The sequence below is a fragment of the Pezoporus flaviventris genome, unplaced genomic scaffold (assembly GCF_033815535.1).
Source record: "Pezoporus flaviventris isolate CSIRO_AGI_PZ_B2104156 unplaced genomic scaffold, CSIRO_AGI_Pfla_v1 ptg000013l, whole genome shotgun sequence".
NCBI classification, from domain to species: Eukaryota; Metazoa; Chordata; class Aves; order Psittaciformes; family Psittacidae; genus Pezoporus; species Pezoporus flaviventris.
In genome coordinates, this window is record NW_026892561.1 from 15,716,749 (window position 1) to 15,848,805 (window position 132,057).

Here is a 132,057-nt window from a genome sequence, read left to right on the forward strand (position 1 = left end):
CCCGCTCTCCTTGACCCAGTTGTCATTTCATTACTACTATCATGCCTGGATGTGCCTGCCAGCCAAAAGCGATTACCTGGAGGATTCAGGTCTTTTGCATAGGCATCTGTTAGCCAAGAGGAGGGCACAAGGATCATCCCTCCCTACAGACTGGCAGCTCCAGGCTGTTGGCCAACTCTGCTCACAGTCACCTGGGTGGTGGGAGGCCATACCAGGTAGCACAGCATCCCTTGGGTCAGGCAAGGTTCACAGAGGGCAACAAGCAACTGAGCGACCTCCTGCCCTTTGGACAGTCTCCATTTCAAGCACCAGGTTCTACCTGTGCTTTCAGGGTGAAAGACAAAACCTGAGAGGTGGTTACAGTTCCCATCCCACAGAACAGCCCTACCCCGTGGATGTAAAGGTGCCCAGTTTCTCACAACATGGAGGAGAGGAGCAGAAGATGAAGTCAAGGCACAGCCAGGTTTTCTTCTACAGAAGGGCATGGACAGTGGTGGCTGTGGTCATAAAAGCAGGCAGAAACCCCTATATAGCAATGGGGTCCTGTGACAAATGCTGTAGGACACTAGAGCACCTCCTCCAACAGGACAGTCTTCTGGAGACACTTGGGTTGATCATGCATCTCTAGCTCCATGCAGCACCATACCCACAGGAAACCACAAACATTATCCCATCTTTCCAGGTTGCCCAATCTCTTATGGGCTTAACTTGTGCTTTGTCACCTCTTCTTACTTCTTCATGTAACTCTGTTCGAGTGGGAAGATGAGCTAGAGAACCCCAAAGGCTACTTTTCATCTGCACATACCATAACCACATGCTTGCAGCAGATCCCCAACTCCCAATCCCACACTTGCATCTCCCAGTATGTGACATACATCACAGTGCAAGAGGTGCCTTCACAACATCTAAGGTGAAACTAAAACATGCAGCAGGCTGAGCTCACGCACAGCAGGACAGAAACACATGGTCTCTAACCCTGAGCTCCAAATACTCAAGGGAGAGGTACAGGGTGCTTTTAAGATGAGCCCAGAAGCCCATTCATAGCTCTACTCGACACCAGCATCACAACTAACTCAAAGATTGGTTCTGGTGCCTCACACGATCTCTCCCCTCACCAGTTTCTGCATGCTCCATACGAAAAAAGCACTCACTCCATCCCATCAGGCACAACTTCCCCTGATAAATACCCAGCTTCAGCCCACAGACACACACCCGAGTGAAGAAAAAACACAACCACCAATGAAAACCTCAAAGGTTCTTCCCGTGGTCATCAAACTCTGCCCACCCTAGAATTTTGCCACTTCATTCCAGGCTTAATAAAGGTCCACGTAAGCACATCCCAATCTTCTTCACAACTCTGAACAGCTACAGCCATAGCAAGAAGTTCCACTCCACAATGGCCAACTCCTCATTCTGTCCCATTGTCAGGGCAAACCAGTACATTCCCACACACACTAATGCTGGTAACTCAGATACACAAGGGCTGAGCTAGAAGTGCTGCACAGCCTAAAGTCAAGACTGAGCTATTTCTGCTACAAACCACACCATACCAGCAGTACTCCTCTGCTTTGCAGAGCTGCTCAAAAACCGTGGAGGGTGAGAATAAAAGCAAGCACAGCCTCCCTCCTAACCTCACCTGGCCTCTGCCAGGTCCCAGGAAAGTGCCCAGGAACACTGCAATACCAGTCATTATGTGACACATGAGGGTGAGCAAGCACCAGAGACATCCATGTCTCCCAAGTGCCTAAGGCTGGGAAACAGTCTCAGACACCCCACAGGTGCTCAACACACAAAACCACACTGAAGTCTTCAGAAGTCATTCCTGCCTTTCATTAACTAGAAGAAACAAGAGAAGCAAGACCAAAGAGGTGGCTGACAGCCTTCCTACAGAGGAAGAGACCTCACACTTCCCAGGTATACACAGGCTTCTTGTGCAAGGCAACAAACCAACCTCCCTTTCAGCCCTCCAAGTCAAAAGCAGCCAGCTACTGGATTAAAAACACCACTGCAGCCAGGAAAAGTCAGTTCCAATAATTTATTCATTGCAGAATTTGAAGTACACCAGGTACTTGAAGTTCCCCAGGATAGGCAACAGGAAGAATACTTGGTACAGTAAATTCCTATAAAAAGAGTTAGATATGTAAAATAACATGGTAACCTCTCACTCTTGCTACAAACAGAGCAGACCAGCCCTGAGCGCAGGTTAACATCAACAGCTTCAGTTTCTGCAGTCAGTTGTGGTTAGAACCTTTACAGCCCCACACCCAGGGGAGAGCAAGGCATCTATCCTCACAGCTGAGGCAAGTGGTGCTCTTCTGAGGCCAGTTCTTCAGGAGCTTGGCTTCACATGATGGTCAGAGCCCGACTTCCAGCAAGGTTCAATCTTGGTGAGCACATCTGTAAAGCTAGCCCCAGATTCGGTGTACAAGTGTAAAAGGAGTTCTTCTGAAGATGAGCCTTCAAGTACTTCAGGATCAGCCATCGGTAATGCGTGTAGAGCCAAAACACAGGACAGAACCCCACAGTGCTGCCTTTCGTGTGCTAAGCCAGATTTAAACCACGTGTTTTGAGGCTGTTTCCAAACTGTGCGCAGTGCAGGCATGCTTTTGCAAGACACTTCTTTGCAACTGTGTTAAGACAGTCTCCACCTACTCTAGGTCTCCAGTTTTATGCTAGAAAAAAATCCCATACCAAAAAGATTAAGTTTTCCTCTTCAGTTTTCACATTTCCATTTTCAGGAATTGTTCACCTTCTGTTGAAAAGGAAGACTGGGTCTGAAGCCACATGCCTGCAGAACAGCAGGCAACACAAGCGGCACCAGAATGAAGAAAGCCCATATTACCCATCTGAGACTGTTATTCCACTTAAATTGGTTTTACTTAATCCAGGAGATCACTGTATTTCTCTAGAGTCTGCTTCTCCAGTTCCAAGAGCTTTCCATACAGTTTCTCAGCAGTTTCTTCATCCACATCAAACTGGAAGACAGTAAGAATAGCACTGTGAGACATCACTTCAGTGGCAGCTAGCAGAGACACTGAAGTCAGCTCTGGGGATAGGCAAGGTGCATCTCCAGAGCTTCCACAATCACAGTGAGGCAATTAAAGGCATCGGTCACAAGCCAGAACATGTTCTGGGGAAGCATCATTATACACTCATCCTTCATTGTCTTCCAAACTCCAGCCTGAGCCAGGAGTTACTGTAGGAAGCCTTGCAGATAACCCCACATCCCTCCTTACTGTTCAGCATTCAACATTTTGTTTCCATTCCAGCCACAGGACACCCTTGGCACCAGCCCTTCCATGCAAGGCAGATGGCAGACCCTTAGCCAAGCCCCCCCCCCCCCCCCCCGGAAGCAGAAAGCTGCTGCTCCGTGTACCTTTCTGGGCTCCACATAGCTCTTCCCCAGTCCAGAAGTACAGCTGTGGTACTTGACAAGTGCATCCAGGTGCTCTGGCTTCTGTTTGAAGAGCCACACCTAGGAAAAAACAGCCCAAACATGTACAAGTCCAGTGCACAGTGTCCCAGCCAAGCCTGTAACCAAGGACCCAACTGCCACTGGACACAGGAGAACACACCTCAGATGCTTTCACCACACAGAGGAAGATTTGCTATCTAGAGAAATAGTTCTGAGCTGTCTCCTCTCAGCTGTGACCTGCCCAAGCCAACAGTAAAACATGTTTATGTCTCAGTGCTAAACCACTAAAGCAGTTCAACATGGCTAAACTTGCTCACTGCTGTACTTGAGGCACACTGTTACGTGCCTCCATTCCCTGTGCCTGCATGTCTGCCAGCAGGGAGAGCAGTGTCCTCCCGGCTGAGATGGAAAGAAAAGCCTTTTTCCAAAAGAAACTGTTTTTATGAAGGTATAATGCATCACCTGCCAGATCAGCCCCATTCACAGCTGGTCCCCCAGCACTCACTGCTGCATGCTGTTCAGGGCTGAACTACGTCACCCACCCACCAGCCTTATTGAGGGGCTCACTGCTCAGCAGACCCAAAAATCAAGTTGTGAACTACTTACATGAGCTTCTGCTCCATTATACGGGGTCAAAGTATAAGTTTTGGCAAAAAAGCGGATCTGAGGGGAAAAGAAGCATGACAATCTGTATTGTGGCCCAAGGTTTCTCTGGCCAGCCCTCCATAGCCCAGCCACACCAGATAATCTACCAGAAGCAGCAATGCTTCTAAAAGCTGACTACAGTTAATACCACACGCTTATGACTAAAGCATCCCTCTATAACCACAAACTATTTTCTGAAGCCACCCACCGGATCAGCTAGCCTCACTCTATGCTCCCACATTGAGCTCACCCCCAAAGCAAGAGGCAACAGGCCACACATATACACTGCAGGCACCTCCTCTTGAACGGTTTCAAGAACACAAATGGCAGGAGGCAGAGAGGATCTATAATACTGCCAGCCCCGAGGACAACTGAGAAGGCATTGCCTCTCCGCTGCCAGGAGAAACGTGATCCATGAGGATCAGCTTAAGCGGAAAGACCAATCTTGCAGCAAGAGCATCAAGGCTCAGAGCAGGCAACCTTCAGGAACAGAACTGTAGTGAACCTGAAAAGGTGAAGTCCAGAGGAAGAAAGAGAAGGAAAGCTTTAAGAAAGCAAGGGAAACAGCAACGAAGAGCAGGAGGTTTTGCTTTCCAGAGAGACAGAAAGAGAGTAAGAGATGCTGTCTTCTAGAGGGATGAAAGGAACATGGTAAAATACACTGTTCTAGAAACAAATGGCATTTCAAAGCACAGGGGCCAAGTTTTGTCCTGAGCTCTGCTACCACCAAAATGACAAACAGTTTCACAAGCCCGAGCAGGCTGGGAAACCTAAGGGGAGCCTTGACAAATGCTGCTATGGCTGAAGAGCCAAGCCCTGGCTCTATGTACAGTGCTGTCCAGCACCAAATCTCCAAACTCAGCTTGGGAATTCAGGCCCCAAGGTGCCAAAAGGAAAGGTTTGCAGAGGGGTCAGCCTGCCTAATCCAACAGAAGGAAGAGCTGTATAGCAGAAAGGGTTGCAAGGAGCCAGAAGCACACTGCACATTACTTGCAGAAGTATATGACAGCAGGGCTACCTCAACACTAAAACCAGCCAGGAGATCCACTCACCAACCACATGATGGGCATTAGCAGCTTCCACAGAAAAACTGGTAATATTCTGTAGGTCATGTTAGACATAACAAGACCAGGACAAACAACACTGGAATACAGACCCTGCAAAGAAGAAACCCAATCAGTGTGTAAATACATAACAGTTAAAGAACAGAACATACTCCTTGCCTCCTAATACTTCTCAGCAAGAAGCTGAAGGTGACTATAGAGACCAGTTAATAGTAGATACTCCCCAAAGTCATTAGTGAGTGATTAGATGTAGCAATTTCTGAAAGGCTCAAATTGGAGATGTTTATGTTAAAACTGTGCCCATTGCAAGACCACCAGACTGATGTGTTAGGAGGCTATGCCTTCACAACCTCACACTGTAGTCCCCATGCAGCTCAACAGCAACAATAGCAGTCATCCCAGAAATTACAGCCCACAGATCAAAGGTTACCTCACCTTTAAGAGAAGGGTTCTGCCTTCTAGGACCAAAACATTTTCTCCTGAAGTATTTCAAGAGTGCAATCACTATCACTGGACTAGGGCTGCAGCTTGGCAACAAAAGCCAGCAATCCCCTATGACAGGGAAGGCAGGTTGCTCACACATGGTAGTGCGACAAACTTGAATAGCAGCATGGAGCCATCAGGACAGACAGCAGAGCCTGCATGTCAAGTGCTTGCAGGCAAAGCTGCCAGAGCAGCTTTGTTCCGATAGGCAGGTACACCTGAAAAGAGCAGCAGCTCTTTGCTCTTTAAGACCAATTATTTGGTCTGAAAAGTCAGCTAGAACTTGCAAGGCAGGGACCACTCCTAAAATTCTTCTGCTTTCAGAAGTTTCTGACAAAAGCCCCAGAAGCAACATAAGGAAGAAGTTCTTTGCTGTGAGGGTGCTGAGGCACTGGAACAGGTTGCCCAGAGAAGTGGCAAATGCTCCATCTCTGGCAGTGTTCAACACCAGTTTGGACAGAGCCTTGGGTGACATGGTTTAGTGTGAGACATCCCTGCCCATGGCAGGCGGGTTGGAAATACATGATCTTAGGGTCTTTTCCAACCCTAACTATTCTATGATTCTATGATTCTTCACTACACACAACAGCAGTTCAACTTTGGCCTCCATTTAGTTCTTAAATGCACATTAAGGAATATATCAGTTTTCTGTGAATGAATGTAACCAGGTAACAACAATGTAATGATAATTATAAATAGTAGGAGCTCATTAGGTTTCTTCAGACATGCAAGCCCCATCATCACCTGCTTATTAAATTTCCTGTTCAGAACCACACTTGTCAGGTCAGTAGCATATTTGGAGGAACTGTATGATTCCTGCCCCTTGGCATGCTGATAGTCAGAGAGGCTGAAGGCAGACTCCCTAGCATTGCTGGAAGAGGTCCAGATGAGTCGTGAAGGCTTTTCGTTACCGCAGAGTAGAGACTCAAGTTGACGAACCTGCAAAAGAATTGCTAACTTAATTAACACCATGATTTTCAAGTGTTACAGTATAGCTTTATAGTTCTTAAAAGCTGTGAGCTATCTGAGGTTTCTTGGACAGTCTTCCCTACAGGAGCCAGAAACAGCCACTGCTCAGGTACAGCTTCAGCCTAAGGAACACTTACAAGCAGCCACCATTCTCCTGCACAGCTCAGTTAAGCACTTCAGAATTTAACACAGCCAAGCCTTGGTATTCTCCCTGGACAGAGAGAACTACATATGGTTTACCTCTATCCACTGGCTAACTACAGCAGTCTCAAACTTACATTAACCCTTGAAATGACTATCACCATTTATTGCTACTTAAATGAAGCCTGAGACCATTGCCCTGTCATTCATTATCTGCCAAGCTGTAGCTTGCATCAGCAGCTGAACCTGTGAGATAGAACTGATTCACTACCACTGCCTGGACCCATCTCTACTGATATCAACCAGCAGGCCAAGGGCTCAATCTTCATATGCAGTCTCACCAGAATAAAGTGTCCAAAGAGGTTGGTGGCAAACACCTCCTGAAGTCCATCTCCATTCAGCCTGTCCGTCTGGGTCATTACACCTTCTGCAGTGGTCAGCATGTGAAGTAACTTCCTGGAAGCCAAAAGACAGGAGATGAGCGTTGCTAGGAAGCACCTACTGCTCTCCCACTTCAGCCCTTCAGAAGTATCCCTCACCTCACAAGCTACATGTAGACTCTGGTTTCACCTTCAAGGGTTCTATTAAGCCATGAAAAAAAAATGGCTTGGAAAAGCTTATATCAGCCCCTTTATTTGCAAGTGTCTCAATACTGACTAGACCAGAGAAGACTTGCCCCTTCTTTCAATTCATCACAATAAAGTACCATTAAAAAAAAACATAAATTCTTGCTCTTCCATTCCACAGTTAGGTAATACAGTCAAGCTCCACCATGGAACTATTGCCCTAGGGCCATGCTTAATTCAGGTAAGGAAAGCAATCTAACATCCATGTTCAACACCCCCAACAACTGCTTTGGAGACAATGCAAGTCACTTTCCTCCTTAACTCAACCTCCTCACTTTGCTTACAGAATAGCAATGCCTATACCAGCATCAAGTATTAGCTTCACAAAATACCATGATGTACAGCTGAGAACAACAAAAACCTACAGTGGAACCAAAACACAAGAAAAGAGAACCTATAAGAACAACCTACACCTCCCCAGCAACACACCAGCATTTTTCACTCAGTACTTAATGCCAGGAGCTGCAGGCTTTGGGTGAACTCTTGTCCCCCCATCCACCAGGCCTCACACTAGGGATCAGAAACAGCACTAGGTGCCTTAGAGTACCCTGGCGCTTCACCCAGCAGCCAAACCTACACATCCCACAGCAATGTGCCCTGTGTCACACTGGGAAAGAGACAGGATCATCTTCAGCCCTGGACCCACAGGCGTGCCTTGGCTATGATGCCGCCAGCAGCACATACCACCCACAAAGCCAGGACTAGACCCCCCCCAAAACCTCTTACCCGGTAAGGAGACCATGCCAGAGTGCCTTGAAGTTAACGTGTGGATTGGGCATTATCCCAGCATTGAGGTAGACGAAGTCCAGCCGCTGAAACCTGAGTGGGAAAGAACAGAGGGGTGAGGGGCAGAGGGTGGACAGGAGGGTCCGGTGGGGCAGAGAACAGCCACCCAATACCTGCAGCGGAGCTCACGGGCAACACGCAGCACGGAAGCCAGGCTACCCAGGTCCACTTCCACGGTGGAAACCTGTGCTGCAGGGTGGGTTTCCAGGATGAGGTCTCGCGTGGCTTCGCTCTTCTGGGAGTTGCGGCAGGCGATACAGAGATGGATACGGCCATCCTCCTCCAGCAGCCGCCGGCACAACGCCAACCCCACGCCGCTGCAACAGGGTACGGTGTCAGATACAACGCTGGCGGGCAGGGACGAGCCGAGGGCGGGCCGGGCCGGGCCGGGTCAAGCCAAGCCTGTTCCGGCCCGCCCCACCCCGCACTGTTACGGCTGCTCCATCACCCAGTGCCGCCGCTTACCTGCTAGCACCGGTCACCAGCACCACCCGCTCCATCGCGTCCTCCCTTAGCCTGTCCCCCCGCCGCCCCCCCGCGCTTTAAACGCTGCCCGCCCGTGACGCCCCGCCTCGCCCCGCCGTTACCGCCAATCGGTAAGCGGCAAGGGGGCGGGGCCAGAGCACACGGTGGCGTGATGATGGGAAGAGCGGAGGGGGGCGGGCCGCGATTGGACACGCCCCCATACAACCCCTGACGTACAGGCACGGCGGGCCATTGAGGCCACGCCTCCCAGTGCGGGTCACGCCCACCGCGCTGAGGTGCTGCTCTTACTCATCGCGTCATAGGATTGCAGGATCACGGGATCGTTTAGGTTGGAAAAGACCCTTAAGATCATCAAGTCCAACCATTACCCCAGCACTGCCGAGACCATCACTAAAACATGTCACTGAGGGCCTCATCTACGCGGTTTTGAACACTTCCAGGGACAGTGACTCCACCACTTCTCTGGGCAGCCTGTTCCAATGCCTGATCACCCTCTCTGTGAAGAAATCTTTCCTAATATCCAGTCTAAACCTCCCCTGGTGCAGCTTGAGGCCGTTACCTCTTGTCCTGTCACTTGTTACTTGGGAGGAGAGACTGACCCCCACCTCACTCTATCCTCCTTTCAGGCAGCTGTAGATAGCAATAACATCCCCCCTGAGCCTTCTCATCTCCAGGCTAAACAGCCCCCATTCCCTCAGCCGTTCCTCACAGGACTTGTGCTCCAAGCCCTTCACCAGCTCTGTTGTGTTGCCCTTCTCTGGACCCGCTCCAGCACCTCAATGTCTCTCTCGTGAGGGCTCCAGAACTGAGCTCAGGTTTCAAGGTGCAGCTTCACCAGCACCAAGTACTGTCCTGGCCCTGCTGACCATGCTATTGCTGATACAGGACAGGATGCTGTTGGCCTTGTCTGCCTGGGCCAAGCTGGCCCTCTACCCCCCCCATCCTTTGCCACAGAGGGACATTCCACAGAGGAACAGAAATGCCACCAGGTCACTATTTCCTGGTGCTGCAGAGTCGAGTGCACTGACCCTGCCAGAGATCTCAGCTGCAGCCCTGCTCCTGGTGGGGCTGGTGTTCCAGCTGGAGCAGGGGCAGACACAGCAGCCCCCAGCTGCTCTCCAGGCACCCTGACATGCTATTTAGCCCTAGGGCCATGCACACCAGATACAGAACACACAGGCACAGAGCCCCAGGGCTCAGGTCAGTGGGAGCTGCAGTGCCCACAGGGCACATGTGCCCCTATCCCGCCTGGTGATCCCAGCTGACAGCTTGCTGAGACAGGCTGGGAGAGGCCATGATGCACCCTGAGCAGGGAGAGGGCACTGAAGGCAGCGGCAGATGGGTACAAATTCCGTGCCATGAACAAAACCTGTCCTCACTCTTGCTTCAGCCACAGAGCACCGTTCTGCCACATGCTATGTTCTCAGCAAGGAGGAGAGGAAGAGGGAGAAGACCTCCTCAGCCGCAGCTAGCAGGATCATGTGTGAGGAGCCAATTAGCCTCTTCACAGAGCACAGCCCTCTACTGCTGTCCCTCCCCTCCCAGACCCACTGTCCCACCTCGGTCCATGCTGATGGACATCTGATATGGATGCTGAGCCTCAGACTCCCTCCCTGTCACCCAAAGAGATGGGCAACTTGTATGGCTCAATTTGAGGGTTTCTTGAGCATTCTTCCTCCATCTCTTACTCTGTTACCTGCATGCACTCCTCCAAGCTCCCACACACACAGTGCAGCCCACAAGCCCCCTGCCAGGCAGGTACTGGGCAGGTTCCCAGGGATCCCCAGAGAGGAGGAGAGCTGCCTTCTGAAGTGCCACAAGGAAACCATGCAAACAGATTCACGTAGCAAGTGTTTCTTCAGCGGGTTTGCCCCTATATGTAGGTGCATCTACTGAATATATACATGCCTTAGCAATAGTATAGTAGAAACTGTGCCACGCGTGAATTGATGGTGCTGAACTAATGCATACAAAAGTATGGAGGGGTCCATGTACCCTCTAAGTACAACGTTTCTCCTGTCTGGTCACAGGAAGGTCCAGTTCTGGGTCATGGCAGGTAACCTGCTGGGGCTCCTGCAGGGCACATGGCTCTGGCAGCTGCCCAGTTTGTTCATGGAGCTGCTGGATTCAGGGGCATGGACTGGTGCCAGACTGCTGCGGGATGCTCAGGGCAGCAAAGTCCAGCCCCAGCGCTTCAGCTGAGCTGTGACCTCTGGCCCCAGAGCCATGGAGGGACGGGGTGCCCACTGCTCCATGCACACGGGCTGTTGCAGGCTTGGGCATCAGCAAAAGCTCTGCTATGTGCATTCCTCTCCTGGTAGGTGAAGACTCAGGAGAGGAGGACTGGTAGATTTCCCCTTGGAGGTGAAAGGTGCTAACATCCTGCTGCCAGCTGTTGCACAAGCACCTGAGGGGCATCCAAAATGCATTTCACGGGCAGTTGAGCAGCTCTGGAGTGCTGTGTTTTTGATGACCTGCTCATCAAACAGTTGGGAGTAAGTGAGAGGTCAGTAAGAGGATGTCCTCTTGGCTCGCCTTTTGCTGGGCAGGCAGCAAGGAGCTGGGAGTGCTGTCAGGTTTCTCTCTGTGCAACCAGGGTCTGGCTGGCAGGGACGGAGCTTCCTCCCCCTCCATGTGACATGTCCAAAGCCCAAAATGTCCAGAGAGTTTTTGGTTTTGCCCTATAATTGCACAGCCTGCTGTGAGCCAGTGGCAATCCCCGCTCCTCCTCAAGCAGGTAGTGGCTGCTAGACAGTCCCTGTTTCCAGCATGCACATACCCACATGCATTCCTTTTCCAGGCCTCACAAATTGGCTGGGAGCTTCCACACAGAGAAAGTCCAGCTGATGTTCCTCCCCTCCAACCAGGGGAGAGAAGCCATTCTGTTCTGGTCACTGTCACCAAGAACACGCTGTGTCAATAAATAACCCTCATCATAGCCCACGTTGCTCCCAGGCTCAGCTCAGCAAGTGAACGGGAAGTCTGAGTCGTCCCACGCCGTGTCCTTCCTTGCTGCCCTTGGGGTTTTCCTCTGAGGCTTCACTGTACAATGAGAACAAGACCAGCTGCCCGGGTTTTATTGCTAAGTCCAAGTGAAGTGGCTTCAGTTTGCATATGGGGCTCCTCTGGGGATGGGGAGGGATGGGGACCGGGCTGGTGGGGAGCAAAGGGTCATTCTTCACTGGCTGACTCTTGAAGGAGGCGATGGATGTCCTGGAAGGAGGGACGATCTTTAGTGTCCCGTCTCCAGCAGCTCAGCATTAGCTTATAGACTGAGTCAGGGCAAAGTGCAGGCTGGGGAAGGTAGGTCTTCAAAACAAGAGGCAAAGATGACAAAGGGAGAGAGTTACTACATGGAAACAGAATAGCAAACTGCTCCTGGGGAGCCCCATTTCCTCATGCACCAGGGTGAGAGGGCTGTGCTGCTGTGTGTTCAGGGGGAAGGGAAACCCCAGATGGCATAGTGGGGCCTGGGGACACCTGCTCATGTCTCCCAGCCCATAGGGGTCAGCAGGCAAGCAATGCCTTGGGCTGTGTGAAATGCAGGGTTTGCCATACAGGGCCCTTCCCAGAGGAGCTCTTGTCCCATAATTCCCTCATAGCCAAGGTCAGTATCTGGTCACCTTGAAGTCTTTCCCCAGGTCCCTGGTGTTCCAGATGCACTGCTACCTGTCTTGTCCCATCCTGTCTCATTCCATCCCAACCCATCCTGTCACATCCTGTCCTGTCTTGTCCTGTCCCATCCCATCCTGTCCCATCCCATCCCATCCTGTCCCTACCTGCCTGCCCTGGTCCCGGAAGAACTCGCCGGTGTTCTCAATGACCTGCTCATCAGAGAACTGGGAGTAGGGCTGCTCCCGGCAGAGCGTGAAGGTCTCCCACAGCGTCACACCGAATGCCCACACATCACTGGCCGTTGTGAACTTGCCCTGCCAGAGGGAGCAGAGCGGGATTGGGCATGGGCATTATCCCATCCTGCTCCATAGGCCCGACAGGCACAGGTTTTGAAACCTCTTTCTGCACACTTCAGCTTCCAGATCTGTGCCCAGAGTGGTCCAGCTTGGTCTTGCAGACCTGCTCTCTGCCTGGGGCCAGACCCTGCAGAGATCTGGGTCTGGCTTGCAGCAACTGCTCTAAGAGCTGAGGCTTGGTAAGGTCCCAGTTCCCTTCAAAGATAAAAAGCAACCCTGCTCCCTCTTTCTACTGACCGTGGCCAGTAGAAAATGTCAAGCATCCTGCTCAAAAGCTGGGCACCAGGACACTCAAGATCAGTGTAGTCCCCCCATCCCACCTTGGAAAAGCTGCTACCACTCCTGCTTTCTGCATGCTTCACCCCAAAGCTGGGCTGCAGGAAGGAGAGACTTCCCCATCCATTCTGCACCCACCAGCCTGAGGAAGAAGCTGAGATTAGCTCCAGTGTCCACCAGAGGAGCTGAGTCCCCACTTACCAGCAGGATGCTCTCCCAGGACATCCACCGGATAGGGAGCACTGCCCGCCCCTGGATGCGGTAGTAGTCCCCACTGTAGAGATTCCTGCTCATGCCGAAGTCAGCTATCTTGATGGTGTACCGCTTCCCCACCAGGCAGTTGCGAGTGGCCAAGTCTCGGTGCACGAAGTTCAGGGAGGAGAGGTACTTCATGCCTGAGGCTATCTGGGTGGCCATGAACCGCAGGTCACTGTAGGTGGCAGGAGGGGACAAGGGAGGACTGAGGTGGTAGGCAGGATGGCAAGCGAGGTGCCCCACAGGGTGCCTGGAGCAGGCAGCCCTGTCCCCCCAACCTGTCCCAGGCAGCACTACCTGACAGTTGGCACTTGGCTGGCAGGGGAGCTGCCTGCTTGCTGTCGGGACAGGAACTGGTTGAGGTCTCCATTCTCCATGTACTCGGTGATCATGCAGAGCGGGTCATCCGTGATGCACACTGCCAGCAGCCGGATGATGTTGGGGTCCTTCAGCCGTGACATGATCTTGATTTCCTTCAGAAAATCATTCCTTTCCGGAACAGAAACCACACGGATCGGACAGACAGACCCAGAGAGGCCCGGAGGTGTGCATGGACCAGCTGAGCATGCTACCCACCCACCCAAGCCTTATGGGGAACCCTGCGGGTCCCCTCCCCTGGGACTGGGGACATAAGGGGAGCCCTGGACTGATCCACACTTGGCTGCGGGATGGGTAGATGGGGCACTGGGGAGCTGGCTAGGACCAGCAAGGACCAAGAGTCCTGAACTGCAGCAGCAAAGCGCCCCCAGAGAGCTCAGACATGTAGCCCTCACAGTTGCACTGAGCTCCTGACCACTGAAGGCAGAGGATGCTTTCCAGGTGTCCTGGCTTTCCTGGAGGGTTCTAAGAGGGGGCAGAATACTGGGGTGTGTGCACCCCCCAGCCTCATACCTGGCATTTTTGTTGGCATCTGCTCGCAGCATCTTCACAGCCACTAGCACAGGGCAGTTGGAGCTCGCATCCAAGCCCTCCAAGGCAAAGTCCTTGCCCGTGAACTTGTCCATCCCCTCCACTTCACAGAGGTGCACCTGGAGGGGGACAAGAGGCAGCCATTACCTCTGCTGACTGACAGCCTCTGCCAGCCCCCACAAACTGGGAAGAGCCTTGCCCGAGCCCTGCTCAGGGCAGGTCCAGCACACACTCACCTCCCCAAACTGGCCTTCCCCCAGCTTCTCTTTGAAGGTCAGCAGCTTCCTGGGGAACTCCTCAACAGCCACGTCCTTACCAGAGAGCAGGTCCATGGTGAGGGCTGGCACCGAGTAGGTGTTGCTGCCTGTCACACCCTGCAGGTTCACGATGTCGGCCTCGGCATAGTGGGGGACACCCTCTGGGACACTGGCTTGAGACGGCTTCACAGGGCCACTGCAGCCTGGGAAGGTACAGCAGGGCCAGCCCTGCCATCGGTGTCCTGCCCTGCACCCTCTGCTCATGCTCCAGCCACTGGCTTCTCCATCCCAGTCCTCCCCAGAGCCCCTGCACTGCCCCAGCATGGCTGGGCTCCTGCAGACACCACAGGATGCTCTGATCCTTCCCCATGACTGACAAATGCACCAAGTACCAGCTGAACAGGGATCACTGCCTGACTGACCTCCAGGTCACTGAGAAAGAGAGGCCAGAGCATCCCAAGGATTGTGGTGGGGACACAGCACAGCCTGGCACTGATGTTCCTCTCAGCCAAAAGCTTTGTATGACATCTGAGAGGGGTATGTGCAGGAGCTTGTGTGACCTCCCACCTCACTTCTATGTGCCAAAATGTTTGGAGATTGGCCAAAAGCTGGGGCTGGGGAGCTGCTGGGGAGCAGGCTTGATGCAGGCTCTAAGCACGAGTGTCCCCCAGCTCTCACCCATGTCCTCCTCCCCCGTTGTGAACTCAGGCAGCTTGCGGATCAGGCGGGAGGGCTCCTGGTAGTCGGGTCCCAGGGGAAATATGCGGTCATAGGTGGAATTGGACTCCTGCTCGCTGGAGGAGGAGGAACGGTTGTGGTTGAACATGCTGGATTCGCTGGGCAGGGAGAGGCTGACGGTCATTTCGTCATCCAGCATCCTTCGTGATGCCTGTGAGAGGGGGTAAGGGAGGAGAGAGCTGGGACAGGGGTTCCCTGCAGCACTGGTGGGATGGGGTCTTCTGTGCTATGTGGCACCACGGCCGTGCCCAGCCCCAAGCTCCCCTCTCTAGTGCCCTGTTCCAGGGCTGCAGCACCAGTCTGGGAAAGACATTTGTCCTGATGTACCCCCCTTCTATTTTCTGCCTCTATGGCAAAGAGCTTGGTTTCATCACTTCTATGACTGCCCTCAGTTGGCCAGGGCTGCAGTGAGACCCCCGTGGGCTCCTCTTTCTCAGCCCAGCTTCAGGACAGAGGGATGGACAATCATGCAAGTCCCAAAGTTCCCGCTTTGCTAAGCTAAATCCCCTTGCTTGGGAGATGGGTGCAAACCACAGCCTTCCCTAGGCCAAGAAGGAAGCATCAGATCCTGCATGGAGTCTGCTTTCCCCGTGCTGAGATCCCAGCAGAACCTGCCCAGGATGAGCCCACCGCCCCAGGCACCTCAACGGCCCCCCCGGTGCTTGCCCACCTTCTCCAGCATCTTCTGCCAGAACTGCCTCCACAATATGATGACAATGATGGCCACTAGGATGAAGATGATGGCCACCAGGCACCCGATCAGGATACGCGTGTTGCTGTCGTCCACCTTGAGCGTGGGGTCTGGCAGGAGAAGGGGACAACAAGAGTCAGTCATGCTGGGGTTTGGGGAGAGCCCCTGCCCCTTTCCTCCATCAGATGAGGCAGAGCCCCCCTGCCCGAGGATCACCCTACCCAGCTCAAGGTGATGCACTTTTCAATGCCCTACCATAAGTGGTGGGAACCATGGGCACCTCAGGGGGGACCAATGAGTTGTTGTACATGGCTGCATCTGGCAAGGGAAAAGAGGGGAGTATCAGGGCGGGAGGCATGCATGGGTGCCCCACAGCCCCACTCCCTCCATCAACATTCCCCCTGGAGGGGACAGTCCCTGTGGGGCTCATGGTGGTGGGTACCCGACTGGAAGGTGATCTCGCTGAACATCATCCAAGCATCAGCAAAGTAGTACTGGCACTTGATGGCGCTGGCCATGCGGTGGAGCAGAGGCACGGTGACAAAGCGGGCGCTGGGGTTCACATCATCCAGCACCAGCACTGAGGAGACGGCACTGGGCTCCCACTCACTGGCATCAGCACGGAAGTAACACTGCACCTCCTTGAAGATCTTCACCCCTTTGGCAAACATGTTGTTGCAGTGGACCTGTGGGGCAGCCCGTCAGTGTGGCCATGGTGGGGGACAGGGACAGGGTGCAGGTGGGGGGCATGCGGACCTTCATGGCGGTGAAGTTCCTGATGCGGTCAAACTCAAAGGTGATCTCCACGTAGCCTCCAGCCGTGCTCTCATTGCGCCAACCAACGTAGTCATAGCCCGGCCAGACGTGGTACTCATGTGTCTGAGTGAAGTCGTCCAGCCCCGACACCCCATCTGTCAGCTGGCCCAGGCCCTCTGTCATGCTGGTGTGTGTGAGGGGGGAAAGGCAGCATGACTCTTGCCAGCCCCACAAACCTGCCCCCACTCAGCATATCTCCCCCCCCCCCCCCAGCAGCTCCTCACAGCCCCTGGGAAACCCTTGTTCTTTTTGATGTTCTCTCTGAAAAAAGGCTATGGGATGCTGGACATACAGTGCAGTTAGTGTAAATCCAAGAGAAGGGATGGGGGTGCTTTCCCCATCATGCTGAACCCATCATGATGTGCAGCCTCCCAGAGCTGGCCATGTCCCCTGATTCAGGGAGACCCCAAATATTTGCTCTGCTGAGGATCAGCACATCAGCCTGCCAACACAGGGAAGAAACACTGCCATCCACTCCTGCCCACTGCAGCACCCACAACATGCAGTCTCACTCAGGCCTCACCTGTACCCGAATGCCCCATCATACACCGAGTCGTTCAGGTAGATGACAGTGCCCCCAGGAAGGATGAGCTGCTGCCCAGCCGGCGCATTGTAGGACACCAACCCGTCTGCAGGAAGGGGGGGGATAAGTGGCTGCCCATGCCAGACATACAGTTGCTGGTGAGCCCAGGCCAGCCCCTAGTGGGGTGGACAGCCCCCAGTGGGACAGACAGCCCCAAAGCTGGACTCTGGGGATATAGGCACAGGACCCCACCACGCACCCAGCCAGACGCAGCCGTACACCTCCACACGCAGGCAGACATTCATGGAGTGGTCAGTGACGGGGATGAAGCGGATGAAGCGGGCGATAAGGGGTGGCTCCAAGTCCTTGAGGACGATGTCATAGGGGTTGGAGTTTCCATCCAGCACCTGGGGCAGAGGAGCATGGTGGAGATGGGCAGGTGCAGACCCCACCATCCACCCTGTGCAGCCCCATCCTACTTCCTCACCTGCTTCCCATGCCGGTTCCTCCAGGAGATCCAGCGAGTGCCATCCCGGCTGTAGTTGATCTTATACATGGGAGCAAACTCATTGCCATGGCCCCCAGCATGGCGTCCCTGGGTGCCCACCAGGGTGATGAAGTGCAGGGCATGCAGGTCGATCTGCAGGAACTCCTTCAGGTCATCGGGCTCCACCGGGACCTCGGGACACCAGGCTCCATCGCCATCCTCTGAGTCCAGCCTGCAAACCAAGAGCAGAAAAGCCATTCGCAGGTGGCCAAAGCCAGCCCCATGTCCCCCTTCTGCCCCTCCGTGAAAGCTCAGAAGACCCTGCTGTGGCTGTCACAGCAGAGTCCCATACTCACCGTCCATACTTGGCAGCTGTGGACTCAGACCACTGGCTGGATGCTGAGATGTCCTCATCGGGGATGTGCCCACCTGACATTCCCAAGGGGTACCGGCACACAGCTGCAATGAGACCATCAGGGTACTGAGCAGGCATCCCTCCTTGCCTCTCCGGCAGAGACAAGTGCTGAAATATGGCCTGACACTGCCAGGGCTGGGCACTTCCACAATGCCACAGCACCACAGACCAGGCAGCTCAGGCACAGTGCTCTCCATGCCTCAGGCTTACAGAGTGGGGACAAAGCACTATGGGATGGTCCTGGACAGTCAGGTACTGCCTAAGTAGGTGGAGCCAAGGGTTGCAAGTGAATGCCAGAGCAGCCTGAAAGCAAAGCTGAGAGCAAGGGTAAGCAGTGCTCCAAGGTCTGCTTGGACACACCTGGTCCCTGTCCCCAGAGATCCCTTCAGCCTTGCTGGCAAGCATTCAGATGCGGTGGAGGGAGGGCCTGTGGGTTGGCACTGCTGTCCCCACACTAGTTCTGGGGGGTAACCGGTGGGCTCATTCCAGAGGCCACTTACCCCCAAAAAACAGCTACAGCCGTGCTGCCCCACTGCTCCCTTCACCTTCCAGGGGGATGACAAAGGCGGGCACTCACCCTCCCTGCTGGCCCCATGGCTCCCATCATCAGCCCTGCTCCCTGCCCAGCTGTGAGTGGAAAAGTACCCAGGGTGTTGAGTGGGCTGCATCCCCGAGCGACAGCCAGTTCCCCCCGCACCGCATCCACACTGCTTCCCAGGAGTTATTTTCTCACTCCCAGCTGCCAGGAGCGCTGCTGAAAGGCCGTCTTGTTTGGCCTGTTTACCATCTGGCCACTGGCTCCAGCCCGCAGCGCTACCCCTGCACACCACCCCGAGCAAACGCCCACACCAAGGTGGCAGGGCCAGGCCAGGGTGCAGGCTTGGGGCTGCCCCTGCCACACCAGCAATGAGCCCCAATGTGCGGTGCCACCTGGCAGCCAGCTCCCGTCCCCAGGTGCCTGTGCCACCACAACAGAGAGGGACCATCTCCTACATCCAACAGAGGGGTAGGCACATCTTCAGAATGAGCACAGTGGGGAGCATCTTCTCTTGTCCCCATCACTCCCACCACTCTCAACACTCTTCTGAGCCTCTGCAGAGTGCAGCTCCATTTTCCCATTTAATTCTTGACAAACACAGAGCCAAGCCCAGCTCCTATGCCCTGGGTATAAAACAACCCTGGCTAGGCAAAGCCAACACTGCCAGCCCTGGATGGCTGCAGAAGAAACAGGATTGCTTCCCTAAGCACCGTGCAACCTCTGGGGAAGACCCATCAAACTTCCCACGGATGGAAGAAGCCTTTGAAGGGACTTGTTACAGGGATACCCCAGGGAAACCCTGACGCACTGAAGGAGCCTGGGCTGCGTGTCCACCCCTGCAATGCAGGACAGGGCTGAGCCCTTCCGAAACAACCATTTAAATACACTTCTCTTGCTGACGTCCAGAGCAGTGTTGTGGTTTCTGAGCAGAAGCCAGGCACCTAGTCAAGCTGCTTCACTGAAGCTAACCTTGGTTTGTTGGGAAACTGCCAAAGAAAGCACATCCCAGGCAGCAAACAATACCCTGGTGCCTTCCTTCTGCATGCTGCAGCCTCAAAACTGAGCAGGCCTGATGAGCCCCTAATGGAGAAGGGCCACATGCAGAGCCCAGGGCTCCAGCTGCAGGACTTTGCCCATACCTCAATGTCCCTCCATCCTGCCAGTGCCAGGACAGACGCCTGTGGCACACAGAGGATGCTTTCTTAGTCACGGGTGGTGGCTGAGCTGCGTGCCGTGCAGCAGAGAGCCCAGGCAGGCATGGGCTTGGGGGCCATCACACACTGCTCCCAGAGATGGTGCAGATGACATGAGCCCAAGCTCAGACACCCTAGTAAGAGCACAGCACAGGAAAACAGACCTCACGGCTCCTGCAGCCTGGTTCCCATCTCACTTACCTGGGTTGACCTGGGCTCTTGCGGTCTGCAGGACGCACAGCAGCAGCAGGGCTGGTCTGGGGCAGGCCGGCATGTCGGCAGTTCTGCGGAGACAGGGGAGTCCTCGTCACGCTGAGGCAGCTGAGCCGTGAGTAATGCTGGTCCTGCTTGGGGTGGCCAGCTGAGGATGGGAGGGCTTCCCCAGCATGAGTGTCCCACCTCAGCCTCGGAGGAGAGCAGAGCCCCAACCCTCACATCTGTGGTGGTGGTCAAAGGGGTCCCAGTGTCCATCCCCTCCGCCACCAGCTCTCCAAGAGCCATGGCACGCCGTACCCCTGGAGCTGGCCACATAAATTGGGTGCAGGATGCGCATGAACCTCCCAGGGCTCCGCTTGGGGTTGGTGCCATCTGGCTCCATGGACGGGCAGAAAGGCTCCAGCTGGGCCGCCCGCTTTTGGGTGGCTTTGAAAGCAAGACGTTGCACAATCCCATCATGAAACAAAATGATAGCATGTTGCAACACTCAGTTTTCCTGCCTTCCGGCTCAGGAGAGGTAATAGCAGATAATCACCGAGATTTACACCGTTTTTATTGTGGCTGATCTCTACAGCTGAGCGGATCTCAAGGACATGCATGATGCAAAGTATGGGTGTGGGAGCCAGCTTGCACCTGGTGCCTCTAGGGCAATGTAGGATGGGGCTTGTAGGGACCTGGGGGCCATAGAATCATAGAATACTTAGGGTTGGAAAGGACCTTAAGATCATCAAGTTCCAATCCCCCTGCCATGGGCAGGGACATCTCACACTAGAACATGTCACTCAAGGCCCTGTTCATTCTGGCATCCCTTATTTGCCAAGGAGACATTTGTTCTCCTGGGATAGCCCTTAACACAAGCACTGGATGCAGATTAGACCTCTTTTTATTAAAAAAAAGGATATTTTAATCTTGTTTGCATGCAGATTAACCTTTGCAGGAACAATTTACTAACCTGGGGGTTAAAAAGACCATAGGATTTGGCCAAATGGGACCTGGCTGCATTTGAATGCTGGGATAAATCCCATCTGAGTCCTATCACACCAGGGATGGCTGGGCTGGCAGGTCCCCAGGTTGGCCCAACACCAGCAGCTCTGCAAGTTCATGCCTGCTTGTGGGGACCTACAGCCTTGTCTCTACTGCCAAGAGAAAACCCAAATCCGCCCTGAACCAGTTGCCATGTCAAATGTCCCCATCCCGTGCAGCCCAGGTGGGAGGTGCTGGATATGGTCCTGCTTGCTGGCAAAGCTAGGGCTTGCCACTGCAGGAGTGAGGCAGGCTTGCTCTGACCATGTCAGCACCCAGGTGAGCGCAAAGCACTGAGAGCTGCCTCCCGCATCCTGCTGCTGGGTTCACCGGAGGCTTCTGCTAAACATCAGGAGGTACAAATGAACACCCCGACTTAAGGTGACTTTCGGTGATTTTTTCCCTATTTTTTTTTTAAAGCACACATGTAGTTTGCTTCTTTTCTATTCCCAGCTGGGAAAGTTTAGTTAGTTGCAACTAACTCAGCTGCAACCGGGAATTTCAACTGCATCGCTGAGAGGCACACTCAAGGCTCCTGCGTTTGATGATGACCAGTTCCCCCAACATTAAAAATCTCAATTTCCTTCTGCATTCCAAAAAAAATATCCAGGGATATTTTTTCCCACTATTCTTTCAGGCTGAGTAAACTCTTTCAGCATCAGGATACCAGATGCCATACTCTCCTGCAGGGAATGCATTTAAATTTAGTCTAATATAGGGAAAACTTCCCTGCGCAGCCATTGTGGCTCCTTGGGGGAGCAGAGCTGGGGGACACCAGGGAGACGGTGACTCGGGCGCTGAGGTTGGGGCACAAGGTTGCATGGTCAAACTGGCCAAGCAGCACTGGCAACCCGGCTGGAAATCCTTTTTGTTCCATCGGCCCCGCACAAGGGATGGCTTTGCAACACTTTGTCTGAAAACGTTTGCTGAAAACACTCAAATCACTGGAAATTTTTAGCACAGAGAGTTTCTGGAGCTCCTCCCTGGCGTCGCACGGCCTTGGGAGCTTCCCTCAGCCACTACTTTTATTTCCGCCCCCCCCTTCTTATTTTCCCCTTTCTTATTCTACTGAAATCACCAGGGAAAAATTAGCAGGAAAAACAAATGAAATCCACATTTGTTTACAGACAAATCACACCCGAGCCATGGTCCCTCTCACTGCCATCCCATGCCGGATGGTGAAGTTCCCAGCTCGCTTCCCAAGTGGGCACTGCCATCCTCACCAGCACCGGAGGAGTACCATCCATCTGAAAGGGGCTGGATGGCAGCGGTCCATATCCTGAACATCCCAGGTCCTGCACGTGGGTCTCCCAAGGCTCCTATTGCAGAGCCCATATCCTTCCACAGGGCTGGGGTATCCCCTCCTGCTGGCATGGCGGCCAAGTGGGACACACTGAGGCCACACTGGAGGGAATGTCCCTGAGAGGCAAGAGGCTCTCCCTGACCCTGGCTCATGACCCAAGGCATGCAGTGTTTTGGTAAGGGGGTTTGGGACCCCTATACCAGCTGGCACTACAGCCCCCAGCATGCTGTGGTGGCGGCGCAGCCTCGGCAGGAGCGCAGAGCAGCATGCCGGGATCCGTAGTCCTCTTCCACTCCAAAAATGCCATTTTAAACCTTCTCTGGGCTGAATGCAGCCCCATTTTCTCCAGTAGCAAGCACCTCCCCAGCCGCAGGCTGGCAGGCTCAGCTGGGGGCATCACAGCCGTACAGGGCGCAAGAAGTGGCCAGCACATCCTTGTGTCTGCCAGCTGCCCTGTGGAAACCTGCCAGCAGCACAGACCATGGCCATGGGGACAAAGTCCTGTGGGTCCTGCACCCAGCAAATGCTCCCCACCAGAGGAAACCTTGCACCCCTCCTCCCAGCTCTGTGCCACAGTGTCATCCCGCCAGTGTGGGGCTGAGAGCATCGCTCCTCTGCGGTGCAGGGATGGGAAGCTACAAGTGGGTCCCCAGCACCAGGATTTGAGGCAGGATGCTCAGGAGCACCAGACAGGTGGCCCTGTGTCTGCTCCCCAGTGTGACCTGGTGCCTGGCTGGGGGACCCTGGGGATAGCAGGGCCTCTCTGGCTGGAAGCACTGCCACCGGCTCTGCCAATAGACAGGCAGGAGCCGAGGACAGACACCAGGAAACACTGGCTTGGCACGGGGCAAGGGGGAAAACGCTGGCAGTAGGGAGAAAACTGGAGAGAAGGGGCTAACGTCACCTCCCCAGGTGGGGATGCTCCCTTGCTGCTGCCCCAGCCCCTTCCCAGGCAGACCCATACCCCAGCCCCTCTGCCCAGGCTCTGCCGCGGCTCATGGCCAACCCTGTGTCCCCCCAAAATCCCAAGTGTGGGGCAGCAAATTGCCCCCCAAGCACCTCAGAGGGACTCACCGGAGCGGTGGCGGGCGGGCTCCTCGCCCCTCACCCTGGCAGGGGGAGCCAGGCGAGGAGCAAACTTCCCCAGGCTGATGCAAGATGCCTCTGGGAGCGCGCTTGCATTCTGCGGATTCCTGGGAGGCAGCCAGAAATCCCACAATCCTACATCTTGCACATTTGGTTTCAATTAGGGAGCAGAGAGGGGGAGCCAGTCACCAATCCAGGCTGGCTTTTCGGCAGAGGTTATTTTCCTCAGCCCGAGGGAATGTGTGCAAGCTATAATTTACAGCAAAACCCATTCATAGCGCGAGAGAAAAAATAAAAAACTCCCCATGGCCGGTGAGGGAACTTAAAGCAAAAGGCAGTGTTTTGCTTTCTGGCACTCACGGGATGGCACACATGTCTGGGACCATCCTCTTGCATCACAGGGTGCAGGGGCCAGGCAAGACACCCCCAAAATGCCAGTGATGGGGTACTCCATAAGGCCCCATTGCTAGCCTGGAGGGTCTTGCATGGGCTGTCCCGCTCAGGGCCCTGGGTGGGAAGGAAGCCAGGTTCCTGCATGGGCACATGTGGCAAGGCCACTGTCCAGAGTGCCGGCTGGCCCCGGCACGTGGCGCAGAAGCAGCACTGGCAACCCGGGCTGCACGCTGAGCTCGTGGTTTTACATCACTTCCAGGCACTAGCTTGGCAGCGTGGCCACGGACTATGCAACGCGGCAGGGAGAAAACAATCACCAACATAATCAGCTCACACTGATTTTTGTGCAATAGCTAAATGCAATTAAAAACAAGTTAAAAATGTAATTATTTTTCTTTCAGATTAGTGTTTTGGCTGTATTTTATCCAGCACCCACACTGCTGTGGGAGGAAAGCTGCACCCCAGCAGCAGGCCAGTGGCTCCCAATACGTGCTCTTGTGAGCAAGGCACCCCACAGCCCCAGGGCTGTAGCCATGTTGCTAAAACAACCTCCTTGCCAGACTCCTGGCCTGCCTGCTCTCCAGGTGATAAAACAAGGCACTGGTGCCCTTGCTGCTGCCAGCAGAGAGAAGCTGCAATGCCAGCCCAGTCATGGGCACGATGAGAGGTATGGCAACAGGGCACAGCAGGCCAAGGCAGAGCACCTCTGGCCTGGCAGGGAGGGCAGGCAGGAGCAGGTTAGTGCAGTGCCTGCTGCAGGGCTCTGCACCAAGCCCTTGCTGCCCTACGTGCACACTGGCATGAACACCTCTCCTCCACCCCTGCTACCTGGAATTAGCACTCCAATAACTTGGCAGCACCCAGCATCACATTGCTCTATCCCAGGACATCCTACTGCGAAGGTGCTGGTGTGCAAACAGAGCCATAAAGCCAAAGGAGCGGTGTTCCCCCCGGTTCACCATGCAGCCCTTTGCTCCTGCCCAGCATTCCCCCAGCGTGGGCCACACTATGCTCCAGTTGCTGCCTGCTCCATGCCAAGAAGGAGCAGCTCCCCAAGGAGCAGAGATGTCCCTTCCTCACAGCAGCTGCTCCCAGGGCTTGTCAGAGCTGGTGGGCAGGGGGAGGTGGTGCAGACCACAAGACCACCCGCAGCAGCACTCTGCTCCAGCTCCTCACTCTGGCCCCCATCCCGGGCTGTCTCCCCTGGGATGCACAGCCGCCAGCCTGCCTTGGCCACACACAGCCCATCTGGCCCACGGTGAGCAACCAGCAGCCACCTGCACTGGCCAGGACCCCCCACATGGCCCCCACTTCCCAGGCACACACTGTGTGCAGAGCAGAGTGCTCAGCTGAGCTTGGGGTGCCCAAGAGCCACCATGGCACTCAGCGATTTGACAACTTCTCCAGCGGGGAGCAGTTTGAGCCCCAGTTCCAGCCCTGCAAGGGTAAATTCCTCCCCAGGCAGCGACAGGGCAGTGGGTGGCTGCGCACCCCACACCAGCGGCTATGGTAGGACTTGAGCAGGAGAGGATCTGGCCAAGCACCATCTCCTCTCCCAGACAGGAGGTGAGGCAGTAAGAGCTGCTCTGCCTGAGGCCACCAGGACACCATGCTCTGGGGCAGGAGCTGAGGAGCCCTCCCCAGGCAAGCAGAGGGCAGGTGGTGCTGCTGAAGGACACCAGGCTGGGCTGGTTGCACCCTGAGCACTCCAGCAGCGCAGCACACATGCCTGTTCATACCTGCTTAAGGTGTGCCACTGTTTGCAGAAATTCAAGAGGAAAGTGAAGCTCTGCTTCCTCCAGAGACACCCCAAAGAAGCACTGCAGGCCAGAGGACCTGCCTGCAGCAACCCCTGCTGTGCTGGGCAGAGCAGCGCACCTGGCATGACACAGTCAGACCTCTACTCTACATGAAGATCCTCTGTGAAAAGTCACCATCATTAAAACACCACGAGATGAGAGACAGGAGGGACTCAAGAGTTTAATCAGGTGCTTCCAGTTATGCAGCGTACAAAGGATGACCAAAAGGGAGGACTTGGGCAATGACAAGGACCCTATTAAAAAAAATAATCATGTAGATTTGAGAAAAATAAAAATTCAAGATTAACCCCAGCCCCGTACCATAAAAATCCTCTGCATGTACAATGAATATTACTATATACATGTTTAAAAATAAATGCCCACAGCCTGGAGTGCAAAGAGCAGAGCTGTAGCTGTGCTTTGTGGCAGGGGAATCCATAAAGTGTTTGGTTTTTAAATTAAAATATAAATAGAAGCATACAACATGCCAAGAACGAAGTGGGCTACATCCTCCTCTGCATAGGGCAGAGCAAGCAGGACCAGCCCCTACCAGTTACAGCTATAAACCTTCATGTGTCCGAATTCCCAGCCCACCAGGAGGGATGGGCAGCCTGGCTTGGGCACTGTGTTGCTGCTACACCCCGTTCTTCACTAGCTCATGGATCCCATCCTCGTCAATAATTAAAGGTGCGCAGAACTCTCGGTCCTTCACGTACTTTTCCAGACCCTAAGGGAGGACAAAGCAGCTTGTCAGGAACACACCACATGTCATTTGCTCCGTGGACCTGCTGAGCTGCTCCGCAGGTGGCTCTGGCCCCCTCCCATGCTAGCAGCTTGGGGGACTCTGCCTTGAAATCTCCACTGTGAATTCAAGTCATGCTTTTGTGGCTTACCCCATTCCCCAGAGTGCCCTGCCAGCCTCCCTGCCCCTGGTTAATCTGCAAGGGTGCCCAAGCTCTGGGGAGCCGGTACTCACCTCTCCTCCATAGGAGATGAGGGGAGAAATTTCACACTGGATTGGCAGGTCATTTGCATCCTTCAAGCTGCAGAGAAAGGTCAGGAGGGTTAACTATGTCCTGCCAGGGGAGCAGACGGGGCCCAGAGGTCTCGCAGGCGCTGGCACAGGGGTCAGCGCTGTCTGGGGCACCGGTAGCTGCTGGCCCACGCAGGCCTCACCAGTGCAGAGCTACCCAGGGTTAGTCAAGCCTCGAGTGCTCTCCCATGGAGCTGCAAGCTAAAGTTTAGATATCAGAAGCAACTGAAAGGAAAGAGAGCTTTAGATGCAGCCTTATTGAGGGTTTACATGCCTTCCCATGTGTGCAACTACAGCAGCACCTACAGCCCTGGCCTGGATCCCAGCCCCGCTGTATTTGATACCGCATGCAAGCTAGTCACTCCTTCCTCCTTCTTCCTCTTGCACCCTTGGGTGATGAGATGCACTCGCAGCACCTTTCTGTTCGGTTGGTCACAACAGGTCTTTTTTAAAAAACACTTCTTGTTTAAAGCACAACCTGAAGACACAGGGTAAGGCTTGCTCAGAAACACTCCCTGTGGCACCAGCTTCTCCTTCTGCTTTTGCCTCTTAGATCAACTGTCCAGCTCCTCTGTTCTGCACACGAGCCTGGGCTAGCGAGGATGACGACAGACCCACACCAGCATTGCCTGCCACAGCCTAACCCCAAAACAACCACAGCAGCACTGCTGGGCCGGGGTCTACATGGTGTCCCTGACCCTGCTCCTGCTGCCACAAGCATCTGTAGATCTGCAGATGCACAAGCAGATGCCACAATTATCCCCAGATGCTCCCTGGATCCAAGTGTTTAAGCCTGGCCAGGGGGAGCAAACAAAGAATGCCAGGGTACCATTTTGCACCTGCTCGCCACCACAGCCAGAGAGGACACAGGACATCATCTGTGACAACTCTTCCTTGCCCAGGACGAAGCTTGTCCCTGCTCCCACATGCTCACTCAGTTGCTTCCTGTCCCAGCTGTGAGTAAATAAAACTCACCCACCCTAACCCAGCCCTTGCACTTGTGCTTGTGCTTGCCTTGGAGTCAGATTCCTCTCAAGATAAAACAATAAAAATAAAAAATAATGCCGTTAACTGGAAATGAAGGACAAATGTAGGATAAAGTGCATCCTTTATCCTACATTGTAACTACCATGATAGCCTAGTTATAAGTGCGAAAGCACTTGGAGTCTTGAATTAAAAAGAGAGACCTCAGGTGTGTCCCACCAGAAAGTACCAGAAGATACAACTTCTCCTGAAGGGGAAGAAAAAGCAGCAAGCTTGTTTAGTCTGGAAGTCATTTACTTACCAGCTTGAAGTCCCAGCCCCACAGATGTGCCCTGTGGCACAGAAGAACACACTGCTATTAGAGATGTTGCTTTAACACTTCTGTCAACTTCCCTGTTTACTTCTATAAACTTCCAAGAGTCAGGGAACTTTCAGGAGTCAGGGTCTGGATCTTCAAAACTCAGGAGCTGCAGCCACACAAAGCGCAGCTGGCTGCCCATGCTGAGGTCTGCACATGCTACGTCAAAGCCTGCTTGACATTTACTTGGTGTTCTTAATTTCGTGTCAATCTGCCGGGCACCAGGAGACGGCAGCCGTCTCCAGCTACAGGACTGGCCGGGATGAGTCCGGGCTGTGCTGCACCACGGCATGACGAACAGGGAGCGTCATCGAAGGGACAGGCCAGCGCGTTTCCCAGCAGCATCCCTCCTGCAGAGTGATCTCTGGGGGCTGCACACAGACAGCAGCAGGCTACCTGCCGCCCTGCATCTGTACCAATGGCACAAGCTCCTTCCAGTTATCCCCACCTGCTGCCTCTCTGGAAAGGAGCCCAGAAGGGAGCGGACACTGCCTGCTTACCGCCCCGCCACCATGAGATGCGGCATCCACAGAGTCCTAGAGTGAGACATGCCCCACTCCCAGCATGCAGCCCAAGCACCCTGCCCCATTAGTCACTATGGGCACCTGCTCACCAGCACACACCCATCACAGCAACTGCAGCCTGGCACACTGCTTCACCTACAGCCTGTTAGTACCTAAGCACAGCCCCGCCACCATGCAAGCTGCACGGTATAGTTACTTGTCATTGACATCTGCTGGGGTGGCATCTGACCTTCCGTTTGGGACACTATGTGGGAATAAACAAGGGTTAGCAAAGGTGGGCAACCAAAGAGCAGATAGGGCTTTCTGCTCTCCAAACAGGGCTTGTGGGGGGTCTCTTGATCAAGGGATGCTGTGACCCCACACTGTCTGCTGCACAGATCTGCTGGTGTGGTTGGGCTTTAGGAAGCCACCTTGTCCCTGCATGGACAACCTTGGCTGTACAACAGAGACCAGCACGATTTGGTTCACAGACACTGAATCAAGAAGGAAAGCTCCTGCTGAACAAGTGAGAGCCCCTGTGGTGGCCACCACCTGGCCCACCCACGAGAAGGGACCCACAGCTGGTTGCTCCAGCAATGCTGGTTTCAGAAGCACTGAAATGGAGAAGGGCTGCAGACTGTCCAGTGCTTGATACCCAACCCAAAAAAGGATGCAGCAGTACTGGGACCAGCAACTCACCGAGGGATGGCAGGGATGCGAGTGCCATTTTCATCCACAAAGTGTCCCCCTGCATTGAGAACCCAGCAGTGGTGCAGGGACATCAAGGCATGTCGGGCTGTTGTGGGGTTGTCCTTGCCATTCTGGCTGTCTGCATTCTTCAGGGGAGAAAACTCATCCTCACGCAGCACCTCATACACTACAAACTTCCTGGTGGAGGAACAGGGGTAGGAGGGTCAGGTTTGGGAAATGTTCTTCCCTGTCACTTTGGCTTCTTCCCTGCCAGGGTGGCTGAGCTGGGGCCACAGTAGCTGAACCAAGGCCATGGCCCCCAACACCCACTGGCTGTCCTCACAGCCACCAAAGAGAGAGGGGAAGTAGATGCTCCTCTGGCCCAGGTGCAGGGTGCTGCCAACCTATGGGCACACAGCACCTGTCCCTCCTCCTGCTCATGTCAGGGCACAATGGTCCACTGCCACTGAACAGCATTGGAGCTGACATCCTATCCTGAGATCCTAGGGGACTGCCAATGAGCACAGCCATGGGTGCAATCCCTCCCTCCAGAGACCCTCAGAGCTGCCCAAGGGAGAGCCAGCAACCTGCTCTCAGAAGAGAAAAAATGGCATACTTGGAAAACTGGAAGATGTCGAAAACAAACTTTTCCATCTTTATCCCATTGGGCTTCTCGGGTTGGATCAGTTGCCCTGTAGTGATGTCCACATGTGGAATCTTCTTCTCAGCTACATGGTGCTGCAGCTGTGGTTCATAAGTACTGTAATGGGCCAAGAAAGAGATGTCACTCACCTAAGCAAGGCAAGTCTCCAGCTCCCCAGCTCAGACACTGCTGCAGCAGGACAGCTGCTCTGCCCTGACCCCCAGCCCCAAGGCACGGGCTGCTCATCCCCACAGCAGCCAGGAGAGGACAGCCCCACATGCCCTGGCACCAGCAGCCAGTGATGGCTGCGGGAAACCTCATCTCAAGAAAAGAACTGTGAAGAGAGGCAGAGGTCAGGCCGTGCAGGACCAGACTGTGAGGGCATCATCCCAGCGCACATGCAAACAGCTGGAGTTCAACCAGCAGAAAGCAAGGCGTAGGTAGCTAGGTTGTCAGCTGTGCTCAGCACCAGCGCTCCTCCTCCAGCACCCCAGCAGGCCCTTACTTGACTACATCTTTCAGGAAGGCAGTGGTGAAGTAGTGATTGGCGATGTTGCCCGCATTGAAGAGCAGCCGCCCATCCGAGCCCCGTTTCTGGGCAGTGGCCAAGGAGATCTCGCTGTACTCTACCACCTGGTAGACACCATCCACTCGGCACACCACGCCGACTGGTTCCGTGGGGTTGGTCTTCTCCACCACCTGCCCAAGGGAAGCACTGTCAGGGGAAGACCTCCCAGAGACCTGCACTTCAAATATACTGCCTTATATCTAGCATCCCCCATGGAGGTTTTTTTCTGTGCAGGACAGCATGGGTAATGCAGGGATAGGCATAGTGGAGCTCCCCCTCCCTGGAGAAGGGTGAGATGGCAGGGATGGGTGATAGGGTGTCAGGGACAGCCAGAGGGTGCAGGCAGAATCTGGCACCAAGCCCTTATGCGGTTGGCAGAGGGCATGGATAATTTTAGCACCCAGCCCACATGTGAAGAGCCAGCTTGCTGTGCACAAGCAGGCGGCTGCTGGCTCAGCAGAGCCATCCCCCTACACCTGACCTCCTCTTCTTGCACACTTCCCTATGGGCAACAGGAGCCTCCCAGCAAATCCCTACCTGTCACTGCTGCCACAGCAGGGCAGCATTCAAGGACACTGACTTCCTCCTTTCTGCATGCTACGGTTATTTCCTCCTTCTCTTACATAGGCCAGAAGGAGGAACTGCTTTCCCTTTCTTAGTTTGCTCTCTGAAAGATTAAAGGCCAGCAAGCCCTCTCACCTGTTTGGCAGAGCTAAGCCTAATGCAAACACAATCACATAGCCCCTTTGTCTGCTAATCCAGCCTTTAAATAAAGCTTTGGGTGGGCAACCTCTCACCCAGGAGACACAGGGCTGGGCTCAGCAGTCAACTGCACCTACTGTGTTTGATCTGGGGCACAGGACATCACATCCCAGGACAGCTGGCAGCCTGTGGCAGGGATCCCGAATGCCCATGCTCCCTGTAGCCTCCCAAACAGCTGCCCAGTATCTGTGTAGGGACCGATCAGCCCCACAGCGCTCTGCAGCAGCTCTTGGACCCAGGGACTAAGGGACGAGTGAGCCCTGGGGCTGTCAGTGTTACATCCCCATGCAAGATAGGAGGGAAGCAGCACCAAGCACAGGTGAGTGACACCCCACATTCCCTGGGGTGCCAGACCCAATGGGCAGGTGGGACTTTGTCAGCACATGCTACACCAGCAATCTCCTGGTGCTTAGCTATCCCTCCTGGCTGCAGCAAGCCAGGTGAGGAAGGGTGAGGAGTCAGGAAAGTCAGGCAAAGATCAGGACAGAGTGCACCCTGCTCCAGGGAAGCACTTCCTGCCTGCCCCCAAAACCATACCTTGGCCCCACAGTCTGCTCCCTTCTCCAAGCAGAACCCGATGAACCTGGGGTCAGCCACCTTCACCAGGATGTTATCCACACAGTAGACATGGACACTCTGCACGCCTCTCCGCTCCATGTCCTCCACAATGCCGTGTGCTCCCAGGGCCCGGTACAGGCCCCCGTTGCCATCTGCAGAGGGAACAAACTGTTGGGGCTGCAGCAACACCCGGCTATCTCATCTGGCAGCCACACTCATCCTCTTTTCCCCATGGAGCCAGCATGGAGGGTCACCAGCCTGGCCATACCCCACCCTGGTCCTTCCCGCCAAGACAGACACCTCCCAGACTGTGTCACCCCCAGGCCACATCATGCTGTGACACTGCCCCGTGTAGGCTCCAGCTCCAAAAACTCCTCAGCACTGTGTCTCACTCCCCTGCACCTCTCCTGATAGCTCCTGGTCACCGACCTGGCGCCATAGCAACCTTGCCCTTCTCCTCCAGCAGGATTTTCCCATCAAAACCCAGAGCAGGCAGCATGCCCTGCTGGAAGAAAATGATGTTTTCCTTCTTCAAGCCAAAATAGTGATGCTTCACAAAGAATTCCTTGGTTGACTCCATAGTCCGGCCACTTGTCATGATGTACCTGTTGCAGTGCAGAAAAGACCTGATGAGCAGGGTGGAGAGACATGGTCTCATACTCCTTAACCCAAATGTGGGGAACTGCTTCAGTCTGTAACACTCATGACAGCCTTCTTCCCTCACTAGACATTTAGAGGGATTTGACCTGTGGTGATCTTGCCTTTTTGGCAAGCAAATGAAGGGCTTCACCCCTCCTTGCAACATACATCTCCAAAATGCTACCACACCCTGTGCAGAAGGGGACACCCAGCTGCAGCTGCCAGATGCAGCTACGACATCAACCTACTGCTCACACGCTACCGCAGCCCCTCAGCTCCCAGAGCCCTGACTCATGTGTCTGCTGTCCCATGTGGCGACACAACAGATGTTCCCAAGGGGCTGTAGGGTTGAGCCTATCATGTGGCACCTACCAGTGGTCCCACAGTGTGGGGCTTACCAATACCATCTGCTGGTCCTGGACCCGCTGACTCCACAGGCCATACCCATGGCAACAGCACAGCACCAGATGGGCCTGTGCCAATCCATGGGCACTTGGGCTGTTATGGGGGTCTGCATCAACCCACGGGCTCATGAGACTTTGGCATGCTGAGGCCAATAGGGCCCATGCCAACCCATAAGAGCTCATCCCACCAATGCTAGCAGGACACGGCTAACACCACCCTGCATTTCATCCCACCAAGGCCACCCCAGGGGTGCCGACCACCGAGAGCAGGGGGCTCACCAAGGGATGTTGCAGGGGGTGCCATGCTGCTCCTCTGCCAGCTGCTGCAGCCGCCGCAGGCGCTGGGCCTGGAGATGGAAGAGGGTCTTGCGGGAGGGCAGCCCTACGTCGTACATGCCCTTGGGGTAGGGGACGCCGAGCCGGGTGCCCTGCCCGCCGGCCAGCAGCAGCGCGGCTACGCGGCTCCCCGCGATCTCCGCCAGCCCTGCGACCGGGAAGGAGAGCACACACGCGTGGGGCCCGCCGCGCCAGCAGCGGCACCGCACTGCGCCGGGCCCCGCCGCCTCCCGCACCTACCGCGGCTCTCCCAGCGCGGTAGCAGCTCACGGTCGCGGGAGGCACTGCCCAGCACGTCCCGCGGCACCGGCTGCATCCGCGCGTCCAGCCCGGCCGCCGTCACCTCCGCTGCACCGCCACCGTCCCCGCGGGCGCGGCGGAAGAAGCGGTTGATCTCGGCCACGTCCATGTCGCGCAGCTCCGCCGCCAGCGCCCGGCGGGCCTCGGCGCCCAGCTCGGGCCAGAAGCGCAGCACGTGGCCCTGCCCGCCCTCCGCCAGCCGCTGCCCCAGCGCCGCCGCACCGGCTGCGGCCCCGTCCGCCTCCATCCCGCCAGCCCCGCCGCGCCCCTCCAACCACCCCTTTATAGCCCCCCGCCACCGCGGGGCCGCCAATGGCAGGCGGCGGCGGCACGCCCCGCGCCCTCAGTGGCTGCGGGTCACGGCGTCACCGCGGCGGCTGCGCCCAGCGGAGCCAATCGGAACTGCCGTTGAGGCGGCGCGCGCGCCGGCGGCTGCCATGGCAACGCCCGCCACGTCAGCGCGCGGCCCCGGTAGCGAGCGGGGGCGGCCGGTCTCGGTACCCCAGCGCCGGCCGGGAAGCTCTGGAAGAGCCGCCCCTTCCCGCTGTGCCGGCCCGCACCGCAACCACGGGCAGGGCTGGGTGTTCCGGGGGGCCCCCGGGCCACGGTGTGCACGCTGGGGGGGCTGCAGCAGCCCCTCTCCGTCCTGCAGCTGGAGAAGGGGGGCGCGCAGGGGAAAAATCAAACACCCGGATCCACCCAAAACCTACCCCAGGCGGGGCAGGAGAGGTCTCCGCAGGGCGCAGCCCTCGCCGTCACCCGTACCCCAGGAACCTGCCGGGGTCAGCCCCGGCGCTCACCGCTGCAGCAGCGTTCCCTTGGCCCATGTGAAGTCATCGCGGGCTGCAGCCAAACACCCCCCCGCGCTCATCCCCTCCTGGATCTGGATCCGCGCACCGCTGGCGGCTGCAGAGCGTTGTGCAACTCCCAGTATGTCCCTGTGGATCATCCCGCGTCAGCCGGCGCGGTTTTCCCCTGGCTGCTATCATTTGGGGATGATACCACTGCGGAAACCGTTACGCCAGAGTGAACGAGAAAGCGGCTCTGTGCGGCGTGAGTAAGCGGTGCTGCCGCAGGAGCCTGAGCCTCGAGTGACAGGGAGGGAACACAGCCGGGTCTGACGGGGCAAAAGTCACCCTAGCAGGCAACCGAGTCCCCACAGCCGCTGGTGCCACCACGGCTGGGTGACAGAGAACTATATGGCACTTCACCGGGGGTCCCACAAGAAAAGCATGTTGGACAACAGCTCCATACTGAAGCATCATTTATTAATCACCTGTATCAAGCACACATCTGCTCAGCAATGGTGCATGATGGGACACAACAGCTGACATCTAACCCGAAGGGAGGCACATAGTTACAGTATCCATCAGCAGGAAGAAGTGTATCGAACCCTCTGGAAAGACAACCCGGGTGCAAGAGGGTGCTCAGGCTAAGGTGTTAGGAGGCTGGAGACCAGCAAGAATAGAATTAGAAATACAACTAAGATCAGAGCTGACTTGTGCTTTGGCCAGTGATTTAAAAACCAGTTACCCTCCTTGCATATAGCAAATAGGTGGAAGTGCAAAGAACTTCTCCCTCACCGCTCCCACAGACACTGGGGGTAGAGGAAGGACTACTTTTCTTTGATTGGCAGAGACAATTCATGTCAGATCAGCCACGAAACCCAGCCTTTACCAAGAAATAACTGAGCGCCACCATGTTTACCATTTACACACATGCTCCAAGAAAGGACAGCCCCTTGGGGTGCCTCCTTCCAGGTAGGAGGGCTAGGTCCAGGACATCCCACCAGAGCAGCACCAGCCTCCCCTGGCTTGTCTTGAGGCTTCACCTTTCATCCCTTTCTCCCTCAAATCAGATCTCTCCCGCAAAGGCAGCTTGCAGGTTTCACATCTAGCTGTCACCTAGCCAAGACTATGCAGGTTGGTGCTACACCAAGGGCTATTGGGAGGGAGCTGCATCAGCAGCATGGAGCAAGAGACCCAGCAAACATCCAAGCAGAAAGCCTCAACACTTCTGCAACTAAAGCAGGCAGTAATTTGGAGATGGGAAAGCCAGGCCCATCCAGGCACACACCATGACAGATGCCTTGGATTGAATCACAACGCACACTTCAGATACTGACAGATTTTAGCAGGGCTGAAACTTATGCCAAGCCACCAATAGATCACTGAGACACCAGAGTGGGCCTCAGTTTCATAGAAAAGGTTTTAAAGACAGAGAGTGCCCAATAATGATAAAATGCCTCTGCTTCGAGGAGCTTCTAAAACTCCCTGTACCACAGAGCCTACAGAGGGAAGCCAGGGGCTGGATCCAGTGACAATACAGAGATCAGCATCTTCAGTTCTTAATAGGAATAAAATTTAAAGCAGTAGCTGTGAGGTTTTTGCCCAGCTCCATCCTCAAGCCTGGTCAATGAGCATCTGGAGAGAAAATGTGGCAGCAGGAGTTTGCACCTTGAAGATTTATTTAGCTCCTACTAAAGCAGCTGAACAAAACCCCAGCCAAACTCTGGTGGAACAGCTTTACCATGCTGCAGGAACAGGTTGTAACTCCTCTCTACAGATTCATCCTGGCATGGCTCTCTATCTTTAGTTACAAATCCAAAGCATAATTCTGACAAAAAAAAGAGATATGTCTGAAAGAAGACAGAGCAGCTCACAGTTCTAGACAAATGCATGTGAAAACTTAAATGCACTGAAGTTCTGCACCTGCACCCTGGTATCTCCCTATCTGGCACACACACAGCCAGCTTAATGCTGCTGGCACAATGGCATTCAATGTGAATTTTGGGGCCAAAGTGTTTTCACCCCTGGCTCAACCCACCAGAGACAGCAATAACTCAGAGCTGAGGAGGTCAGTCAATACCTACCAATACTCAAGAGTACTTGTAAACACTGTTCTTTGTGTAGGAAAAATCCTCACCCAGTTAATCATCCAATTTCTCCCATACACTAAAGGTGATTCACTGCAAGGACAATTAAATTAAAAGCAACGAATCACACACCCCATCTATGCAAAGCTGCTACATACACCAAAGTAGCATCATTCCCAGAAAAAGTCTGATCAGCAAATCTCACCTTAAAACTCATTGTGGGCTTTTTAATATTGTTTGTTCTTCTCACGGAAAACCTATCACCTCAAAGGCAACAAAAACATTCAGAGAGATTGGTCCTTTCTGAGGGAGTTTGGGAAGGCCCACAGCAGATAGGACAATACACCAGCAGAGAGAGGAACTCTGACTTGTGAAATGCTAGGGACATTGGATCTCCTGACATACAGCACACACACAGGGCAAAAAAAGGAAAAAATCAAGAGGAGCTGAAGTGCAGGATTCCAGCAATTCCAGCATCAGCAGGATGGAAAAAGTAAACTGCAAGGTAATTCAGGTATTACTCCAGGGAAGGTCAGGGATGGCTCAGGCAGCTGCCCACAAGCATTTCAGCTGGAGAAAAGAATTCACAAGGGCTCAGTTCCTCACTAAAACTGGTACCAGAGGGCCACAAGGCAGAATATGCTGGTCCTCCTCTAATTTGGGTTGTTTCACACTATGCATGCCAGGAGTCATGATACCCTGTGTATGGGCTTGCATACCCCTGGGAAAATACCACCTCCTACCCAATGCCAGCAGCTACGCAAGTGAGTTTCTGCCTGTGTACTGAAGCAACATGAGCAGAGAGCATGCTCCAGGGGAAAACCTGCTTGCCCAGGTTTCTTTCCCCAAAAGCATGTGGCTGTTGTCCCCAGTACTGGGAAAGACCTTCTCCTGGCTAGTGAGGTCTGGGACTGAACGAACCCTTTCTATACAGGATCTCAGATTGCCTCAGGCCCTTTGTGTAACCTATGAAGGACCAAAAGTGTCAGTGCTTCTATCTACAAGTCTAATGGGTTAATGCAAAACCAAAATGCTCAACACAGAGCAGCCAAGTGTGGGACCTACGACAGACAAATATTTGTTCTTATAAGACGTGCAAGGCAGCAGTCCTGCTGAGACACAAGGGATACTGTGTGCTGTAGCACTCCTTTCAAAAACTATCACCTAAAGACGCTTATGTATCACAGATGATTTGGCATCAGAGCTAGGGAGCATCAGGGCCAGCACAGGGCATATGCTAGAAAAAATGACTCCACACTGACAGGGTTTTCACATCACCTCAGGCTACAAAGTGCTTACAGGCTGTGCCGGGAATGAGGCTGGCATTGCTCTGATGACATGTATCCACCATCAGTCCCTGCCCAACCGAGGCATACAAGCAAGTTCAGCTTACCACAGGCAGCATCACCCACACCTTGCTAAGCCCAGTATGCCATCTGTGCTACGTAAGACAGATGGCTTTCCTCAGGTCACAAGGTGGTGACAAGGTTCAGCAGATCTGATTTCACTGCCTCCTCTGCTCTACATGATGTGAAGACTTGAAAGCCCTCCTGGTCTGGTTAAAAGAGGATGGTCTTTCTGCTTCATTATTATACAGATAGAGGTAATCCTCTCCCTAGAGCAAAGTCAAGTGCTATGGCCAAGACTTTACATGGTCTTGCTACAAATCACGTATAAGCGGTCGCCAAAGTCTGCTCTGTCCCCTGGGCTCTCCCCCAGGCACCACTCCTGCCACCCAAGCGCCCGCTGGGGCAAAGCCACACACCCAGTGTAAACGAGCAAGCACAACACACACAAGCATACGCTGAAAGCCATCCCAGCCTCCTCTGCACATCACAAAGCAGCAGTAAAGGTTTCAAAGCCCAGTTAAGTCCTTTGCATGTCTCCTTCACAGATGACTCAAAAGCAGGGCTAGGAAGCTCTTTTACACATTCAACTGTAAAACATGTGAGGAAGAGGAGTAAAACACCTCTCCTGATTGTTGCTACTACCTACAGCAAGTTTTGGTACAGATACCCTCTCTTATAGGCACTCAGTGGGTAAAACGTAGCCACAACAAACTTGCCATCAAAAATCTTTCCAGTCAACATTTTTTGGGCAGCTTTGGAATCACCAGCATTTGCATATTCAACAAAGACCTGAAAGAGAGAAGGGAGAAACAGGACTTCCAGTGCAGCATACCACATGCCCGTCGCCCCCCACCCCTGCAAGCAGAGAAACAGTTCCTGAACATGTTTTTCCCCTTTAGCCTTGGTAGAACCCAGAGCAGTGGAGCTAAAAAGGAAGAACCTCCATGTCTGAACTGGAGTTTCTTCATCTCTTGTGCATTTCTAAGGGGAGTGTGTTTGGTAAGGTGACAGAAAGTATGGCAATGCTCTACACCCTCAAAGCTTCCTCTCCTGCCCATTGGCTTCTACACTTCCCTGCCATATCCTGGCTTCCCTGCTGTTTGGGCACCTCCCAGGTTAGGCAACTGTACATAACCAGAAGGAACCTGTTCTGTCCTTCAAGATAACCTGCTATTTTTACCACTGTCATCCAGGAGCTGAGCAGCAGTCCTGCAGCACATGGAGTGTACATGGGAATACACAGCCTCTTCCCACCATCCACTTACTTGGCCTTTACCAGGATTCTCCTTTGGAATAAGCAAGGAAACCACCGGTCCATATTTCTGACACTCCTCCCTTATGTCTTCCAGGATATCTGAGAAAGGAAAGAGTTGGTTGCCTTTCACTTTGTAAACTAGATGAGCAAAGAAGCAAATTAAGGCCACATGAACACAATAAGGAACAGCCAACAAATGGGCTTTTCCTCTCAATTTAAAATAAATAATCAAGATGTGCCACAGCAGAAGCTGACGCTGCATAATGCACATATAATGAGACAAAATGTCTGAACTGAGGCTCAGAACACAGACCTGCAGGCAGTGAATCCCTGATAGCAGGGTTTGGAGTACACGGACAGTGCTTTTCCTTGCACACAAAGCCTGGCCTTCCAGTAGCTAAAACATTTGGGAATTATAAGTGCCTTTTCTTTGTTATGGCACTTGGAGGAGAGTAACTAAAGTAGCTGCCACAAACCCTCCTTTGTGTGAGCAGAACCCAACCTTTTGAACTCATATCCCCAAAGCTCTCTAGGTTTTGCCACTCATGTGGATTTGAGGACAGAAACACAAATTCTACCAACACGCCCTGCCACCTACCACATAGAGTTTTTGCTACAGTTTAAGAACTCCAAAGAGGTATTTCAGTTCTCTGCTGAGATCTTCGATAAGTTCATCAGCAAACTTTTACAAAACTCTGCTACTGGGTTCCAGAGTCCTGCACATGTTCAGCAGAAGCTTGAAGCCACAAATGTATTATGAGGTCTGTGGGCATTTAACCGAAGAAGAAAATCTAAATACATTATTATTTTTTTAATCTGGGATTTATCAAGAACTCACTACAAGCTCTGCTTTCTGGCTCAACCTCTTGGTCTATTCTCTGTTGGTGCGGTTGACCCACTTGGTTCCAAATCTCGGCTGAGCAGCAATTTGTTTGCTGTTCTAGTGCCTATTAATTGTACTTCTGCTTGTTCTCACATCCCTAAAGCCAAACAAGAGTCCATGAGATCACATTGCTATATAGGAATTGCATGGCTTGCACCAACCTTCATATTCTTCTTCGCACTGCAGAGAAGCATCACTTAGGACATTTAGCAGCCTCAGCACAGGTGTGGGGAGCATCACCAAATCTTCAATATGGGGAGCTGTTTGACACCCAAAGAATAAAATAAACCAAAATCCAAAGGAGCAACAAAACAGGAAGTTAACTCAAAATATGCTATCATACACAGCACTTCCTGCTGTTTGCAGGACAGTTTTGCAGTTACAGCCTGTATTTCCCTGTTTCCTGCTTATCTTCACCTGTGCACTTAGATACTCTTCCAAAGGGCTCAGTGCACTCTGCAATTATACTGGGACCAGTACTTGAAATTGCTTTTAAAATTACAAAGCTAGCAGAAATTAAGACTGGAGTTATGTCTACTTAGCTCAGACGCAGAAACTGATGTGACCTCAAGAGCTATGCTAAGTTCAGCAAACTGCCCTGCATATTTGGAGATATGGGAAGATGAAATAACTGCTCTGCAACCTGCCTCTCCTATTACGGCTACAATCTGGAAACAGGACGGCCAGCTTCTGTAATTCCAGTTCTTAAGCTATACTACAGCACAAGCCCCACTATTCTCCAGAATATCTTTCAGTTCTTCCCTAAACACCATTTAAACCTTCCCCCTTTCAAAATCCAACTGCAGTGCACTGTGTTTAAGACCACCACACAATCTTGCAAAGAAATGAGAAAAGCTACTTAGCAACGCAGTGCTATAGAATATGACATGACTGCAAGAGGGTGGCCACAAGGTGTGTGAGCAATGATCCTGTGAACCTTACAGGAGTAGAAATAAAGCCCGCTGCTATGGGGCACTTGGCTCTAACAAAACAAGCAACTCCAGGATGGCCTGGAACAAGCAGTGTGGCATACAGACTACTGTGGAAGAAGAAAACCACCAAGGTGGATAGACTAATGCCAGACTGAGTCACATCCAAGAAGACAGCCAGTCTTCTGGAAACTCAAAGCAGCAGGGACACTGTCAGTTCTCCAGGGACAAAAGCTTGATTTCATGTACCTGAAAGGGACTGGAAGGCCAGTCATGAATTTAAGATCTGGAAGCCCAACTTGCAGTACATGGAGAGCATTAATGTTTTTAGCTGTACTGGCAGCTACAGTTGCCGAATACAACAGCAGTACCTCACAGTCCTCCCACTTGACAGTGACAGAAAGGAGAGAAAAGGGAAGAAACGGCCTCAGTTCTCCAGTCTTACCCTTCTGTCTACTTTTGCAAAGATAGTGGGTTATTATTTCCTTTGAAATACTTTTCCAAGCTAAGCACACAATATGCATGAGGGAGCCGACATCTCAGCCAGGCACAGACAGATGTTGACTTCATATTGCAAGAGGAGATGACAGAACAAGCACACAGCTATAAATCAACTCCTTCCTGACATGGAAGCATCCTTATGAAAAGCTTAGTGTACGAAAGGTCTTATCAGTCTAGACGGTGCCCAGACAGCACTCAGGGACAGCCCTTTGAAGAAAGGTGCCGCATCCAGATAACCAGGCATGTTCCAGCTCCAAGCAAACATCTAGGACCATTCCTCCACAGGACTCTTGGCAACCAAGAGGCAACATCAGATGAACCAGAAACTGAAAGAATATTTAAGTGTCATCTCATTCTTATATGTTGCCCCTTTTATTGAAGAAAGTCTGTAATTCATTTCACATGCCTTTTTTCAGAGACAGAAACAAATCAAACCCTAGGACTCAGAGCCATCTGGTCTTCTCATAACCAAGTGACAAATGCATTTCTTGCAATAGGTTTCTGCTGTAGGAGGTACTTTCTGCCCAGTCCCTCTGCTCCTCTTCAGAGTGCACAATACTGACAACACAGAGCCTGCAAGCAGCTCAGGAAAGAAGCTGATGAACTGGAAAGTCAAGACTTGGGTGTAAATGACAAGGCAAGCTATTCTCAGCTGTCTTTTCTCTAAACAGGAAAAACTGTGTCCAAGTGAAAGGCAACGACAGATCATTTTCTGACTTCCTAGGAAAGCAACAGTAAATGCTTCTTTGTGGAGACAAGCATATGTATAAGTTTGGCAAAGAGAACTAGGAAAAAAAGAAGCTGTTATATAAACTTGTAGCACTACGCACAGAAGCACCTTCCCAGGTACAGTTAGAGGTCTGTGTTTAAAACTAGACCTGAAAGCTGCCAAAATAATACCCCCTCTGCACTAAAGCAATACCAGCTGCAAAGTTCAGCCATGGAAGGTGGAACCGTAGTGGATTACCACAGTTCCAGTTTCTGAGATGCAAGGGAAGTTTGAAAACAGGAACGAGTCTGTTGCCTTTGCCTAATAAACAGGAATGCCAGTATCTTGACATGACCACAAGAGGCAATACATAACAACCTTCACTGCAAAGTACATCAAGAAGCTTAAGAAAAGCAGGGCAAAGATTCAAGGAAAATGCTAGTCCAGCCAGAAGCTGGATGTCTGAAGAATCAATTTATGCTGCAGAAAAGCTGGATGCAGAGCTCTTCACTGGTGCTCCTGAAAGCAGACAAGCTTTGGAGGATGCTGCAGTTCTTTTGGAACAGAAATCAGGGAGGGATATGAGCCTAAACAGGGTAGGGTTTAGGGTAGTTAGTTAGCAGCCCATCTTTTGCTAACAGCCTGCAACCCACATGGGGAGGAGGGAAGGTGGGGGTGGTCCTGGGGAAACTTTTAATAGATTGAAGAGAAACTGACAGATGAAAGTGCCACTGACACCTGCTGTGACCTGCCACACCAGCATCAGGAAAGGCAGGCCAGGTACTGCAAAAATAGGCTTGCACCACAAGAATACACTGGGACTATTTGACCTGTTCAGAGGACGCAGCAGCAGCAGGTGCTACCACCAGCCACTGCCCTAGTCACACACATCCCTGGTTTCTGAACTGGGTAATACTTGGCATATGAAGAACAATCCACTACCATAAACAGCACAGTATTCTTCAAAAGCACCTTACCAGTCACAGTATTAGGTAAATACCTTTGTTATTTCTGTCCCCTCAGATGAATACTGCTGCTAATGCACTCTCGGTCAGTTTGATCTGGGCAGAAATTAATGGGAATCCAACCAGGGAAAAGCAACAGCCCAGGGGGCTAGAGGAGCATGGCAGCAATGAGAGCACAGGCATCGCTTGGACCTGCCTACTTGCGATACTGTGGAGGGCTGGCAAGTGCTACTATGAGCAAAGAAGCAGCAATGAGGCCAGAACCAGAAACAGTACAATTTAACTGCGCTCTGTGGTGCTTCCACCACAGAACTGAGAAAGCCGTGAGCAGGGGTGACATGCACAGCTTACCAAAGGGAATGCTGAAGAACGGGCTGCATAAAGCCTTCTCAGCAGAGGCTCGCTTTCCTTGGTCACAATGAAGCATGCTGGAAGAGAAGACACCCTTATGCTCTTTCATGTAACATTCCTGCATTGACAAATTAAACATAGGCTGGAAGGCTGGAAGCCAGTACTGAGGAATACCCTATCTTTTGGGTTGTCTATGGGTCAAAGAGAAGAATGAGAAGCATGTCTTTCAATTCACAGCTGAAGCACACCAGAGAGATCCCCTGAAAGCATTCTGGGTATAGAGCACAGTAAGTTTTACTTCTTGATGACTCTCAGCACCAAATGATGGAAGTTGCCCACTTAACAAGTTCACAGGGAAGTTCAACACGGCATGTTCCAGTTCCACTTTCCCAGGCCATTCATCCCATGCCTCAGGCACACATGAAGTCTTACAAAAGATTTATTTTACTTCCATATTTATCTTATCACACCCCAAGCAGCTCCCACATCTTTCCACAAATGGGACTCAAAGCAGCTAACAGCCCAGTGCTTGCCTGAGAACATCCCTTTACCAGTGGCTCACAATGCTATTTCTGTCAAGTTGCATCCTCATTCACTCTGTAGCCTCAGAACAGAGTCACAGGACAGCAAAAAATTATCCCCTTGGCAGACCTCTCAGGAGAGAGCTACACAAGTGCATTTGAATCTTGACAGCAAGGGATAAGCAGCACTGTCCGCCCCCCTCCATCGTTTCTGACAACACTCCCCTAAAGCAGTAAAGTCTCCAGTTTTCTCCAAATATAACCTCATTGGCAGGAAGTACAAAGCACTGAAACAGCAATTGATTAACATCATGACTGATATTCTTTATGTGCTTACTCCATACTGTGCCAAAATCAGGAGCTGAAGGATGACTGCTAATGCTTGCACTTGGTACTAGCATAGCGGCCAGGAGATTTAAAAAATAAAATTTAAGAAAAAAGAAAAAAAAAAAGAAAAAAAAAAAGAAAAAGAAAGTAAAAGGTGTGGGCTCTAAGTTACCAAGAGCAGGGCAGGAGACTTACAGAGCACATCTTTAAGCAAGTTAGTCAATATGACAAGATACCTTTTGATAAGGTCTCTGAGGTGATAAGCTGGAATGGCTGAATTAACCACCCCTTCACTGGCAAATATGCGATCAATGATGGCAGAACTGTTTGTCTGGAAAAAACAAGCAACAGTGCTTAAGGAGGAAAAAGAAAAAGACCAGTGCAAAGCTTATAATATCCCATCATCTTCTAGACTGAATGCTGGGGGCTCTGGTGGCACTCTGTAAGAGATCCCCAATGCTCAAGCCTCACATGTTAAACCCACAGGCCCACATCAGATAAGTCTTTCCCATTTGACTGTGCAAAACCTAGAAAATTCCATACATAGGCAAATGTGCAGTTACTATGGATGTTAGGATGCTGAAAGGATACTCTTACTGGGAAGGGAAACACAAACCAAAACTATTTCATACATAACTGAGGACAGCATCAGGCTTCTGGCTCACAACATACAGCTTTCCTCTTGTTCTCTCAGGATATAGACTTACAAGAAGATCCCCACATTAGAGCTCATGTTAAACTAAAACCAGCAAGTAATCCCTGTCATAGTGCTGCTGAACTAGCTGGCAGCCATCAGTCAGTCATTTTGTTCTTCCTTCTGTGCCACACTACAGCCAGTAGTAGTAGTACACCCAAATCTTGGCAAGACACAGGCTCCTAACAGAGACTCCTGAAACCCCCAGCTTCCAGTAACCTGAACATATGCAGCATTCAGACATTCCAGTCCCACAGGGCAGGCAGGTCTTTAAGTCTCTGAAACCTTCATTTTCAAGGCAATAGAATGAGAGAAACATCCTGGAAACATACTCTAGTTGCCAGGTGCTACCTCACAAATCCAGATTACAAATAAGAAGCAGGAGGACGCATCTCGTGCAAGCAAGCACACCTGCAGCAGCTCTCTTACCTTCCATTCCTGAGATTGGACTGTATGTTTCAGTTTCATTCCTGAGAACATTTCCAGTAAAACAATTCCCAGACTCCACAGATCCACAGCAGAGGTACACTCCGTCTCACTCTGGAGCCCTGCCTGCGCCAGGCAGTTCTGCAGTTCTGCCTCTGGAGCCCGATACCCGTCTGTTTGAATATATTTCACATCCTATAGGAGATCAAACACACAGAAAAAGTTATTTTCCAGATTCAGGTTCTCCACCCTATCCAGATTCAGGTTCTCCACCCTATCCTTAAATCAGGTATCTTTCCAAATAGGTCACCAAAATATTGCTAAATTGACAGTGTTGTAGGCTGGCAATTCAACTTGCTATACTGCTGTGTTGATAAGGAAAAAACCCAAGACTGTCTGGAAGAGAAAACATCTCCCAGCAAAACAGCAGGCATCCTAGTAACATCTGATCTCTCTGAAAGACAGCTCTGATGGGAGGAAGAGGCTGGATGTCACTGCGGACTGACCCATTAGCCTCTCGTAAGCACAGAAGATGCTAGAAGTTTCAGGATAAGGTTCAAACACCCACAATATGCTCCCACATCAGCTGCATGAGAGGACAAACAGCCCAGTCAGAACAGCCAGGATCAGTTACAGCTTCCATTATTCAAGTACTGATGTTCTCTGGAACAAAACATTAGAAGAACAAGGCAAGCACCTAACACTCGGGCAAGAGAATCACCAAAGGCGCTTCCCACGCTCCTCTTCCTTCTCCCCCTTGCAGCCAGAGGTGCCGTAGCAATCAATACCTGCCCAGCTGCTGCGGCTGGCACAATAAAACAAAATGCCCACACACCACCTGCTTAAAAGAAACAGGGAAATTCCAGAATCACACAAGTGCTGGCTGGAGGGGCTGCTCTGAAGGTCTCCAATCCAGTCTCCTGCTCACAGACAAACATCTGATCAGTCAGCTGTGGCTTTGTGTAGCCAAGCTTTGCAAGTGTCCAAAGACAAACTGCATGCTGTGTCTTTTTAATGCAGGAGGGCTCATTTTAGACATGCTGTCTCAACTTGAAGAATGAAACAAGAACAGACAAGCCTACTTCCTGAGTAAGGTGCAGGATTGGGAATTCTTACCAGGGGAATATATTCAAACCAAAAATTATCTGATTCTCTGACTGAAAACAAAGTTTACAGAAGACATTTTCAGGCAACAGAGGTTGCCAAAGCAGTTTGTAGCTTAAAAAAATTGATACACAAATCAGTGCCCTCCTCCTGTGAGCAAAGATCAGAATCTCTAGCATGGCAAAAGCAGCAATTTAGCAACCCCATCAAGTAACATTTAGAGACAGAGAAAACACTGTGGTCATTGGCCATAGGGTGAGATGGAATTTCACTCCTACCGTCTAAGGCATTTTGAGAGATGTAAGTCGTTGAGACCTTGCTCTGTGTACAGCCATTCTCAGTTAAACAGTAACAGCAGGAAAAGTTATGCAAGGATAAGCTTGGCAGAGCTGTCACAAATAAAAGTAGCATAGTCTTGACTCATATAAGGAAATCACATACATATATGCTACCGCCCAAGGTAAGGGTGGTGAGGGGAAGCCCACCCATTGCACCCAGTGCACATTCAAAGCAGGGTGAGAAGGTTCACCCATAGAGCCAGCGTATTTCTGAGAACTAGAAAAGGAAACTGAGCCAAACAAAGCAGATCGGAAGGAACCACAGAAGCAAGTAAAACACCTGATCAACTATTACGAGGCAAGTCACAGACCAAGCAGCAAAACACAGATCTGCATTTAAAAAAAAAAGGTATATCTGCATTAGACATGGGACACCAGGAGAATGTTTTTTGCTGATAGACTTGAACAGATTACCAGCACAAACCAGTATTCAGCCAAGAATGTGGGAGAACTGAAGACAACATGGAGGAGTTAAGAAGTGCAAACATTAAAAACAACTCCTGTACCAAAGAATGCAGACAGATCACCCACACAGTCCTGATATTCACAGCAGGCTGTACTGTCCGTACCAGGTAAACCAGTAAAAAAAGTACATGAATTTTGAAACCTCTGAATGAGCAGAGTGCATGGAATAGGGACAAGCCAGGGAAATGTCTGCATGGAAAAAAGAAAAAAATAAAACTACTGCCCATCACCCAGTCATTAAAGGCAAATTTACTAAGAAGCTACCTGATGAAAAAGCTTTACTGACACCCCTCGCAGGCTGTTACTGGGAGAGGGAGGGATAAAAAGCAGCTCTATCAAGCCAACAGCAGAACCTCCTGAGGCTCTCTACTTTCACAAAAGGAAACAGAAGAGAATAAAAAGAGCAAAGACAAACTTACAAAATCCAGCACTGCCAAAACAAAAAAAAGTGGCAGCATGAAGAGGGAGTGAAAACCCAGCAAAAGGGAAAAGCAGAGCAGAACAGGCAGAGATCTGTCTGTGTCAGTAAAGAACGGACACTGCCTACCCACAACCAGGGTATGGGCTTTCGTCAACACAATGACATGGGAAACATCCAGACTTTCCGAGAAAGGGAAGCTGCTGAAGACAGGATGAAAGTAAAGACAAGCACAAGGACACTGCCAGAGATAATGCAGTTGACTGGGAGGTTGATGGTGAAACCTGGATTACTACTACATGTGATAAGGGATGATAAAAGGAAATTCTACAGATCTGGATGCTCCCACTCGTCTGACCGCATTAAAACTAGCAAACCTTCCAAGAAGCTGACACACCACTTCTTTCAGTGCATCATTAACTTTGGAATTCATGGTCATATGCAGCATAAACGCTTAAGCCATCCACAAAGACAGGCAAGGAGAATGGGAACATAACATTTTAGCCTTTTCCAGGAAACCCTCAGCACCAGCTCAGCTACTACATCAATCAGGTCACGTCAACTCCTACACGCAATGAGCTAAAGGCATCACAGATGCATACAACTCAACACAGAGCCAACCGCTTAGACAGAAGCATGTTCCAAACCTGATTCCCCTCTTTGAAGCTAAGTCCAAAGTCAATGAGCTTAAAGCACTCCTCCTCTGCACTCCACAGGATGTTGCGTGGCTTGAGGTCTGCGTGCACGTAGCCTTTGTGGTGCAGGAAAGCCAGGGCTTCAAGAACGTCTCGGGCGCAGTGCTGGATCATCCACATGGAGCAGCCCTGGTTGCTGGAGTGCAGCAGCAGCTCGGACACACTGATGTCCAGCAGCTCCAGCAGGAGACAGCGAGATGGGCCATTTGCAGAGTAGTGGTTGGTGAACACGCCGTACAGTGTCACTACAGTCAGACACAGTGACTGGCATTGGTAACAAGCAATTAAACAGTCACATTCCACCACTGCCCAGATCACCACAAAAGCTGCAGGAACCAGCGTGATGTTCAGAAAGATGTAGAACCAGACTTCACAGAGGGAGGCAGCAAGGAAACACCAGTCATGTCACCCCTAAGAGCTTTGGAGGGCAGGCCATGAGGCTCTGCTAAAGCGTCAGGGCCAAGCGCTCAGATCAAACTCTGTGACATGGATAAGCATGTCCCGGTGGGTAAAATGGAGGCAGTACCACTCTTTTTGGGACATGTCAATCTCTTCCTGCAACAAACCTAGCACAATAGGAACCTAAACTTTGCCTGGGTGTCTAGGTATGTTACAGCATTAAAAAGCATACCACACTGAGAAAAAGGATCAGTGGTGGGTGAACCTAGGGACTTCCAGCAGATGCCTCTGATGTGGAGACTTTCTCCTTTGCCAGGCCCTTTCCTACCCATACCACAGCCAGAGCCAGCAGGCAGACAGCACCCCACCGCTGCCGGGCAGGCAGTGCGGCTCAGGCAGCCCTACCTGAAGTGGGACACTGGGGTGCTCTGCCTGTGGGACGTACTCTGCCTACCCACAGGGTGACACCATCTCCTGCCTGCTCCTGCCCGCACTGGGGAGGTCACCCACAGACCCCAGCTCAGGGAAAGCGGGGGACCCAGGAGCATGCACCAACACCCACCATAGGGATGCTGCTTTGGGGTGTCCAGGCAAACCTGCCCTCCCAGGGGCGCCAACCCAAGGGGGACATTGGTTTGGGGGTCCCTAGCCCTACCTGTGAGGGCCAGCTTGGGGGTGAGGGCACTCATACTCCCCAAGGGGCTGGGGGTGGTTTCGGGACATCAGTTTGCCCTGGGGGAGGCTGTTTGGGGGGCGCTCCGGGAATAGGGGGTGCCCACGGGGCTGCCCTGGGAAAAGGGTTTGGGGAGGAGGTACCGGGGGTGACGTTACCGATGTTGCGGTGCCCGCGGAGGTGCTCGAGCGCGGCGCGCTCCTTGCGGAAGCCGTACTCGGCGCAGTCGGCGGCGGGCGGGCGGGCGCCGGGGCGGCGCGCGGGGCCGGGCCGCGGCGGGGGGGGTACGAACTCCTTGACGGCTCCCGGTGGGGCCCGCGGGTCTCCGCAGCAGCGCACCCGGTAGACGGAGGCCGAGGAGCCGCTGCCCAGCGGCGCCTGCACCTCCCAGAGCCGGCCCAGCGCCTCCAGCAGCGGCGCCGCGCCCCACACGCACCCCGACATGGCGCGGTCCCGCCTCACATCGCCCCCCCGCCGCTCCCGCTGCCCCGCCGCTGCCGCGCTACCGCCACCAAACCCGGCACCAGCCGCCGCCGCGTTCCGGCCGCCATGACACCGGAAACGGGGCGGGGACACCGGGCAGGGTGGCCGCCGGCCCGCCTTTGCCGGGGCGGAGTTGGCGCTGAGGTCCCGGAGTTCGGTCCCCTCAGAGCCGGCTCGGCGGGGCAGCCGTGTCGCCGCTCAGCCCCGGCACCGCTAAACCGACCCAGCGTCCCCCGGCTCCCCCATGGCCGTGCCGCTGCGCCTGGCTCCCGGGGTGGGGGTGCCCCTTGCAGGTGTCAGGCCTCTGGCAGCACTTTATGGGGGTATTGACAGAACTGAACATAAGCCAGCTTGTGCCCAGGCAGCCAAGAAAGCCGGCGGCATCCTGGCCTGTATCAGCAACAGTGTGGCCAGCAGGACTGGGGAAGTGACCATCCCCCTCTACTTGGTGTTGGCGAGGCCGTATCTCGAGCACAGTTCTGGGCCCCTCATTACAAGACAGACGTTGAGGTGCTTGAGCAGGTCCAGAGAAGGGTAATGAAACTGGTGAAGGGTCTGGAGAACAAGTGTGATGAGGAGCGGCTGAGGGACCTGGGGTTGTTTAGTCTGGAGAAGAGAAGGCTCGGGGGGAGGGGGGCCTTACCGCTTTCTACAACTACGGAAACGAGGTTGTAGCAAGGTGGGGGTCTTTTTCTCCCCCCAAGTAACAAGTGACAAGACAAGAGGTAACGGCCTCAAGCTGCTCCAGGGGACATTGTTTAGATTGGATATTAGGAAAGATTTCTTCACAGAGAGGGTGATCAGGCATTGGAACAGGCTGCCCAGAGAAGTGGTGGAGTCACTGTCCCTGGGAGTGTAAAAACCGTGTAGATGAGGCCCTCAGTGACATGTTTTAGTGATGGTCTTGGCAGTCCTGGGGTAGAAGTTGGACTTGGTGATCTTAAAGGTCTTTTCTAACCTAATTGATTCTATGATTTCCCTTAAACCCCATGGCTTTAAGTAGGGCGGATCTCACTGTCCTGTGCAATCACTCCAGCTTTCCCTGGTGGCTTTCCCCAGCACCCCTCAGCACCACAGGGCTGCTGCCTCACTCTTCGGCTTTGCAGCCCCCATGCAGGAGCATCCAGCATGGCCCCAGGCTCATCAGGAGTCTTCAGGGCTATACCACATGTGGTCCACTCCCATCAAAGGGTTGCTATGTGTTAGTGGGTAAAAAAGAAAGAAGATTTATTGTGCAATCTGCATCTTTTGTCCCAAACTACACAGACACTCTACACAAATTAAATAGAGGGACTGGACCAGCAGTGAGGTTCCCTTGTGATCGGTAGGGTTGGAAGATGCTGGTTCTTCAAAGAAGAGCTACAAGCCCTTTTTTCCATCTACATAAACAATGCAGTATAGACCTAGGCAGCATACACATATACATACTCACACAGATTTCTGTTTGTGGGGTGGAATCAGCCACACACAGTGTAATCGCATTATACACAGGGTGTGTTATACCATAGCACTGGCCACAGGCTGGCCGCAGCCTCTGTGCATCTCTGATGTCTCCTTCATCTCCGGCAGGGCCTTCCCAGGGGATGAGAGCTGCAGAGCCCCAGTGCTGCCACAGCGTCCGCCATGCCAGCAGGCATGTTGACTGCTCCCAAAGCAAAGGGATTCATACTCACGGCCTCCATCCTTCAGAAGGACCACAAGCATGGCTTTGGGTGGTGGAAGACATTTCTTTGGCACAAGTGTCCTGCATGGCACCAGAGGAGCTGTGAGCAGAGGTGCCCCATCCATGACTCCCTAGCCTCCTCCAGCTCAAATGTGGTCTTGGGAACTTTTCCTCTCAAACCACCTTTGTAGTGAGGATGCACATAAAAAGTCTAAGCAAAAACTGCCATCTCACAGCTGCTTCCTTGCACCAGCCCATGGATCCACGGGCTGTAATTCATGGGGAAACAATCATATAGCAGTATTGGAGGACCATATGGCTTCCTGTGTCCCAATTTCACAAAGACATCACCATGCCAACAAATAAAGAAGAACGGTGGCACTGGCCCACACAGCGTGCTGCCTGCCTGGGCAGGCCAGCCCTTTCCGTGCTGGCTGGGGTGAAACCAGGAAACAAGCAGGAGCTAGAGGTGAGTCTCACAGGGAGGCTCAGCTCTCAGCCAGAGCCTAGTGGTCAGCAGCCGTGCAGGCCCAGGTGACCAGCCCTGCTCCCCAGCAAAACTCACTCTGCGAGTGGGTTCCCCAAAACTGGGGCTCAGGTGCAGAGAGATGGCACTGGGCAGAACAATGCTACAGGGTTGGCACCTGGAGAAGGTGCCATCCTGGCTCACTGGCACTAGACTACAGGTGTGAGTAAGCCCACTAGCACCCTGGGACAGGGTATCTCAGCAAGCACATAGCATAAGCTGGGAAATCCTCCTGACCAGGGAAGCCAGCACAGTGTGGGACACTTGGCCGGGCAGAGCGGACAGGGTTGGGGGCAAGCTGGTGCTTGTGCACCCATGCATGAGCACCCAGGCTGCTGAATGACCCCAACCCTTGGTCCCCAGCCCAGCATGGTTCCTGGCTGCAGACAGGATGGAAGCACTGTGGCGGGATGGAAGCTTTGCACAGACCACGGCAAATAAACCCAGGATGGGGCTGCAGAAGTCATAGCAGGACAGGCTGCTCCCCTCCTGGGAATTTGGGAAGAAGTGGGATGTTCTAGCACCCCAGACTGGGGCAGCAGGGGCTTCTGCCACCCTGGGGATTCCCCCTCTCCAAAATGACCCCAAAGAGACATGGGGTCAGCATATGGCTGCAGGAGACACGCTTGGGAGAGCCAGCCCCCACAGTGCCCCTGCTGTGGCTCCCCCACTGCTACTCAAATGACAGTAAGTCAGGATGGGGCCCCTCCACCTCCCAGCCAGGGGAACATGCCTCTGGCCGCCCTGTGCTCCCCAGTGGCTCATGCTCCAGCCCTGGTCTCTGGGAGGACTTCTCTGTGCCAAGCGACTCTCCTGTTCGCCGCTGGCTCTCCAGGTTGCCCTTATGGATGAGGTCAGGCACAGGAAGAGCACCAGTGGGCTGGTCCCCACTGGAACCTGGGGTGCCCATCATGCTGGGGACCCCAAGGCATTCTAGAGGGGATGGGTCCCTCATCCCCGGCTGCTCCTCTGAGGGGTCAGAGTGGGCTGTGGGTGGTTCAGGGGACTCCTCCGTGCTGCTCGTTGGGGTGGTTGCCACTGGCTGTGGAGCAATGAGCATGTCCTGTGGGGTCTTCAGGGCACGTGGTGTCCGCTTCTTGGTGACGGGGGGCGGGGGGTCTAGCCGGGGAAAAACATCCAGCCCCACAGCCCTGCAAGCACAGAGAAGTCACATACAGCCCCATGCTGACGCCCCTCCAGCCTGTCCCAAATGGCCCCATCAAGGGAACACTCACCCATCCTCGCTAGCCGGCTGTCCCATGCCCAGAATGGCACCAGCACTGGCATTCACCTCCATCACTCCCACAACAGGGAAGCCACCTGGCTCCTTGCGGCGCAGGAGATCATTCACCTTGGCCCCCATGGCCTTGCCCAGGTTGCGGAGGTGCTGGCTGCCGGCAGGGCGGGAGGGCTGCAGCAGGGCTGCAGCAGGGCCGTGATGTGGCCGTGGGGTGGGTGCTGTGCTGGCACTGGAGTTCTCAAACATGCTCTGGTCCACTGGAGGGGGAAAGGGGACAGTGAGGGCTTGTGAGCCAGGCTGGAGAGGGGACTCCCACAGGGGCAGCATGTCCCAGAGCTGCTCACCAGCTCCCAACTCAGCAGCATGGGAGCAAATTCTGGGGGACAGGGAGGCTGTTTCTGAAGCCCCGCAGAGGCTGTGAGCAGCCAGGCCATGCACTGAGGATAGTATGGGGTGGGATGGGGTAGCAATGAGCCCAGGGCTCCACACCAGCACTGCCAACACACCAAGAGCATCTCTTACCTGACACTGAGCGACTTGGGAAGCAGGTTGTGGAAAGAAAGAAAGAGAATTTACCAAGGGGACAACAAGCTTGTCCCTTCTGCACTGCCAGGTGAGGTTTGCTGCTGACCCCTGCCCAGACCTGGCACACTGCCTGCGGAGATGGGACCCACGGGAAGCCCTTGTCAGCCAGGCACCTGCAGAGCAGCAAGGCGTTCCCTGGGGGGCACCCACAGCCTGGGCTCTGCACTGCCCACCCTTCTAGTCTTCTCTCCAGCCCAGGCTGTCTGTCCCCTTGTACTGGCCAAGCTCCTGAGATCCCAGGGCCTGAGCAGACTGCCCAGGAGCATCCTGCAGTGCACCATCCCTTTGTGACATCAGCTGGATTACAGCATGGGTACCATGCTGCAGGAACTACACCATCACCAGCTACATGAGGGTGATGGAGAGCTTTGGCCTGCCCACCGTTTCCGTCAGGACTGTGCACTGTGGCACCAGGACAAGAAGCCCAGAGGCCCCATGCCCCTGTGGCCCTACTAGCCTATCAGGTTAGAAGGGGGTGCATGCAGCCAGCACTGCATGTGGGGAGGGGCCCCCCTTGCACCTCCTGCGCATGGCCATGGCACTGCTCAGCCTTCTGTGGCAAGCAAGGGCCTGTAGGAGGGGTTAGGCTGGGCATGGGTGGAGAAAGTGGACCGGGTGGCGCTGCAGCAGCGGGTGCTTTCTGGGGACCTGGTGGGGCTCTGTAGTTACACCCCTCCTCTGAACTACACTGGCGTCTCCGCCATGTCTTCCCAGAAGGAATCTTCAAAGTTGTGGGTGCTGCCCTTGGAGTCATAGCTCAACCTCACCCATCACTGCCTTTGTGCCAGTGCAGCTCTCCATGGGAGGGCTCCAGTGAACTGCTAGATGAACTTTGTGCAGTGCTGGTGCCTTGATGCCCACCCACCATCCCTTGCCTGTATCTACCCCTGCATTCCATAGTGGGAGGGATGGTACCCTCCATGATGGGAATGACAGACACAGACATCTCTGACATCCCATGGAAACAGAGAGGAACAGTGCAGTGCCCAACATTGCTCCCAACCCCGTGGGAGACCAGGCTCTTACAGGGACCCCTGACTCACTGCAGACCCTTTCCTCTACAGCCTGTGACCCTGCAGCCCCACCAAGCAGCAAGCTCCCTGCCAACACCCACACCATCTACCGGCCCTGGTTCTCACCTTACAGCTACTTCATGTGCACCAAAGGAGATACTCAGCAGCACCAGGACAGCCCCTTCTCCAGCCTTGCCACCGGCACCCAGGAGAATGAGGAAGCTGATGACCTCTTGGAGATAGTCTGCTCCTCTTCTGACTCCTCAAATGAGGCTCAGCTACCCAATAGGGACAGGCTGCCCAGTAGCAGAGCCAGCATCACAGTCCAGGACATCCTTGCTGCTTCCCAGCAGCACCCAGTGTCCCAGCATGGCTACCAGTGTGTATCATGCTGCTGCATGTTCCCCACGCTGTGGTCGATCAAGACCCACATCCAGAACAGCTCTCACGAGGGCTACAGCTGTAAGGTGTACTACCGCAGGCTCAAGGCCCTGTGGGAGAAGCAGCGCATGCTGCAGGAGACTGCGGCCCCCGGGGCGTCCATGTAGCCCCGCCAGCAGGGCTGCCGCCGCGGGAGGGCACTGCTCCTTCGCTCTTGTCAGCGGCAGAATAAATCGTTTCAGGAGCAGCCAGCCCTGTCTGCCTGCTCCTCTTGTCTATATAATCCTTTAGAAGAGACTTCCCGACTTTTCCTTTACCAGAAGCCAAAAATCTCCCATGTCCCTGAAAGCACTGCTTAGCATCTCAGCATCTCTGCATGGTGCTCTGCAGATGGCAGGAACCCCCTGGCATCCTCAAACTGCTGGGTCAGCACTGGGATGAGCCTGTGCTGTGCAGTGGCTGAAGGGGAAGACTGAAACCCCTCTACTCCCAGCAGTGTTCAGGGCACCTCGCTCTCACCAGCAGCCAGTGGTTGGCACCACAAGCAAGAGTCCCACAGGGGAGGATGCTTAGTTTGGAGGTGTGCAAGGCCAAGGGATGCCACTGCTGGTGGTGGCTGTCAGCATGGAGGGGGAGAGAAGTACAGAAAGAGAGAGAGTCAGTGAGAAGGAAGAGACAACAGGAAGCCTTGAGAAATAGAAAGATTTATTTAGCAAAAGCCAGTTGACTAATGGTAACACCCAAGGGTTAAGTGCACTTACATTGCAGATTGGTCTCCCAGATAGATTGAGTCAACAGTTAGTAACACGACAGTTGTAGGAAAAGAAAGGACAAAAAATATAGCTTTAAATTCCCAGTTAAGGTCCATAGCAAAAGTGAGAGGCTAGAGAGCCATCTTGGAGACAGCGCTGACTTAGGAGGAGGATTGTTTACACATGTACACCAGTGGTGCAGCAGGACACTGGCAGGATCCCAGCCAGCTCTGGCAGCACCCTATCAACCCATGGGGCACCCCCCACCTTCTCCTGCAGGCAGAGTGCTGGGCAGGAGCCTGAGCCCTCAGCTGGTCCCAGTGCTCCTCTCAGGGCACTGCCTGGGCTACACCTGTGCAGCAGGGATGTGCAGGAGCGGTGGCTCCGGGAGAAAGCTCAGCCCTGCCTGCTTTCTAAGGCAGCCCAGCCTGGAAAAGACTTGCTGCTGCTCCTCCTGGGCTCTCCTTTCATCTGCCCTGTGCATATGGCCAAGCTCCTGCTGTCCCCCTCCTGCATGATCTGTCTGCCAACATGGAAATCCCTCTCTGAGCTCACCCATGCAACCCACACTATCTGTACCATCTCCTGTGCCTGCTACCTTCCCCACTTCTTCCTCCTGGTGGGGCCAGCCTCCTGCCCCATGCTTTCACCTCCAGCTGCTGTGAGCTGGCAGTAGGATGTGAGGGTCCCAAGCAGAGGGGCTTGCACACAGCTGTACCCACAGCAATGCAGGACAGGGCATACAGAGGTATTGGTGGCCAGAGGACAGGGGCAGCCCTGTCCCAAACAGCACCTGCTCCTACTCTGCCACTGTGGCTGGTGCAGGGGCTCCCCTGGACACCAGGCCACTGCTGGGGACACCAAAACATCTTCTTTCCCACTAGGACTCTCTAGCTCCTCAGAGTGTCCAGCCTTCTCCTGTGATGGAGGCTGCATAGCAGTTTGTACCAACCCGGGGAGTCTCACCCATACCTCATTCCTTATTAGCCCTCAGTCCCAAGGGTACTGGGGCAGAAAGAAGTGATGGCCCTTCCTCAGCAGCCAGGCGAAGAACAAGAGCTCATGTCGGAGAGCTCCTCTACTAAGGGTTAGTTGCAGGCAGATCTAGCAGAGACAGAGCTGGTGAAGACAAAAGTAGCAAGAAAGCAACAAAGTGAAGCAGAAGCAGGATAGGAGGGTGAGTGGGGAGGAAGACAACTGTGCCAGTCCCCACCTCATCGAGTGTTTCCACAAGAAGCAGGATGGACATTAGAACTCTGGTTCATACCCCTTCAGCTGCATCCTCTTAGAGACTGCTTCAACAGACAACTGATAAATGTGCTTGCAGAAAAGAAACACACTCTAGATCCCTTGGAGGCTGCCAGGATGGCTCTCAGCCATGGGTGTCTTGGTGTCTGCTGGGGAGTCCTAAGATCTCAGATTCACTTTTCCAGAGGGTGCAAACCAGAGCTAAAGAAGCCCCCTTGCAGACATCAGCAGTTCCCTCCCCATTGAGGGATGGCAAGCGTGCCCATCCCTGCACACAGACAATGCCAGCACTGCATCCCCCATCCCTGGTCCAGGGGCACATGACTGCTTAGAAATGGGACGGTTTGTCTATAAAGCAAAGCTGGGAGTTTGTGGTGAAGGGGTGCAGGGAAATGCTTGAAAATGTGACTTGAGAGCACCAGAAAGGCTTTGAAACCTGGCAGCCACGCGGAGGAGCAAAAGGACTGTATGACGAGACAAAGGGCACTGAACAGCCCTGTGCTGCATGCCCTGGCTCCCTGCTCCACACCGAGCTGAGCCTTCGTACCCACTCCACAGACTGAGAGAGGAGTGGACATAGCCTGCAGGCCTTCCACCTACCTCAGGCAGGACAAACCCTTTCCTGGAAGCACAGCAAACACCATCAACCTGCCAGGAGCTGCCTGTGCATGGCCACCCTGCATGACCTCATCTCACTCCTTCAGCTCCTTCCAGGCTCTTCCCCACTGCTTCACCTCTCACTTGTTCACCCCTGCCAACAGTGCACCATCACCACCCCTAACCACCCTATCAGCATGGACCTGGCTTCATCTCTCACCCTCTCCACCATGCAGATAGCCAGACCTCCTGACAGTGGCTCTATCTCTGCTCACTGCCTTCATGTTGCCTCCTTGGTCCCTCTTGCCCCACGCCTGCTCTCTCATTCCCCCAGCAAACCTTCATCTACTTTCCTGCTTCCCCACCAGCAGCAGTGGATAACCTGGCAGGGAGTCCCTTGCTTCTGCCTGACCTTGAAATGCAGCCTGCAGGGGGACAGGGACCATGGGACAGCCCAACCAGCTCAGCTCGCTGTCTGATGTGAAGTGGGGATGCTCCAGCTCAGCACACAAGGCCTTGCAGGGTGGAGCACAGCATGCCCAGCACACCGCCTCGGCACGGCTCCATCCTCACCTCTGCACAGCTCCCAGCTGTGTGCTGAAGCCTCATGTTCCCTCCTCCACCCCTCTACCTCCGAGATGTCCTGCTCCTGCCAGGGCCAGGGGGTTATGACCAGGGTGCAGCCCAGCTCCGGCAGGTCTGCACCACCTCCCGCCAACCCCTACACCGCGATCTCATCCTCCAGGCTGTCACCCAGGTCCTGCCTGGTCTGGACATGGAGCAGGCGCGGTGGCTCCTCCTGGGACCAGGAGTCACGCTCCTCACTCTCATCCGTGTTGGACTCATACTCGGAGGCAATGCCCGACTCACGGAACTTGATGAGCTCCAGGCTGCCCAGCGCTGGCTCCGGGGCAGGTGGCCCTGAGTCAGGCAGGAAGCGGTAGCACTCCAGCTTCACCAGACAGTCGTTCCTACCTATGGGGCTGCCCATGGTGCTGGGGAAGCCTGAGCCAGAGACCAGTGGCGGCGGGTGGGTGTCCTCGGGCTGCGGGGTGGTCGGGTCGCAGAGGACAGGGAGGACATTTGAGCGGAAGGTGATCTCCAGCAGGCTGTCCTGGGAGCCCGCTGCAAGAGAAGAGCATGACTGAGGGGCAGGCAGTGCTACCCCAGCTTGCCTGGGCATACCCCAGCCACCACAGCTGCTTGCAGACTGGCCAGAGGAGGATGGCCTGGGCTGCTTAGGTGTCAGCCTCCCCACCGCAATCATTTAGAGGGGCTCATGTGGTGTCACTGGTGCCAGGAGCTGCTGCCTGCCAATAAAGAGCCAGTTTTGCAGGATAAAAAGTTACGTCTCCCATCCAAGCTTCTGCAGGGAGCTGATGGCCACATCTGCTGGAGCGCAAGGTCAAGAAGGGGCTCTTGAGCAGGTAAGGAGCTGGCCTAGAGCATGCAGCCCCTGGGGAAAGCGGTCATACAGCTGAGGGACATATATGACCTGTCCATACAGTCCTCCCCAAGCCATTCCCACATTGCTTGCAAGCACTCTGCCACATGCAAACCAACCAGGCCGGAAAGGCACTAATATTCCCCTACACACCCACTGGTCAAGCACAAAACCCCAAGAGAAACACCCACATGCATGTCCTCCACAGACCTGGCTAGCTGTGAGGGGAGAGTAAGGGGCAGGAGCGCTTACTGGTGGTGTTCCCCGCAAGCTTCAGCTCCAGCTCCTGCACCTGTTTGACCAGGAGTGAGATGTGCTGCAGCAAGTCCTTGTTCTGGAGCAGGAGCTGATGCACGCGAGCCTGGGCTTCCAGCCGCGCTGCTGCCTCTGCAGCCAGCTGGTCCTTCAGCAAGTGGACCTGTGTGACAGGAGAGAGCAGGTAAGTGTGTGGATGATGCTGCTCAAGGGCTGAGTGTCAATTCCAGCCAGCCCTGCTCATCTACCAGCACTCACCAGCATCCCATGGAATGATCTAATGAAGAAGCCATTCCCTGTGGGTACCCACAGATGAGATGCAGAGCAGGGCAGGCAGCAGTGTCACACCAGTGTACATGCAGCAAATCCAGCACATGGTCCCCATGCCTCTTGGATGGAAAAGCCCGAGGCAAAGGAAAGTAGCACTGACCAAACCATTGGTTACATACATGTGCCACGAATGCACAAAAAAGGACAGCCCGGGAGGGAGCCAAATAGATGCAGAAGAAAAGACACACTCGAACAATTGGATAGTGCTGCCGATGCATGAGCGTGCAGCCATGCACCATGGGCAGCCCCATCTGAGCTGTCTTTCCAGGCAAGTTTCCCAGGGACAGGGTCCTGCCAGTGGCGTCTGTCACTAGCAGGGGCTGGAGCATCAGAGCTGCCCTGGAGCTGCAGGTGGCTCTGGCTGCGACAGCATGACAAGCCTCGAGCAACACAGATGGCAAAGTGCTGCTGAGACACAGTGGCTCCAGGGATGCGAGCTGGCTGCTCATTTTAGCCCTGGAAGTAATGCCTGGATGTTAGCCTGCAGGGAGTCCATGGGCAAGAAGCCCACTGATCTCAGCATAACTACCCACAGGCAAGTGATCTATATCACCAGCACCACATCCCAGAGAGGGTGGGATGCTCCTGGGTGAGACCAGCCAGGAGCACTTGCCCAGGGGCAGCTCTTTGATCTGCCCTCCTGGATGGGTACCAGAAGGCAGCGCCGGGTCTGCTTGCAAGCAGATTCTGCCTGCTTTGTCCAAACACAGCCAGCAAGGCAGCATGGCAGTGCCCCTGGCAGGGCAGAGTTGAAGCACAGCGAGCTCAGGCGGTGGCAAGGGGCCAAGCAAAGTGCTGTGACCTGCAACTGTTCATGAAGCCAGACCAAGAGCAACAGGGTGCGATACTTTACACACTGAGCAGGCAGCATAGAGCCCTTTTGGTTTGCTTGTGGGCCTCCAGCCAGGTGAAATGCCACACCACCACTACAGTCACCTCTTCTTCCTGCCAGTGGTGGAACAGTGGGGCACAGCAGTGAGGTGGGACAGGGACCCTCTGCCAAATGCTGGTGGGCGAAGCAGAGACCCTGAGCAGAACTGGGATTATATGTAAATAACAAGTGGGTGCTAAAGTTCGGTACTGGCAGCGTCAGCCTGGAAGTCATCCCTCCTTGCAACTGGCAGCTGTCTCCATCTGCAGCAGGGGCCAGGTGACACCCAGGTGATGCCAGGGGAAGATGCCAGCAGAGCCCAAATGCCATGTCCTGCAGAGGGGCAGTGGCTCATGCCATCATCCCCTTGGGAACAAGGCCCAGGAAGGACTCCTGGCCTTAATTCAAGAGAAGGAACTTTCACAGGAGTCTGTACACACCTTGCAAAAGCACGTCTCTAGTCAATGAGGGAACTAAATGGCATTTCATCCTCAGCCAAGTAATTAGAGGCTGAGACAATTGCAGGATGGTCCCTGTAGTTATTGACCAACCATAGATCCTTGTCAACACAGTGGATCTCCCGGCTTTGTTAGTAAACAATTAAGCCTATGCCTCCTCCTCTGAGAGGAGATAACAAGTGCCATTAACAGAGGTGTTGATGTAACACATGCAGTCATTTGAAAGGCAGTTGAGGTGATAGGGCCCAATGTTTTCATTAATAAATTACAATGATACAATATCACCACGGTGCACATACTGAAGGGATTAGAGAACAGCTAAGTGACAGCTCCTGTGACAAGAACCATCCTATGGTGGGCAGAGGTCCAGAGAAGGGTGCCAGCCCTTGGAGAGGGGGAGATGAGGCCATGGGCTGCCATCCCAGGAGCCAGACAAGCGATGGCATTACACTATTTCAGATTTTTTTTTTGTTTGGAAGTAGGAAATAAAATGACCACTGCAAGGCTGTGCAGGTACACAGACTGGGAGCTGCTGAAGGTGATCAGCCCCTGCCACAGAGGGGCCTGGCTTTCCCTGGTGAGCTTTGCCTGTAACAACACTATGCTTGGTCAGACATAAAGAATGCAGGTCCCCCTTCCAGAGGGGAAAGCAACTTCCCGAGCCTGTGACCCCAGAAGATACTGAGCTGTCAGGATAGCAGCTCAGACAGAAGAACCAATACTGATTTTCTGATGTGAGAAGAGGAAAGCATGGGACAGCACAGAAAGGCTGCTGGAGCCAATCGCTCAGCACGGAAAGAAATGAGAGCTCTTTGAGGAGTCAGGGAACAAGTAAAGCTAAGGTAACGAGTTGGATAAAGCAGCCAGAGCTGCTTAAATGAGAAATGCCTGCATAGAGAAACAGCTGCCAGCTGCACAGCCCAGGCAGCAGCTGGCCAGGGCTAATGCTAAGCCAAGCACTGGCAAACAGACAGGGGCCAAAGGACCAAGAACACTGGTGGCATGTGGACCTAAGCATCTCATCTTCTGTGACAGGGCCAGGGCAAACTGCCATTCCTCTCCCGCTGCTGCACAGCCCAGGAGTGGGTCCCTCCCCACAGACTGTGCACCAGCTTTTCCCACAACCATCGCCTGGGCTTCTCTGCCTAGAGGCAGCATGCCCTCCCCACGATGCTGCCTGTCTGCAGCACTGCCTTCAGGCAGGGGTTACTCTGGCAGGAATGAGGAGCTTGATAGCATGCCCCAGCCTTGCCGCTGCCCCAGGAAAGAGTAGAGGGGAGAACCTGTGCCACAGCCACTTGTGTCTGCTGCTGTTGCTGCTGCAGGAGTTGCTGGAGGAGCTGCATCTGGTGGTGAGCAGAAAGGGGTGTTCCCAGGTCAGGCAGCTGCGCAGATGAGGGCAGCAGCATCTTAGGCGATGCTGTCAGGATATCTTCAGGGAGGAGGCAGCCCTGCAAAACACCAACATCTGTGATCCTGTGCCCCTTGCCATGGAGAGCCCACAGGCACACACAGGCTGTAGTCCCTTAAAATACCCAGGAAAGAAGCTTCTGCATGAAAAACAAATGCAGACTTTGCTGGGGGTGCTGAAAAACTAGGAAGATGGTGTTTTTTCAGTTTTGACAACAGCCCAAATACTTCTGTAGAAAATTCCTGAAAAGGCTGACACTTCTCATGGGAATTTCCACTGTATCAAAAAAGTCCTTTTTTCTCTTTTGTTTGTTTGATGGAAAAAAATCCCTATCAGCTCTGCCCCAGACACTTTCCATGTGGCTGCACATAGCTGAGCCTCAGCACAGCACTCCCCAGGAGTGTCCCGGGCCCCAAGCCAAAGGGCAGCCCTGTGGCAGCAGACAGCTTTGATCTGGGATCAGGGGAATGCTGCAGAATCCCTCCTGATCCCTGGGCCCCTGGGATGCTCACAGCCATAGCGCCAGGGCCACGCCATGCACCAGCAGTTGAGGGCAAGGACCCATGCACGTTGGCATCAGTGTATGCACTTGCCTCCTTGTCCACAGCATCCAGGTCAGTCACGCCACGGCTGAAGTCAAGGATGTCAGCTCCGGGCAGTGGGAGCTCCACAGCATCGATGTCCGTCTCCTCTGCCGAGGCGGCTGCCCGCTCTGCACCGGTGAGGCGACAGGCTGTGGGAGCAGCATCAGAGCAAAGTACAGCCCGCTTGGAGTGGAAGCATCCTATGGTGTGCCCAGGGTATAGTGAGTGATGCCCATCGGTCAGCCTCCACTGCCCCAGCCACCCACCCCCCAGTGCTGGGGGAAGCAGGTACAGAACACCACAGCTGTATTTCCTGGATGGAGCTTACAGCCAAAAACACACCCAGCCCCAGCACATCAAATCTGGGGAACAGCGGTCAAAACCCCTGATGTGGAACAAATAGGTCATCAAAAGCAGAAGACACGTAGAAAGCTAAAGGAAGGTAAGCAAGAGATTACAAAGGGAAAAAACCCAAACAAAACAAAACAGATGCTCAGAAATCTCCAGGGAACTGCATATCATGGCCTGGACATTGTGTGGAGGAAAACCAAACAATGACTTGTCCAGGAGAGCCCCATGATTAGGTCATCACAACAGCACTGGCTGCAGAGGAAAGCAGGCAACCCACACCCAGATACCAGGACCCATCAGCATCTCAATGGGCAATGGAGGTGTTTAACCAATCTCTTGCAAAACATCGGTCTCCCCTCCAGTTCAGTCACTGGCACCAAGGAGCGTGGCAGCTCTCCAGGGCCCCACTGAGCCCTCTGCCGATGGGGCTGAGAAGGGAGACAGGGTCCGCAGGCTGCCTGCAGCTCCAGGAGCTTGATGCAAGACCCCAAGCACAGCTTCATAATGCAGGGAATTGCAGAGAGCTGGACTTGGCCCCATGAGTGCCTCAGAATGTGCGCAAGTGCTTAGTGCGTCTTCTTGGAAGCAGTGAGGAAATGTTTGCAGCATGTGCAGCTGAGCATGGAGAGTATTCAGGCACCCAGCAGAGACCCAGGCACTGCTAATGGGCTCCCAGCAAGGGTGATGTCTGTGAAAATGACAACTAACACCTACCGAAGGCTCCTTGCTGGGCACCATCCCAGCTTCAGCATAAAGCACCACAGGCCAGATTGCTGTGCAAATCCATTCCCTGCAGGTGTCAGACGGCAAGGAGCCACATGGGAAGAGGGTAACTGCACGCCACAACTGCCAGGCTCCAGCGCCTTCACACCACACCTGCCTCCACCCTTGCAGAGTACCTGGGACATCCAGGTCGTCCCCGTTCCTCTCACTATCTCCATCCTCCTGCCCATCTGCATTTTGCTGGGTGTGCTGCAGGCTCAGCTTGTGGCAGACCTCAAATGCCTGGCCCACTGTCCGGACAATACGCATGGCTTGGCTCTGCGGGAGGAAAGGAGAGAAGGTGCTTAACCTCAGCTGGGCTGCCCCAGCCCAGTGACCTCCCCAGCCTGGCACAGCTCTTAGGGGTCTCTGTGTGATGCCACATGGACTGAGGCACCAGCACTCGGATCACCAGGGTGCTCTGGGCTGCCAGCTGCAGCACGGTGACAGGGTCCTGTCCCAGCTGCCCCACTGAGACCCTGCAATGGCAGGATGCACATCCCAGCATCTCTACCTTCTTCTTGGATTTGAAGACGTTGCACCTGAAGACATTGCTAGACCCATCCCTGGCAATGTAACTGAAGATCTTTAGGTCCTGGGAGTCATGAGACACATAGAATATCCTACAAGGACAGTAAGGAAAGGAAAATATCAACATACATTTTACCCACATGCCCAGGAGACTGGCAAGGCCACAGCCACCGCTTTGCAGGGCACAGGGAGCCAGAATATGCCCAGCTTCTGCAGCACATCCCTGCAAAATCCCATTGGAAACATTTTTGGCAGTGGTTTTGCCTTAACTGGGAAAAGTAGCCTGCTGACACAGCAGCTGCAAGCATTTTGCAGAGGCAGCATGGGCTTTCTTTGCTCAGTCCCCAGGGACAGAGCCAGCAGCCCAGGAGCCCTCCAAGGACCAAGGAAAGCAAACCTCACTCATCCACCTTGCCTGCTTGAAAAGCTGCCCTCAGTGGGCATGGTGGTAGCTCTCCATGGTCAGTCCCCAACACAGTGCTGTTGTGGTGTGGGGTAAGTACCACAGCAGAAACACGCAAGCCTCCATCCCCTCACCGTGCAGACTTACCTGTAGATGGGATCGTGCATGACAAGCATTTTGTTCTCATCCCAGGCCCATTCTTTTTTCTGCAATGAAAGAAGCTGAAAATGAGTACGTCAGATGCTGCCCTTGAGATCAACGACAGGACAAAGACAGTCCAGGGACAGACCTGGAAACTCTTGTCACAGCTCTGCTGATGCTCCTCTGCAACTCTTTGCCAAGGGTTGGGTCCTCCCAGGGACCAGCAATGTCCCACATCACTTCTCTTGGGGCTCCTGAGCCCCATGCATCAAGATCCCCTGCATCAAATCAAGATCCCCTGCATCAAGACTGGCTCAGGCACCCTGAGGGAACACAGCTCATCTGAGGCTCATCCCAGCCCTCCCTCTCCCAGCCCAATAGAGTTTCACAGAACTCCAAGGATGCTGCAGGTCCCTGCATTGCGAGGGGAGTGCTCCTGCTGCTGAGGCACCACTGCTCCGAGGACCAGGGCTGCCTACCTTCTTCTTCTTCTTCAGAATGACTTTCACACCATCCACTGACACAATGAGATTCACTTTCTTCTTCTTGATATTCTTGGCTTTAAATTCATACTGCAGGGGATGGAAGAAAATACCTGAATTAGCCTTCTTGCATCAGGAAAGCCCCAGAAAGGGCTGAGAAGACTCATGGGAAGTGGCAAGAGCAATAGGGAAAAGTTTGCTTCCCTGAGCACATGCCTGCACCAGCCTGCCCATCCACACTAGGACAGGACAGCAGGCTATTTTGCCTTGCAGTGTCCCTGTGCCCAGCATCCAGAGGAGCACACCCAGAAGCGATATGGCCCCTGGATGTGAATAATGCTTTGCTCAGCCCAGGGTGCTGTTGGAAATGTTAACCTGTGTTCCTCTGCCCCTCTGAAGGGCTGTACCTCCCCCAAAAAGGGCTGCCACCTCGCCAGCCCTGCCAGCCCCTGGGGCTCCACAACCTGGCTGGGTTTGCTCCACTGACTGTGACCATTGTTGAGCTCTCATACGGGAAATGGCATTTCTACTGGGCTTTTTTTTCTTGGGCTCAGTGTAAAAGTGAAGGTGGTTGCTGAGGAGTCTGTGAACTGCTCCAGGGGAGAGGGGATAATGCAATTACCCACTTCAATTAGAAGTCACTGGACAGGAAAAAACCCAACAGGAACTTCTGAAGATCAAAGACTAAGCACAAAGCTCTGGTCCAGCCGGGGGAGAGAACTGAGATCTTCCAAAATCCAGCCACTTTAGCATTTAATCTTATGAGTGGGGAGTGGGCTGGCAGGGGAATAAGCTAGATGAGCCATTTAGGCTGAGCAACTCCTGCTCTATTTTGGGGATAGGACTAGTCTACCATGCCTGCACCTACATCAAGTACCTGGTGCTCTGGCCCCACAGGCAGGGTGCTCTGCACAGCCACGGGGACAGATCCTCTGTGTTCCCCCAGCAGCAGAAAAGCCCTGCATCCTGCACCTCACACATCCAAGAAGAGGAATTCAATTTATCCTCTCATTATTTCACCAGTTTCTCTGCAGAGGGAGCACAGGGCAGGCACCCTGAAGCAAAGCCTTGCCTCCAGTCCACACTGAGCCTTGAGCCTCGGTGTGACATTTCCAGCACTGCATGATGTATCCACTTTGGCAGCCAGAGCCAGCAGACAGGAAAAGCTGCTGGCCCTGACTGGCGATCGAATGATAAAAGACCTGAAAATAAAATTCCTTACAGCCATTTTAAAGTCACCGATGGGGATGGGAGACACAGGTGACTCGGATAACAGTGAGAGGAGTGCAGCTCTGCCCTCCCCAGTGCACAGACCAGGCAAGCTGTGCAAGCCCACCTGTGCTGGGGCTGAAGCCATGGTGATGGGCTGGGGAGAGCAGAGCTCAGGCCCCCACCATGGATACAGCCAGCCTCAAAATTCCCAGAACATACTCATATGCTGCTTGCAGGGCTTATTCTTCATGGACAAGGGCCTCACCAGAGTCCCTCATCAAAGAGTCCATGAGGGTGGGTTTCTAAGCCCAATACTCCCCTTCCTCGTCATTACAAGAAGCAAAAACTGCACCTAAGAGCCTGCCTCTGTGCCTTGCCAAGATCAGTAGTGAGATCACAGCAGATGTCTGGTACCTAACACTAAAGAAACATCTTGATTTAGCCTTGAAAAGGTGAGCTTCAGATCATTTGCCTTGGAGTAATTAAACCAGCACCTTCTGGAGCTCTACATGTGATTTTTCCAAGAGCCATGGGCTGATATATATATGCTCTCCACAGCTCCCAGAGTCACCACATGGCACCTTGCAGCCTGATTTATTAGACCCAACAATCATTGATTATAAACATCAAGTTGCATTTCTGTGCTGCTGGAGCTGTGGGGTTTCTATTCTGGGCCATCCCAAGTGCTAACGTGGACTTGGAAGAGACAGCAATTCTGAAAAATATCTCCGGGTTAGAAAGAATATTTTTAGCTTGGTTTTGGTCAAGTAACAGCCTCAGGACAGCAATGCAGACCGGCCAGGATGTTTCAGCAAAGATGCTACCCAGCCCTGGCGTATGTTTCAGGGACAGAATAGATGCAGAGCTCCTTGGAGACACTGCCATAACTCCTGGCTGCAGGCAGAGGATTCTGCCCAGGCTCGCTCTGGCAGAGGGCAGTGCCATAGGGAAAGCTCTGCCATACGGAAGCAAAATTCCCCTTGTGCTGATGGCTCAGGGCAAAATTCCAGCAAAGAAGCCAAATGCTCAGAAGGGCCGACCAGCCAGATTTGCTAAGCCCTTGCATAAATCCAGGCCTTTATGCTGACGCTGAGGCAAGAGCCAAGCTCCTTTGCAAGTCCAAGCCATGTGCTTAAAAAGCTATTGCACACTCTGCCCCATCCCGCCCTCGTTAGTACAATCGTTCCGATGAGTCCAGATGCCCTTTGGGATACATTTCCCATGCAAGGAAGCACAGTTTTAGCCAATAAAACACTAATGAACTCATGCCCAATGGGACTCTAATGAAATGCTAACCATAATTTAATAGCAAATTAGCAAGGAAGAGGATTCAATAAAACAGCAATTCAGCTGAGCAGCCTCTTGCATCCCTGGGCTGCATGGGTCAGGCATGTTGAGCCCATGGGCCAGGAGATGCACTGTTTTCAGATTTGTGTTTGGGTAAACAGGTGCAAGCAGGAAGGAAAACCACTCAGGAGAGAGGGGCAGCAAATCAAACCTAGAGAGAACACGTACCACTCTGCAGAGCCTGGCATACCATTCATGCACAGCTACCCTCCCTGCTTACAGACTACTGTGCAATTTGCTCTGCCTTGCTCACAAGGCTAATTCTGCAAAGCAGAGGGATTTCAACTAAAGCAGTACCTCTGGCTAGGGCCAAAGGGAGAGTTAGGTTTGCACAGTTCCTCTAAGTGAGATTTGAGCCATACAGACTGTAAGGGATGCACCCAAAACTGTGCATGGCAGAATGTGTTCTCAGACCTGCCGGCTTATGGTGCAGCCCTTCACATTGGCAGTGACAGTGCGCTGCCATGCCAGGATGCTGCTTACTGGTTATGGCAGGAGAAAGGCACGTCTCACCACAAGCCCTTGCACACCCCAGCAAGCTCCTACAGCTCCCAGGAAGGCAGCAGCTGACAGTGGCAGGAAGGAAAGAGAATTTGTGCAATTCCCCATGATCCCTGTTGGTTTCACACCTTGCAGTATTTCGCATTGCAATGTATTACTTATAACTAAATGGTGTAATGGTCAGAGGAGCTTTCTTGGCTGTCAGCTCTGGGCATGATTCTCAGTCTTTAAACACCTGTAATAATACTACAGGTTTGGGTTAATTACATTAATTCCTGGCTACAGCAACATGGCAACCCCAGAAAATAGGTAAGACATCATTGCAGGGAAATACACAGAAAATTGAAAGAGTAACAAAGAAACCCAACTGTTCCTGGACTTGCACAGCTCCACAGTCAGTCTCCAACTGAAGCTCTAAGCACTCTGCTAAAATTGGTAAGCAAAGATTGAAAATGGACATCTGAGATATGCCAAAGTTAAAAAAGTAAAGATATTCAAGAAGAAAAGAAGTGGTCTCACTAATGAAAAAGTATTAGATCACTTGTAAACTCCAACCAGCTGAGAAGTGAATAAAGATTATCCCTTAATTTTATACTGCCCACAACAAAAATATTCTTCTCAATTAGAAAAGAAACCTCTCAGCAGAGCAGGATAGCCTTACCATTGACCTCAGGTTAGTGGGAGTCTATTTTCAACATCTGTCTTTTATGCAGAGTTCACCATTTAAATAACTTTAGATGGAAAATAATGCCAGCTGGTGTATGCATCGTTGCACAACACATTCCTACTGGCAGAGTATTAAAACTGCCCTTTCTGCAGAACAGAGTAACATATGTTGCTTAACAGACAGAGCATGTAACCTTGTCAGCTTAGAGTAAAATTATGTCTGAATCCCAGTGCCATGGGTATGTGTGAAAAGCACAGAAAACTCAGCCCTTAGAAACATGTTACCCATCTCTGTCACACTGTTTCTACACAGTAAAAGTGTAAGAAAACTTGTAACCACTCACTGCAGGGTAGGTTAGGCAGATCAGACACTGAAGAGGAGAGATGATGACTTTCTAGATTCATCATCCCACCACATGAAAGCATCTGAAACAAGGTTAACCTGAATAGAAGTGTCCTCATTTTATTCCAGCCCATCTGAACTGCAGCAGTTGGAGATTTAAGTCTGCCCAGTAGCACTCTCCACCAGTAAGGGAAGGTACCAGGAATCCTGAATGGTCAGATTGTGCTAGCAGAAGACAAATAAACAGAAAATTCTCTAATGGAAGTTCCCCTAAATGCACTGAGCTGCCCCTGCCTCCTTCTAGCCCTTATCCCCTTCTTCCAAAGAAAAAAAGAAAGGTTAAAAGCTTGTAGTGGGGATACTGGAGAAAGAGCAGTGGTTTGAGGATTCAACTGACACGAAAAAGGCAATTTCCACAAAATGCACTGCTACTCTGCTAGACTGGGAGGCAGGAGACAAAAATCTTCTATAAGAAAAAGCATAGAAAGGGTATATTTCTTTTTGCCAGAAAACTTATATTCCTTTGTGTTTATGCAAAAGGACATGAAACTGAGCAATGCCAGATCCCCCAGAGCCAGCACTGCTGAATGCAAAGGGCTGGCTCCGAGGCCCCTGCGATGTGAGCAGCCTGTGGTGATGTCCCTGCAGCTCTCTGTCCCTTGGACCTCATCATGCAACGAAAGCGCAAGTGCAGGGCTGGTGCAGGCCCCACAGGGGAGCAGGGCAGGGTGCTGGAAGCCAGTGTCCCGCTGCCTTGGCACCCCGTGGTGGCTCCTCCCTGCAGCTGGCTGGCACAGCAGCTAATGAAATACCTTCAGAGTTAGACTTTAACCCAAGGTCAGCTCAGGCTAATGAAAGGCATGGCAGACTAGCAAAGGCTTTCCCAGCACTCTGGGAGGAGGAGCGGTACTGTTCTCTTGATGAAGAATTAACTTATTGCAAAGTGACAGCTGAGCTTGAGTTCAATTGGCACAGACTCCATGGCTCCAAGAATTAACGACTGGAGGGGAAACCACATACCTCCTCGCAATTTCTGCTGCTGAGAACACAGGGAATGAAAGTAAACCTCAGAAATGTACAAGAGATCAGGCATAACCCACAGAAGGGAAGCCTGAGAAACCTTGCTGGATCCTAATAGCAGTAATTGGGAGGAATGGCAAGCAGCGGCACCATGCAGGGGACAACGATTTCGCTTCACTGAACCACACAAGGAAATGGCACAAATACCAGTGCCTATGGATGACTGACAGCCACCCACAAGCTGTGTGGGAAAGGGAATCTGGGAGGGACACAGCCCTTTCCTGGCCAGAGGTGCCAAGCCACCCTGGGGATGGGCATGGAAAGCAGGAGGAGCAGGAAGGCAGCACCTGCTGCCCACTAGCCCTTTGTGGGTTGAACAACAATCAGAGCTTGGTGCTGGGGTCCTGCCAGTGTTAAGAGCAGGGCACAGCCAGGAACATCTCATCGCTTCTTTTTTTCCATTAGGTGCTTTGCTAACTGGAGAAGTGTGACTTCTAGCACTGGAGAGGGCACACCACTCCAAGGCACGCAGCACAGTGAGCACAGGCCTGCAATGTGCCTGTGTGTCCTGTGAGCCATAGACTCGAAAAGCCTATGCATAGACAAGGCACACACTACACCAGCTTGCCAGGTGCAGAGGTGTTGGGCACTGGGCCTGGTGGCATGACTATGGGATCCATCAAATGCAACTGTGCCTGATAAGGACAAACAAGCTGCAACTCCACTGGGCTATTCTATACAGCTGGAGACTTTGTTAGGATCATGCAGCACAAGCCCAGAACAAACTTAAGTGGGTGAGGAAGAGGCACAGAGAAAGGCTTCCCAATGAGTTTCTCCAGGAAGCACTGGCCTCCTCCAAGAGGAGCCTATTCATCTCAGCTAAATGAGAGAACACAACCAGTACAGCTAAATACAGTGGCAGAAAGAAAAGAGCACTAGAGAGGAAAAGGGGACGATTTAAAACACAGCTTTGCCACAGTAGCAAACAGATGCAACCTGGTCAGGGGTAGCCTCACAGAAGTCCCCGATCATCCAAGCCACCCAGACCAGGGAATATTGGAGTGGTCTCCAGGGCTGCATCGAAAGGAGCGTGACCAGCAGGTTGAAGGAGGTGATCCTGCCCCTCTACTCTGCTCTCGTGAGACCTCACCTGGAGTATTGTGTGCAGTTCTGGTGTCCTCAACATAAAAAGGACATGGAACTGTTGGAACAAGTCCAGAGAAGGGCCACGAGGATGATCAGGGGACTGGAGCACCTCCCATATGAAGATAGGCTGAGAAAGTTGGGGCTGTTCAGCCTGGAGAAGAGAAGGCTGCCTGGAGACCTCATAGCAGCCTTCCAGTACCTGAAGGGGGCCTATAGGGATGCTGGGGAGGGACTGTTCATTAGGTTCTGTAGTGATAGCGCAAGGGGTAATGGGTTAAAACTTAAACAGGGGAAGTTCAGATTGGATATAAGGAGGAAATTCTCTACTCTGAAGGTTGTGAGGCACTGGAATGGGTTGCCCAGGGAAGTTGTGAATGCTCCATCCCTGGCTGTGTTCAGGGTCAGGTTGGACAGAGTCTTGGGTGACATGGTTTAGTGAGAGATGTCCCTGCCCATGGCAGGGGGGTTGGAACTAGATGATCTTAAGGCCCTTTCCAACCCTAACTATTCTATGATTCTATGGGAAGGAACAGAGGCAGCACTGCTTCTCCCAAGAACACAGCTGTCAGACAGGAAGGGCAGCAGAGAGCCAGGGGTCCTGCCAGGGGTGTACCTAGGGGTGGAGCATCCCTTCCACTGTAGGTTCCTGCCCCAAAAGCAGAAAGGCACCTGCCAGCCTGCATCTCCCTGGCGCATCACCCCAGCTCTACCAGGGCAGCAGATGTCAGGCTATAAAGTGTCTGGAAAGCAGGATACCTCCCAGGAGGGTGGTCAGCTTCATCCAAGAGACATTTCTGGACAAGGCTGCAAAACATCTGACAGTCCATTTTTCTGGGCTTCACTTTAAGCCCACAGGGGACTCAAGCTTGCTGGAGGAGAGCACACTGGAATACCTGCTTACCCTACTAACCTGATCTGTAATGAATGGACCAAAACGTATTTTTAGAAGACTGTCTTAAACCACCCTACCAAGTGCTGTGCTGCTGCCTGCATCTGTCAAGGACTTCCCTGCCCCTTCATCATGGACATGCAATCACATTGCAGCTCCAGTGAGGACATGTTACCACACCAATTTCTATATGCAGCTGTTAAGTACATACCTGGCCATGGCCATGCTCATGCCCATGTACCATGAACCAGCAGGGTGCTCGCCCACAGGATGCCAGCAGCACCTCCCTGCTCCATCCCTGGGCTGTGAGAAAAAGGACAGCATGAAGATCACTTGGTGTGGTCATTTTCCGTGCGCTCTCCTCTCCTGCTGCCAAAACCTGGGAAAAAAGCAGCCTGCAGCAGATAGCTCTGGCAGCAGGTCACTGAATCACAAAGACATTTGGGAGCAGAACCAAGGTTCCCACTGGCTCCATCAACAAACCACCAACATGGCAGGGGCAAACATGCTGGACACCTATGTCATCCTGCCAGCTCATGTCTGAGCTGCTCCTCAGGCTGTCTACACTCCAGTGTTAGTGGTTTTGCCAGTAGCTAGACTTTAATCAAAGGGCACAGTAGTTTGGAAGGGGGAGAGGAGTAATGAAGCGTGGGATGCTCATTCTTGGGCTAACGATGCTTTTTAAACTCTTCTATGGTTCCTCAGAGTTTGCATTTGCACAGATGGGGAAATGCTGCTCTGAGGTGTAAGCGTTTGTCTGAAATAAGATATGATTTTGGTTTGTACTGACAAGGTCAGTGCCTATTTTCCCATCCAACTTCAGGTTTAATTTTGGTAACTGCCTGTGACGGTTGCAAGTACTGAGGGGTATAGATGGGAATTGGTCTAAAAATACCCATGTTGCGAGAGCAGCAGAGCAGAGTTACGGTTGCTGCTTTGAAACAATCCTTGGATCACAGTATGCCCATTTACCACACAAAGTATGTTTTCTAATAACATTGAATACTTCAGAAGAAATCCCTTCTGCTCGGTTTGCTATTTCCTAACAGACCCATTGTTAGGATCCAGCCTTGATCCATTTCTTCCAATCTCCCCTCACTACCTTTTGAGTTTCACAAGATGAGCTGACAAACTGGGATACATCCACAAGCCATTTCAGTCTAAGCAGTTTCACAGAAGCACCAGGGAAACCAGAACTGGTAAAAATTAAATCATTATCAATCATAAGATTAAACAGAGAAGTTCTTCTAGGTAACAGCTCATTCTCACCTGCTCTTTTGCAGATTTCCATTTACAAGACAATTCACCTCCCTTACAAGAAATCCTTAGGGGTCTCAGATCTCTGTCCCTGTCTTAAATTGTTTTGATTTAAAAAGAAAAACAAAAACCCTTAAGATGAGAGATTCAGAGGAGGCTTGAGACATACCAGTGTACCTTCCCTCCCAAGACAGTTTGCAGCCTGCATGCCACTCTGCATGCCATGGAAGCCCAGCGCTGTGCAGGGGGATGCAGCAGCATGGTGCACACAAGGGATGCAGCTGCTGGTGCAGGAGCACACTTTCCAGCAACATTCCTCAGCTCCACCCAGCAGCTCAACAAAGCCACCAGCAGGTCTCTGTGCATGTATTACTGTTTGTTTCGTTGGGGCTTAACTAATACTGAGCTTGTAAGAGAAAGCTGGAACCCCATCCCAGCACAGACAAGACTTTTTCCCCCAAGCTTGGGTACACACAGCAATGGCTCTGAGTACAAGTGGCTGCTTGTGGGCTGGGAGAAGCTGCTTCTCTCAGCCATGAAGGCTGATGGAGACTGTGACACAGGCTATCCCCCAGCCTTGAAATCATCTCTAAATCCCTTTCAGAAATCCAAGGAAGCAATAACAACAAGGACCGGACCTGTGTGGAGGCAGTAGGCTCCCACCTGCCTTCACATGCTGCCATCTCCGATGACCAAGTGTGGTGAAGACGAATTAACCAGTGGGAACGTGCAATGGGATACTGGTCAAACTGGTTGCAGAAATAGCCAGGCTTCGAGCTGCTCCCTTTGGTTAACAAAAACAAGTGGCACGCTCTGTGTGCATCTGCAGGCTCTGCTTTTCACAGCTCTAGAGACACAAGAGTTGAGCTGTACATACCTTAATATTTACCACCTGTTGCTAAAATAAGCAGAAAAACATTCCTTGAAAACCCCACATCTGACTGGAATCTGTGGTATTTTTAATCAGATACACATAGGTTCAACCTATGGGCAAAGGCAGCGGGTGCACAAGCTGTCTGGAGACAGCAATCACCCATTAAAGAAGGTAAGAAGCCACAAAAGCCTAGAAATGGCCTCTGTTCATCCAGCCTACAGCGGGTTTGAGCCCATGTGCTAGAATGAGCTTGGCTTCAAGAAAAGCACTGCCATTTGCAACAGTTTAGTCATGCCCTTTATTGTAGTCCCTAATTAAACTCCTACATCTTCCCAGCACTGGCATTACCTGATGCTTTGTGGGGCCCTGCAAGTGCCGGGTGCTGAGCAGCACAGGGAATGCCCAGGCAGACAACTTCATCCACCTCGGCAGGAAAACAAAAGTTCTGTGTTCCAGATTTGCTTTCTTCCCCATATGCTTTCTTTCTAAGACACCCCCTGCTCAAGGCAGCTGAGATCATCCCCACCCCTGAGGAGGGGGCTAGAGGCAGGGCTGACACCATGGAAGAGCACAGAGTCACCCCAAATTCACGCCGAGGGCAGGTGACAAAGAGAGGGGCACCATAAGAAGATACCCACGCAGCACTTCAGGAAGGTGTCAGCTCAGCAGAGCTCACCGAATCAGAACACGGTGAGATTTACACCCCACGTTGTGAAACACAGCATTTACTTTGGTATTTTTTCACTGCTCACAAAGAGCTGCTCTCCCACAGTTGCACAAAAAGCTTGAGCAAGACCAGTTAGAAGGCAGATGAGAAGAGCCAAGCAGAAGAGCAGTGAGAAACTGAAGGAAGGCAAGTTGGTAATGCTGTAACTAAATCAGCAATTTCATATTCAGACAATTAATGAAGAATGAATGAGTAGCAGCATTAAATGCTTAACACATCAGAAACAAGCCAGGCCTCTGGGGCTCATTAGACGCTGGTGGTGCCCAGCAATATTTCCAGGCTGTATACTGGACAAAAGAGGTAATTATTCATATCACACTTGTTTCATGGTTCCTATTTTGGTAATAAGTAACACATGTATTAAAAATCATTCACTAAATTCTACATGTTAAAGTCAAAAAGTCAGAAAACTGTCCTTTATCATCAGGAAAAATTTCTTTACTGTGAGAGTGACAGAGCACCGGAACAGGTTGCCCAGGGGGGTTGTGGAGTTTCCTACATTGGAGATATTCAAGGCCTGCCTGGACAAGCTCCTGTGTGAAGTACTCTAGGTTACCCTGCTCTTGCAGGGGGGTTGGACTAGATGATCTTTTGAGGTCCCTTCCAACCCTTAGGATTCTGGGATTCTGTGATTTAGAGTGATTGAGAAAGAATCAGAAAAAATTCCAAGCTAATGAAAGCTCCAAAATTTTAGGCAGAGTTAGAAAACAGACAACACAGGACTTTGTAGCAAGGAAAAGGATTGCAGTACAGCTCAGCACAGCACTAGCTCTATGCAAGTTGAAATCCTAAACTGTCTCAGTGAAATTAGAAGTGTACTTCACAAAGCTATTAGGCTGCCTAAGAAACCAAAGAGAATACACTGCCATTTCTGCTTTTGCATGCATTTTGACAAACACAGCCCAGATTGAGGGGCTGAAACCCACCTCTCCAGTGGAGCCCCAAATGAAGCAATCACTGACAGATGACAGAATACTGCTGTGCATCCAAGAAACTCCACACAAGGAGAGCACAGCAATGCTAATTTTTATGCAGGTCTGTAAGAAGAAAAAAAGTACTTGCTATCTAGGGTTACGCATACAGGAATTTGGCATCTATGCATTTCAGGTTGATTTTATACAGCATTGGCCAAGCAGCCTCCCAGAGGGAAAAGGAGCTGCATCCACAAGATGCAAAAAATGCATCTAAAAAGAAACCCTGGAGACATCAAAGGTGTCATCCCAGTGGAAAGAACACTAAGAGGAGAGTGTGGTGGGGCACATGAACAGGGCAACATGCAGCAAGACAGAAAGGTGACTATCTCAAAACATGGCACTGCTGAAATCACTACTAATATAATCCATCCTAACATAACATGTTCTGATTTATCGTACGCTTCCAAGAAGCAATAGAAAAGAGTTTAGAAAAAAGCAACAAGAACAGGAGGTAGGTTTGCCAGTCCCAAGGGTTAAAACAAACTCTCACTTATCCAAAGAGTAGGCTAGGAGGCGGCTTGTCCATGGCTCAGACTTGGGGAAGAGCCTCCTCATGACAAAGGCTCTTTGGGCAAACACAGAAGATCAGCTAGCTGGGAGTTGAAGTTGGACCCATTCAAACCACAGAAAGACACATCTTTTTTTTTTTTTTTTTTCTCTTTTTTTCCACAGGAAGCTCAATAGGACCTGCACCCCAAATCACACTCACCACCAGCTTTGGACCAATTAGTCTGCATTTCTCTTTTTTAGATATCAAGGATATCTTAGCCTGTATGTAGATACCAGCAAAAACGTGCTCTTTGTGTCTCCACTACTGGAGAGATACACACACATCCCCAAACTTCCTGGGAATTAGGGAGTGTTTGAAGGAGTCCAGACCAGCCCCATCCATCATGTTACAAGGGAGTAGAAAATGTCATAGGAGCAAATGCCAAAACAAAACTGGGGGCCTTTCAAGGGATAAAGAAAGAGATGGCTTTCCATAACGCACATTAGTATTGCAATCCAAGAGCACCACTGTAAAAGATCACAGTTGGGCTCTTTAACTAAAAAGAGTTATGCTGAAATTTAACCATCTTTGCTGGAGTTTCCTGCGGTGAATACTGACTTCAGGTTTATTTTTGCCATTTCTGCTGAAACAGAACAGCAGTTTCTATAGGCAAGCATATGGCAGAAGAACTGGGGTCTTCTTCCAACCATGTTAAACTCCTGCTGGTGAAAAGCAAGTGACAGATTAAGAATCATCAGGGTCCTCATTCTCCATCAGGGAAACCTGGCCTGAGAGGAAACATTTTATTCTCTAAAAATTGATGCAAATTTGGCTACGTTCTTCATCTATAGTCTTTGCCCTGGGTAGACATCACTCCAGCATGTGAAAGTCCTATCCCTCCAAAAAACCCAGTTGAAGCACAGCACCCACTGTCTACCACCTACAGGGACACCAGAGCAGCTGGGGACAGTATCTGCCCACAGTGCCATGACGAAAGCAGTAGTCCTTGTGTGGCCATCACAGCCTCCCCAAAGGATGAGGAGGTGCAGGAAGGAGGGGGTAGGGGACTTCCAGGGCTTTCATTGTGCTTTGCATGCTACAGCCCTTCACTGGGACTGGGAGAATGCACTCGCGGCTCCTTTATCTTGTTCTCGGCTGTGCTTGTTCTGCTGTCCTACAATAGATACATTCTTTCCTCCAGCTCCCTAATTAAACAAGATTCATTTCACAGACCAGCTCACACAATAGCTTTTGCAGCCTCTCCTCTTAAACAGATGTGATCCTTTCCTCTGCTCCCAGCCACTGCAGGAACAGGCCATAACAAACCCACCCTTACAGCTCTCACAGCCACAAAACCCCGTGCCAAAATCCTTCTCACCTTGCTGCAGGCTGCCAGGCAGGCTCCGACGCTGCTCTTCCCCCTTGGCCATTTGGTGTACAGCATCCCTTGGAACATCCTCCTGCTGCACCAAGCTAAAACCACCACGAGTTAATTTTAGCAGTGAAGAAACTGGGGCATGTGGCTTTTTTTCCTGCAAGGCTGCAGCTCCTGCTTTGCCTCTCTTCTGAGAGGACAATACTTCAACAAACTAAATCAGGGGGTCCTTGGCCTTTGAGGACCAGCAGAGAAGCACAAGAACAGAAAGGATCATACACAAGAGTAGTGTTTAAAGCGTTGATTTCAGCTTGGTTAAACTATAATTCAGTCTGGCTCCCTGTGCAGGCATGCCTCCTTCAGAAGGAATCTGACAAGTCACTCAGTCTCCCTGTGTCTTGGTTTTGCATCCATGAAACAGGTACTAAATATTGCTTGAACCCTGATCTCCTGCTTGTGAGGCTTTTTTTAGCCTTTGCTCCCCTTTTCCTAAGCCATTTCTCTCCTTAATCACAGAAGAAGAGCCAGGTACCATCTCTGGACACACTCATGCCTGGCTGGAAAAGGTGGCTCCTTAGGATGCAGCCACCTGCGTCCCTCATGCTCAGGTCCATACACCAGCTTCGGTGTTCAGCACAAGGGAACATTTGGACCTCACTTCATCCCAAGAGTAAAGCACTGCCATGATAGCAGCAAACTGATGAAAGCCCTTGATTTATTAAAAAAAAAAAACAGGAGCAGCAAACTGATGAAAGCCCTTGATTTATTAAAAAAAAAAAACAGGAAAATTCCATCTTGCAGTAAACTAGGAGAAAAACTCCAAATAGAAGCAAAGCATGTGAGGAGACACTAACAGAGAATGGAAAAGGGGGATGGGGCTAGCACTCCACTATGTTGACCAGGAAAGTGCTGGGAGATACCAGGATGAGTTGCAGACACTGAAATCAGCCACACTTTGGTGTACCCCTCTTAAACCTATTTTCTCATCTCAACAACCTCTCAGGTACACCAGGAGCTTAGCCTTAGGCACAGTTAGGAATTTACTTTAAAATGCAAAGATAAGTGGAGATGGTTATCTTTGTTAGCAAGTTTCTAGCAGCAGAAGAGGCTGCCACCTCTTCATGACCATGGTGGGGCTAGAGAACACTGGGCTGGGTGTGTTATGGCTGGTGATACTGAACACAGCCTTTTCCCTCAGTAGCAATGCTTTCTGCAGAGGTTTTTACAAGTTAGAAGGTCAGGCAATTGAAGGCAGCTTGCTGAAGGAGCAGAGAACTGTCAAAGGATGATGGTTTCTGTGAGAACTCTTCAAACCCTCACAAACAGCAATTACCAGAACTCTCATGACCCCAGATCTCCCAGAACAAGCTGCAGACCATCCCCTTGACAGCCAGGCTAAATCCATTCATGCCCATCAGCCAGACTGTGCAACAAATCACTCCTTTCTAAGCAGGAGGAGAAGCCAGCACAGGCACGGAGAGCAGGAGAGCCACCTAGGCACCACCAACAGCTTCCATGGCATTTGCAGTACCACAGATGTCACATGTGTCAGTGCTCCAGCTACACCATGTCCCTGCTTTAAAAAGCAAGGTTTGAGGTGCCAGATTCCCTGCTTCTAGTGCAGCTGAGCCCCGGCACCAAGCTGGGCCTGCTGTGCTACCAGAACCATGCGTGCAAAATGGGGAGCCTCTAAGGAAGGAGCCACGCAAAGCCAACAGCACCTCTCCAGCACGCACCAACACCCCTTCACATGCTCTGCTGAGCCCAACAGGTAACACAGCACACTAGTACAATGCTTAAAGCCTGCTTGAAGAAACATTTCTAAGGAAGAACAAGCGTGAAGCAGGAGGAAAAGAAGGGAGCACAAGGGCACAAAAGGGGACAGACATTTGTGCGATGACTTTACATGCACATGAATTTAGAGAAGCGGTGGGAGCTGGCAGGGCACCCACTGGCTGGGAAGGAGCAATGCCAAAGGTCTGCACTCTACCCCGCGTTCAGGGAGCCTGGCAGACGTTATTCCCCTTCTTCTCCCTTGAGCTCCCAGCAGATATTTGCCAATGGCTCAGATGATCAGCAAGCTGGAAACGTGACTCACTGAGAGCAATGGTGAGGAAAGCCCCCAGCCAGGAAGCCAGATGAGTCACAGGGGGACACTGTCGGTCCCAAGAGAAGGAAGGAAGACCAACCAAGGAAAGGCCAACCCAAGAAAACACAGGGCAAGGATGCCTGACAGGGACATGGGACAGGAGGCACTGCTGCCTCCCAGCTTTTTTCCAGCAGCTCCAGTTCTGCCCTGGGCTCGGTGCCTACTTGGCTCCCAGCCCTCTCAAAGGCATTTGAGTGGCTATAGGCCAGCATCACCCACCAGGGCATTGCTGTTTGCACTGACATGCTTTGCATCAGCTGATGTGTTCCTGCCAGAGCCCTGAGCACTCCCATGCCCACAGGACACTTGCCCAGAGCAGAAGTGCTCATAGAGGCAAGGAGGTGTGGGGAAGACCACACACCAGCATGCACTTCCTGGCATGCACTTCCCAAAGCATGCTCCTCAATCTGGGTTATGGTTTCCTTCATCCTCGCTGGCTCCACCACCAACCTTACCATCCAGCTAGGAAATCTCTGCTCTTTCCCAGGCTGGACCCCCTGCCACCAAACTCTCCTCACCATCATGGCTTGGAATCTGGCCATAAGCGACAGGCTGCTCCAAGCCTGGAAGAGAACTGTTAATTAGGTCATTGCTGGAAGCCAAAAAGCAGTGAGTCTATCATGACTTATCCACAAGGCCAGCAAACAGGGGAAGAGGAGCATGCCCATTCCTCATCTTCTCAGGACCCATCAGGTCACCCGTCTGGCTGAGCCCTGTCATTCCTGCCACCGTGTGACCCTACAAGACTGGCAGACAGCAGCACAGGCAGTACTTGCTCATGTTTGCCAGTAAGCACCTTCCCAAAGTCCCTCTGGCAAGCAGTGTTCAAAGCCCCATCCCTACCCTGCTTCCTCTTCGGCTCAGACCTTGCTTTCCAGCATTAATGGCTCACACTTCACACATTCTTACCAGTTCAGATGCCTGCCCCCTGCCACATGGGGACATTTTCCTCCTTAAACTTGTAATTTTACTATATGTGCATTACAACAGAGTTTTACATACAGCTCGCACTACTTAATGCTGCCAGTAACCTTCAAAGCTTCACTGGAAAGCACTTGTCACATCTTAGCCATGGTATTAAATGAAACAGCCAAGCCAGGGCCACCATGCTTTGGCCAACCCTCCTGAAAACCATCTCTCTCCTATGGGCAGTCTTAGTCAAAAGGGAGCTCTGGTGAATCCGAGTTTATTGATTAAACACTCACCACAGGATGAGATCCTGACCTATTTCATGCAATCGAGTAGGCAGCATATTGTTAGCAATACCAGACTAGTCATTATTTTATTATGAAGTTAAGTGGCACTGGTGGTGCTGGGAGAAATAGTGAGCTTGCCCGGAAGCCTTCACCCTTTTTACTGCGGTTGTCAGAGCACTGAAAGATCAATTGAAATTATTACAGATATCCCTTCAGTACCTCCCAGATCTAATACAACATAATCTTCTTCATCTCAAAAAATCATGTCAAGTCATTAGCTAGCAGATAATTCACCTCGCGCTGAGTGCCGCGGCTTGGCAAAGAGCAGGCTGTGCTCTTCAGGCGGCCAAACCCTGAGCATCTCCCAGCCAGCTCACTGCCCACCATGCAGGTCCCCCATAGGAGCCAGGGGAGGGCTGCCCCCAGGCAGGGCTCTCAGGCACACAGGGCCAGCTTGCTTTCAAATCCTGCTCCATTTTATGTCGGTACAGCCACGCTGCTCCTTACATGATGAAAGAAAAAGAAAAAGAGACATCACTGTAAATGACTTAACACTTTTAAAAATTCCCCGTGGCAGGAACAGGAGTATTTCAGAAATATTTTAATTAAATGAGCTCAACATGACACCAGGCGCTCTACACAAATAACTGGCCACATGCATCAATTTTCACACCAGTCCGACTGTGCATGTGGCTTGCAGGCGACGCAAAATCTTATTTTAAAACAAGCTAGTTGAAATTCAAGAATTTTGCCAATTTGCTAAGATCGAGCTCAGCTATGCAAAGCAGCAGAAGCCCCACAGAATCAGATGTACCTGACAGAGTAGGAGGTGTAGAGGAATTATATTTTAACGCGCTTGAAATGCCTCCTTGTTTTGAGCCTGCAAAACTCAGCTGGACCCTTCCCAGAAACAGCGTTGCGGAAGACTTCCACAGAAGCCACTTTTAAGAAGCGTCTATAAAGGATTTCATCCTTTCTGGCACCAAAGAAAATCTAGATTAAAGCTGCACTCAGCAATACAAGGATCAAAAAAGGATGATCCCAAATTCTCCAGAACAAACGCACCAAGCCCCAGCTAGGTAGCACTGGCAGCACTGGAGACATGCCAGGAACACAAAGAGGAAAGCATTTGTGTACATTTACATCATGACAATATAAAAAAATATATAGTTATCACTGTCATTTATAGCTGGGAAGATGCATCAGTTGAGCTCTTGCTCTCCAACTCCCTATAGAGAGTCCCTCGCAACTCAGATCCACAAAACGGGCTAGATTTGGACTTAATATATACATCTTGCTCTGGTGGAGATGTTCTGCTTTGCTCATGGGAGAGTGGCAGCAGGGCGGCAGATCCCAGCCCGGAACAGGAATCTCAGCAATGCTGGCTATGCCTCCTCTCTGCCCCCAGAGGGTCAGGTCTGTATCTAAACAGGAAGCCGTGAGGAAGACAGGCTCAACCAGGCTCAAGATGCTCACCCTCCAGTCCCCACTGCCGGGGGGGCAGCTGCTGCTCATTGCCCCATTCCTTCCTGCTCCCAGCTCAGCACAGGCAGTTACAGGAGGCTTCCAGGATGTTCTCTCCCTTGCACCCCCACTGTTGGGCAGGGCGCTTCCCCACGTCTTTGCATTTAGTAAATAGAGGCAAAGCCCAGTGAGTGGCCAAGCTGAAGGCAGCACTGAGAAAGGGGATTTGCAGCGGCATCTCCCCCTCCTTCACCAACACTGACTGACTGAACAAACTGGGACACAGCACATTCCTCTAAACTGCACTAAAACTATACAAAACCTCAGGGTCAGCAGCTGCTTCACACACCACACATAGAGCCACAGCAGCTTGCTCTTGATGAACTCACATCACTTGCTTTCTGTGCCTAAATAAGCTTTTTCTTCCTCTGTTTTCCCCATGCCAATATTTGGGGACTACTTTATTCCCAAAGAACACAGCTACTCTTCTGCTTTAAGAAGGACACACATTCCTTGACCTCCAGCCATGCCAAAACCAGCATCATGCTCCAGCCCAGTCAGCAAATGCCCTTGCAGTGCCACAGTAACATCTTGCTGCTGGGTGCAAGGCCAATGCAGAACATTGGAAACCAGGGAAGGGCTATACACATAAACTCCCATCACACAAACTATCTTGGCATCCTCTTTAAAACAGCACCCCACAACAAATAAACAGACAATAAAAGTCTCCCTGGCAGATCCCATCTGCAAAAGCATGGTCTTCCAATGACTTGCATCTCTCAACACCTGAGATCAACTCAGATCAGGAACACCTGAGCACATATTTTGAGCACATCATTCACCATGAGAAATCATTATTTTACCCTAAATTGTGTCCTTTCTCTGCCATTCAGAGTTTTATCTATTAGTTTTCTAGACTACGCTTAAGTTTCTTCATATTGGTCAACAAGGACGTTTTGGTGTTTATTTGGTCGGAAGGCTTTTTTCCCTAGGGTTCATCTAAGCCCTCAAAGTTGTCAGGCCAAGGTCCAACCACAAGAGCTGTCTTATGTGAAGAGCAGTCAAGCTCCTGCTGTTTTAAGCCTGGGGGCAGCGAGCTCACCGAGTGTGTGGCTTGTTTGCCTCCTAGAGTGTCCTTGATCCCCTTCTAGTTGTGCAGGTGAGAGGCCAGGGATCAGAAAAGCAGCTCTTCTCCTGGCTATTGGCCAAGCATTATATGGCGAGAGTTCCCCATATCCTGACTGTAATTATTTTGGGAAGCCAGATGACTTCATTGCCAGCTGACATCCCTTGACCTACTCGCTGTTAGACAAGCTTGCTTCTGGCAGGCCCCAGAGCTCGTTACTCAGCACTTGAATTTGCACATTGCCATTTACCGGTCACTAACATGCTGGTGTATCGAGGCAGCACCCAAATTTTCATGCAGCTGAAATGCTTATGCAAGCAGTAAAATACAAACGTGCCTCTTCACAAGTAGTTTGCTGTTACCTTTCAGTTGGGACTGACACATGAGAAAATCCTCTGAATCACGGACATGCTACAGTTTCCGTCCAGTGCCAACAGCCCCTCATCCCACACTCACCTTCCACCTCATCCCTGCTGCCACAGCACATGCTCCTGCATGGGTCATAGCACTGGGAGCATGGATACAGCCCTGCTACTACCTGGACTGTAGCTAACCCCAGCCACAGCACACAGGATACCAGGTACCACAGGGAACAGCTAGTGCCAGAGATGATCAAATGTGACGGTGTGGCACATGAAGTTTGCAGGCATTGTGCTTGGGTAACATGGAGAGCTCAATGGAGAGAGGGACAGTGAAAAATACAGTTACAAATAACTTGGAGGACAGGACTTATGCGAGAGAAGGCTGTAAGTGGAGATGGAGGACCGGTGATCCTGCCACCCCAGCACAGAGGGGAAGGAACATCCTCACCACACTCACCCTGATCCGCCGCATGGCTGTCACAATCTCCACTCTGCTGTTCGGCCGTGGCACATCCAGGCTCCCAATGTACTGAAGAGAACGAAAGAGCAGATTAGTCAAGTTTCCATGGCACCAGAAACCTCATGGTCCCACTATGGCTTCAACTGCATCCCCAGAGGGAACCGAGGGTCACTTCTGCAAAACAGGCATCATTTTGCCTACTGCACCTGAAGCCTCATAGCCCTCCCACCATGAAGATGTTCCCTCAACACAGTGCTTCAAGAATTTAGCAGCCCTTATTCTAACAATAAAATAACTTCAGTAATCAGGCCACCAAACCTCATTCATCTAAGCTGTGATCAAAGTATGTAGTTATAAGCCAATATCCCCTCAGCTGCACTGAGTCACCCACTATAGAACTGGATACTGGAATATCCTTAAAATAGCTGGAGCAACCTGTCCTGTGACAGGCCCTTCAGTGTTTAATTACAGCCCTTCCAAACCCTTGTCTGTTTTTGCAGCAATGCTGAGCCTCCAGGCCAAGCCTCCGGAATAAAGGAGCCGTTTTGCTATTCAAAGGGGACCAAAGGCAGCGCCACTGCAACCCAGCACGGAGAGATGCTGAACAAAAACCTTTTTAAAGATAAAATGGAAGAGGGCAGATTCAGAAGAAGGTTCAGAAAACAGACAAGCAATGAAGAGTCAATGCTAAGCACTAAAAACGTGTAGTTAGAAGAAAAGCGTTTTGAGTCTATTTACTAGCCCCGTGTGCTCCCACGCTTCATCTCGACACTAGCGCTGACGTAACTCTCAGCAGAGCAGCACGGGCACTAAACCCAACAGGGCTATGTGTTCCTGTGAATACAGCCACAGCCTTCACTGACAGCATGAAAACCCAGGTCACTGGTTTCAAGCACTATTGTGGAGATGGGTGCTTAAATGGCTGAACATGCGCTAGGGATCACTGTAGAAGCAAAGACCATGGAGGGGGATTATTTCTCACCCTGCTGACTCCCAGCTCCTCTCCACTAGGACACTGTTGTCACCTCTATCCATGGCACAGCCCTGTGGCTGCATAACCACGTCTGGGCTTTGTGTGTGCATGCTGTCCCAGTGAGCCTTCCTTGCTAACTCTCCACATCCCAAACTCAACAGGGCCACCAGCTTGGTGCAGCCATCCCCAGCTGCACGGCTTCTGCCCCGGCTGGAGATGGGGCAGGAGTCCAGCGACTGGCACCCAGCAGCCAGTGCTGAGAGGAGATGAGGATATAAAAATAAACACCAAACAGCTGGCGTGTTCATCACGTGCTGAGCGCAGGGCAGCTTTATGTAACTGGGAATTACAGCCCACAACGAAGGCTGCTGGCAAACATGGTTTTAGCTGTGCAGACCCCAACCACTGGCTGCCTGACTACAAAAGCACAGGTCTCGGTAAGTTTTCAGTTGCATCCCCTAAACAGAGCCTTCCCACTCCTCAGAGGTGCAGGTCATATTAAGAGAAGCATCTTTGACATCAAGCAATTCCTTTTTCTTATATAAAGCCTGGAAACCATCAATAAAAAGTAGGAGACAACAAGAAGGGCCAAGGCCATGGGCACAGGGTCATCATGCAGTATATAAGGAAGAGATCTTTCCCCACCGTCCCTTGCCAGGCAAAAGTCGCAGCTGCACAGCACCTCTCCCACCAAGCCTCCCCATGCTGCTCTTCTGCAGAGGACCACCCAGCACTGCTTCCCACTCAACTGCAATGGACGCTTCTCAGCTTAAATGACAAGGACAGACTTTTGCAGCCAGAGGATGCCTATCTTCTACTAGCTATTCCTGACAGCATGAGATCACTGCCAGCAGAGGGGTAATCACTTCTCCCCGTTTTCCTTCCCCAGGCAAGCACAGAACGCATCCACTTGCAAGGACAAGGTGAGCAGTGGAAGCTATAAGCTGGGCAGAAGAAGGCCCCATCCACCAATAGCTTCCATAGCCACATGAATTCAAGCAATGCCAACCTCCTGGCCACAGCAGCAACGCTCAGTCATGTCCATAATTGCATGCGTGAGCTTGAGAGGGCTGGGCCACCCCAAAAGCAAGTGATGGAACAGAAACCAGACACCTCCTGGGATGGGGCAGCACCTCCTTGGACAGCCCTCCTAGGAAACAGCAGTAGGAATGTCTTGATGCTGCCCCACCTACACCCCTTTGTTCAGCTATTTCCCTCCAGCCTGTGTTCCCATGTACCCAAACCAAGGGGCTCCAGTCACAAAGCATGGAAGATTTGCCTCTGCTCCCAAACTTGGGCTCCTGCACGTCCTGCTTCATCATGCATCCTGTGGGAGTGTGCCCCCACCAGAGCCTGCGGCACCTCCTGCCCCAGCGTGGGCTCACTTCACACAATTACTGCTCTCACAACTCCAAAAACACCCACCTCTTCCTCCGCTCTGGAGGTAGGTATTTCTTGAATGTTTCACTAAACTCAACAGATGGACAAAGTCTCCGCAAATTATTTTTGCCTTCTGGGCATAAATCACATGCGGGAACTGCACTGCAGAGGAGTAACCCTTCACAACGTGGTGAATGTTGCCCAAAAAAATGTGCACTTGGAGGTCAGCCTGTCAGCTAAACTACAATTTCCCAGGCAAGGAGTGCGGATGGCCTGAGAAATCATCTGTATTTACCAGTCATTTGCAGGCAATAAGTGCATCGAGGGCTGCTCTTGCTCTGCTCTCCTCCAGCCCTCCTACTCACAGCACTGACCTTCATTCTAGGCACAGGTGTGGGGAAAAAGCAGGCAAGGCAGAGGTGAGGATCAGCAAAGCAGCAGGGTACAGGATTCCCCATTCATTCCACTCCAATGCTGAAACCCACTCCCAAGGACCCCAGAGCATGGGGGCTCCCAGACCCCAAGCATGGACTTCTGCCTTCCTCTATAATCCATGTGCCCCAAGCAAGGTGCTAGGTGCAGCAGTGGTCCTGGTCCCCACAGGGGCCCATGTCCCAGCTCCCAAGCCTCAGGCCAGCATCTGTGCCAGCAGGTTGACCCCGCAGGAAAGGGAGGCAGCAGGGCTGGGTCTGAGCATGGGGAGGAGAAAGGAAGGCGCCCACAACAAAAGGAAGGAAAATAAAGCTGTGTGAAAGAAAACTGACAAAGAAAATGAACCCATGAAAGAACCCACCCTCCCCAAGCCCCCAGGAACCGAGGAGAAAACCATATGTATGCATGCAGGACACAGCTTTTCCAAACAACCACCTCCAGACCCATGGCCCCACCACCCTGCAGTTGATGGGGGGCAGAGGTGGAGCCTCCCTCCTGCACCCAAGAGCCAGGCAGGCTCAGCAGGTCGCTGATCCCCACGCTCTGAAGGTGGGAGGCACGGCTGGCAGGGTGGGGAGGGCAGCCCTCTTCTCCCCGGCCCAATTAGGAGAAGAAAGGTCACTCACTCATAGAGCCAGTGAATGGGTGGCCAAGGGGGTCCCTTCTGTAAGGAGGTGCTCTGGCAGCCCCACAAAGGCAGCCCTCGGACTGCAAACAGACAGAGCTGTGCGGGCTGTGTCGCCCAGCAGCACAGTGGGCAGGCACAAAGGACCTATTTTGCAGGGTGCTTTCAGGTCCCCAGGCACCCTGCTGCTCCTCAGCCTCGTGTGTGGGATCCAGCCTTCCATCGGTAGTTCCAGGGCCACTCTCCCTGCCATGGCTTGGTGGCCGTCACCCATCTGGCTTCTCAGCACCAGAAGGGAGCTTGTCCACTGTACCCCCCCAGTGCAAACAGGCTCCCCTGTCTGTCCCAGGCACAGCTGAAAGGGGCCTCCAGATACAGCCCACACCATGCACCCTCTGCCCATGGCTTACAAAAGACCTGTCCAGCTCAAGGAAACACCAGTCCTGCCTTGGCCAGAGGGAAAAAAGAAAACAAGAAAACAAAGGAGAGCATTTTGCCAAAGCACTGTTTGCACAAGTCACTTAGTTTCTCATTTTCCCTTAAGGCTGTTAAATGCTGCTTGTTTTCTACTCTGTCACAAGTGAATTTCCTTGAGAAGCTGCTTTTTTGTGACAGCAGGTGGCAGATATTTTCAGAAAGCCAAAGGCCGATTGCATCCCTGACAGGGAACACCTTTCAAGGGGTGTTGATGAGATCCCTTGCAGGTGATGGGCAGTGGTGGGCAGCAAAAGGCTTTCTGGAGAGGAGCTGCCACCCTCCTGAGGGAGGCATGCCATTGCTCTGCCAGCCCAATACTGTGTGCAAAGGTCAGCGCTGAATCATACCCAACTAACAGGGGAGCCCACATTGCCTGGCTACTGGGTTTCCAGCTTCTAAAGCCAGTCTGAGTTAGAGAGCTTGCCAGGGATGAGGAGCCACTGCTCCTTCAGAGGAGCTGCAGGCAGGCAGGCGGGCAAGCGCAAGCAAAGGAGACAGGCTGGCACCAGCTCAGGCTGGGGCATCACACCAAGGGCTCCACAGCCATCCCCAGGGACAAGAGTCTTGTCCAAACAGGGGATCCTCAGCCTGGGCTGGCAAGGGATTACTGAAGGTACCAGCAGCGGGGTTGGAGACATCAGATATGGGCCACAAGGGTCCCAAGGTTTCTGCAGAATTCAGGGCAGCGTGAGGCTGCACCAGGTACTGAGACATTGGCCCCATAATACACGTCTGAGCCACAAAGCGAGGCTCAAGGTGCTTGGGCACCAGTTCCCAGCCAGGTGCTCCAAGATCTGAAGCCTCTTTATTTCCCCAGTGCCTGGCTAGTAAGAGCTTCTTCCCAGGCTGCTGCCATCAGGGAAAGCAAGGAGAAATCCAGCTCCCAGGACTTTTTCTGTGCCAGTGCTCCTGCTCTCCTGCTGTCCACACACAGCCTCTGCCCAGGGAGCCAAAGGCTGGGCTTGCACAGCCTGGCTCTGCCCTGCACAGCAGGAACACCCAGCCTTGCTGGAAGGAAAAGGGGGAAGTTTACTCAGACTGTAGTGGCGCAAGTTCAGAGGCCAAAGGGGGTGGAAAAGTCAGGATGCCAGCTGACTGGAATGGAAACGCACCCCACCTTTCCAGCTTGAGCTCAGCAGGAGGGTGCAGGGGGCTTTCTGTTGGGCTGGAGGGCGCCAGCCCTGCCCAGACCCTTTAACAGGGTTCTGCACCTTGAGGACACGAGGGTGCACCCAGCCCTGGGAGCCAGGTAATTTAACACAGCATGTCAGACCTATCAACCCATCAGAGCTACGCAACCAGACCATAGACATTAACACAGGGACACCTCATGCCAGGCAGCGCTGGTCAGTATGATGCCCTAAGGATATTAGTGCTTCTCTGCCTGCTGATCCTACAAGTGGTGGCACTGCCTAGGAGGTGCACAGAAACACAGAGCTCTTGGGGGTCCCAAGACAAGACCCAGCACCTACCAGAGTCATGTGCACAGCACCCACCCTCCCCTCTCACCAGCCAAAACAGGGTCTCATGTGATAATAGAAGACACCTTTGCAGCAGAATGCAGCCCTGCAGCAGGGACACCAGGGCACAGGGTGAGCGGGCGCAGTGGAAGAGCTGGAGTTTTTCCATACCAATGAAGCTGGGCTGTCCACTCGCTTCTGTTTCCATACCCCACCCAGCCCACTGCTGCCCCCCACACAAGGGCTGAGCTTCCTGCACCTACACACAGTTACAGCCTTAACAGGCATTCCATGGACAGGAAACAAAGGACCCGACCACTTCAGCAGCCAGAAAGAGGGCTGGGAGCATCCCACTCCCATTGCATCTTCCTCAGGGCTTTCTGGCATCTGTCAGAGCCCATGCAGTGCCCAGCTGGGACCCACAGTCTGGGCACACACAGCTCTGCCAAATCCCGGCAGAGATTTTCTCTTTTTCACTAAGCAGCCTGTGAATTGACTTAACAAGTATGGCAGAAATATGCCACTGTTTCAGAGGAGAACTTCTGTGGCACTTGGGGAGGTTATTTATAGCCTCGAGCAAGCAATCCCAGGCTAAATCACACTGCAGCTTTGCTCTGCGCTGAGCAGCCCTGAGAGAGCACGTCGTACTCCAGAGGTGCCAGTACAAACAGCCCCCAAAGCCGCCAAGTCTCTCCCAGCCAGCTAAAGAGGTGCAGAGCTTCACACAAGCAGCCTTGAGCTTCCCATCCCTCCAGGAAAAGGGACCTGCTGGGTAGGGGAGTCTGAAGCAGAGATGGGAAACTGAAGACCCCATTAGAGCTGCCTGCGATTCAACTCGCTTCTAATGCTTTTGTGTATGGACCTTATGCACACAAAAAAACACACAGGAGTGGAAACACACATGCACTCACTGCTTAGCATTGACCTGGGGCTACAATCCTTTTCCTGATATAGGATTTATCTTTGCAGCAATCAGCAGGCGCCTCCAGTACTCACAGCCTTGGGAGGGCAGCGGGCAGTTGAGCTGAAGGGTTTCATAGGAAGGGATGTGCTAAATCAAACTAAAGTCTCTTTCATGTCCCATCTCCAAACATAGACAGCAGCAGATGCTCGGTTCAATTTCAGTATCCCACGCAGAAAAAAGTACTGACAAATATGAGAGAAAATGCCTGGTTGCCAAGATCCCTTAAGGGAAAAAAAAAAAGAAACCTGCCACCCAAACCCCCAAACCCCACCTGCTGCCCAGAAGAACAGCATTTCCCTCCCAAACCTCTAGTGTTGCATTTATCTGCAAACTGGTCTGGTATCAGGAGCTCCAGGTTTCAGCACGCCCATGGCAGCTCTGGACTGCAGGCAATGGGTCTGCCCAAAGACCAAGGTTTACTTATACAGCCCCTTCTCCCTCCGCCTGCAGATGGGGGTGCGGCAAAGAGGGATCTCACACCCATCTGCCCCTTTATTGGGAACCACACACATTAGGATACTGTGAATGGATTAACGAGTCCCAGGACTGAAGGACTGATACCTGTTTCTAAATAATAGGTACATGGTACATGGGATCTTGCTCTGGACCACAGGATCTCCAGGGCAGGAGGAGAGCCTAGCCCACTGAGCTCCCAGCCAGTAACAACTCCTGAGGGGCCAGTAACAGCTTCACTGTGCGAACTCAGCAGCACCCAGCATCCCTGTACTGGAACAGACTGCAGGTCTGGCACTCCAGTGACAGGCTTCATCACCCCATTTACCTCCCTCTACATGCTGATCTCCCTGGAGGCGTTGGAGTAGCCGGAGTCATGATCTCCGAATGTGCAGAACTGCTGGTGTTGCACAAGGTGGCTCTTGGGCTTTGTTCTGCAGCACTAAGGGTTTGAGAAGATAAGGAGTAAGCTCACATCCCCCTCCTCCTTGCACAGACCGGAGGAGCTGTGCTGGGTGGAGAAGGACAGGAGGCATCTTTACTCTCTACATACCCATTTATTTAATCAGAAAACCACTGCGCAAGTGGGAATTTCTGTCCACTCCCCTGCACCATGCTGCAGCTCCCAGCCCTCATCCAGATGCTTCAACTAACCCAAGAGGCCAGGCTTTTGATTTTATTAAACATTTCAGACCACAAGACACAGAAGAAAATGAACGTCCTGCCTTCCCTTGGAGACCAGCAATTCCCAGCAGCCCAGCCAAGGCACCTCCGGGACACAGAAGTGTTTGGTGCCAGGAGAGGCGGCCAATGAAAACAGATCCAGAAGTGTGAAATCTATTACTATTCTAAGAAGATGGAATGAGATTTTCCAACTATTGGATTTATATCCAGAAAATGGATTAACATAATCCTTAGAGGACAGTTTGCTCAGACTTGGTGTCCCCATGCCAGAGCATATGGCTCCAAGTGGCTTCACTGGGGACAAGCAACACAAGCATCACATGTGACAGCACTTCTTGCTTCAGACTGAGTCCATCACTCTGTGCTGGAAAACAGCCCAAACCCTGACTGCCCACAGCTACCCAGGCCAGGATGCCAGGACTCCCTCAGGAGAAATGACACCATGGATGCCAGCAGCTAGCATTGAAGCACTACATACCACTATGTGTGCCATTTAAAGACAGCAGCAGACAGCGTAGGTCTGAATGTAAAAATAAAAGTAAAAACTAAACCAATCAATCAGCACATACCAATTCAGGCCAGCATTGCCCCCCTGCAGTGAGCCCCAAGCAACTTTGTTAGGAATCCCAGGCTGCAGGAGCAAAAAGCAGTGATTCAGCTGCCGAGGGCTGTAACACCAGAATCCCCCCCACCCTCACTAGCAGCAATCCCAGGAGGCTTTTAAGAGACAGGCACGCAAGTCCCGGCACCCCAGATGAGCATTTTTCTTCTTTAATCTTCCCCAAAGTTCTGCTCTAAATCCGAGTTTCTCATTGTTGTGACTCGCACTGGATGCCTGGCCAAAACAAGAGCGGCACAGGTTTAAACGTTCAGGACTTTTGGGGATAAAAGGAAGGAGTAAGCATTTAATTAATCTCCAGAAATCTAATGAAAGGATGGAGTAATTGCCTAAGCCATCTGTGTTCTGTGTCTGACATCAGGGACTGATGGAGAAGCCCACAGATTCGGAAGCTGGGTTTTGTACAGACTGTGCCTGGCATTAACGTGTGCCACAGGATAGCAAATAAGAGAAAGAGGAGCTAACAAAGACTAATATGCACCACCCCATTAAGGCAGCCAGGCTGGCAGCATGAAAAAGAGATGAGCCATGAGCAGACCGAGGGGCAATTGAAGCCCTTTCTCACTTCTAACCCCCCAGGCTGGGCCACCCAAAACTGGCATAGAAGAGGTACATGGGATTTAGAAAGAGAGATGCTTTCAGCTTCCCTGCAGGCGAGGAGTGAGCAGGTGCTGGCAGCAATTAGCTCCAATAATCCAGGAGCAAAAGGCTGCAGAGCTGAATTTGAACAGCCTTTCCTAAGAAACAGTTGCAAAGCAGGTTTAAGTTTGCTCCATAAACAACTCCTCGGCTGTTTTGCTCTGCAGCACAGCGCCTGCGGTCAGGCAGGAATGGCCTCTGCAGAAAAACCCTCCCAGCTCTGAGAAAAGGTGAAAAATATCACAGCCTGCAAGGATCCGCAGCCTCGCCCCAGGGCACTGCACACAATCAGGTGCCAAAACTGTGATTTATTATTTTTTCCCCCTGCCAACACACGTGCTCTGAGGACAACAGCATGCGAGGGATGCTTGCCTCCCCGCCACTCAAAACTGTTGTACACTGGGCTTTTCCCAACTCAACCTCACTTGAGTATCTTGTCAGTGTTATAGCTGTATCCCCCGGGAACAGCAAAGGGAGCAGAATTTTATGTTTCCCGTTTACAGATTCCATGGCCAGCTACTTCCCAGTTAGCTGCTGGCCAGCACTACCTGCTCAGGCCTGGGCAACATGGACAGGTAACTTGGCTTTTCCCAGCCTGCTGTGAGATTGCAAGCACTCAGCCTGTGGGATTGCAAGCACTCAGCCTGTGGGAAGCCACAGCCTAAGTGGAGTAAGAATAAGAAAAAAAAAAAAACGGGAAAAAAGGGAAGAAAGGAAAAAAAGCATGCTTCCTGCCAAATCCACTGGCAAGAATGGCTTATATATATAAAGAGAAACAGCCATCTTTTCCTTTGGGCAGGCAGTCCTGACCTCTAGCACTACACCTCAAATGGCATGCAGTCTTTCCTTCTGCTTACACGATAAGTTTATCCCATCAGGGAGCACCAGGGTACACGGCATCCTGCATACACCAGCTGTCCCCCATCACACCAGCACTCCAGCGCTATCCACCGCACTGGGAGCACAGAGCAAAGTCCGAGACGGCCGCTCTTTCCGGGGGGAGATGCACGCACACATGGGACAGTCCGCGGCTCTCTGGGGCCAACGTCTCCAAGCAACACCCCGCATAGCCATGGAGGGATGCAAGGCTAAGGAGGGATGCTCGGATGAGGCAGCAGGGTGACCCCGCTCCAGTATGACCCATCCAGCCTGCTCCGAATCCTTACGGGATGGGCGGGAAGCCTCACCCAACTCTTTGCAGTTGAGCTCGGGGAAGAGCAGGCAACGCCAGCAGGAGGGACTGCCGGGGAAAGAGAGGAAAACCTAAGGCTATGCGAACAGAGAGCTGGAAAACAGGGAATCCCGAAGGGTCGGGGTTATGAGCGCTGGGCAGGGACCCCCGCGGAACCCCTCCGCGCCCGCCGCCCACCTTGGCTTCGAAGCAGATGCCGTGCTGGAAGGCGTCCTCGTTATGCAGGGGGATGCGGAGGTCGTGCCGGTCGTCCACCAGGTTGTACTTGGACTTGGCGGGCATGGCGGCCCCGCGGCGGCCGGGCTGCCCCTGCAGCGCGCCCGGCGCCGCCGCCGCCGCGGAACCTCCGCCCTTCGCCGCCGGCCTGCCCCCGGGGCGGGGACGCGCCGCCGCGGAGCGCGGAGGAAGGGCGGGTAGCGGAGGGGGTCTGGCAGCGCGGGGCTCCCGCTCTTGCAGCGGGAGGGGCGGGGAGGCGTTCCGAAACCAGCCCGCTGAGGGGCGCTGGGGAAGGCGCCGCTGACACCTAGTGCGTGGTGCCGGGTCTGCACCCAGTCCCGCCGAAGTTTCAAACAGAGGAAAGGGGCTGTGGGCACGGTTCAGCCTGGGGTGCGCTGCGGAACGCCGTGAAGCCTCCCCGGGCACGTATGGCAAGCCCTCGGCTGGGAGCGGCGCCCCGAGAGACGTGTACCTCTTCGCTAGGGGAGCCTGGGGTGCTGCAGGCGCTCAAGCCATCCACATCTTGGTATCAACGCCAGGCATGATGGAAATCAAGCAAGCTGGAAGTAAAAAAATCTCCATCTTGTGCTAAATGAAAGGCCAGTCCGTGTGATCAGATTAGACCCTATTGTGCCCTGCTTTATAAAACCCCTAAAAGCTGTGAATGTGCTCACACACACAGTGAAAGCATCCCAGAGTTGCTTTCCAGCTGTGCAGGGACCCAGTTACATATCTCTGACTGCAAGTCCAGGCTATTTCACCCCTTACCCACACATACAGAGTACACCCTAAGGTATGGCTCCATTCTTCTGTGTTTTAATACCCATAGATGCTGCATAACCACCGCAAAGCTCATCTCACTGCAGTATGGCCAAAGAGTTCACACTGGCCTTCACACACACCAGAGCACCATTTAGAATGAGCCTTTACCAAGGCAGATGCATCCCCCCTCTCCACGGGAGACCCATAATTCCCAAAGCTCTTGCCCCACCCTGTTTGTGCAGTCCTGCACACCAGAGTACATTTCCTCTTCTAAATGACGGCAGTGCAAACCACAGTGCTGGCTTTTGACCCTTCTCTAGGCGTATAGGGCCATTGATTTTTCAGACTGAATCAATGTGGTGAAACTTTGAGTTCATAACATAGTTCAGAGCCAGCCACAGCATTTCAGCCACGTCTAAGAAATTATTGCTCTCCTCAAACTGGATCAGGTTTTCTACTATCCCCAGCAGCTCAGACAACAGGCTGGTCACAAACAGTTAGGTGACAAGGTGAGAACAAAGGTATATGCTCAGCTATAACCATGAGAGGTGTATGAAGACAGCCACTGTGCTGTCAGCTTCCACATGCCAGGCCAGGCTCAGGGTGGGATCACACAGAGCTGTCAGTACTTGAATGAGTTAATCAAGGACTGATTTCCCATTGAAGGCAAGCCCTGGGTTCTTGAAAACCTGTGTTCCTTGTTTTGCAAAGGGGGGCAGGGGATCAGTGCTGCTGCACCAGCTTGGTGACTGCACTTGCAGAGATTCCTGGGCAGAAAGGGTGAACACCCACGATGGACTTAGGGTCATTTAAGCCTTGGACAGGTAGATGTTAGTGGCAGGATAGTCTTGATAGTCTGTTCCGTGGTGCTTGATGCTCCGAGTTCTTACAGAAAGCTTCTGTTTACCTCTAGCAAAGGCTTAGCTGACAGCATTGAAGAGGTCCCAGGTGCTGGGAGTAATACAACCACTGGAGAAGTCTCCTGTCCAATGCCAGCTCCAAGCAGGGTAAGCTTCAGGACGAGAGCAGCAGCTCAGGACTGTGTCTAGGTGATCTGAAAGTATTCCAAAGGACAGAGATCCCACAGCTTCTTTGGAGCCGTGTTGTTGTGCTAGATTTGCTTAAAGTTACACAGTCTGCCAACTGTTGTCTTTCCGCAGCTAGCAAAGCCCCATAGATTTAGTGAAGAGCTGAATTCCTGCGTGGGAAAGCTTGCATCTCTTCACTGAATGGTGCCTTCAGGGAGGTTTTCCTCAGGCAGACATGTGTTTGATAGAAAAAGCCTCCAGAGCCTGGCAAACAAACCAGCTCCTCCCAGGGGGGTCCCAGTGGGTTTACCTGGCAGCACTGGGGAAGCTCACAGACCCTTGTGTGGTGGATGCTCTGGGCAGTCCCACACCCTTCTCCTCTGCCTCTTCTGCAATGACAGTGGCTGGTCTCACAGACAGCTGCAGTGCCCAGAGTCAACCTGTAGACTGCCCTTAAATACTGGGGGTGAGCCAAAGGAGAACCCTCACTGCAGTTACTTCTGGACTCTCTTCGTGGGCCTCTAGCACCAGCAACTCAGTGCTGCTGCACCATGTGGAACAGCAGCCCTGGGAGGGGAAGCAGCAGCTCTTCCTGAAACCAGTTTGTCCCAAACCCACACCTGTCTGTTACCCCAAGTGTGATTAAGTGGTACTTGCTGCATCAGGCAGTGGTGCAAAGTCACATGGGCTCTGCAGGTGGCTTCTCTTATGATTCTACCTTCCTGTTATGTTACAAAGGTTAACTGTGTCCTTTTTTTCCAGGATGCCCCTGCCTTTGCACTATGCCTACCAAACCATCACCTTTTCCTCAAGAGCCTTTCTTGGCTTTCGATCCCAGGACATTGAGATTAGTCCACCACCACCACACAAAAAGATACAGGAGATCCCCAAAGAATAGGAAGAAGGTTAAACTCACGCTCTTGTTTGCCCTGCAAGTGCAGAACCTGTTTCCTCCCTTTCCAAATCAATAATTAGAAACCCTGGAATTACACGCTGAAGCTGTATAACAGGTTTGGTTGGTTTTGAGGACACGGTGACTCGCCCGCGTAGGCGCAGCAGCCTAGGACAAAGGTCCCATGTGCCACCCGGCCAGGAGGGGATCTCACCAGAGCCTAGGACACACACGGCTGGGGACCTGGCCCGGGCCACCCTGAGGGAGCAGCAAGGGCATTTGAAGGACACCTCCATTAGCCCAGGGTCCCGGTCAGCCTCCGGGGCTGTTCAGCCGCGAGCGGACCAGGGTAAGAGGAATCTCTCCCCGCCTGTCTCCGGTGCTCTGGTCCTGCCCCGGCCGCTCCCGCCGCCTGTTGCTGCTGCTCGCTGCCGGCCGCGGGTTTTGCATTCATAAAACTGGCCTGCCATCTCCTGGGAAGGCCGTGAAATGCAGCAGGCAGAGCCCGCACCGGAGCGGCCATCTCCAGCCTTGCGTGCCCCAGCTCCCCTGCCTGCATCCCAGCGCTGGGGGGGGGGGGGGGGGGGTGTCTTGCCCCAGCACCCAGGGAAACCAGCCCCACGCCCCATCTCTGCCACTCACAGGCCTCCTTTCTTCATCCCGTTAAGCTGAAATGATGTTCTTACAGCACGTAAGGGGAAGCCAGACAGAAAAGCGTATCACCATATGTCGGCTGCAGTGGCACAGTGGGGAGAATGACTGTCACCCCAGCTGGTAGCACACCTGTGCACTGGTCTGCGCTCACCAATATATCCAAAAGCAAAGGACCTTGAAGAGTTGGTCAGGAGCTTTAAGTTTGCCTATAGTGGTTTTCAAAGCATCAGTAGGTGTCAGGACCAGAAAAGAGCTGATACCGTGCAAATATTTTATACAGGCAGTCTGGCCTGCCAGTGTCAGCATGCATTGTCTAGTCTCCCCCTTTGAAAAACATTGTGGGAGTACCGTGGTATTTCCAGCAGCAAGATGTACCTGTTACTGTAACATCCACAAACCTGTAACAGAAGCCACCTGCAATCTAGCCTGGGAGGCATGGGGAAACACAGTGTTTGCAGAGCACTTTGTACCTCTAACGCAGTGCCAGCACAAGGCTGCCATTCTCCCAGCAACTCGGGTGCCGCACCGCTGTTGGAAACGAGGACATTCACCTGCAAACGAAGCAGCGGCGAGCACGCACTGCAGCCCCAGGAGGCCACTATAGCCCTTCTCATGCTGCTCTGAGTGCTCTCAAAGCGAGCAATTCAATGTACCACAGCTGGTCACTCCGTAGCCATCACGGCACGTGTCGCTTCTACAGCGATAGCGCAGCACAGCGGTTTTGGGGAGAACACACCGCACGCTGTTTGTGCTCAGGGCCCCTCCTCTGGAGAGCAATAATAAAAGGGCTTTGGGCTAGGTATGAAAATCATTTTTTTATTGTGCTGGATGTGGGTGGGAATGAGAAACATGGAAGAGCACGGATACAAGAGGAAATGAGCAAATGGCAGATTCTGCAGCTCTGAGCAATAAATCGTAAAGCAAATTGGCCCTTAGGCAGGCATTCAGACAGGAAAGGTAGGATCCAGCTCTTAGCTGGGTGCTCCAGATTGCTTTAATGTCCTTCCACAAAATCTGTAGCTGCGAATTCTTGTAGCGTCACACTCCTGCAGTTGACGAGTGTTCTAGAGCACACACCTATGTAACACCAGAGCACCCCAGAGCCTGCTCCCTGTGAGCCCACAAGGAGGCTCCCTCCAAGTCACCTGTACAGTCCCCGGTGGAGAAAGCACCAAGCAAGGTGTGTGGGTCAGAGCAGCAAGCACATGCCTTTTCTGCCGAATAAAACCTGGTGATTATCATCTAAGTAGCAAGGGCTAGGGAGGAAACAGAAGTCTTCAGAAAGGCGAGGAAGACAACTGCTGGAATTAAGGTCAGGAACTTGCTGGCATTTGCTGACATTTTATTCTGATGAGCTGGCAGAGCTCATGCTCTTCTGGCACACATTTATGCATGCATTTATTTACTTTAGAGGTGAGACTGGGAACCATCTCAGAGCTGTTTTTAAAAACACAGACACATCTTTGGTATCCACTGTAGTGCAGACAAACTATTACTGGAATAACCTGAAAACTCAGATTTTGTCTTCATAGACATCTTGATTCTTTGCATGACAATTTCCTTTCAAATTGCAGCTATCCGAGGTTTTTGGAAGCTCTCCACAAACCTCAAGTCTTGAAACATTTTTGTTTCAGAAAGACAAACACATGGTGCTTCTGCAATAAATACACTCCCCAAAGCAGAGCAGGTGCCAGCTAAAATTAGCATTCCTCCCTGCCAGCTTCACCACAGTCTGCAAGCAAGCCATGAGAGCCTGGAATGTTTGGGGCACCCAGAGTCCCTGTACTACTTCAGGGAGCTGGTGGCAGTGGGATCTCATCCCTGGGAGTCTCCCACATTGCTCCACATTTGAGAGCTACCCAGGGCCAGGAGTACTCCCGCAGCAGGCTGAAGCAATGCCCACATCCACTGAATGTTTCACAGCCTCCCAGGAGCCAACCCATGCAATATTCATATTATTCTAATCTCACTGGCCCATTAATGATAAACAAACCTAAGTGGTACTATAAGAAATACACACTGCATATACACAATTCTTAACCATCCTCAGCATGATCAATTTTACCAATTGTCAGTAAACTTATCAATAAATAGATTAGCTGCTCATTATAAAAATCAGTACTTACCTCCTCAATGTACAGTGTTTTCCATCCCCACAGCAAGCATAGCATACAGCCCCAGGACTCAGCTCCTTCCCCAGCTCCCAGAACCTTTAGGCTAAACACAGCTGGACAACACCTGCAACAAGCCATTAAGGGCTGCGCATAGGGTACAATTCCTACCACCCTCTCTATCCAGACCAAACCATCTTACTGCAAGGTGAGTCACATACACTTAAATCATCACTTCTTCAGGTGCTCCCAATGCTTTAAACAAGTTGCCCCACATGGCCTGCCATGCTACAGAGGGGAAAGAGTAATGCAGAAGTGGAAGAATCCAACAAGGGGGGTTGGTCGCAGGTGACTGGCAGGTTCCTCTATCTGCATGAGGCCTGGGCTGCCCACAGCAATGGGGATGGGAATTGCTGTGGGCAGATGCCCAAGAGAAGGTAAGTGAGGACCTGAAGCAAGAAGGAGCTATTTTAGTGATCCCACAGTGGGATGGCAGAAGGGCTGCATCAGCAAGCACCTGCTCCAAGTGTGTGACACTGCAAGGTGCAGACCCAGTGAGCCATCCATCTGAAATTCATTCACAGTTTGTCTTGATGCTGTTCCCAAGGTAGGATCACTGCAAAAGAAATGCTTTTGAGGTTGGTTTTTTTTTTCTGGATATAGGGGAATTTATACAGCAGGACTTTCCATCTCTGCAGGAAGAGCCCAGGACATCTGGGACTCCAGGCTAGCCTTGTCCCTGTGATCCCAATACAGAGGGCATGACTTTGGCTATAGCTTTTATGTTGCACCAGAGACAAGAAGGAATCTGAAGGAGTATGGCTGTTCTCAGCTTCAATACCAAGGAGCAAGGAAGAAGAGCATCTTCTTCATTTGTGTGACAAGCAAGTAGCCGTATTCAAATGATATGTTAATTGCTGCATCTAGCTGTCAAGCTTCTTGCAATCCCTCATAAATACAATACTTGGCATTCTTCATTTGGGAATGCAGCTTATGATCTTCAGACATGGTTCCCAAGTGCAAAACACCAAACTGACGAGGAGTCGTTATCCTGGGTGCTCTCCCCTGTGAATCACTGCAGCTAATTGGAACTACCTTTGATATGTTTATAATTTGCCAAGGCTTATTTGTTGTATAATCAGACACATGGCCCCTTCCTTTAATTGCCTTGTAAACTGCCAGAATGATTAATTCTGACACAAGCTTGCATCTGCCTGGGGATTGACATGCAGTGACTTATAAGGATGGTGAGGCAAGGGCTGGGACACCCCCCATCAGGTGGGGGGAGTATCTCTCCTGCTAGGTGTAAGAGGCTGGTCCTCACCCTTGAGAAACATAAGAGCACAGCTTCCCCCATGCAAGGGGACGTGAAAACCCATGGGTGCTAAAACCACAGTGGTGGCTGTGCAGTGGCTGTGCAGTAGTTGTGCCCATGGACCAGTGCCTGCCGATGGGTGCAGCATTCCCAGAAACACTCCTTGTGCCCAGCCCCACTTGGTCAAAGTCCATGGCAAATGTCACCCCCAGTGTTCATGCAAACCCTCAGAGACGTGTTAGTCCTGGTCCACACTTGGAAAACCTCTGTTAGCTCTGCCCTGCTCCCACAGCCTGTTGAAAGGCAATGGCCTGTGAAGGCAATATTTCACTCTCCCACATATTTTACATGCTAATGCTGCAACTCTGATATATTCTCCTAAGGGACCTTTCATATCTGGGCAATGAACATTTCTGTTTGCTGCTCAGCTTTCTTGCCTGGAGATGTACTGATATAAAAAAATATACTCTCAGCCCCCAAATCCCAGCAACTACAAATGCTGGGGGAGAATTAGAGCAGCACAGTTAATGGCTGCAGCTTCCAAAGTTTCAGAATTTATGTAGTTTCATTGTGGCTGGACCCCAGTAAAAGCAGGGGCAAGCAGCTCAGGTGGGTGCCTGTGTGCTCAGCTGCTTGCTGCTGATGGGACACGAGGACAGATGGGTGGAAGGTGGTGTGGGAAGAGATGTGGAAATGCAATGGGCATGCCAGCGGGATGACAGCAAATGAGCAAGAGGGGGACAAGGGTGCACAAGTCCATGGGACCTGATGAAATCCATCCGCAGGTCCTGAAGGAGCTGGCGAATGAAGTTACTAAGCCGCTGGCCATCATATTTGAAAAATCATGGCAGTCAGGTGAAGTTCCTGATGACTGGAAAAAGGGAAATATAACCCCCATTTTCAAGAAGAGGAAAATGGATGACCCAGGGAATTACAGACCAGTCAGTCTCACCTCTGTGCCTGGCAAAATCTTGGAGCAGATTCTCCTGGAAGGCATGCTAAGGCACATGAAAATCAACAAGGTGCTTGGTGACAGCCAGAATGGCTTCACTGAGGGGAAATCCTGCCTGACCTATTTGGTGGCCTTCTCTCATGGGGCTACAGAACTGATGGACAGGGGTAGAGCAGTTGGTGTCATCTACCTGGACTTGTGCAAAGCGTTCAACACTGTCCCACACAACATCCTTGTCTCTAAATTGGAGAGACATCAATTTGATGGATGGACCACTCAGTGGATAAAGAACTGGCTGGATGGCCACACACAAAGAGTTGTGGTCAATGGCTCAGTGTCCGACTGGAGACCAGTAACGAGTGGTGTCCCTGAGGGATCGGTGTTGGGATCAGTCTGGTTCAACATCTTTGTCGCTGACATGGACAGTGGGATTGAGTGCGCCCTCAGCAAGTTTGCCGATGACACCAAGCTGTGTGGTTCGGTTGATACGCTGGAGGGAAGGAATGCCATCCAGAGGGACCTTGACACGCTTGTGAGGTGGGCTGATGCCAACCTCATGAAGTTTAACCATGACAAGTGGAAGGTCCTACACCTGGGTCAGAGCAATCCCAGGCACAGCTACAGGTTGGGCAGGGAAGAGATTCAGAGCAGCCCTGCAGAAAAGGAGTTGGGGGTGTTGGTCAATGAGAAAATGAACATGAGCCAGCTGTAGTGTGCGCTGGCAGCCCAGAAAGCCAACCCTATCCTGGGCTGCATCAAAAGAAGCGTGACCAGCAGGTTGAAGGAGGTGATCCTGCCCCTCTACTCTGCTCTTGTGAGACCTCACCTGGAGTATTGTGTGCAGTTCTGGTGTCCTCAACATAAAAAAGACATGGAACTGTAGGAACAAGTCCAGAGGAGGGCCACAAGGATGATGAGGGGTCTGGAGCACCTCCTGTATGAAAACAGAATCATAAAATCATAGAATTGTTAGGGTTGGAAAGGACCTTAAGATCATCTAGTTCCAACCCCCCTGCCGTGGGCAGGGACACCTTATGCTAAATCATATCACCCAAGGCCTCGTCCAACCTGGTCTTGAACACTGCCAGGGATGGAGCATTCAGGCTAAGAAAGTTGGGGCTGCTCAGCCTGGGGAAGAGAAGGCTGCCTGGAGACCTCATAGCAGCCTTCCAGTATCTGAAAGGGGCCTACAGGGATGCTGGAGAGGGACTGCTCATAGGTTCTGTAGTGACAGGAGAAGAGGTAATGGGTTAAAACTTAAACAGGGGAAGTTTAGACTGGATATATGGAGGAAATTCTTTCCTGTTAGGGTGGTGAGGCACTGGAATGGGTTGCCCAGGGAAGTTGTGAATGCTCCATCCCTGGTGATGTTCAAGGTCAGGTTGGACAAAGCTTTGGGTGAGATGGTTTGTGTGAGGTGTCCCTGCCCATGGCAGGGGGGTTGGAACTAGATGGTCTTAAGGCCCTTTCCAACCCTATCTATTCTATGATTCTATGATTCTATGACATGGGGATGTGACTGCAGGTGGTGTGATGGGGACAGGGGAGTCACCAAGCCTCACAGGAGGAGCTGGGAGTTGGGATACAGAGGGAACTATTTCCATAGCCTCAGCTGAAGGTGGCACCCAGAGAAGGGTCATCTGTCCAAACATACAGGGCACAGAATTTGCCCTGGGTTATGAGTGAGTCCCTGGGGTTTCAGAGGACCACATGTGGGGGAATGTGCCTCCATCCCCGGGCATCCAGGATCTGCTTCCCTACAGAAGGCTTTGGTGCTGCTGGAAACACAGGGAGGTCAGTGGGAAGGGCAGCATGCCAGTGGGAATGCCCAGCAGCAAGAAAGCTCTTGAGACTGTCCCTCTCTTAACCTTATTTCTGTTTTAAGGAGCAGGTTATTCTAGAAACATACTGTAGGTGGAAAAATGCCCACAAAGAAAAGAAGGCAAGGTGGGAAAAGGGTGGCTGTGGGTGCTTAGCAGAAAGACAGCAGCTACACACTGGAGCCATTGGGTTCCCACTTAAATTTCCCTTTCTGATCCTTTTCAGAGCCTGATTAGGCTTCAGCTGAACCCTGCTGTAGCTGGCTCAGCCCCCTCCCAGTGCCAAGTGAGAAATTAAAGAGGGCTTTGTTTCCAAACAATTGTAAATGCATAGTTTGAGAATCTGTAATTTAAACTCAAATCCTCCTCCTGCTAACAGTGATGGATGGCTTTTTCCTACTGCTTTGAGAGCCCTTGGATCCTGAGCTGCAGATGCCTTCCTGATTTATAGCTTGCCTCTTCATCCAACAGGAAACTAACAGCCCAATCCCAATTACCTCACTCTTATTAGGATGGTTTCCTATATTGCTTCCATCTTACTACCAGGGCTCCCCACTCCACCTTTGTGCAGCTGACTTGTGTTTTATGGGTAACCTTAGCATGGATTCAAATAATCTCTGTTGCACTCATTTCACTTCCACTGACAAATAAGTTCATGTGCACTATAGATGGATGGCACATTAGAAATTGTACTTATTTCTGAGTGGTTCAGTCAGTGAGGGGGGCTAAAATATGGGGATGGGGATAATGGGGGGGAAGGAGAAAAGCTAATGCCAGCAGTATTTGCCCGCCTCTGAAGGGGGCTGACAGAAAAGAGAGAGGGATGGGGGTACACAAGGCACTAAAAATAAATGTTCTTCTTCCTAAAGAGAATCTTGCTGGTTCAACTCTTTCCCATTCTTTTCTGTGTGAGAGTGGTTAATTCTCCTTGAGAGCCCATTCACTCCACAGATGTTGCTTTTCTTTGTGTGATTAGCCTGAAATCAACAGAAAATAATCCTGTCCTTTGACAAATATTGGAGTGCACAATTCCAGTGTTACAAGGTGCTTCAGCAGCCCGAACAGATGCTGAAATTGCTGTCTGCAAGAAAAGTGCACGTGGACATATTTATGCTTTTAAAATAGCACATTGACTAAGTTTGTGATGATGCGAGAAAAATGCCTGTTCGCATTTGTGGAGCTGGGGCTGGACGGGGCTCCCCTGCACAAGGACGGTGACATCCTGGAATGAGTCTTGTGAGGCCACCTCTGTGGCCAGGACAGGAGCACAGGCTCTACAAGAAGCTAAGAGTCAGCCCAGACAACAGAAGCAGATCCATCTGAAAAGCCTCTGTCCCTGTGCCCCCTGTTTGTCACAGGCTGCAAAGCTCAGCCCTGTGTTCACTGTCTTGGCTATTCGGCTCATCCTGGCCAAGGGGCAAATGCTGGTGGCCAACAGAATGGCAGAAATTACCCCCACAGCCTGTGGGGAGCAAATGACCTCAGCTGAGGGCTTCTGGCTCACACTGAATTCTTAAAATGGGCTTGTCAGCTGCGCTTTAATTCACCTAATGTGTCTTTTCCTGATAACTTTTAAATTCAGATTGTTGTGCTATCTGGACTCAAATGCCAGCAAAGCCCAAGTGTTTCATGTCTGTGCCGTTACCTTCACCAACCAAAGTCATAATCTCATCAAAGAGCAAAGTCAGAATTATCTGATGAGCACAGAGTCCTTGTAAAAGTCAGAGGATGAGAATGAATTTTCTTCCTATCTCCCACTCTAAAATCATTGAATCCCAGTAAACTTGCTCTTTATTTGCTGCTTGGAAGACATGAGGGATGTTAATCCACAGCAGTGTCCCAGTCTAGCCCTCTATCAACTCCTTTATAGCCCTTCAGTCAATGTGTATAAATGGAGCACTCTCTGGCACGCACCTCTTCTCCCTCTCATGCAATTTGGGAAAATAAAGTTATTTCGGATGACTCCCCTCCTACTTGTGCTCAGTAGCCAGGAGTAAACCCCAGGTGCAGGGATGCTTGTGTTACTGCTGTATGAAGCTCAGATCTCAAACTGCTGCTTGCTACTGCCACCAGTCACGTCCTCCTACTTGCTCAGGTGATAATTTTCTCCAACAAGAAATCCTTTGGGTCACAAAACATGCACTTTTATTTCAACTAATTTGCAGTCAATGCCGTTTCATATTTCAAAGTCACTTCTTATGTGCCGAGGAGAGAGAATAGCCCACAAGAGCTTTTTTGAAGGTGGTGTCTCTGATCTTCCTCTCAGACATATGAAAATGCAAATCCTTTCTAAATGGCATTAGATCATTGAATCCAGCAATATATTTGTACAGCCAATTTGTTACTGGTCCCTGAAATCATTGCCTTGCCTCAGTGCAGCACTGGAGTGCTCTCTGCTGTGACAGCTCCAAATCAGCATCTCCCCACTGGCTGAAGCCTCGTTGGGCACAGAGGGCTGGTGCTGCTGGAGTGCCCAGGTGTGCTCACTCAAGCAGGGTTGATCCTGCATGGCATCGGGATGCTGACACCAGCCCTGAAAAACTTCTTCTCTCGCTTGCCCAGATCCCAGAATTGTTTCAAGGAATAAGGAGCTCCGCTGGTCTATGCTGCACTGCAAGCCAGCAGTGAGCTGCACTGGCCAAGTGCCCACTCCCTCTGGCTCCAGGGGAAGCTGGGGACAGCCCCTGCAGATGGGGGGACATGAAACCCATTAGTCATCTCCCTGGTGCTGTGCTGTTGCATGAAATTGAATTTAGCACCATTAGACAAGCGGCTTCTGAGCAGCTCCTTGACTCCTGCTGAAGCCACTCTCCCATTGCAAAGCTGATTAACAGAGTGCATCCACAGTATTTAATTAACCTAATGAACCCTGACGATAAAATTAGAATCCACTTAATTCTTAGTCCTCCACTGTGGTGTGTAGGTGAAGCAGATCACGGTGCCACAACAACCTGCAACCACTTTGCAGTGGGTGCGAGGGACCCAGCACTGGAGCTGGTTGCTCCTGTGCAGCCCTGGGCTGCAGGGAATGAATCAGTCTCTTTTCCCACTGCACTTGTAAAACTCTTCGCAGCCCCAAAAGAGAGGATTAGAGGTAATGGATCGACAACTCCCATCGGAGCAATTAACTGGTCCTCACACCCCGGGGGCTGGAATGCCTGCTGCTTCTGCAAACGACCCCAAGTCCATCTCTAGGCATTTCTCCACATAGGAAAGGAAAGGGTAATAAATGAAAGGCTCGGGGACTCTGGCAGAGCCTGTGATGTCCAATTGTGCTGCCCTGGATGTTACAGACGCTGGTGCCCGTAGGGAGAAGGGAGGTGATGGAAGGGGCGAGGAGGTGGGTACCCGAGCTCCAGGCTGCGCTCGCCGAGGCTGGCAGAGCCCTGACGGGTGCGCGCTCCTGCCATAGGTGGCAGCAGCCGTTGGGATTGGTGCTGCCAGCCCAGCCTGAGCTCATCCTTCCTCTGCAATTGCTCCAGACTTTTGGAAGGAAACCGATAAAGCAGAGAGGGGTTTTTACTGGTATAAACAGAGCTCTGTCTCAACGACAGCGAGCTGGGAGCTGGCTGCAGCAGAGCGTGGGATGACCCCTGCTGCGTTCAAGATGGCTGGGGAGCAGGATTGCCAAGCACTCCGTGCAGGTACAGGGCACCTGCAGGCGGTGTAAATCCTCCAGCACTTGAAGCTTTCTGGTTATGTCTGGATTTCTGTCTGTGGGAAGATGGATCGTCGCTTGGCCAGAAATGCTGGGCTTGAGGGAGGAATCATCAGGCGAGCTTCTCTGGCTGAGGCTCTGCAGATCATAATAGTCCCTTCTGGCCCTTATGCTTAGGAATCTATAAACTAGATAATTACTGAAATAGCTATGCCATTTCCCTGTGACATAATGGTAATTTAAAATATATTTTAATATACAAAATTAAAAAGAGAAGTGTCCCACAGAAACAGAAATCTCAAAGAGGATCAGTGCTGCCACTTGTTGCAAAGCAAGTGACTTTTTGTGATGCAAGTGCTGTTTTTCAGGAAAATGAGAAAAAGCTCCTCTCCCCTTCCAGGTTCCCAAGAGCCTTGTTCCCTGACCTGAATGACATCCACTTCTCCACTAACCCCTACATCTTGCAGCCTGTTCAGTATTTAGGTGTGTGGTGAGAAGTGACGGTGGTGCAGCATTAGGTAGTGGTCTAAGGGAAAGTTGCCTCTCCTCACAGAAAGTCAATTATTCCTCTTGTGCCAAATTTCTGGAGTCCAGATGCTTGCAGTCCTCTAGGGTGCAATGACTCAGTGGAGGACTTTAAGTGACTAGTTTAAAGGCAGGTGTGATGATGGGGGAGCCTCATCCTACACTCGCTTTGTGCTTGGCCATCCACAGGCTGCTCTGTTTGGAGAAAGAGATCCAAAACACATGGGAGAAAAACGCTTCTGAGCTCAGAACAAAGAAATATGATGCATTTACTCTTGGAGACAGCATAGCAGAAACATAACCCTAGCATAAGAATGTGTGGCAGCTATTTCCTGTCTGGGTTAGTCTTTAAAGACTCCAGGTCTGGGATCAGGGCATTGAAACTGGGGGAGAAACAATAGTTCACCTGTTCACAAGTGCAAGACAAAAGCTGTGGGGAAAAAAGTGGAGAAAGTAAATGAGATTTATTTTTTTTTCCAATTTTGAACTTGTGATAATTTATACTGTTGCTTGTTCTGCAGATAAGCAAATGACAGATACTCCAAATCCACCCAGGTGGAGTTATTTACTATGCTTTGGACATGGAGAGAAATGGAAATGAAGTCTAACAAGGCTCACAAACTCTTTCTTTACTACTCTCAGAGACAACTGAAAAGTGTTTTATTTCCTGCAACCCAAGAGCATAAACTGCACTCAGACACTTTACAAAACCCGTCAGGCATCTTTCCGAAAGATTAAATAAGTAGGACGACATCTTCGAGAAACAGAATAGGGGCTGAATGAGCACTGTCTGGCCAGAGCTGCGCCTGCCTCTGCCTGCTCCATTACATGGCTCTTCTCTTGCTGTCAGTGAAGCAGAAATGAGCCTTCAATGGCATCATCCATCCCCCCAGGCAGTGGCAGTGCCCTGTGCCTGCCTGTCCCCTGCAAGCAGAGGTACAGGGCTTGTTTTGGCACCTGCACATCCCTTTTAAGAGGTCAGAGCTCCTAGCACAGCTGGAGGATCAGATGCAGAGGTTGTGTCCTTTCGTGGGGGTATGCTGCAGTCTGATCCAGGGCTGCTCAGCAAGACAGCAGAAGTTTGAAGGGTCTGTCTATCAGAGCAGCCCCTACAGCTAATACAATGAGTGTGTGGGGTGCTGTGTGCCCGTCTGTGAGTGCTGAGCTCCTGTAGCATGTGGGAAGCTTGGCAAGCCATTGCCCAGGCCACGGTTATATTTAGGATGGATTTTGTTTTAGTGGAGGGAACAGAGTCAGATTTGCAAGCACACTGGCTTCCCCATGGGAGCAGTTTATGGCTCTAAACAGGGGACAGAATGGCAATTCTACCTGCAGGCTGTATGGCATGGGGAGGGGGCTTTACTGACCTGCAGCACTGGGGAAACTGCAGCGTTCAGGGTAAGAATAAGCAAGAATCAAGAACAATAAAGTCTGACCTCTAAGCACAGAGAATGGAGAGATGATGGGGACACCCCCATCCACATTATCCTCCTTTCCTGCTGGATTAAGATAATTCAGAAAAATGGAGCAGGTGAGGGAACATTCACTTGCTCCATGCAGGAAATAGGGATCTCCCAGCTGCCCCTGCAGCCAGGCAAGCAGGTCCTCCCAAAAGACTTTCAGATGCTCATTCTTCTCTGGCAACCAACAGCCATGCCATTCGGGCAGCTTTGCTTCTTTGCCATACATCTTGCAGCAAAATTATTCATGAAGCAAACTACCTACATTAAAGGGAGGCTTCAGCTAAGGAAATGCTCCCAGTGCCTTCAGGAAAGAGCTGTGGGTAGAGGAAGCTGTTGGCTTGGGCACCCCTTCTCAGGTCTGCACTCTCCAAACTCTTTGCCATGGGCAATAAAACCTTGAAAGCTCAGAGAAGGTTCCCGTGTGTGCCAGCTCCTATCCTACTCTCTGGGAATGGGGGACAGCATATTTGGGGATCATTGCAGGGGGAATGGGTTGGATCCTGTGTACGGATGGACAGCTCATTTCTGCACAGAAGGCAGAATTTCTGTATCAGACACGGAAGCTGGAAAAAGCCCAAAAACTGCAGCTGTGTTGAGCAAATTGGATCATTATATTAGAAACTGAACAGGAGGAATCTATGAACAAGAGCAGCTTGATGCTAGCTATTTTTCATCTGAAGAGGGATTCAACAAGGCGAACCCACTTCCCACCGTTACTTTTGCCGCAAGATGATGGAGATGACAGTTTGATATTCACTCCCATCATACCTCCTGCCATCAATGCAAACAGCCCAACAGGCTTCTCCCACCTCTGCCTGCCTCTTTGGCTGACACGGTCGTGTTGGGAGCACACAGAGCACCCAAGCCCCAGGAGTCTGGAGAGCAGAAGGGCTGAGACACAAATCAAGGAGAGACATATTGGTGACAGGAGCTCTCCACAACCTCATGCACTTTCCAAAAACCCTGCACTAGGGCCAGGGTGGCTGCAGGGCACAGGCAATTAGAGCCACGCACTGGTGCTGCTGGAGGGGGATGTCACAGACCCACCCAGTTCTGGATTCCAGGACCCACCCTTGGGTGCTCACTGTGCTCTCTGCCTGCACTGGTGAGAACCTGAGCAGGCAACAAAAGGCATGGGCTATCCTGGCTGTCAGACTTCAGGGTTGGGCTCTTGACCATGCTCTGTGGCTTTATTTAGGAAAGAAGTGGCCTGCAGGCCCATAGGAGAATTAGCTGCCAGCACAGTGAGCTGTGGCTCCACTTCCAGCCTCTTTTCTGGAGGAAAATCCAGCCCCTTGCTTTGCTGCCCATATGGAATGGGAGATAGGTTCTTCTGTAGGATGTATGTGATCGTGCCTGGTTAAAAGCCCCAGCCAGCTGGAGGCATCAAGGGCACAACCCAAGACTGTGAAGGAGTTGCAGCTTGTAGGGGAGATTCAACCAGGAGCTGTGCTGCCTGTAGTCATTAGCTCCTGGCGATGGCAGCACTTCCATCCTCCAGCATCAGCTGCAGAGGTGAGCCCACCTGCTAAGGTGCTGGGGTTCCTCTCGCCTTCACTGGCACAAGCCTGCTGGAGCAGGCTCCCATGCCTGTTGTAGCACACATGGCAAGGGGAGTTTCAGTTAAATGTCAGCTATGATTTGGCATTTTATCTCCAATGAGGGTGAGTGACCTTTCCAGCTGTGGCCGGCATGTGTTCCCAGCCCCATGGCAGAAGGCTCAGGTGTCTGTGGGAGGAGGCACGGGACCAAGCACTGATTTTTGGCAGGAACAACGTTCATTCTTTGTTGTTTGCTGTTTCTTTGCTGCCCTTGAGTCATTGTTAAATTTGTCAGGAATGATTTACAGCTGTGACAACAAGTGGGATTCACACTGCTGGTCCGCACAGTGGGGAAGAAGAGGGGGAATAGCTCCTGAGACACATGCAGTACAAACTGGAAGACTTGAAAAGAGAAGCACAGCTACTCTCCTAAGCTGCAGGCTTGCCTAGTTGTGTGTTGCTGTAATTGCTCTGCATTTCCCAGGATCTGACATCCCCCCAGGACATTTCTCTTCCCATTCAAATGTGGCTGAGTATGTTTGGCAGGGCTGAAATTCAGACTACAGTTCACAGGGGTTCAGCATCTTCAGCTTGGTTTTGCAGCATGCCAAGAAGCGACATGCTTGTTTCCCCAAAGATGTCACAGCAATTCCCTTTCAGAAAAGTCTCTGCATGTTGAACCACTGTCCTGGGTTCAGCAGTAGCAGTCATTTTTTCTCCTTCTTGGTAGCTGGTGCAGTGCAGTGTTTTGACTTTCAGCTCGGGAACAGAGCTGATAACAATGATGTTTTGGTTTGGTCAAGGACTTTGTGAGCCTCATGCTCTGCCAGGGAGGAGGGGAAGCCGGGAGGAAGCAGGGACAGGACACCTGACCCAATCTGACCAAAGAGGTATTCCATACCACAGCACGTCATGCCCAGGATGTAACTGGGAGTTAGCCGGAAGGGCTGGGTGACTGCAGGGTTGGAGGAGGTATCGGTCGGAGCTTGGTCGGGCCTGGGGGGCGAGTTAATGGTCAGCTGGTGCTGAGGTGTTGTATTCTCTTCCCTTGTTATTTCCTTTATCATTATTATTACTGGTGGTAGCAGTAGTGATTTGTGTTATACCTTAGTTACTAAACTGTTCTTATCTCAACCCGTGGGAGTTGCATTCTTTTCGATTCTCCTCTCTGTCCCTCCGGGAGCAGGGGGAGGGCAAGAAAGGGGGGGAAGTGAGCGAACGAATTACCTGACTGGGTTTAAACCGCGACAACCACGGAATCACCAAAGGTTGCAGTTTGGTCTCTAGTCCAGTCCCTGGCTAGGGGTAGGACTATTATCAGTGCTATATCTGCCCTTGACCATTGTAGTAGCCTTTTGTTTCTCTGTGTCTCTCCTGAACTGGGGTCAGAGACCAGAGACCCAAACAGGGCTCTGCGTCAGGTGCAGTCTTGCCAACACCAAGCAGAAGGGGGTAATAACTCCCCGCGATGTCCTGGCCTCGCTCTTTCTGAAGTAGCCCAGGGGGATGGCTGCCTTGCTCTGTGGTGTGTCTGCAGACTGGCATGCCTGTGAGCCTGTTTCTGAGGCACAAATCCATCTCCTACCTGAGATGACAGAGAGCTGGTCACTGACCACAGGGTCACCCACCACAGAACAGATGCTCTAGGCTTGCAGTGCATGTAGCTGGATCAATGCATGAAGAAGATGACTGAGCTTCTGCATCACCTCGATCAAATCAAACACTCTCTCCTTTGCGAAACACTGATGGGTTCAGCAAGCCAGGCCAAGGAAAGACACAATTCACTATTATTTAACATCACTCGTCAGTGCCTGCACGGCCCTTCTGCTCTGTTGGAGATGTTGCAGAGCCCTTCAGCTGGCCCTGCTTCTTGGGTACTTTTCTGCCTGCTGTGTCCTGACTCCGAGCAGAGGGCTGTGGCAATTCCTGGTCACAAATTCCTGATGTGATGCTTGACTGAGGTTGGGTGGGGAAGGACACATTGTTGCTCCCAGGAGAGCATTGGGAGCAATACTGGGGATACATGAGATTTTCCTTTTGCTTTATCACTGGAGCAATCTGAACATACAGCAGTTGTCTGATGGGGCAAAATACCGCTGCTGACATGTAGTTGCATGTAGCTGATGTTTATTTCGCATCAAGAGAATTACTGTAACCACAAATCTATAATCACCAATAAAAAGCAACAATAGAAGCAACTGCATACTGGAGCAACGCATCCCATTGCTGTGAAATGCATCTACGAAAACAGCCATTCTCCCTCCCTTACTTTCAATAGGTAAAGAAATTGCCACACATTTGTACTGTGGGATCTCAGACCCAAGTGGGTCCTCTTACCATCCAAATAGCCTAGGGAGCACGTCATGCCAGGTCTGAGGTGCTGGAAAAATCCATTCTCTATTTCCCTGTAAAATTTCCATGTGACGAATGGGTTCTGCTCCTCATTAGGGGCTATTCATATGTGAGTCAACTGTGATTCAGTTGATTTAAATGTACCATCCTGATAATATTACCTTAATGAGAAATCCTCAGAAGGGTTGGAGTGATTGTTCTCACAGCACTGCAAAAGAAACCCTTAGAGCAGAGCATGGGTGTCTGCTAGGCAAAGGAAGATGTTAACTAAAGTCAGTTGCTGCACTGGGTTTTGAGGGTTTTGAAGCTGCAGGGAGGGCCTGCTTGCAGAGAAGGAGTCCTGCTGTTGTGCCCCCCTTTCACATGTTAAAGGGTTTACAAATAATCTGACTCCCGTGGCTTGACAAATAGTGTGCTCTGGGGCTGTTCCACAGAGGACTACATCCAAGCAGGAATTCCCCACTCATCTTTTTTTTCAGCATTCTCCCACAGACATGGCCTATTACTGTCATTATTGTTATTGCTGTTATTATTATTACATATCACTTTCTAATTGCCTGGTAAATTTGAATAGCTTGGAGAAAAAAAAACAACAAAGGAGGATGTGTAATTTGAAATGCTAAAGAGACAAGAGTAAAGACAGCGAAAATGCAGCACATCCAGTATGATTGTTGAAAAGGTGATGAGGACATTCTTAACCTTAATTATTTCAAATCAACTCATTTTGTAGAGTGTGTAGGTTTATGAATCAGATGAAACGTGAATTGATTCATAATTTCCTTTAATTTTTGGTTCTTTGGAGAATTTAAATCCTTATTAACATAACCTGTACCAGCCAGTTACTAAGAGGCAGGAAAAAATTAGTATGAGTGAAGCTGGAAGATTGGCATTTTAATGTGTTTGAGCCCTACTGCTGCATGGAGTTTGTGATTGGGACTTATCAGCACTGGGCTGCTCCCAGCTCCACCCTGAGTTCCCAGCTGCTGCTGCTGCCTCCTGTGGGACTCCCAGCATGGGAAATGGAGGGCTCAGGGAAGAGCAAGGTGGGCACAGGTAGAGGGCATGGGCTGAGCTTGTTCCTGCTGCTCCATGGAAATAAAAACAACTAAAGAACTAGTGAAAATTTAACATCATCCATCACACAGGTTGAGATCCATTGGCCTGTCCCCTCCAGGCAGCCTCATCTTTCTTTTTGCAAGTAGTTTTCTTTCCAGTTTTTGTGATGTTCTCCTCATAATTTGTTGTCTTGAAATTATCCCTCTGGTGCCTGTGTTTGGCTACCCGGAATTGCACATTAAGGGAAATGCATGACTCAATCATGTTGTGCAGTGCTGGAAAACAAGAGTTTCGCTGTAAGTCCCATACAAAAGGGCTGCACAGAAATTTTAAAAGCTTCTTGCTCTCTTCCACTTGATATTCTGAGCCAGTCAGTGACGCAAAGTGACACCATGACTCCCAGGTACCAGCTCCCTGCCGTGGCAGGCTGCACGGGGATGTGCAAGCCTCTGAAGCACCGTATGAATGTAACACCAGCATTTGTCATTTCTGGTTTCATAGAAAAAGCTTTCTTTTAGGAAATAAGCAAATGCAAGAATTACCAGCTACAGGAAAAAAAAAATCAGGTTTGCTGGACTGGAAGAATAAGCATGTCTATAGGCAAAATCGCTTTCTTGCTCTTTTTATTTGTACTGAGCCTGTATGGTAGCTGTTTCCTTTGCTGTGCACTTGGAGGCTGAGGGAGGGATGCGGACAGAGGTATTTGGGATGGTACTTTCATGCCCATGCAAAACACCAGCAAACTGTGCTGCAGTGGTCTGGGCTGACCTTGCTTGCAAGTCCTTTTGGGCAGTGCCAAATGCTTCCTTCAGAGACAGCTCTTATTTCAGGTTGGACAAAAACCAAACGTAAAAAGCACACAGGACAGCTGGCTGTGTGGGAAGCTGGCTCTGAGCGCTCTCACTCTGGGATGAGAACACTTCCATTACCATTTTCCCTTGTCCTGTACGTTGTCCTCCTTGAGTCAGCTGAAATAATGTGTGCTGGGCAGCTCAGGCATCTCCACTGCTGCCAGTGCTGGCGGTGAGTGATGCATGGAGCTCAGCAGAGATGCATGTAGTCGCCTGAACAAGTCACTATGATCCCCTTCATTTGGCTGCCATGCCGGATCCTGCAGCCATCAGTGGGAAGATGCAGGGAAGCAGCAGTAAGGTTGCTTCCAGACCAGGCAGGTGTCAGCAGAACAAAACATAACCCACCCAGAAACATTCTGAGGTGGCCCTTACTGTTCTCATTCCTGGATGCAGCTTCATTGCTGTTCCCAGCAGGCAGGGTTTATTATTCCCTTGTAAGAGTGCCAAGATAGGGGAGATGCACGTGCCCCATTGGGAAATGTGGTTTGCGGCAAAAGAACTGCATGGGTACTTTCTTGCTGGTGTTTTAACTGCACTGAGTAAAACAACAGGTCGTGGTAATATTAGTCCAATAAAGCAAAAATCAATAGTGGAATCCAGTTCAGGAGGGAGGGATTTCATGGCTGCCTTTTGCAAGTACAAACACACATTATGTCATCAGCAGAGCGGTAAATCAGCATTTCTGAGACCAGCTGCCCAATTACTGAGGCAGTTAAATGATGGGAACTGTAAATTAGATGTATGCAAATACATAGCATAAAACAGTAAAATAAACACCTCCAAGAATTACTGAGAAACCTTTGTACCGAGTCACTTGACCATGCAGCTGGCCAGGTGTGCAGGGTCACAGAGCATGGTGCAGAACATGTGTCTGGATGCTTCTGGTGCTCTCTACCATCTCCAGGGCCCTGCCAGACCAGCTCATGACCTGCAAGACCCCACAGCTATGGCTTGCACGAGCACCAAGTGCCTGTACAGATTGGACTGTCTAGCAAAACACATCTCCTCCATATACTGCTTTACATCTCCTTCAGCATCCTTGGTGTTTGGATGTCTGGATTTCTACAAAGCTAGAAGCTAGGAGCTGCAAGACATGCCCAGCTCCATGCTACCAGTCCTAAAGGTGAGGTAGCCACCATGTTTCCCTGTTTTTACTCTGAACTGTGTCTTTCCTGAGCATACTTTGTGCTAAGAAATTAGGTCATCTTTGCCTTTTCAACAACTTTTAAAAAGTGAACTTTTTTAATTGCTTTCCTCCATGTAGAATTTCTCCCCTCTATTGCTCTTACAGAAGTAAAGTAAAGCTGGGATTCAGAGGGAAGCTGAAGAATTTGCAGCAACAATGATGGGAGAAGTCAAAGCCGATGTTTGTGCTGTGATGAGGATGATGATGAGGAAAAGCAATTAGTTCTGTGAACTTGCAGGGAATACTCCTGTGCCAGAGCACGCTGTGAAAGCCTGCTTGGAGAACACCTTCCCCTGTGCCTTTCTTAAAGGACTTCTGTTCAACATCTTTCTCTAGTTTTGGTTCCCTTATATCTACTATCTTAATTCCCAGGTGTTCCTCCTGCTCCATGCACCGTTTTCATTCTTCATAGGTCTGTCCATCCACTACTTCCTGCTCAGGACAGCCCTTCTTGTGCACTGCTGTGCTTATGTACAGGTTTGGAGGCTGGAGGGATTTGTAAGTTTTCTCTTTTGAGCACCTGCATAAGTCTGAATGAGGGGGTTTTCCTGTTCATCTGCAGAGGATACCAACAATTTGTGGGTGACCTGACTGAGAAACACTGAGCCTACCACCTGTCCTGGTAATCTCTTAGACAGCTAACTGTTCCCACAAGCGAAGTGCTTATTGCATTTTTGTCTTGAAATTTGCTGAGTTTTCAGTGCTGGACATTGTGGTGTCTTCATAATCTACTGCAAAGACCTATTTAATGTCATACATCATCTCCATGGACAGGTGCTTAAAGACTGTGGTCAGGTTTCTTCTTTACCCAGCTCTCAATCAAACAGACTGAGTTACTTAAATCGCTCTTCAGTGTAAAGACAGGTATAGAGCTAACTACCTTGGAAGCAGGACTCAGAACTCAAAGCAACATGAATATGGTTTGGCAGACATGACTTTTAGCCTGGCTTCCTAAGGAAAACAGCACTCATGCACCTGGGCTGTTTGTCTATTACTTGTCTGTCTGTCAGTCTCATCCTATTGTCTCCTCCTCCTCTTCATCTCAACCTGTTGCAGCCCTATTTGCCAGAGGCATGTAATGCCATGGAGATGCATACTGGAAACCTCCTCAGTGTAGAGACCTGGCAGTTGTAACCCTCCCAGTTGTAACGGGGGGGTCTTGTGCCCCTAGTACTGTGATAAGCTGTGAGTTTATTGTGTGCCTCTCACAGTGCTGACAAACCAAAGGCACCCTGCCGAGGGAGGTATTGATTGTGAATTAATAGCAGCTAGCCTGAGATGAGCACATTGAGGAGCATGACAGGCTCCTTGCCCTGGCTATGGAGAGCTCCTTGACAGGAAGATGAAGCCTCCTCAGATTACTTGGGGGGGGTCCTAGGACTGAGGCCAGAGCTACAGGGGTAGCAGTCTGCAGCAGTGAGCAGAGCATGGATTCGGGGTGAACCTCCTTGCCATTGCACCTCATTGCACCTACCAGGGCATCAGACCCAACAGGAGAACCCTTGATTTCACTGCTGGTTTGGCCCAAGACCAGAGTTAGGTGTTCCAGCAGGACCAACAGCAGTGGGAGAGAGGAGCAGATGCTTCCCTCACTACAGTGGCCCAAGGATCCCCATGCTTCAGCAGTGCAGCATCATCTCCATTTGGTCTCTGTCCTGTAACAGCATGAGGAAAGCTTCAGGTAAGAACCTCCTTGCTGTTTCCACTTTGTGGTGCCTGAACTGCACTAACTGAACCAGCAAAGAGGAGCAGCCCAGCTCAGACCTCCTGCTTGCCCTGAGGGACACTGCCCTGAGCATGCCTGCCACGGCACATGTGCGGATGCAGCTGATGAGAGCTTCTCTGCTGTTCAGTCCCCCCTGAAATCCCAGTGGGATGATTCCAAGCTTAGCCTGGCATTGTGACACTGCAAAAACCTCCTGCCAAAGCCAGTGTCTGCCAGACCAGAGAGTGGGTTAAAAATAACCTTGCATCCTTGGGAACGAGACTGAAAACTGCTCCTGGGCAAAACATGGCCGTGCTGCCGAGTGATGGAATGGGAGACTGTGTGTGCTGGAGGCCAAGCAATGATTTGGAAGGGGTTTGTTGAATTTGCCATCATTGGCCCCTGGGGTCAAAACTTCATGCCATGACCTAGGGCTGGGTGGCTCTGTTTCTGCTGCAGGAATATGGGTGCTTGTCCAGTGGATGGACCAGTCAGCGCTCAGTAGAGCAGCACAAGTGGTGAGGACAAGCCACTGCTGCTTCTCCCCCAGCCTGGCCTCTGTTCTAATTTGTGTTTGGTTTAATTCTAGCTATCCAAATCTATTTTAATTGGCAGCCAACCAGGGTCAACCCACAACAGACAGTTCCCAGTGAGAACTGCCATACCTGGGCCAGGGGTCTGTTCTCCATGAGCTGTCGTGGACATGGATGTGCTGAGGGAAAGGCAATGGGCCCCATGGTGCAAGGGGAAAACGTGGCTGTTAGCAGAGCCTGGTGTCGGCAAGGAAATGATGCTGCACTTCCATCCCATTGCTGGAAAATTAAATATTTCAGTATGCATTTATTATAATTTAGTCTCAAGCCAGCCAAGTGCATAATGAGTTGTATCAGGATCTGCATAGGGAAATGCAGCTCCTGCCTGTCACTAGCTGCTCACCCATTCCAAATGTCCTTGGGTGGTGAAGAGTGCCCTTGACAGGGACAATTGCTGCCCAGTGACCACTCTAAGAACAGGGCCATTGGCTACAAGGCCTGGGCTAGCAGAGCTAGCACAGGATGTATGAGAACTTCTGGCTGTCCCCAGGGGACATAGTGTGGGAATGGGCAGAGACAGGAGCTCTGGGGGTGGCAGGATCTCACCAATTACCCTTCCAGGTGGGAGGTGAGCAATGGGACCAGCAGAGCTACAGAAACCCTCCTCTTCAAACTCTGAACCATGAAGCCCTTGGCATAGTGGTGGCCCTTTGGGACTCTTGTGTGCCCTGTCAAATGCTGGAGGGTGCTGAGAGCCTCTGGACAGGGTCTTCAGGGTATCCCAAGGGCAGAGCCAGGCTTTCAGAGCAGGCTGCTGCTGTCCCAAGGCAATGGCATGCTCCAGAAATGTCTTCACAGCCCAGTCCTGGGAAACTGGCAAAATGAGGGAGGGAGTTGAGAGCCTGAGCTTTGCTGTAAGGGCAGCACTCTCTCCATGCCCATGCATCACTGCCCATGGCCAGTGCTGCTCTGAATGCTACCCATAAGTTATCTACTTCTCCTCTTTCCTCTGTGCTGGAAAAACACTTTGAAAGTAGGTATCTCACATAGAGATGCTGTTCTTCAGGCTGAGCTGCTCCAGAACACAGCTTCTGTGCATGCCCCTCCTGTGCTGGGCTGTCAGGTAACTCTGAACATCGTTTCCTAGAGCAGCAAAGCCAGAGTCACTGCCTGGCTAGTCCTGGTGTGCAGGAGGGGGGTGACACTCCCCATAACACCATGCTGCACCATGATTTGGAATATCCCCCCAGATTTTGTCTGGAGCTATCCTACTCTCTTGCTTGGCCTGGAGGCTTGAATTATTTTAATCCAGGCTTGATAATGTAATTAATTCTGATGGACAATTCATGATGTCTGCTTTCTTAACAATAAGTTCTTTAGTATTTAATTTTCTGATGCTTTCAGGGTTGCACAGTTTACCCCACAAACAAGAGGTTGGGACAGTCGTTAGCATGTGAAATCAGAAACACATGCATCAGTAACTATGGCAACTCCAGAAAGAAGACCAGTTTCTAGTAAAATCAAGAATTAAGCTTACATGAAAATGATGAAGTGGGAGAGCTCCTATCTGCTGGGGGCATAGCATACACTTATAAAAGCAAAGAATGGTCTGAAGTACTCAGGTAAACTGAGCCCAGCCAAAGCCCAGAGTGCAGGCAGTCCTGCAACATGGCCATGCTGGTGTATCCCCACATGAGGGCAAGCCTGCTCATGTCTGGAAAATAAATGCATCTAACAGCTGAGCCCACCAGTATCACTCCGAGACCTCTCATGCTGCCCCTGCACTCCTCTGCCTGCACATGGGTGTTTGTGTTTCTCATGAGCAAGCCAATGCTGTAGTGCAGCTCACAGAGCAGTGAAGCTCCAAGCAGAGGGTATCTGCCAGGGGATGCTTGGAGCAGCATCCATAATTAATGCTGTAAAAACAACACTGCCAGTTTGGGCTGTCTTATGATGTTAGGTGTCAGATGCCAGTGCAGCTGCTTTCTGTACAGCTTGTAGATACAGTGGTTTGCTTCACTGTGCGAAGACATCAGAGTCCTCCCTAAATAATTCAGGCTATATTTTGACAGCTTCAGTATGTAAGGTCTTTTCCTTGCCACGATGATTTTCCTTGCTTTGTGCTCTGATTATTGCTTCTGCAATATTTCCATTACCCATTGTATAATAGAAGAAACATAAACAGAATAACAGCACTGGAGAGAAGTTCTTAGAGGCTGTCCCCTCTGCTGAGCAGTGAGGCTGGGCCCTGTTTGTCTGGGCTGCAGAGATTACATGTGTGATTGGTTGCTATTAATCTGCAAGGTACCAGGCACCAAGTCCAGGTGCTGCTCCATGGACAGCAGGGATTTTAATGCCACACCAAACAAGGCACTATAAATATGTCAGCAGCCCAGTGAAAGGCAGGAATTAAAGGAAATTAAGTTTTTTTGGAAGAGGATGCTTTTTCAGAGCTTGATTTAGTGATGCTAATACTGCTACCTGTGATTATGTTTGCCTGATTCCCAGATGATTTTCCAGTGTAATCAGCCTCGAAGCTTTCAAATGGAAATCTTTCCTGCTGCTTTCTGCTTCACACTGATTTGGGAATAGGAAAGGGAAGGAAACAGTCACAAGCTGGTGGGGGCCATGGGGAAATCAGGGATGGTCTTTGGATGGTGGGAGCTGGGTGGTGCAGGAGGCAAGGTGAGCAGCATGCATAAGGAGCAGCCTGCGTACAGCAGGCCACCCTGCTTGCCCAGAGTCACCCTGTGTATCTGCTTTACACAGCAGTTCTGCTGTCAGAACACTGTATGAACTACTTACATGCTCCTTAAAAACATGTGTACATGAAACAGAGAGCAGTTAAGAAGTTACCTTGTGTGTTACAACTGCATTACAGCAGATACAGCGCAGGTTGTACCTGTCAGCAACAGAGGACATTTTCATTAGCTTGTCTCTGAGCCAGAAGACACCAGCTCTTCACTCAAGGGACCTTCTTCCAACCCAGGATTGTTGAGTGCCACATGTTCCACCGCTCTCTATGTGCCGGACTTAGCATGGGAATGCCAAGGTTGGCCCAGAAAGTTCCTAATATGCAGACCAGCTTCCAGCTGTCTTTGCACCAAAGTAGACATGGTTAGACTGCATGGCCTCCGTCGGCTAAAGCATCTGGACCCTGTGAGCTGCCTTCTTGGTAAATGCACTGCCAGTTATCATCCTCAGATGTGTTTTCAGGTGTGGGCTCATGAATGCACAAACATTATTTGCATGGTGGATATTCAGAAAAATCACAGGGCTTATCAGAGTGGCCTTGCACTCCAAGAAATGGAGCTTTTACAGAGAACCTGTGTGTTTCCACTGAGAGGTCATCAGGAAATGTTTAGATGTTGAAAACTGATTACTTTCAACCCTCAAGATATAAATGTTCATGGCTCTTTCACTGGGCTCATCAGAAAGATGGTACCATGTGTGTGGGGGGTGATTTGCAAAGGCACTTAGCATGAGTTTGAAACCCTGATCCAAATCCAAATTAAATATTTTTCTGTCAAAAGAGGTTTACTTTAGATGAGTTTTTACTCTTACTGAGAGTACTTTGTCCTCTGCAAATGATCTTCAGGCTGGAAGTCTGTACATTTATTATACTGATAACTAAAGGAGCTTTTCCAAATGGCAGGGAAATACCTTCCTTATTTTCTGCTCTTAGACATGATGCATTTCCTTTCCACCAACGTTTTGTGAGCATAAGCTGATATTCTTGAACATTCACAAATAAAAAGGGTCATAAATACTGAAAAGGCAAAGCAGATGGGTTCATTTGCAATAATATTGCAGATGCATTCATTCTATTCACCCTGTTTTATGAGAGTAAAGGCTCCTCAAGGCAGGTTGGCTCAAGAGCATCTTGACCTCTGGATTGGATGTCTTTGGTCTCACATCTGAGATTTGTCCTGAATGCATTTTTTTTTTTTTTTTTTAGGAATTAAATATTTATTGCAGAGGGAGAGAGCATCTCAGAAGCAGCCCATAAAGGTAAGCAAATGATGGACGGGTGCACTTGAGCCAGGGTGGCAGGATGAGGAACAGCAGCAGGGTATTAGAATCAAAAGGAACAAAGCTGGCTGTCAGGAGCAATCCCCAGGGGAAATGCCATGGTCAGAAACACTTCTGGATGGGACTGATGGAAATTTTGCTGCCACCTCTGCTTTGGAAGGGCTGGGTGATGCACTAGGAGTCTGCTGCAGGGAGCATCCCATCAAGGGCAGGAGCCTCCTGCACTGCGGGCACAGCTAAAGTGAGAAGGAGCACCCCAACTGCCCAATGCCTGCGCTCTCCAGCAAGGGGAAAACTCAGAGGTTCGTTATTTGTATAGCTAAATAAACCTCATTGTTTCCTCAGCCCAGGGAGACACCTCTTTCTCTCCTGCTTCGCTTACTCCAGCAGATGCAGAAGTTGCCCCCACTCGCTTTGTGCCTTAGGCAGGGAGAGCCTAGTGCAGAGGGCAGGATTTTCTCCCTTTCATGAGAAAGTGATTAAAGATAAATTCTCCTTGGCCCCATGCCCAGCTGCCTTTGAAGGCTCCTGTCTCCTCTGCTGTTTTCTCCTTTGATGCGTTTGCTTTGATTTGCACTGCAGAGGCAGTATCAGAGGCCTCCAGGCTGGAGGGACACAGGCTTTAGGGGAAGAGCAGCATCCTGCAGCACGGCCCAACCTGCTCTCAGTCCTGCTTGCAGCATCCCACAAAGTGATAGATGCTGCTGGCAGCAGCTCTGGGGTGGGGGGAATAAATGTGGAGCCTCACTAAGCAGCTCCTGGCCCTGCCTGTTTATTATTTTAAATCATGTTCTTGCTCACTTTGAACCATCTCAAAGAGAAAAAATACACAGAAGAATGGTATCTGTGGGGTGCCACCAGAATTGCCATCATCAGGTAATGCCTTTCCATTTGAGATCTCTCTGTGAGACAATTTTCAGTCTATAAACTGCACACATCTGTACCTCATGTGTGTATTAATCAGTCTGATGGGTGATACCATGGCAGGTGCCTATGTGTAATGTCAACACATTTACTTTTATCAATCAAGCTTGTAACTACATGGAAAAAGAAACCCAACACACAGGATTTGACAAGATTCATTTTCAATTAAAACCTGTGAACTGGAATTAATCTTCCATTGAACCAGCCAGGGTGCTCTCACATGCTTTGCAAGCTGCTCTGCTCATCACTGGCAATTGTCCTGCTATGGCTGCTCACTCCTTCCTAGCCCGTCACCTTCAGCTCCTGGGGACACTGCTGTGAAAGTGGCTTTTACAGAGAAATGATCTGATTCTTCAGGTCTGGCAGGTGGAGATGCTGTCACACAGCCACTCTGCATGATGGCAGCAGAAAGCACCTTAGTCCAGATGTCTTCCTTCATCATCCCCAGCTAGGGAAACTAATTTGAAAAGTGACTGACACCTCTTAGACAACACTGGAAATAAAACCCATTTTGAGATTATTTGGCTTCTGCTCATGAGTTTGCTTGATTTTCCTGCATCCTGGTGGTGTGTGCTAACAAGGAGATAGAGTCTTTTGTTTTAAACAGCTCATCGGCTCTGATTATTGACTGTGCTCCCCGTGTCAGCACCTGACAGGAGGATGCAGCAGCAGAGACAAGCCCCAAGATTCAAAACTCTGCTTGTGATCCGTGCCCCATTGGCAGAGCTGACACCAGGCTCCAGGGAAAGGAACACACAGGGACAGAGGTGAAATAAATCTCAGAGTTTGTAACCTGCTCCCTGGAATGACTCAGGATCTCAGCATGTCCCCTAGAAGTGCCAGGGTGAAGCTAGCAGAGGTGGCTGAAAAAGCAGAGGGCTTAGAGAAAGCATCCTACTCGCTAATCGCAACCTGTCCGAGATGTGACTCACAGACATTTTAGCCAGCCAGAGATGGCTTTTCTGTGAGGAAATGTGGCTCTGTTCAGGTTTCTGCTTCCTGGGCAGGAGAGCAGCAACATGATACTGAAAGCCTGGGAAGCAGGTGTTTGTAGAGGGAATAAATGGCTGCATTTTTTAAGATGTAAGATGAAGTCTGGGGATGGCCTCAAATGAAGTGGAAAGATGGCCCTGGATCCCAGTATATACATGGATTAGATGAAATGTTCAATTAAGTTGTTTAATGCAACACAGAGGTTATGAGTTTAAGGGGTGAAGCTTCAGCTCAGGTAGCGGGTAAGGTCCCCATGCCAGTGTCCTGATGCCAATGGCTGTGCAGCACTGCTAGGAGCTGGTCCCCAAGCTCCCCATCAAAGGACAAGTCAGAGGCTGTCAGCAGCATCCTTCTGACAGGGAGATGCACATCAAGCCATGAATTTCGGGTAGATGTAAAGCAGGCAAGATTACAATTTAGCACCTAGAAAAAAGGCATGTTGTGAAGCCTGGAGGCTGAGCACCCTGGGCTTGCAGCTGGACTTTTGATGAGCAGACCCTGCATCCATCAGGGAGATGTTTGCATTCACAAGGAGAGGTGTGAGCCTGCAATGAGCACAGCTAATGTGGTGTGCGAACAAACAACTTGGCAATCTCTCTAAGAGCACCAGTGTGCTGAAGGCTGCCTGCAGAATAAAGCAGCTGAAATTTCACAGCTCTATTATCACGCTCTGAAAGGCAAGCAGGTCTCCACTCTCTGAATGAGGACTGCTGGTCAGCCCTGCATGCTTTGATGGCCCAGAAAATCACACCTGTAAGCCCATGTGCAGCAGGAGCAGCTGGGTGATGATGCCATAAGATGCTGGTGATCACCTTGAAGGAAAGACAACAGGATGCTGCACTCTGTAAATTACATGGGGAAAGACCTGCTTAGAGAAAATTCCCACCAACCCTGGAGGTAGTCTGGGGGTGAGCAAGGAAGAGCTTGTGCCCACTGTGCAGAGGTTGTGGCCTGCATGGGTCCCTGCATAGGGTCGGTATTAGACGAGGGCTTTTGCTGTCTCCCCCCAGTGTGAAAACCCCTCTCTGTGTGCTCCTGAGGGCTGTGAAAGCTGCCCTCTGGCCATGCTCTGCACTCAGCATCCCACATGGCTTTCTACTTGGAGAGTGCTCCAGTTAACAAGTCTTTAAGGAAGGCAACAGTTCATATCCCCTTGATCTTGAAAAGCTGTGATTAATGCTGTTAGCACATTCCCCAGCCCTCCGGAGTAGGTTGAGAAAGCAGCTTGTGCTGGAAACGCTGCTGGCTGTAGCAGGACCAGGGGGATTTTCTGGTCAGCTGGTTGGTGGGAGCAAGGAGGGAAGCTCCTTGATGGTTCTACACCATCAGGAGATCCCTGGGGATGATGCCGCTGTGGCAGCAGCTTCAGGATCCTCCAAACTGGTAGTTCTCTCTGTGCCTTTGCACAGGGACGCATCTTTTGGAAGAGCCTAAGTATTTCAGGAGCCTGCGTGTCTTTGACAGTTCCACCTTGACAGTCCCTTCGACACCCCACAGTGCTGGTGACAGACCCAAGGACCTAAGCAGGCTCTAGAGCCCACCATTCCTCCTTCCCCTCACAAGGAAGGCAAGGCAGCGGCCACTATATCTGCAGCAGCTCCATTAGGCCGTAAGATGCCAGGACCCATCTATCTGCATTTTCTTTATCAGTATGACCTATATCCTCCAACTGTTTTCCAGCACCTTTCCAGATCTGGCAATTAGTTGCCTGTGAAAGAAGCAATGCTCCTGCCCAGGATGACTTGCTTAGTAGAGAAAAATTGGTTCATGCTGGCATGAATCACCCTGGATTGCTTCATGCTGGCAAATCTTTGCAGAGCCCTGCTGCAGAACACAGGATCATCATCAGTCCAGCTAAGGTGGGCTCCAGACAGCTCCCAGGTGTGTTTTGTTCCTTGACACAAGAGGAGACCCACCACAGCCTGGAGGAGTGGGAGGCTGTTCACCAGCCTATGGGCTCATCCGGTATCTGAGCATCATAACCCTGCAGCAATCCATCACCTTGCACTTGCATGGCTCCTGGAGCAAATGCAGCATCCAGATTGCTCCACTGTTGAGAGCTGCCTCGGAAACACAGATGCCCAGGTAGAAAATAGGATCTGGTCAGCTCTTATGCTTTTGTGTACACAACTGCTCCCTTTACTCACTTAATCTGGGGGCAATTTGGGAAATTCTGATGACTTGGCTGTGAGCAAAAACGTAGCATTTTGTTTTCCATAAAAATTGGTAGTTTGCCAAGAAGACACATATCTGAGAAATACCTGCCCTCTCCTACACCTCCAACCTGAACCCTTTTAACCAATGCTCTTGAGCCATCCCTGTGCCATCCCCACTTTCCTTCTCTTGCCTGCTTGCTGTGAGGAAGAGGAGAAGGATTGGGGCTGGATTCTGTGTTTCCACTGACTGCTTTCCCCTGGCTTTGCAGAAACATGAGCCCCTGAAAAACCCAGGAGACAGAACAGTGTAATTAAGGAAAAAAAGGAGCTCCAGATGACTCTGCCTCTAAAGAACGGTGCTTTCCCCTCCTTCTTGGTGTTTTCTCATTGCATTGGTCTCTTGCTGGGGGCATGAATCACATTGGTTCTGGTGATGGATGAAATTAGCTCCAATGTGAAACAGGAAATAAAAAGCCATTCACTGACAAGACAGCCATGCAGGCATGGGGCTCAGGGCAACGATCCTCTCTGCCTTTTTCTGCTCTTGTGCTTTCTGCAAGCAGCTTCTTTTTAATTAGATGGGACGCAGCTCCAAGTCAACTATAAATGATATTATCAAACTAATAGAGTGTGATCATATCCTGGCTTTTATTGGTCTGGGAGCTGCTGCTGGCTGCCATGGGAACTGCGTATTTCGCATAGCTCCTCAGCTCTGGTTTGTAGGCATCAAAAGAAGGGAAGGGAAGAGGTTAGGAACGTCCAGATGTCCTTGCTTCACAAAGAGCTGATGAGTTGTTCTCCCCAGGGACTCACCAACTGGGACTTTTAATCCCCTCTTTCTTGGCCAAGGCTGTGCTTCAGCTTTGCCCTTCATCTCCCCACTGCTCGCCAACCCACTTGCTGCAGCTGGGCTGGGCAGAGCCAAGAATGACAGAGAAGGGAAGCAGAGGGAAAAGGAAGGACTCTTCTGCTAAGCTGCACAGCCTGCATGTGAGTGCTGAATGGAACAGTGTTTGCCCTGCACTGGGGCTGTTCCCAGGAATAAACCCCCTCTTTTCCCCAGCCCTGCAGGAAGCTGTCCGGCTGCAATGTGCCTCTGCAGCATGTGGAAAACAGGCTTCCTGGAAGTCATCTGAGAGCAGTTAGAGAAGTGGGACAGAGGAGGCATTCCCTGGGTGCTGCAGTCACCACACTCCCAAAATGCTGGGTGGTGATGTGGGCAGTGGTGGGAAAGGAGAGCAGGGCCAGCAGCCTGCACACCCCCTCAGACTGCACACTCAGTGGGTAGCAGAGAGGATGCAGTGTAGGATGTATTCACAACTGCAATCAAACGCAAAGGAAGAAGAGATGGAAAGAGAGAAAACTGACTCGGTCCTGACTATGTTAAGTGTTTCATGCTTGGCAGGAGGTTGCAGGCTCCAGGTACACCCATACTGCCCTGGGCTGAACACAGCTGGCTCCAGCTCAGAAAGCTGACTGTTATACTGAGCCCAGGTGAGCTGATCCTAGCCCTATGGCTCACACCCCCTGTGGCAGAGGGAGCGACAACCAGCCTCACCCTGTTCCTTGTCGGCTGTTCCTCAGCCCATCAGCACCTCTGAACGTCAGCATGTGGCATGGTGGGTGTGCATGTGCATTTGCTGGTTGGGCATGGGGGCAACCGCAGGGACATGGGCTGCTGCAGGGGTCTGATGGGACCTGAGAGAAAGGAAGGCTTCTCTGCTAAGTGTGTTACTGTGTTTCCGCGGCAAGAAACATAAGCTCAGCCTCAAAGTAGGGGTTGTGGTGATGCGCGGCTGTAGGTGACACAGGGGACACGGGGCAGCCTTGTCTGCATCCCAGTGGATTCTCAGCTGGGTCCTGCCTGCCCCCCCTGCTCCTCTGGCTGCTGGCCTCACCTGCTTGGCTAGTCACTCTCTTCTTCTGAGATTCCGGTTCCTCTAAAGGAAAAACACCTTAAGACGGAAAGATTTGTTATAACTGTTCAGCTGAAAGGCTTCTTCCCTGCTGCCTGACCCTGCTTTGTGATGTCCCTTAGAAAAGATCTCTCCCTGCTCCGTGAGCAAAGGCATTGAGCGTGAAATCCCAGGCCCCTGTTCACATCTCGAACACCCCCTGCTGCATTGATTTTTTTATTTTTTTATAGGACTAATTTTTCATCAGAGTGATGTAGGACATGATCAGAAGCAATTAAAGGCTGGCAGACTAATTAATGTCAATCAGCATGGTTTATGGGTATTGGCCTTGTCAATCAAACTTGATACTGTGTGTTGGTGAGATTGCTTTCAGTTCTCAAAGCTGATGCTCCACAGAGAGATATTCTTTCCTGAGATGCTTATTAAAATAGTACAAGTCCTTCAGGAACCAGTTAAAGGACACATTTAAAAGCCCTTCAGGCACTGACAATTACAGGTAGATCCTTTGCTAAATCCCACTTGGTGCTGCAGCAGATTAAATGCCAAGGTGGCTACACTGTTTCTGAGCGCTGCGCTAGGTGCAACTCACCCCTCCTGGGGTCGTTGTGCTGCTGGCAGCATGCTCTATAAAGGCTAAAGGCTGATGGAGATATATATGGCAAGCTGCTCAGGCTAGTAAATGAGTGACTAAATGGCACTGTAGCAAGGCTTAAGTAGAACAAGGGCAGGATTTCTTTCAGGGACAGACTGGAAATCTGATACGGGCCATTGGGAGGTTTGCAGTGGGATATTTGGGAAAAAGAAAGAAGCAGAAACCTATTTTAAGCTTGATCCTGAAGAAAGCAAATGTGCAGGGTGCTTTGGAAAGGTTGGGCTTGTAAGAAAGGAGACCTGCTACAGTCAGGACATTCCTGGCACTGTCACAGATCCCTCCACAAGGCCCCAGATATTAGCTTACTGCAGGCATAGGCAACCTTTCCAGCATCAACGTGAACCCATGGAAGAAGAACAGAGCCAGATATTAAAGCACATTTCTTCCTTTGTAAGTCCGTGTGCCCTGAACCTTAAGGGTTACTCATGTTGAAACAAAAATCAAAGAGCCTTTATAGTGTTTGTGTTAGGATGTCACAGACACAGTTGCTATGAGCACTTTTAAATCCTGAATCCTGCAGCACTCATGTTCTTTGCACATAATAGTATGGATGTAATTTTCTACTTTTAATAAAAATGAATAAAACAAGGACTCCATCAGGCAGAGTCCCTGGAAAGTGCCTGGCAGAGGTGTGAGGCAGTCGACAGAGAATCTTGTAGGGCACAGCCAACCATGGGAAGGGATGCTCAGAAGTCCCAACAGCCTGAAGCAGTAGAAGGGGCTGCAGGGTACCAGCGGGCTGGTGGCATTGCGCTCCTAGCAGAAAGCACCTGGCCCATTCACAGCATTGTGCTTGGGAGGTGTAAGACTCATGGCCCTCCACATTTAGTGACATCCCCTTCCTACGCAGAGCTGTAGAGAGCTGAAATCCCCATCCTGCTGCCTTTTATAGGCCTCCCTGGGTCTGAGAAAGACTGGCTTATTATTCAGGAACCTTGTCAAATATTACAGTCCAGCCAGCAGGTCTCTAAGTGGTCACAATTAAATTTATCTATGTGATTGCTTGGGCTCATATTATTAAACTTTGGAGCTGTATAATTTTATCCTTTCTGAATGGCTTACAGTCCTTTGCCACAGCTGCCAACTGAAGTCTGAGGGACCATGGCAGGCTGTGCTCAGCTCTGGATTACCAGTGAGCTGGGAAGTTGAGCCATGGGCTCCACAGCTCTAGCATGCAGAGAGCCGCTGTGACATGCTGGGAACAGGAAAAGGGTAGCCGTTACACAGGAGCAGGGTGACTTTTATGACACACTTATTTCCATAGTACAAAATCATATATTGACATTATGGTGGAAGATTCTTTGCCCAGTTACCACTTGAAGACATACATTTTACCTAAGCAAATGCTTAATTGCTTCTCATTGGACACTGGTAATGGGACATTAGGTATCAATAAAAGACAACTCTTAAAATACAGGCTTACTACTTTTTCCAGCACAATGTAGTGGTTACAGTTGCAGAACAGATTTGCTTCACTGCAGTTTTAGTTTTCCATTTGTTTCCCATTTGTGCAAAGTGGCTGATACCTCTGCCACAGACGCATACTTGCTTCCCAGACCCAGGCTTTGCCCTGCAGCTTTCCTAATGCAGAATGCCCCATCCCTGGGGGGGGCCA

General features: G+C 51.5%; 7 protein-coding genes across 13 annotated transcripts; 1 reads left to right on the top strand and 6 right to left on the bottom strand.

Moving 5' to 3' along the window:
- Positions 1-2,021: 2,021 nt before the first annotated feature.
- HSD17B7 (hydroxysteroid 17-beta dehydrogenase 7) lies at positions 2,022-8,725 on the bottom strand. Of its 2 annotated transcripts, XM_061451782.1 has the most exons (10): positions 8,595-8,725; positions 8,243-8,446; positions 8,070-8,162; positions 7,059-7,173; positions 6,352-6,546; positions 5,113-5,217; positions 4,022-4,078; positions 3,377-3,475; positions 2,843-2,975; positions 2,022-2,672 (listed from the first exon to the last, which is right to left on the bottom strand). In XM_061451782.1, the coding sequence occupies exons 1-9, from the start codon at positions 8,627-8,629 to the stop codon at positions 2,880-2,882; spliced, it is 999 nt and encodes a 332-aa protein (XP_061307766.1). In that variant the 5' UTR covers positions 8,630-8,725; the 3' UTR covers positions 2,022-2,672; positions 2,843-2,879. The 2 variants fall into 2 exon arrangements, with proteins under 2 accessions (XP_061307766.1, XP_061307765.1); XM_061451781.1 differs by having other exon boundaries at positions 2,022-2,975.
- Positions 8,726-10,466: 1,741 nt separating this feature from the next.
- DDR2 (discoidin domain receptor tyrosine kinase 2) lies at positions 10,467-24,179 on the bottom strand. The gene is made up of 17 exons (XM_061451783.1): positions 23,301-24,179; positions 19,886-19,968; positions 17,895-17,997; positions 17,539-17,770; positions 17,311-17,458; positions 17,052-17,157; positions 16,469-16,652; positions 16,155-16,398; positions 15,968-16,030; positions 15,692-15,822; positions 14,962-15,172; positions 14,263-14,486; positions 14,009-14,145; positions 13,415-13,606; positions 13,064-13,292; positions 12,395-12,544; positions 10,467-11,924 (listed from the first exon to the last, which is right to left on the bottom strand). The coding sequence occupies exons 2-17, from the start codon at positions 19,956-19,958 to the stop codon at positions 11,787-11,789; spliced, it is 2,565 nt and encodes an 854-aa protein (XP_061307767.1). The 5' UTR covers positions 19,959-19,968; positions 23,301-24,179; the 3' UTR covers positions 10,467-11,786.
- A 1,481-nt stretch (positions 24,180-25,660) lies between these two features.
- UAP1 (UDP-N-acetylglucosamine pyrophosphorylase 1) lies at positions 25,661-33,536 on the bottom strand. 4 transcript variants are annotated; one of them, XM_061451786.1, is made up of 10 exons: positions 33,223-33,536; positions 32,926-33,130; positions 32,033-32,208; positions 31,583-31,755; positions 30,221-30,414; positions 29,689-29,832; positions 29,082-29,270; positions 28,600-28,647; positions 26,481-26,547; positions 25,661-25,758 (listed from the first exon to the last, which is right to left on the bottom strand). In XM_061451786.1, exons 1-10 carry the CDS (start codon positions 33,527-33,529, stop codon positions 25,690-25,692), a joined length of 1,572 nt encoding a protein of 523 aa, XP_061307770.1. In that variant the 5' UTR covers positions 33,530-33,536; the 3' UTR covers positions 25,661-25,689. The 4 variants fall into 4 exon arrangements, with proteins under 4 accessions (XP_061307770.1, XP_061307769.1, XP_061307772.1 ...); XM_061451785.1 differs by having other exon boundaries at positions 25,661-26,231; XM_061451788.1 differs by lacking the exon at positions 28,600-28,647.
- A 993-nt stretch (positions 33,537-34,529) lies between these two features.
- Positions 34,530-49,709, bottom strand: UHMK1 (U2AF homology motif kinase 1). Of its 2 annotated transcripts, XM_061451789.1 has the most exons (8): positions 49,318-49,707; positions 48,040-48,332; positions 45,071-45,262; positions 44,184-44,278; positions 43,100-43,176; positions 39,806-39,904; positions 38,772-38,860; positions 34,530-38,295 (listed from the first exon to the last, which is right to left on the bottom strand). In XM_061451789.1, exons 1-8 carry the CDS (start codon positions 49,601-49,603, stop codon positions 38,149-38,151), a joined length of 1,278 nt encoding a protein of 425 aa, XP_061307773.1. In that variant the 5' UTR covers positions 49,604-49,707; the 3' UTR covers positions 34,530-38,148. The 2 variants fall into 2 exon arrangements, with proteins under 2 accessions (XP_061307773.1, XP_061307775.1); XM_061451791.1 differs by lacking the exon at positions 39,806-39,904 and having other exon boundaries at positions 49,318-49,709.
- Positions 49,710-50,868: 1,159 nt separating this feature from the next.
- Positions 50,869-54,091, bottom strand: CUNH1orf226 (chromosome unknown C1orf226 homolog). The gene is given in 4 exon segments (XM_061451794.1): positions 50,869-52,982; positions 53,067-53,328; positions 53,594-53,886; positions 53,888-54,091. Coding segments are annotated over 4 exon segments (1,083 nt in total). The 5' UTR covers positions 53,938-54,091; the 3' UTR covers positions 50,869-52,504.
- On the top strand, positions 53,990-55,301 carry SPATA46 (spermatogenesis associated 46). The gene is made up of 2 exons (XM_061451795.1): positions 53,990-54,120; positions 54,721-55,301. The coding sequence occupies exons 1-2, from the start codon at positions 54,006-54,008 to the stop codon at positions 55,215-55,217; spliced, it is 612 nt and encodes a 203-aa protein (XP_061307779.1). The 5' UTR covers positions 53,990-54,005; the 3' UTR covers positions 55,218-55,301.
- Positions 55,302-58,225: 2,924 nt separating this feature from the next.
- Positions 58,226-95,518, bottom strand: NOS1AP (nitric oxide synthase 1 adaptor protein). Of its 2 annotated transcripts, none has more exons than XM_061451793.1 (10): positions 95,324-95,518; positions 85,246-85,317; positions 65,668-65,760; positions 65,195-65,253; positions 64,628-64,736; positions 64,251-64,392; positions 62,986-63,149; positions 62,289-62,456; positions 59,344-59,509; positions 58,226-58,772 (listed from the first exon to the last, which is right to left on the bottom strand). In XM_061451793.1, the coding sequence occupies exons 1-10, from the start codon at positions 95,426-95,428 to the stop codon at positions 58,369-58,371; spliced, it is 1,482 nt and encodes a 493-aa protein (XP_061307777.1). In that variant the 5' UTR covers positions 95,429-95,518; the 3' UTR covers positions 58,226-58,368. The 2 variants fall into 2 exon arrangements, with proteins under 2 accessions (XP_061307777.1, XP_061307776.1); XM_061451792.1 differs by having other exon boundaries at positions 65,195-65,268.
- Positions 95,519-132,057: the final 36,539 nt, after the last annotated feature.

Bases quoted from the DNA above. Each gene is read 5' to 3' on its own strand.
- HSD17B7 (XM_061451782.1), bottom strand. From the start codon at position 8,629: ATGGAGCGGGTGGTGCTGGTGACCGGTGCTAGCAG. The intron at 8,163-8,242 runs GTATTGGGTGGC...TTTCCCACTCAG, and splicing joins GCCCGTGAGCTCCGCTGCAG to GTTTCAGCGGCTGGACTTCG. The intron at 3,476-4,021 runs GTAAGTAGTTCA...GTTTTTTCCTAG, and splicing joins ATAATGGAGCAGAAGCTCAT to GTGTGGCTCTTCAAACAGAA.
- DDR2 (XM_061451783.1), bottom strand. From the start codon at position 19,958: ATGCCGGCCTGCCCCAGACCAGCCCTGCTGCTGCTGTGCGTCCTGCAG. The intron at 17,771-17,894 runs GTGAGTATGGGA...CTTGGTTTGCAG, and splicing joins ACAGCTGCCAAGTATGGACG to GCTGGACTCAGAGGATGGCG. The intron at 12,545-13,063 runs GTAAGTGGGGAC...TCCCTCTGGCAG, and splicing joins CCTGGGAGAGCATCCTGCTG to GGCAAGTTCACAACGGCCAG.
- UAP1 (XM_061451785.1), bottom strand. From the start codon at position 33,529: ATGGAGGCGGACGGGGCCGCAGCCGGTGCGGCGGCGCTGGGGCAGCGG. The intron at 33,131-33,222 runs GTAGGTGCGGGA...TCCCGGTCGCAG, and splicing joins ACCGCGCTGGGAGAGCCGCG to GGCTGGCGGAGATCGCGGGG. The intron at 26,232-26,480 runs GTGAGTACCGGC...GTCCTCCCTTAG, and splicing joins TCATCTCCTATGGAGGAGAG to GGTCTGGAAAAGTACGTGAA.
- UHMK1 (XM_061451789.1), bottom strand. From the start codon at position 49,603: ATGTCGGGGTGCGTGTGGGGCGCGGCGCCGCTGCTGGAGGCGCTGGGC. The intron at 44,279-45,070 runs GTAAGAGAGCTG...TGTTTTTTCCAG, and splicing joins TCCAATCTCAGGAATGGAAG to ACAAACAGTTCTGCCATCAT. The intron at 39,905-43,099 runs GTAAGCTGTGCA...GGTGTCAAACAG, and splicing joins GTTCTTCAGCATTCCCTTTG to CTCCCCATATTGAAGATTTG.
- SPATA46 (XM_061451795.1), top strand. From the start codon at position 54,006: ATGAGGGTGATGGAGAGCTTTGGCCTGCCCACCGTTTCCGTCAGGACT. The intron at 54,121-54,720 runs GTTAGAAGGGGG...TTTCCTCTACAG, and splicing joins TGGCCCTACTAGCCTATCAG to CCTGTGACCCTGCAGCCCCA.
- NOS1AP (XM_061451792.1), bottom strand. From the start codon at position 95,428: ATGCCCGCCAAGTCCAAGTACAACCTGGTGGACGACCGGCACGACCTC. The intron at 62,457-62,985 runs GTGCATGGGTCC...GGTGTTTTGCAG, and splicing joins GTGCATACACTGATGCCAAC to GGCTGCCTCCTCCCTGAAGA. The intron at 59,510-62,288 runs GTTCTCCCCTCT...CCTGTCACACAG, and splicing joins CACAAGTGGCTGTGGCACAG to GTCCACTTGCTGAAGGACCA.